The sequence below is a fragment of the Notechis scutatus genome, chromosome 2 (assembly GCF_049901735.1).
Source record: "Notechis scutatus isolate UNSWTSFEM ecotype Mainland chromosome 2, rNotScu1.2, whole genome shotgun sequence".
Classification (NCBI taxonomy): Eukaryota; Metazoa; Chordata; class Lepidosauria; order Squamata; family Elapidae; genus Notechis; species Notechis scutatus.
The window spans coordinates 236,879,475-237,023,653 of record NC_142010.1 but is presented as its reverse complement, the minus strand read 5'-3'; the positions used below and the strand labels follow the sequence as shown (position 1 = coordinate 237,023,653).

The 144,179-nt window shown below is 37.0% G+C and overlaps 1 protein-coding gene across 6 annotated transcripts; it reads left to right on the top strand.

The window, feature by feature from the left end:
* Positions 1 to 46,101: 46,101 nt before the first annotated feature.
* Positions 46,102 to 108,855, top strand: PIK3R1 (phosphoinositide-3-kinase regulatory subunit 1). 6 transcript variants are annotated; one of them, XM_026670566.2, is made up of 16 exons: positions 46,102 to 46,260; positions 56,712 to 57,415; positions 80,071 to 80,163; positions 82,611 to 82,685; positions 83,882 to 84,013; positions 84,966 to 85,167; positions 85,286 to 85,362; positions 98,153 to 98,255; positions 98,902 to 99,000; positions 99,100 to 99,280; positions 100,041 to 100,166; positions 101,065 to 101,207; positions 101,311 to 101,487; positions 101,587 to 101,655; positions 102,696 to 102,866; positions 104,528 to 108,855. In XM_026670566.2, exons 2-16 carry the CDS (start codon positions 57,082 to 57,084, stop codon positions 104,715 to 104,717), a joined length of 2,172 nt encoding a protein of 723 aa, XP_026526351.1. In that variant the 5' UTR covers positions 46,102 to 46,260; positions 56,712 to 57,081; the 3' UTR covers positions 104,718 to 108,855. The 6 variants fall into 6 exon arrangements, with proteins under 6 accessions (XP_026526351.1, XP_026526352.1, XP_087814462.1 ...); XM_026670567.2 differs by having other exon boundaries at positions 46,102 to 47,740; XM_087958336.1 differs by lacking the exons at positions 46,102 to 46,260; positions 56,712 to 57,415 and adding an exon at positions 76,505 to 76,927.
* The last annotated feature ends 35,324 nt before the right edge of the window (positions 108,856 to 144,179 follow it).

Genomic DNA, 144,179 nt, shown 5'->3' with positions numbered 1-144,179 from the left:
TTTCTAAGCCTCTGGGAGACCGAAAAAGACCACAAACCAACCGGAAAAAAAATCACTTGTGAGGTGCACGCATGTGCAGTGAGGTAAGTTTGCCTGTGGCTCATGTGCCAGCACAAGTGGTTCTGCGTGCCATCACGGCTCTAAGATGTGGCAACCAGGCCAAAAAAGATGAGATTAAATTTTTCAACAAGGTGAAAAATTGTATTGTCAAATTTTGGTTGCCAAAAGGGTGATTAGGGTGTGTGTGTGTATGCATGTGTGTGTTATATTGTTGCACACAAAGAGAACACAAAATAAAATTCATGATGCAACATTTGGCTCTTTGCCACCTAGTCTTGGGGCTCTGAATGGAGGTAATATGTAAGCCAGAGTTGCTGACATGGAAACAGTTTGATGGGTAAATATTAGAGGGATAGTTAAATTAGTGCAAAGTGTCAATGTGTTTATTTATGGAAAATATTTTAGATACTTAGGCAATAGCTTAATTCAAAAACATTTAACATTTTCATATAAAGTACTGTATTAGCCAGAAAAATATAGCATATTTTAAAGGAAATTAACCTGCAAAATCTTGATTATTTGAATCAGTGCAATACTTTGTCTTAACTAGAAAAGGAAAGGAGTTCCTTTGTTTACCTAATTAATTGTCACTATGATATACTGGGACAGCATCTAGCAGAATAGGTATATATATCAGATTGTGACATGTTTGTCAAGACTCTCAGAGAAGCTGAAAGTCTGCTGGACTAATGGAATTCAACCAGACCTCTTTTTAACATGTCAGGATTGTTTTTTTGATAAGCATATAATCAAGTAGAGTAAAGATAGAAGTTCAATAGAAGTTTCTCAGTTTTTATTCTATGAAATGTAAGAGTTATCCCCTTGTGTGTATGCAAATCTTCCATGGCTGTTATTTTGTGAGCATGTTCTTGAAAATCTAAACATGACCATAGCACAAACAAATTTCCTACCCAAAGGAGGGATTCTACCGGTTCAGACCAGTTCAGGCAAACTGAATGTTAAAGTTACATCTGGTTCACCAAACTGGTATTTCAACTGACCGGCTGGCCCTGCCCCGCCCACCCCTCCCCTCCCAGGAGTCTCCATGCATCCCATTTTCAATGGAGGTAAGTGCAGGATCTGCGCAGAGGCTCTGGGAGGGGGGGAAACAGGTTGTCTGAAAGTTTGGAAATGGGCCTGTTTCCGGTTTCCAGTGGGCCTCCAGAGCCCGAGGGAGGCCATTTTTGCCCTCCCAGAGATCCAAGGGAGGTCTCCGGACCAGGGGTGGAATTCAAATGTTTTAACAACTGGTTCAGTGGGCGTGGCTTAGTTGGTGGGCATGGCTTGGTGGTCATGTGACTGGCTGGGTGTGGCCAACTCAACATCACTCTCATTGAGGCACACATCTCCTCGCCTGGCCTCTTATGACTGTGGAGATGCTGCAACAGTCGTAAGTGTGAAAAATGGTCATAAGTCACTTTTTTCAGTGCCATTGTAATTTTGAATGGTCACTTCACACATGCAAAGTACTAGCAAAGAAGGAAAAAAAAACCTCCAGAGAAGTTACTGAGACAGGAAGTCTAGTCCTGCCAAGAATGTAATAAGGGTTAACGGAAAGGCAGTTTCTGTAAGCAACACCAGAATGTTTCCTTCCTGCCTTCCTTACAGGATTAGGCCAGTAATTTCTTCTAACAACCGGTTTTCCAAACTGCTTAGAATGTTAACAACTGGTTCTAGAGAATAGGTACGAACCGGTAGAATCCAACCCCTGCTCCGGACCCTTGGGAGGGCAAAAAATGGCCCTCCCAGAAGTACCAAAAGTTCGGAAATGGGCCTGTTTCCAACTTCTGGTGGGCCTTCAGAGCCTGGGGGAGGCTGTTTTCACCCTCCCAGAGGCCCAGGGGAAGCCTCCGGACCCTTGGGAGGGTTGCTCGCCGCCATTTTGTGAAAAGTGCTTCGGTGAAAAGCTCACGGCAGCCTCCTCCAGACCATTTCGCTCTGGAGATGCCCACTTTTCATCAGTGCGGTGCGGTACTGCGGCGCCAAGCTGAAACAGAAGGTTCTGTTAGGCCATGTCCACTATGACCACACCCATCCAGCAACCAGGCAGCGAACCATTGCTGGGATTTTTGAATCCCACCCCTGTTCCCACCTATATTTTATTGGGAGATATTATGGTATGGGATAATTATTTATGCTTCCTTTTATTTCTGCCCTTGAAATTCCTTTTACTTTGTTTCTCAGCTAGTTCTTAAAGTTATTTAGGTCAGGGTTTCCCAACCTTGGCAACTTTAAGGCACATGGACTTCAACTTCAACATGCTGCCTAGAAATTCAAGTCCATGTGTCTTAATGTTGCCATGTATCTTAAAGTTGCCAAGGTCGGGAAACTCTAATTTATATTAAAAGAACACATAAATTCCCTGCTGCAAAGGTAGATGAGTCTTGCATTGATGGAACTCAGCAATTCTAGAGCAAACTTTACTATTATTTTTATTTAAAAAAATCTTCTGTTTCTTATGCAATACTGTAGTACAACATTCAAACTGTTGTTTTTCCCAATGGATAATTTCACACATGGAACCTGTGGTACAGTGTTGATTATAGAATACCTCAGCTTTAATTTGCTTGATCTATATTTCAGTTTGATTTATATGTGAGATTTAATTCACATAATCCACTTCATTAACTTGTGTTCTGACCAGTTCATCATGAGAATGCTATCCACTCTATCATGACCTATTTGCAAAATACTTGTAATCACAACCTGATTGTGAAATGAATGGGATGCTTCCCATTTATATCATCATAGGAATTGTGAGATCTGTGCTTGTTATAATTTATCGGCACATCCTGTCTGCTATTTGTCATTTCTATGTTGCAAAGATTTCCATGTGTAATTCCTCAATTCACAATTTATAGAGTCATCCTAGCTGTAGACCAAGGTTAATTTGTTCCTTTTACTAGTTGAACTAAAAGTCCTTTCTCTTTTTATGGAGATATTGGTCCCATGGGGAAAATTAATTGTTGTATTAAACTCTATCTTTAGTTACAGAGGTGTGAAGGAAAAAGAAAGGGAGGTGGAGGCAAAACATGTCAATATAGCTAGACAAAAAGGTTGATGAAGATCTGAATATTAAGAAAAGAAAATATGAAGTAATGGAAAGAGGCTAGGGTCACAAAAGGAAATTATATATGTGTAGCCTAGAACTATCATGATGACATCAGAAAACAAAAGCTTTTAACAAACTGAGGTTATCCAGTAATGCTGAAAAGAGCTACCAGTTGCTTTCAGAAGGTAAAATGATAAGAAGTGCAAAGAAAAGCAGAGGCATCTTAGTTCTGTTCTTGCAAAACTGCCCCCCAAGTGTGTTCCACAAAGAAATGTGAACAGCAGCTTGAATGGGTAGGATTGAAACTTGCGAGTTATAAAAACATGGTCTAACTCTTTAATCTCAATGAATTTTAATTTTTAGTATCAGATGAATTGCATGATAGGATACAAAGGAAATAGAACCTTTATGTGTTATTTTTGAGAAAACCTGAAAAGTGGATTTCTAGTAAGGATATGGTGAGCCAGACATCCCAAAAGGAGCAGGGATAGTATTATGGCAGAAGCTGGTGACTAAGAGAGTGGACCTTGACTATCAAAATATCTCTGGACAAAGGAGAGATTGTGATATAACTCACATGTATTCTGGACAGCTCTGCGTTACAAATAGGCTGCCAGAACTGAGCAGTCAGCTAATGTCAAGGGATTGGAAGTCAAGGGATTCCAACTAAGCTTTTAGTTGTAATGGACATAAAGTTTGGTTGAGCTTCATTTCTTAATGTCTTTTTGAATTACTTTTTTTTCTTTTTTTCATATATTAAGACTCTTCAGACCAGCAGGTTTTATTGCATTCACTGGATAAGTTTCCTTTAACTCTTAATGAAAGAGGGCTTTTTTAGGACATAGAAAAATTATTTGGAGGGGAGAGATAAATGGCAAAAGGGTTATTAGAGTATAATTTTTGGAAAGTTATAAATGGACCAAGGATCCAGATGGATTTGAAGTAAGATTTTGAAATTAATTATAAGAATCCATCCCATGGAAAATGGCTTTGTTTTGAATTCCAGAAATACAAAAAAAATATGATAGGATGGGACTTTGAAAGTTGGACATGAAATGGGAGTCAGGAGGAATTAAATATTACAATTAAAAGGAAAAAAAACACTGAAATCTATTTGCTGACAAAGGAGCAAAATACTTTAACATTTGATGCATTGAAAGATATTTGTGAACAATGGACTCAGATGAATATCTGCTATCAAAAATAGATGGTGTAAATGATGTAATAGAAGAGTTTTACCGGACAAGACTTAAATAAATTTGAATGTGAATTTAAAAATGGTAGGTTATAATAATGTTCTGGAAAAAGACAATATACTATATGTACCAATGAAACCAGATAATGTCTTAATAATTAAAAGGGATGTATAAATAACAAACAAGAAGAGTGAGTTGGATAATTTTCCTATATTGGCTTTATGAAGGAGACCTGTTGAAATTATGAAACACTTGATAAACAAAGACAAAGAAAGGAAACCAGTCTAGTTTTAAGATATCATTTTAACAGATGAAAGATCAAGATTGGTCAAAGGAAAGAATATAAAGTTGGTTTACTTGACTAAGTTTAAAGTAGATATGTTATTATTTCTTGTAATCTTTAATAGGCTTTTGCTGACTAGGATTAAAAAGTGAGGTTTTGGGATTTTTTTTATAGATAAAAATATGAGATATGGGATGTAGAGATTGTTTGTTGAATTTTAAGGGAAGGAGATAAACTATTACAATTGTCTATAGTTATGAAGTAATTATAGTAATGAAAGGGGAATTTACTTTTTTACATATTTTCTTCTTTTTTCCATATTATTACTTTTTCCTTTTTTATTTTTCTATTCTTTTCATTTATTTATTTTTGTAGTTTATATTAGTTTTTATCTGTATAACTGTAATGCTTAATAAAATTATTACAAAATAGAAATGAACTGATGACCTTTCAGATGACTACAGAGAAAATATTACCAATGATTTCAAAGAGGGCTAAAGGAAAAGCCCAATCATTATAGTTCTGAAGACCTGGAAAGATCATAAACAATCAGTCTGGAAATTACAATGAGGAAATTTCCAAAGGTCAGCATGGATTAGACAAAAAGAAATCTTGCCAAGTTATTCATTTAATTTATTGATTGGGTAATGATTGTAGGAATGTTGGAGACATAATATACCATGAGTTCAACAAAGCATTTTACAAAATACCCCATGGCCTGCTGATGAGACATCTAGATGAATGACATGACAATTAACCTGAAACATACTTGGCTCCAAAACTATACTCAAAGGGTAATCATTAGGGAAGGATCACATGGGATGTTACAAGGATTAGATAACCCAGTATACTATTTTATTTATAAAATATTCAAAAGAGGTGTAGGTAATGCTTTGCAGATGATATAAAACTAAGTAAGATAACTGAAAATCTTTCAACTTTATACACTGTGAAACTTTAGGGGAACAAATGCCTTCATAAGGGGGAAGTAAATAGAGAAATAAAATTCAAAACAACTTAGATAAGTTGGAGAAATAAGCTGAAAATAATAAAGTGAAATGAAATATAGAGATAAGAGAAGTGATATATGGTTCAGAATACTTATGTTGGTACTTATGAAAAAGATTTTGTAACAGCAGTTCATTGCATAATATAAATCCCGCAGTGTGATATTGCTGCAGTGAAAGAAAATGCAATTTTAGCTGCATCAACAGAAATAAATTTCCAAATCATGGAAAACAATGTTTGGTCCACCCTCACACTCAATATATCTATTTTGGGACACAATACTTTAAGAGTGGTTTGAGACAAAATGGAACCAATTGAGGAAAATGCAAGAAAAATTACTAGAAGACTAGAAATTAAGTTCAATAAAGAGAGATTAAAAGAGTTTTGTGTGTTTACCCTGAGAGTCATGAGAAGGATGTGAAAATACTATACAAATACCTGAAAGTATGTCACAAAAATAGCACAACCTGAAATAATGGATTAGCAAGGCAGATTTTTGCTATAAGCAAGTGGGGGTGGGGACTTTCTAACACTAAGAGAAGTTCAATAGGAATCAATGATCTGAAAAGTATCCAGGTACTTTTTTCAGGGTATATTCAAGAGACATCTAGAAAGTCATTTATTTGGGATTTATTTCAATCTGGATTCCTGTATTGAGCTATGATTCTAAGAATATGGCCCCATATGGCTGTGGCCTCACCAGTGAGGATGAGAAATTACACTGACACATAGATTAACCAGTCATATTTCATGTGGAATGAATTGATATAGTACAGTTAATGGATAGATCATCATTTATTTATTTATTTATTTATTTATTTATTTATTTTTGTCAATTGGTTACAAGATAATAGGTAGAAGTAAAAAACATAGTTATGAATACATGGATACATATAAGAAAAATAAAAAAAATAAAACAATAGGACAGGGACGGTAGGCACATTGGTGCGCTTATGCACGCCCCCTATAGACCTCTTAGGAAAGGGGTGAGGTCAATAGTAGACAGTCTAAGGTTAAAGGGTTTGGGGAAGAAACCACAGAGTCAGGTAGAGTATTCCAGACATTGACCACTCTGTTGCTGAAGTCGTATTTCCTGCAATCTAGTTTGGTGTGATTAACCTTGAGTTTGTATCTATTGTTTGCTCTTGTATTGTTATGGTTAAAGCGGAAGTATTCATTGACAAATAGGACATTGCAATGTATGATTTTATATACTATACTTAGATCGGACCAAAGGCGGCATAGTTCTAGTTTTCTAGGTCTAGAATTTTGAGTCTGGTGGCATAAGGTATTCTGCAACGAGTAGAGGAGTGGAGAACTCTTCTTGTGAAATATTTCTGGACTTTCTCAACTGTGTTAATATCAGATACATAATGTGGGTTCCAGACCGATGAGCTGTATTTGAGTATTGGTCTAGCAAATGTTTTGTATGCTCTAGTTATTAGTGTAATATTATCAGAGAAAAAGCTCCGTAAAATTAACAACTGTTAATGTCTTTTTGGCTATGTAGTTACAGTGGGCTCTAGCACTTAGATCATTAGAGATGAGTATTCCAAGATCCTTGACAGAGTTTGGATCATCAACAAGGTCTTGACTATTCAGCCTGTATTTTATTTTCTGATTTTTTTTGCCAATATGTGGGACAGAGCATTTATTTGTTGAGATTTGAAGTTGCCATTTGTTTGACCATTCTGATACATGGTCAAGATCTTTTTGAAGGGTAGCAGTATTGTCTGTGGTGTTGAATAGCTTTACATCATCAGCGAAGAGAACGCAGTTGCTCTTAATATGATCACAGAGGTCGTTTATGTAGAGTATGAAAAGAGTTGGTCCTAGAACACTGCCTTGGGGGACACCCAAGGCACTGTTGACAGGTAGAGAATTTGATAGGATGCTCCCAATTTTGACCATTTGTTGTCTGTTTGACAGGAATGCTTCTATCCAGTTATGCAGGTGTCCAGAGATACCGTAAGATTTTAGTTTTAGGAGTAGTTTGTCATGTACCACTGAATCAAAGGCTTTACAGAAGTCTATGTAGATTGCATCTATTGTTTTGCCCTGATCGAGTTGTGTTTTTGCAGTATAAGAGTTGCAGATTACAGGATAGTTTTTTCCTGAAACCAAATTGTGTATTAGAGAATAGGTTGTTTGTTTCTAAGTGGAGGATGATGGATTGGTTAATAATTGATACCATGACTTTACAGGTGACGCAGCATAAAGAGATTGGTCTGTAATTTTCAACTAGGCTGGGGTTCATGTTGTGTTAACCTAGAATATTTTTAAATTAAATAAATAATGAACATCTAAATAATGAAAATCTCCTTAATTCGGCCTCTTTTAATTAGTTTTGGGAGATCAAAAAAAATTATTTTGACGGGTACCAAATACTTACTGAGATGTATTTTTTAATTATGAGTAGCCCATTTGGTTCCCATTCATCATTAGAACTTTGATGCATTTTAAACTACAGTATAAGAATTACTCAGTTTCCTTGCTTACCTTTTTCCTTGCCAGTGATTTTTCTTTTCTTTCTCCATTTTATCTTTTTGAAAAAGGGCTCTTCTGTTTCTAATAGGTACCTTTTTGGTTTAAATAGTCTCATAGAAACCTTTTCATACATAAAACAATTCATTCCAGTGAAATGTTCAATTTTTAAAAAGACCTCTCATGCATAAACCCAAATATAAGACAATCTGCTCCTTTTACCATTGAGGAATGCTATGTCAATTATTCTCATAGTCTGTCCACTCAGCCTAAGAAAGAATGCTCAGAATTCCATTTGGAGATAGGAAAAGACAAACAAACCCTGAAATTCTGGATAGAAATTTAGATATTAGATAGGAAAATATAAATTCTGGATGGACAAGTGTGTAAACATCTCTGCAGTATTTCTAATTTGTTCTAAGTAACTTATTTATTTCCTATTTCATTTAAAAAATGCTATGTATATGTGTTAATAGGTAGGTGCTGATTTATGGATATTGTTATCATTTATATCAGGGAGATTAGTTCCCAGAATAGAGGCTTGCATAAAAATAGAAAACTAAATTAAAAGTCCTGGACACATCGTATCTATCCCCAAAATATGACACTCTTCCTGGCATCCAACAACTGGGCTTACATAATGAACACTTCCAGTTCTGTTGAATAGTCATTGACTGCTCAGAGAAAAGAACATTTTTGGTGGTAGCTGATGAGTGTACGTCTTATTAAAATGTATAACTGTTAACTGAAAAGGTCACAGTATGCTTGTTTTGTTCTAGAATGTGGTTAACTTAAGTTCACTTCACTTTGTTTTTGGGGGGAATAATTTTATTAAATTACTCCATTTAAAATTAAAATGATAAATAATAATACCAAAAACTCAAAAAAAAATAGAAAATGCAGAAAAAATTAGAAAAGAAATGAAAAAGACTTTGGTAAAGAAAAAGAAAAGAAATATATAAAGAAATGACTTTCTTCTTCATCACAAGTATAAATAATTTTAATAGCTTTATCATCTTCTCTTTTTAAAAAAAATAATCTTTCCCATATCCCATATCTTAACTATCAAAAACATCCATAAAACTCTTGTTTCAGTCCTTTATCAGCAAAATTCCATTAAGGGTTACCAGCAATAACAATATCTCTCTTTTTTAACCTTGATCAAATACACCAATTTTATACTCCTTTCTTTTACTTGATTTTTAGTTCTTGAACTTGAACTTGATTTGTATTCATTTTCTTTGTTGTTGTCCCCCCCTCCCCCCCAAAAAAAATTCTTCAAAACTTTAACAATCCTCTTTTGCAAATCAAATATGGGAAATTATTCAGGTTTCTCTATTGCTTTGTTATTTATACATCATGTTTAAATTATTAAGACATCGGCTGACTTTTCTTTTTTGTATACCCAATGTAGCATCTTTTTCCATATCATTTCTGTAGGTGGTCATTTTTAAATCCATTTCTTAATCTTAAATCCAAATCTAAATTTTAAATCCAAATCTTAATCTTATCAGATATAGCTTGTTAATCTTTCATAATATATTTTAAACACAGCCTCTTTATACAGGCAGACATTCTTAAATTTACTTCAGGGGCCATTGTTCAAAAATATCATTCAACATATTCAGTGTTAAAATATTTTGCTTCATTCTGTAATTAGTAAGTCAAATTTAAGTGTTCCTATTCTTCATTATAATCTTTAGATTGTTTTGTTTCGTTCTAGTGTCCAATGTTTAAAGTCTCATCCTATCTTTTTTTAAAAAAAAGAGCATTCAAGCATTTCCCCATGGGTTACAATTAATCCCAAAATCTTATTTCAAATCTATCTGGACCCTTAGTCTGGTTATAACTTTTCAAAATCAGTTATAATTATCCTCTTGGTGTTTATCCTGTTTTTTTCTAATGTCTCTACTCCTGTGTTTAATTTTTTTCCCACTGAGGATCAAAGGAAACTCACATGGTGCTCTAAAATATACTAATCCAAAAGTTCCTAATAGCAGAAAAGTAGTTTACAATTAAGATCCAAAAATGACTAGAAAAGGAAGCATGCAAACCCAGTATCCTTTTTCAAGATGCTGACGGTGGTTACAATATTCCCTAACCTTCCAGAGCTTTAAATCCACTAGAGACCATTATCTTGCATTCTCCTACTGGAGAGCAACTATTTGGAGCGCTTGTGGATGATCTCAAATCCTCTCCTTGTCCGGACAGGAATTATAAACAGCTAGACTACTCATTCATTCTATTGTGGTTATCAGTTCTGCTTTTAGCAGAGGCATCCTCATTTTACCATTTCATCTTTCTAAGTCCAAATCCACTTCATTTTTAATGCAAATTGCAGATTATTTCCATTTTTAATAAAATATTCCCATATTTCCAGGAGTCGTGTTAAGCAATATTAACATTTTAAAAGTATTAAATAGCATCTATTCAGACCTTGTGTAGCCTGAATGGAACACCTGATGATCTGAGATATATGTATGTATGTGCTGCAACATAGGCAAAAAACTGGCAGATGTGTTTCACACATTAAAATAGTTTTTATTAAATTATTTTAGAAGTTTAAAAAGAAGAGCCTTTTCTGCCATAGTTCCTGACCTCTGGAATATTGTGCCACCCCAAGGTGAAATCCAAAGCCACCCTTTTGGCCTTCCAAAAGGACTTGAAGTCACAGTTCTGCCACTTGGCCTGGGGCGCCAAAGCGGGTGTGGCATTCTGGAGATGATTAATGGATTAGATAATACCTCATTTCTTCCCAGTGCACAAAGTGAGCTGCCTTTGCTGCCTTTCTCTCCATTTTGGTCAATTTAATTTTCACTGAACTTTAAATTTCAGATCACTAGAGTCACTTTTGGTGAGATAGGTTTAATTAAATAATGAATTAAAGATTGGATCAAACTAAAAGGAAGAAAGGTTATAGAAGCATGCAATTTACATGAGATGGCTAATAATGTTCATTACAGAAAAAGCGGGAATAATGTGTTCAGTGGTTAAGCTGGAACTATTTTATCTATTTTAAAAACTGGCTGAAACATCCAGGGTGAAAAATTAGACTCCTGCAAAGCAAAATAACTTCTCTTTTGAGTTAAGTCCAATCCTGCAATGATGTTGCAATTAGTTATTGCCTGAAAGCTGTGTGGGTTGGTTTCCTAAATCAAATTACTACAACATGGTTTGAATTCAAGAAAGTTAACAAGCAATGTTCTGCTATAAAGAACTATGCTACAAAACTGCGGCAAGACAAAACAATCCTGATGAAGTTGCTGTGGCACTCATGTTTACAGCCATTTAATCAAAGGGCTTGGATTTAAGAGGTTACTTTCCTTTGAATTATGTTTTGAATCCAAGACAATGTTTTTACAGGCTCTGAAAGCAGATAAAAGAATGCCTAAATTATTTGCTTTAGCTGCAGCTTGGATTAGGCATGCATAGGCTCTACATTATTAGCCTCTTTCATAAGCCATTCCTCTCAACTTTCTGTACATTCCTGGAAGGGAAGAGAATTGTACAAGCTAGTCCTGTCCTGCTCAACCTAACCTTGTACATTTTGAATGCACTTGGATGAATATAGTTGGTAAAATTACTCCTGCAGTTGGTAACTCCGCTCCATTTGGGATACTGATAATAGTACAGAGATGTGTCTACTGAACTCTAAATATGACTGGGAAGGGGGGATTGGCAGGAAGAAAATACTGGAATCAAGTCTATTAGGAATAAAAAAAAAACCTTAATCCTTTGTCTGCTGAAGATGTTACCTAGCCTGGTAACAAAATGTTTGGAAACCAACTCACAAGCTCGGAGGACACACCTTCACTCTCACCTTAATCCTTCCCACAATACCAGAAATGCTGCAAAGCAAAGGGAGAGACTCTAGCACCATCCTTATTTGTATAATAGAATGCTTCTGGATCCCATTCCTCTAAAGCAGTGGTTCCCAAAGTGGGCAGTACCACCCCCTGGGGGGCGGTGGGATGCCTTAGGGGGGTGTTAAGAGGCAGGGGAATGGCAGGGGGGCTTAAGAGGCGGCAGGGGGGCGTTCGAGGCGCCGGCCCTGCAGGTTCACTCATTGACTGTAGCACCGCTCCAGAGCCGGCGCCTCCAATGCGGAAGCGGTGGCACGTTATGTGCCGCCATGGCCGCGTTCGATGCACCGCCCCCCTGCCGCCTCTTAGCACCCCTCTGCTGGCCCCCTTGGGGACGCTAAGAGGCGGCAGGGGGCATTCGAGGCGCCGGTCCTGCAGGTTCACCCATTGACTGTAGCATTGCTCCGGAGCCGGCACCTCCAATGAGGAAGCGGTGGCACGTTATGTGCTGCTGTGGCAGCATTCAATGCACAGTCCCCCTGCCACCTCTTAGTGCCCCCAAGGGGGCCAGCAGAGGGGCACTAAGAGGTGGCAGGGTGGCGTTCGAGGCTCCAGCCAGCCCTGCAGGTTCACCCATTGAGGCACCGGCTCCGAAGCGGTGCTACAGTCAATGGGTGAACCTGCAGGGCCGGCGCCTCGAACGCCCCCCTGCCACCTCTTAGCATCCCCAAGGAGGCTAGCAGAAGGGCGCTAAGAGGCAGCAGGGGGTGGCGCATTGAACGCGGCCGTGATGGCATGTAACGTGCCACTGCTTCAGCATTGGAGGCGCTGGCTCCAGAGCAGTGCTAGTCAATAGGGGAAACTGCAGGGCCGGTCGGCGCCTTGAATGCCCCCCTCCTGCCTCTTAGCCCCCCTCTGCCGGCCCCCTTGGGGACTCTAAGAGGCGGCAGGGAGGCGTTCGAGGCGCCGGCCCTGCAGGTTCACCCATTGACTATAGTAATGCTCCAGAACCAGTGCCTCAAATGCGGCAGCACGTTGGGAAAAGCCGCTGCCATCGCTTTCCGAAAGTGCTGCCGCTGTCGCATTCTGTCTGTCCGTCCGTCCATCCATCCATCCATCCAAAAGGTCTGTCTGTTTGCCTGCCTGCCTACCTGCCTACCTGCCTGCCTGTCTCTCTCTCTCTCTCTCCATCCATCCATCCATCCATCCATCCATGTTCGAAGCATGGCCCTGCAGGCACATCGGGAAAGTAGAGCAAAGCCAGTCTGAGAGGAAGGGAGGGAGGGAGGGAGGGAGGGAAGGAGGGAGAAAGAGAGAAAGAGAGAGAGAGACCTGATGCATCAGATTGAATGAGGCCTAGTTTAGACTGAGGCCCTTTTCAACATTGAAACATCTTTGCCAGCACATTGAAACCTCTTTGGCTTCTATTAAAGGTTTTGTGGACGAAACATGGTCAAGACTATCAGGAAGCTCTCACATTTTGTTGAGGCTTTAAACAGGATCCATTGGACCAGATCTCCACCCTAAAAATTACTTTACCCCAATGTATTACAGTGCCAATTCTGAAGAAGGCAAAACCAAAATGTACTGGTAAATTACAAGGAGAACACACACACACACACACACACACTCCCTTCTAACCCTGCTGGAGCAGGTGATTGGACTAGAATAGATATCTCATTATCTTTTTCCTCCCTCCCTCCCTCCTTCTTTATTTCTTTTTCTTTCTGTCCCTTCCTTCCATCCCCCCTCTTTCTTTGTCCCTTTTTCTTTCTTTCCGTTTTCTCTTTATTTTCTCTCTTTCTCTCTCTCTTTTCTCTTTCTCTTTCCCTCTCTCAGGCTCATCCCTTTGGATCAGGGGTCACCAAACTTTTGGACCTCAGGGACAACCAAACTCATAATTTTAAATCCTGGAGACAACTAATATGAATTTTGACTGACGGTGGCTTTCTGGCATTGGTGGGAGAGAGAGAGAGAGAGATCTGATCCAACCTCTCTCTCTCGCTCTCTCTCTCACACACAGGCAGGGGTGGGATTTAGACCCCTGATCTAAAGCTGTCAAAACTCCAAAAACTGGTCAAATAGTTCTGGGGAGGCCAGTCATAAATTAGAACACTTGCTAAACAACCAGTCATTAAGTGAGGACCACTTGTATTTGGTTTGCCAGTCACATGGCCACATGGCCACGCCCACCCAGTCATGTGACCAGCAAACCACACCCTCAAATTAGGCCACACCCACAGAAATTTGAATCCCACCCCTGGGTGGGGGGCACCGAGGATGAGTTTGTAGCACCAAAGGGGCAGTGAACCAAAAAAGTTTGGGAACCACTGCTCTAAAGGTTTCTCAGAAATGGACGGGGGTGACACAGAGTTATACATGGGGGGAGATCAAGAGAGTCTCCTCCCCATTTTGTGTTATTTTATATGACCAGGCATAAACATTGTTTAAATAAATAAATAATGTTTCACCATTGTGACACCTGTTCCTTTAGTTCTTGACTCATGACATCAAGTGAAGCATTCAGTCCTGCAGACATTCTGGGGAATAGCTTTCACCAGCACTTTGAGTGCTCATCTCCATTACAAAGCCGAAGAGCCAGTACTGTCCGAAGACGCCTCCATGGTCATGTTGCCGGCATGACTAAACACCAAAGGTGCATGGAAAGCTGTTACCTTCCCACCAAACTGATCCCTATTTTTCTACTTGCATTTTTACATGCTTTCGAACTGCTAGAAGCTGGGACAAGTAATGGGAGCTCACTCCGTTACACGGTGCTATGGATTCGAACCACCTGATCGACAAGCTCAGCATCTTAGCCACTGAGCCACTGCATCCTGTTTGTTTTTTTGTGGTGGTTTTATATGTGATAGCAAACCACACTTATATAAAGATCCAGGAATCTGAACATTTGGAATATTTGGAGCATACGGAAGGGAAAACAACAAGATTATATCAATATGCTATAGACCACAAGCCAGGCAGAAGACCTGGATAATGCCTTTCTGGACCAGATTACAAAACTTTCAGGGAATAGCGACACAATCTGTCCTATACATTGGTAAAGAAAAATCAATACACCAAATACAAGCTAGCTGGATATGACCTTGTTGATAACCCTCACTCTGTCAAAGACCTTGGAGTTCTCATATCGAATGACCTAAGCGCCAGAGCTCATTGCAACAACATTGCAAAAAAAAGCTTTAAGAGTTGTAAATCTGATCTTACAAAGCTTCTCCTCTGGTAATACTGATTTGCAAACTAGGGCATACAAAACTTTTGCTAGACCAATACCTGAATACAGCTCCGCTGTCTGGAATCTGCACTGTATATCAGACATTAATACGATTGAGCGAGTCCAGAAGTATTTTACAAGAAGAGTACTACATTCCTCTGTTCGCAACAGAATACCCTACACCACTAGACTTGAAATTCTAGGCTTAGACAACCTTGAACTACGCTGGCTAAGATTGGACTTAATCATAGTACATAAAATCATATGTTACAATGTCTTACCAGTTAATGAATATTTCAGCTTTAACCACAACAACACAAGAGCACACAACAGATATAAACTAAATGTAAACCACTCCAAACTTGATTGCAGGAAGTACGATTTCTGCAACAAAGTGGTCAATGTCTGGAACTCACTGCCTGATTCTGTTGTCACATGCTCAAACCCCCACTCCTTTACCTTCAAACTAACCTCTATTGACCTCACCCAATTTCTAAGAGGTCTGTAAGGAGCGTGCATAAGTGTACAATCGTGCCTACCGTCCCTGTCCTATTGTCCCCAATTATTAGTTGCTATTTCATGTATTTAAACTTATGCTTATTCTTATTTCTATTATATTGTAAGCATTTGACTAAACAAACAAACAAACAAACAAACAATAGTAATGGGAGCCTTCAAAAACCTAGACATTAATTGGAAAACCTATTAAAGCCAAGACTTCAAGATCCCATAAATTATTCAGAGATGCTGCTATTTTATTTGTCTCTCCTTTATCAGATCCTAAGCAATAGAGAAGAGACAGTTGAAGTGGGAGCTTTGAGAGGAAGTGACAGTATTATCTTGGGTTTCAAGATACTGCAGAAAGAGAAGTTGAAGTTCTAGATTCCATGAGAATCAGCTTATAAGCAATGTGAATTTATGGACAGAAATGCTTACATTAAAGGTCAAACTGCAGGATGGGAACCTCTAAAGAAAAATATACTGAAAATAGATTTGCATAGCTTTCCAATGACAAAAAAAAGGAAGTTAGCTGAGAAAAAAGTTGTGGATAAAAATGGAGTTAAAAGGGACAAGTATATAAAATGGAAGGCAGATGTAATTACCAAGGAGGAATACCATAAATGTTTCAGGAGAAGACATTCAGACCTTATATCTTTCTGCTGTTCATTAAATAATCCACACATTTTCCTGTCTCATTTGCAAGTCCCCCCCCCAAAAAAACCCGGCACCCCTGTTAAAATTAATCACATTAATTTTAATGAGTGGATTCATTAAAACATTTTCAAAGGCTCTCATGAAAGCCCCAGAAAATTCTGGTTAATGAATAGCAAGGGAGTGCTGCACTCACATGAGGTCACAAAGTGCTTCTGAATCATTTTGGAAGTGTGCACAGCTGTACTGATTAGTCATGCATAGACTTGGATTATTAGTGAGATCTACCACAATACCAATCTTTCCACTTGGTAATAATTCTCAGTTCAATAAACCATCCTGCAATTTGTTCGTAATGTTTTCCTCATCTGCAGACCTTAAACAGTTTCAATCCAGTATTGCCTTCATATTGCAAGTTTGGAGCTTGAAGAGGGGTTTCCCCCTCCCCCCCAGCCAATCATCACTCTGTCCAAACTAGCGAATCAGCTGAATGCAAAGAATGTTAACCAATTAGTGCTCATTTTTTTTCCATTTCAAATTGACCAGTTGTTGACTGTGCAACCTTCAGACCATCCAGCACTGTGAGATTTTTTTTTTTTAAAAGTCTTTCCTCTTCCATCACAATGAAGAGAAAGAAATACATTTCTAAAATGATTTACACCATTCATGTATTTGTCTCAATGTATTTGTGTATTGTATATTTGTTTGGTAGTTTTTAAAAATATTTCTGCTAATAATCTATAACAAGGGTGATTTCAGGAAACTACTTCATTGATTTATGAAATTATTGATAAATGCATTGCATAGCCCCAAAAGTTCTGTTCCCCATCGTGCAGGTGAGGTCTTTATAGGTAACCCTGTTAATGTGTTATCTATGCAAATCCAGAGAAGATCATATAAAAGTAGTGTGCAGGAACAGACTAAAACTCTGGAACTGCCAGTAAAGCAAAGCAACTGTACATGAATGAGCATGTTCAGATGACCTAAGAAAACCTTTAAAAAGCCATATCAGGCTCCTCAGAAGATTGAAGTGTTGCCTGAGCGCTTCAAGGAATTGTACTTTGTTCACACCAACTCACTTTATGAGTTCAAATACTTTGCATGGCCCTATTTTCTAGTAATATAAATGTAAATATCGTGTTGATTGAAGCCTGCATTCAGCACTGTGTTCTCATTAAAAAGCTCATGTTAAAAAAAAGTGCTGCTATATGAACCATCTGCATAAAATGTGGTAGAATGGAATGACTTATATTTTGAATATCTGCTTCCATAATGATAGCCCCCAGGAAGGAGGCAGTCTTTTTTTTTTTTGGCAATATCCTTTCTGAATTTCTTAATTCAGGCCAAACTCCCATGATGTTAGTGAGCCACTGCTCTTGCCCTTCATCAGTAGTTTATGCTTTTGCATCATATTGATACATGTAGATCCATTGATTTCGGCTTTCATAAAAGACTGATTGCTCATATAGTCATTTCAAGGGAAAGAAAACAAGATGAAAGCAGTGAGTACATAAATGATTCCAAAGGTGGTGGTGGAGGAGGAGGAGGAGGAGGAAGAGGAAGAGGAGGAGGAAGAAGAGGAGGCTCATGTGGACAAACACCATCTCTATATTTGGCCCTTGCTCCAAAGGAGGAGGAGGGAGGAGGAGAAGGAGAGGGAGATGAGGGAGGAGGAGCAGGAGGAAGAGGAGGAGGAGGAGAAGGAGAAGAGGAAAAGCCACCAGTTACTGACATGATAAGAAAAGCTCCCATTTCCCACTAATTCCATTTGGAATTTGGAATTATTTGCCTATTCCCATCTTTTAGTCTGCTGTGCTTTAAAGTAAACCCTTTGTTTTATGAACTGGAATGAATTCAAGTAACCACACATTTGAACGAGGTGGCTAACAGAAAAACTCTGGCATATATCTGCATATTATTCTTACAGTCAAAAATGCATAACCACCGATCAAAATATATTTTTCATAAGTCTTTCAGCTTATTTTTGCCTGTCTTTTTCTCTCTGCATGCCTTTTGCAATACTTTCCTTTGGTTTCATTTTAATAACATTTCATATTGCTTTTTATTAATTTCTCATAAATCACTAACATTAACTTTTCCTTAAATTAGTTGACCTTGTGTCACCATACTTGATCCAGAGAATTTACCGTGCTTAAAGTGTTCAAGAGGTTCTGGGCAGCAGGGGAGTGTGGGGGAGAGATTATTATTACTTTTTTTTATACTTACATGATATAAATGCAAAAGCTATCATCACTGTCTGAAAAGAAGAGAATATTGGTTTATATCACATTATTTGCTAAATTGTTTTCAGATGATGAATGTGGTTGTTTTATATCTTGGAAGAAAATTCTAATGCATTGTATATTTCAAAATTTGGATGCATATAATACTTCATGCTGTTCCATTTACAACTTTCTGTTCAGCAGTTTATCAAAAGGGTGTCCCTGTCTAAAGGCCAACAAGATCTCAAGGTTCCTAGAAGCTGGATTTGTTGGGAATATGCCATGGAAACTATAAATGCTATTCGTTCTTGTCAAAGAACAAGGCTGCTGAAACTCCTTGAAACAGAATTATGTTGCTAATAGATATATAAACCAGTTAACCATTTGGAGAACACCAATTCAGAAATTGGAGACTCTACACTGTTGGTATAATGCCCTGTGGAAAACAGCCTCATATTTTGAGGTATACAGTAATAATCCATTCAGAGTTATTTGCCTAACATTCATCTGGTAATATTTTTAATAATAAACAATCACCTTTAAATTTTTATTAAAAAATTGTACATGTTTGCTGCTGTGCATTATTGTGATACAATTTTATTTTGTAAACATTACACACACTTACATAAATATAGAATAAAATTCTCATTTGAAATATGAGTGGGAACTCTTGTGATCTCCAGAATTATCTTGCTGTGATAGCTCAGCAAGCCTGATTTCCCTTTATAATACTACATTTTGGACATGGGATTCTGAAAAATATATGTCTTACAATAATATTGAAATGACAACTACAAATACTGATCTTCCAAAAATTCAACAGATGATGAAAAATATTACTTTTCCCATAGGATTAATGTGTTGTTTATGGGCTATATTCCTCTACTGCTAATTACATTTGTTTGAACTGGATCCTTATCACCAGCAGAACCTTAGGAAACTGGATTTTATAATCCTCTTATTTGTGTAATTTATTTCAGTCTAAATGCAACAAAGTCTGAAGCATTCCACATGTCATATTTAAACTTTATAGACATAAAACTTTCAGTATAATGTGCTTGAACAAAGTTCTCATTATAAACTTAGTATTTTAAAATATAAATTCAAACACTACCAAATCAATTAGGCAGAGAGGGATTTCTTAATCAGGTGTTAGTCATCCCAATAAGACTTTTCCAAGAAGTCAATTTCTTTGGATTAAATCAGTTCTGAAACATTATTCCATCTATAACCTTATTTGACATTGCGTTGATAAAACAATTCTAGAAAATGACATTGGAGTTATGCTTCATTAACACTTACCAACACTCATTTTTCAGGAGACAACTATTTCTAGCATTGTCCAATGTATTCATTCTTAGATTAGTGTGCTACCTACCAATATGTATCAAAAATGACTCATAAATTAATGTCAGAAATAACAAAAGGGGTTTTGATGGTAGAGAATGTCTCTAGCTTAGAACTGCAGTGTTAGGTTGCAGGGGTTTTCTGAGATTGGTTTCCCATTGACAGATGTTAAAATACTTGCCAAGATAACATCTTTAGTTTTGTCATCTTGGAGAAGTGAAGTTAGTTGGTCAAATATGGAATGTATAGTTGCTTATCCTACTAGTCTTGTATATGATTAGGTATATTGTGTTGTTGTTATTGTTTTCTAAATGATCAACATGTTATCTCCTTCTATTAATACAATACCCTTTTTTGTTTATCCAAGTGTTGATTAAAAGTCACGTAATAAAGGGGGAATTCTTTAATATTATGGGTATCCCTACAGCAAAAATTAGTGCACATAACCTTAATTTTTCTAGATTCTATGGTCATTCTACAGTAATAGATTACTTTTATAATGGTTAAACCACTGGATTAAGAACATACATATGCAAGTTCAAGTCTACGCTCTGCCTGCACTACAGGTAGCCCTCTCTAAGCAATTTCCGGAGTCAGCATATTGCCCCCAACAATTTGGATCCTCATTTTACCGACCTTGAAGAGATGGAAGGCTCAGTCAACCTTGAGCCAGTCAGGATCGAACTCCTGGCAGTGGAATGCAGAATTAGTATGCAATGCTGCATTTTAACCACTTTGCCACTATGACTGTCCAACAGCTCACAACACAGTTCTAATGTTCCAATGGCTGAACAAGCCTCATAGTCACATAACCATATTTCAGGCACTTGGCAAGTGGCTCACATGTACAGCCACTTAAAGCATTCCATGGTCATTTACTGTAATTTATATTTTTTTTACTTGTTTCCAGCTTTTTGACTAGTTTTTGGCAAAGATACCCATTGGAATTTAATGCCCATTTAATGATTGCTGCCAAAAAAATCATTGTACAATTGGGTGCCTCAACTTACAAGCATCATAGAACATAGAATAAAAATGTTGGAAGGGAACTCTGAGGTTTCTAGGCCAACCTCCTGCTCAAGCTGGAGGCCTTTTACAATTTTGGACAATCTCTTCTTGAAAGTCTCCAATGACAGACACTCACAATTTCTGAAGGTGAGGCATTCCACCATGACTTATAACAGAAATGCCAGGATCCATTATGTAAGTTAAGGATTACCAGTGATATCCAATTGGGTATTCATTTTAGTCATTTTCAGCCCAATGCACTTTGCAAGGTTGTTTTACCTAATTTCAGAAGCTATACGTGGAAAAGTAATATATATCTCTGAAAGGTTTTTTTTTTCTTGGAAAGGGAAAAAGAACAAGGGAAGGAGGAAAGGGATTTATCAGGGAGAAGGAGAGGAGAAGAAGAAGGAGAAGGCTGGTGTGGACAAAAACAGTCTCTATTTTTGGCTCTTGCTCCATACAATATTTGATTCCTCCCCATCTACCACTGATTTACCCTGAAAGGAATGTGGCTTTTTACCAAAACAAATTGCCTCTGTAAATAAACACATAATGAAATATTTTTCAAAATTACATCTCTTCCTCAAATGAACACATATTACCAGGGAAACCAGTGAATGATTCAGCAATTCACATCTATGTGAGAATTGCAGTTGCCTTGGATTAATTTACACTTTTTTAAATGTTTAAAATACTCTTATTAACCCTTTCTTTATTTTTTTAATCCATCCTAGCTTTTGATGGAGTCAAATTTAGAAAGGTCATCAACCACTAAAAACCACCGGATAGCTGAGAAGGACAATTCTCAGGTTTAGCTATTTTATCTAAATGCTATAAACAAAAGTTTGTAAGGAATAGATGAGATAGTCAGGTCTGACAGTTTATATGAACTTAGAAAAGAAGAAAAAGAATGCCATCTGAATTTTAACACTTGTTTTTCTTTCATGTTAGCCTGAAAATGTATATGTTTTAAAGCACTTACATCCAGTTTTATTATATCTTTCTTTAAAGAGGAATTTATCAAATTAGTTGAAATAGCACTCTGCTTACGAAAGTGCATTGATGTTGTGGTTTGTTCTTCTTGGGTGGCAGGAGACATGGATATGCATGGTTAACAACTATACATTTTGAAATGCATTATTTATTTGCTGCAGACCAGCTATTATGTTCTATAGATGTAACTCCTGCATTTAAACGTCAGCTTTGTGCTATAATTGTACAGTATTTGCTTCAGGTCACAAACTAGCTTTTTAAATAAATATTTTGTAAATGGGCCTCACTCTATTCCATTCGTTACCCTTACATAGGTCTTTATGGAACTGAACACTTTTCCATGTAGATTTTTAAAAAGTCTATGAGGCTGTTGGCTAATAAATTCACTCCTTGAATTTTTCAAAGGCACTTCCTGTTAGACAAAGAGAGATGAAAGAATTGGTGTTTCCAATTTTGTTTTTGTGGAAAATGTCAGCCACTGACCAACCATAGGATTATTTTTCTGCATCAAAATAGTTGGAGCTGGCATGGCTAGCTCTGTTGAGATGGACATACCTACATATCTGAAGGATCAGGTTGTTTCCTATGTGAGTTTCTCTTTAAAAATTACCAACTCCAAACAATTGGAATGCAGATTACCCATAGGTCCAGCTGTTCTGATGCAGTTCTGAAGGAATGTAGACTAATATGCCTAGTCAGGGGTGAAAAACTCCATTTCATTGAGGGCTGCTTCAGGGTTGTGTTTGACCTTGGAGAACTGGGGTATGGCCGGGATGTGGCTGGGGTGGGCGTGACCATGGTGGGTGTGGTCAGGCCGCATCAGCACCCTGTTTTTTGTAGCAGAGGCACCGCAGGCCAATTCTTTGCTATTTCCAGGCTAGCACCACGGGCCACAACTAAGCATCCCACAAGCTGGATCCAGCCCACAGGCTTGACTTTGACACTCCTGGCCTACATGGATACAGTTGTATCATCACTGTAAAACAGTATTTTAATCTTGAATATAAAACATTCATCTTGGCATGCCAAAAATGACTGAAGGCAAAAAAAGGTGATTTTCAGAAGCATGAATCTTAGACAATGACTTCATATATACATTACTTGAACATATGAATAATTATGTTGACATTCTACATTGGTATCATTTGGCAAATGGTGCATTTTAAATCTAGATTTCATATCTACAGGTGGCATTGTGGCATTATCTGTCAAGCTTAGTTTTTAAAAGCTGGATGCTATTGCACTCACTTAGGATGTGTGGTTTCATATGCAGTTGGATTGGGGAAAGAATGGGTTGACATAGAAAAATCCTGGTACTGGATTTGACTTTATGGAGGGGATTTGTTGTTTTTTTTTTGTTTCTGCTTAACAAGCAGGAGTAAAGTTTTTTACTTATTTTGTTTCTTGTCAAGGATATTTAAAATGTTCATGCATGGTCAAATAATAGGTAAGAAGTTTTATTTAAATGATATTAGGAAGCACTTGTTAAAATATTGGGAAATTCATGGGATCTCATGCAAATATAAAATTCTCTTGTTCAGTTTTCAGTGATGGTTATGATGAGGCACTTCACCTTGATAATATTAAACCAGGATTCTTAGAACCACAGGCAAGCCATCATGATCTGATGACACATAATACTAAACTAAGATTGAGGCAGGATGCAGTCTTCCTCCTACTGACCACTTGAGGCTGCTGTAGATGTGCAGGCTCACAGACTATTATTTTCAGGGATATTTGGCTTTTAGCAGAGGAGAGAGTAAGATGTCTTAAATTTTACTGTATATTTCACATCTCATGCTAGCTCTCCATATCTGGTAGCAGATCCCCAAGAGAATTGCATAACGGGGGAAAGCTCTTTAGCCACCAGTTCTATTCTGCAGAGTTTTTCATGGGATCAGAGAATTGTTGGGAGAAGAGAAGTGTGGAGAAGCAACTCTTCATTTATTTATCCAGATCTATAGGTCTCCAAATCCGATGACTCCTTTACTGCTTCCTCCATGTTAAAACTGCTCACCCAGATCTGCTGGAGAAGTGCCTGATTGGTGAAACAGGGTAGGTCTACTGAATGCCCATCAAAATAGTACTCTCATCTGCAGATGAAGATGTACAATATTTAGTTGGCAAATTTACTACTAGGAAGTAAGGTGAGAACTTGCATTCAAAATCATTTTCTCTCTGGTCACACAAGGCAAGCTGGATCTTTTGGTCTCCAATTGCCAAAACTCACAAAGCTGGGCAAGATCAAGAAAGCAAGAATTACATGGTCTTCCAGAAAGTGCCATTAATGCAAGTATCGGGGTTACTAGAACATCTTGGATGCGGATGAAGCTTGCTCCTTTATAATATTCATATTCAAATTTATTTAGAGGTATTTTTCAATATGTTGGTTTCATGGGATCTTTGCATCTTTGAAAATTTATTTTATAATTAGGATTCCAAAGTTGTGGGTGTTTATTGTTTATATTCCTCCCTCCTCCAGGAATTATACATGATATTCCTCCTGGAAGGAGTAAAAGATCAGATTCCATAAGCTTTGCCAGTGAATTCTCCTTGTGTGATCCAATTCAGACAATAACCCAAACAATTGGATTCTAAACTGAAACAAAGCTTTGTATTTATTCTTCACTCCCCATGTGGGTTTTTAAACAAGATTTCTCTCTCCCCCATCCCAATCTTCTGCTATTTAAGGCAAGCGTTCAGGATAATTCCTTCCTGCCTTCATTTTGTACTTTATATCTTTCTGTGTTGATCCAACTATGTCTTGGGCTGAGCCATGATTTCATTCTCCTCAGTGCTTAGATGCGAAAAAGAACATTGTGTTCCTGAAAACAGCCCAGCAAACATACTTCAGGGCTGTGCCAAGTTTGCAGCTGACCAACTGGCCCGCATTTGCAGAGGATTCGTTTTCAAAGCTATCTTTACAAATAAGCTGAAATGCTGGAAGTTTCTTTGATTTCATTTTGCTGAAGAGTCAGATCTGATTCCCACTGACAAATTAAATTTTAGATTATTTTCCCAGTTCTGTAAGCAACCTGGGTGAAAAATACTATCAAGACAGTTCCTCAGATGACTGGACCTATTGTATGTGAGCTTTTTCTCTGGCAACATGAGCCTAGAAAAATAGAATCATTTAGATGCAATGGGCTTAAAATCTTATAGTCAATTTATTAAAAGAGAGAGAGATCAAAGGCAATTCTGTTTTATTAGTAAAGCTAAGTTAGTTACAGCCCAATTTTGACTTACCTGAGTGAGCAACAGTTATCCAACAGTTGTTTTCATCCCACAGTTGCACGTGATGATGATGATAAGATAGACCAGTGTTTCTCAATCTTGGTAAACTTTAAGATGCATGGATTTCTGGGAGTTGAAGTCCATGAGTCTTACTGGTTAAGGCATCTGGCTAGAAAGCAGGAGAGTTAAAGTCCCACCTTAGCCATGAGAGCTGGCTGGGTGACCTTGGGCAAGATCCTCTCTCTCAGCCCAATTCATCTCACAAAAAATAGGAGAATATAGGAGGAGGAAGGTGTGTTGGCTATTTTGCCACCTCGAGTTATTTGTAAAAATAATAAAGGCAGGATATAAATAAAGGTGACTTTGGGCAGTGTGGACATGCAAAAATAAATATTAATGACTATTAAAAGCAATTAGGCCTACAAATCAAGACTGAAGGACAATGGTCCATATCCTAAACATACATACATACATACATACATACATACATACATACATACATATGTTTTCTTAAGTTTTCGCGGGTATCTATATGTATGGTATTCAGCTTTGTTCAGGTATTTTCCCATGACATTATAGTTGTGCTTTTAAAGTTGTAGCGATGTTTCAGCAGAATCTCATCTGCCATCATCTGGCTTCTATATTGTGTTTGTCAACAAACATTGTCCTGCCCTACATAAGAGGTACTACAGACAAAATCAGTAAGATACTACACAGGCATCACATCAAGGCTGCCTTCAAAACAGACAGAAAAATAGCAGCCATCCTTACCAACCCCAAAGATAAAATTGACCTGGAAAACCAAGGCATATATGAAGTCCCCTGTGCATCATGCCCGGCCACATACATTGGACAGACCAATAGAAGAATAAGTACCCGCCTGGATGAACACAAAAATGCAGTAAAAAAGCTGGAACACACTTCCTCACTAGTCCAACACATGAAAGCCACAGGTCATAGCATCAACTTCAATGGCACCAAAACCCTAGCCACTATAGAAAACCCCAGCCACAGAATTATCAGAGACGCCATAGAGATTGAAAAAAGACCTGAAAGCATGAATAGAAGAGATGATTCCACTAGACTGTCAATTATTTGGAAGCCTGCACTCACAAACAAAAAAATCTCCACACCACTAGCCAGGCAAACACCTGGGCACAAACAGATCCCCCCTGATACCTCCAGCTCAAACACACCCCAACCAGGCACCCAGATGAAACCTAGCTTCCTAACAAATGACAGCCGTCCATTTACTCAGAGCCAAGCTGCACTAAAAGCCTCCAATACAGGAACACAATGTTGCCAGCCAACCAAGACAAAAAAAGCCACAAAACAGACAGAAGATATTAGAAACACCGATCAAGCAGAACACAGCAAACTCCAAGACCAATAAACACAGACCAAAACTCCCAACCAATCAGGATGAACAAAAAACCATTCTGGCAAAGCAGTAGGCTGCCCCAAATTTAAGACTGAAACGGCTGTGATAGTCTGACTCATAGACGAACACAATGATGATGGCAGATGAGATTCTGCCGAAATGTTGCTACAACTTTAAAAGCACAACTACAATGACGTGGGAAAATACCCGAACAAAGCTGAATATCATACATGTAAGTACCTGCGAAAACTTAAGAAAACAAATCTATATATACTCAGAAAATATCTATCTATCTATCTATCTTTGGTTATTCGGGTTTTCTCCCGTGTAAAATTGGAAGTATCTAGGCGACGTTTCGATGAAGTCTCATTCATCATCTTCAGGCTTGTGTCTTCAGCTACAAATACCCGCGAGAACCTCAGAAAACATAGATAGATAGATAGATAGATAGATAGATAGATAGATAGATAGATAGATAGATCTTTGGTTATTCGGGTTTTCTCCTGCGTAAGATTTGAAGTATCTAGGCAACGTTTCGATGAAGTCTCATTCATCATCTTCAGGCTTCTGTCTTCAGCTCTGTGCTTCTCAGAGTGAGAAGCACAGAGAGAAGCACAGAGCCGAAGACACAAGCCTGAAGATGATGAATGAGACTTCATCGAAACGTTGCCTAGATACTTCAAATCTTATGCGGAGAAAACCAATAACCAAAGATCCACATACAAATACCGCGAGAACCTCAGAAAACATATATATATATATATATATATATATATATATATATATATATATATATATATATATATATATATATATATATATATATATATATATATATATATACACACACACACACACACACACACACACACATATATACATACATACATACATACAGGGGGGGGAGGGAGGGAGGGAGGGAGGGAGGGAGAGAGAGAGAGAGAGAGAGAGAGAGAGAGAGAGAGAGAGAGAACATGTTCTAAGGGCTTTCCAAAAGACTGGTAGAAATGAAGCAAACCTCATCTCAAGTGGGATGCTTTTCCAGAAGGTGGGAGCCACAACAGAAAGGACTCATTTTTTGGATTCTATTAGATAGAATTCTTTAACAGACAGGGCCCATAACATATCCTTCTTGCCAGATCTGACAAGATGGGTAAATGTAATTGGAAAGAAGCAGTGTCTCAAATAACCTGTTCCAATGCCAGGTAGCGCTTTGAAAATCAAAACCAGCACTTTGCATTGAAACCAAAAGCAAACTGGGAACCATTGCTGTTCATAGAGTGGAGGTGTAACATATGCCATTCTAGTGGCACACATAACTGCTTGCAGCATTGTATTTTATGCAAGCTGAACTTCAGGTCGGAGAGGATATAGGATAAGTTTACTGGATAAGGCAGTCAGATAGTATTATGATTGGTTTGGCTCATTCTTATTCTGAGTTCACATTGTTTATATCTGAGTTAGGTTTAAAATGTATCTATTATACAGGATGTCCATAGTGGATCCATCTAATTGTAAAATTAGGATACATCATGACTTGTTTTTGTAGTTATCTGGTGCCCGAAAAAGCAAAACAAACATCTGGCCGTTACTTCTCACTAAAAAAAGATAAATAATTCATCTGGTAATGTAGAAGAGCATTCATAATTATAAAGACACCTGATGCTTGCAGAAATGACTCAGGGATATTTTACATAAATTAAAACATGGCACAGGGAGACACATACATACATACAACGATTGACCAGGAAAAAGTACATCTTCCATTATACATTGACATTGCAAGCTAGTTCAGGGAGTGCAGGGCTAATGATGTAACACTAAAGCTCTGTCCTTCCCTACCCTGTTGCCAAGTTCTCTCCCCCCCCCTCCCCACAACTGCTACCTGAGGCAACCTTTGTATTTACCTTCCTGCAGGTTCAGCTCAGAGTGCTGGAATAATTCAGAATTGTATGGGGAAAACAATTGAACTTTAGGAAAAATTCCATAGAAAGAATTTTCTGATATGGAAGGACATCGTCCTCTTGCCCTTGGCTAAGGCATCATGGGATAGATGTATTATTAAGAGTATTTCCAAGTCAGTAATCCATTTGTTTACAGGCCCAGAGTAAATAGCTAGCTGAATTCATCTGCTGTTACTTTTCAGAGTGAAATTACTATTTGTCTGGAGCATTTACCCTCATTTCAGCAGCGAGTGAAGAAAAGTGTTACAGAAGTCAAGAAAAAAATAGACGAGGACATCAGCTGGGGGAGGGGGGAGAACAGAGTCAAGAGAGCCTGACCTGTAAGAAGGTCAGTGTCTTCCTGACACTGCCAGTTTGGTTAGAGTTATAATACTGCCTGACCCCAGAGATTTACCCAGCATTCTCTGTTATCTGGCAAGGATTAAGAAATCCCCTGAGAAGCAATGAAAGATTGAACATGTTTTTTCTACATCATGACTCAAATCAAACACTTGGCATATGACACAACTTGAATGCTATAGAGCAGATTCCCGTGACCAAACATTGACAGATATGCTGCATTTCAGCTCCCAGAATTTCTATTCAGCCTGACAAACACCAAGTTGGGAAAGGTATGTTACAACTAAGGTATGAATACATCTAAGATCATAGTTTTGAAAGTATATATAGCATCACCACTTCCCTGTCATGATTTAATGGCAGGTTAGATTTCAATTGAATATTAGAAGAACTGTCTTACTTGTAAGTTGCAGTCTATCATTTTCCTGTAATGTGAGAGCAGACTCCAGGCAGATGTTGGACCAGTGTTCATAATTAATTAATTAATAGGTTTGTAAGTTTAACTCTGTATTCCCCATATTAGGAAAGGGAATGAATTAGTGAGCCAGAAAGCCTTGGCCAACTGTATGAATATAAGAATGGATCAGATCAAGGTAGAAAGCGGAACAGGAATAATTTGAGCCACCACTTAAATAAGGTAATTTATACAATTGAATGTCTTAGTGAAAAAGCTGATGCTTTTGATGTAGAACAGGGGTGTCAAACTTGCGGCCCGCAGGCCAGATGCGTCAAGTGTTGGTTCCGCCCCCAGTTTAACAAAGTCCCGATACGTCACGTGATGATGACGTGATGTGAGTTTGACACCCCTGATGTAGAGTCTCCAAACTTTCTTTGTAGGATTGGACCAAATACTGTTGAAATGTTGAAGAATTTTTGTCAGTGTCAATAGTGCATTGGTCTAAATCAGGATTTCCAGAAAAGTGAGGTGTACCTCCCTTGGGTAGTGTAGACAGAGTCCAAGGGAGGTGTGAAGAAAGTTTAATAGATGGCCTTCCCTTAACAATCACTTGTTCAATGACTGTTCACACTTTGATGGTGCTAAACAAGGGGGACCTGTTACTGTACCTCATAGTTGCAGCCATCAAGCATCTCCATAGTTATATGACCACAATTGCTTGGCAAATGACAAGCAATTATAATGTTGCAGCATCGCACAGTCACATGATTACCATTTGCAACTATTACTGCCAGTTTCTGACAAGCATAGTCAATGCAAAAGCCAGTAGCAGGATGCAAATAGTGACCAGTGATGTCAAGTTTAACAAGAGTAGCAACCAAAACTGCCAGAACGGTCATTGCTAAGCAGTGCAGTCATGTGATGTCACCCTTTATGACTGTGTTGTTTAGCGAAATTCTGGTCCCAATTGCAGTTGTTAACTGAGAACTAACTATAGCAGGGGTATCAAATTTGAGGCCACCGGCCGGATCCAGTCTACAAGGTGCTTAGATCTGGCCTGTGGGGCTGCCCTGGAAACAGCAAAGGACCAGCCCATGGTGCCTCTGTCAGCAAAAACAGAGCCCAGGAAGGCCGCAAGCTCCATTTTTGCTGGCAGAGGGCTGCAGAAGGATCCCTCCAGCCCTGCTGGGGCCACCACAGGTGCCCATGACACGAGTGATGTCGAGCTGGCCATGCCCATCCTGGCCATGCCCCCCCCGAGGTCAAACACAACACTGATGCGGCCTTCAATGAAATCGAGTTTGATACCCCTGATCTATAGTTACATTGCTACATAAATCTGCTTTCCCCAAAGTTCATTATTTTATTGTTCATTTGCATTTATTTTGATGTTTGCATTTTTAGGGGTGGTGTGTATTTTGAGATTACACTGAAAGGAAGTGTGATGGCAAAATTTTTAGGAACCCCTGGTCTAAACCAATGTGAGACCACTTCATTTAAACTTCAGTCTAAACAGCAAAACAGTTCCCACGTTTTTTTTCCCATCACATGCTGTGCTCATTAGTGCTTTTTATGTTTCTCCATTTGTGATAGGCATTAAACCACATGTTCCTTTGAGGGTTAGAAATAGAAAAAGACAAGCAATATTATTGATCTCACACTAAGAAATATGCACTTGAAAGGACTTTAGGATGTTTAATTATTCTGTATCTAATTCTCTAACAATGCTGGATGCAATCTGTAGAACCAGTTTTTCCAAATTGGAGAAGACTTGATTAAACAATCAATTTGGATGTGAAATGAACATAGGCTGCATAAATTTAGTCAATTGTGTACTTATTCAGTACACTGTGGTTTAAAAAAATCCTATAGCTTAGTGATATATGCACATCCTAAACTAGTTGGGGTCTTATTTTTGGATAGAGATTAATGGAGGACAGTGTCAGACAAAAACCATGCCACTAAAATGAACTATTTAGCCAAACTGGAAAAGGATGGTCATGTGCTCCAGGCTCATAGAGGGATGTTTCAGGAAAAGCACTGTACACACAATTTTTCTACTTTTTCACTCTTCAGCCTTAAACGTGAGTTTTAATGTTATATATTTAGTCTTTCTATACATGTTAAGGATTCTGTACTTCAGAAGTGTGACTTCTTGATACTCTAAGGGTGCAGCAATGAAGCAGCAGAAGTGTGTCATAGTACTGAAAATGGTCCCATGGGGTCTTTTAAATCATTCAATCTCACTGGATCTACAGTTTGAATCCAGCATTGTTAGGGAACTAGAAACGGAATAATGAATGACATTCATTTTAAATTCTCACCCTCTTTCTAAACTATCACAGAACACTAATGAGGGCTAGGATCAGAGTACACCTCCCTTTAACTCAGTCTTCTATTCCATACAGATGACTACTTGAAGTTATCAATGGACTTCAGCAACTTATTTTGTGGATTTCAATTCCATCTATCTATCTGTCTGTCCATCCGTCTGCCTGCCTGCCTGTCTGTCTGTCTGTCATCTATCTATCCATAAGGTTCATACATTTAAAATTCAATTAAAATAACACTAACCAGGATGGAGAGGGATGGAGCAAAATACACACAGGGTAGGGTGTTATCTACTGTATTAGCCACCTCCAAAGTGCCACAGTTGATTATGGAAGTCTGTCATTATGGAAGTTAAAGTCCTGCATAACATCAGGTTGGGAGAAATGGCTTCAGATCCTTTCTCCTCTCCATTGGTTCAAGTACTATGGATAGCAAAGTAAGCAACAAACAAGTTTTGGTCAGACATGGTTTGAAACGGTTTTTCAATTACCTTTTTTCTTTTTGTTTATGTGTTCATACATGTTCTACATCTTGATTAGTGCTGAGCCATCTGGGGCAATGCTTATCTGGCTTTGGCTCTCTTTGAAAGAGAAAGTACTGGAGGCACTCTGTATTTTGTGATATTGAGTTTCTTTACAGATAAATGGATGAGCAGACTGCATAACACTCTCGGATGCATTGAGATGACAGCATGCTGCTTAATTCCTTTTCTGATTCTCTCATTTTCAAAACTTCTGCTTTTTTCCTTCTTCAACTAAGAGATCTTTTCTCTCTCATTAGCTTGACAGGGAATGAGTTATCTTGACTAAAATGATTCTTAATTTAAAGATATGGTGTCCTTTTCTAGGACGCTTTGCTGTTTAAAGCAAAGGATTAATGGTGATGCTTTCTTCTTACACTAGATTAGATGACCAGTTGGCTCCTGAGTATAGCAATGGCATCAAGGAAGTTTAAAAGTTGCAAGGCAGGTTTTGCATCTCCTTTTCTCCCAGTGAGAAGAATGACAAAGGTATCCAGAAAGAATAGCTGCCAATGTTGGTTTCCAACTCTAACATCTGCAGCACAAAGTGGTTCCCATACTCAGTCAAACTATTTATAACAGAGGTGTCAAACTCATGTCATCATGGTGGTGTCACGTGATGTATCAGGACTTTTTCCCCTTCGCTAAACTGGGCGTAGGCATGGCCAGTGCATGAGGCATCCGGCCCATGGGCCGGGAATTTGACAGCCCTGATGTATAATTTCCCTAACAAAATATGCTGTGGACACCTTTGGTTGAAAAGTTAAAATATATTTCATGACTTCCTTATGCATCTTTTGTTCAAAATCCTTTCATTGCCATGGAAATGTATAACTCCACAATTTCTGTGAAGCTAGGTCATTTCTCATATATGTAGAAACCTCTGTCTTATTTTTGTCCCATTTTTCTTCCAGATTGAGAAAAATATTTGAAAAATCAAGATTCTTGCGTGAATTTGCACATCAACATTTGTTGAGGCAAATACTAGTCTTCTCCTCAAATTTTCCTTCTTCTGAAAATTGGATTTGGACATATATGACTTTAATATCCATTGAATAATTACCCTTTCAATCTAAGCTATTATGTAAATAAAACAGATGAATGAATAATGCCATCTATAGTTGCATTTGCAAAAAAAAAAACCACCTGATATTAAATAAAAGTTTAATAAATCCATATTGAAGGTTGTTTTCATTGCAGTTTTCATTCCTGTATTACATTTTCTTTAGAAAAGACATCTTAGTAGATCAATATGTTTTTATATAACAATACATAAAAATAAAAACTTAAATTCAGCTATGAAGGGTCATATTAATTCTTTCTAACCAATACACAATAACTATTTCCAACAATAATAATTGAGAGACAAACTGCAAGTGTACAAGAGTAAAAAAAAAATGTTATAGAGAAGTGTAAACAACAGATCTCTCTTCCATTGCTGCACAATGCAATGTGGATAATATCAATCCAAGTTTGTTGCTTATTTTTAAAACGACTCATTAGTAATCTGTTAGGCTTAATAAATCTTATCTGGGTTACTCTGCCAATTTAAAGTTATTTCCAACTCCCACTTGCAATATACAGAAGGAAACAAAAGATGAAATATTTTGCCAGTTTTTATTTGTTACTTTCCTGCATACTATCTAATGAGATGTGGGAAACTATTATCAGGGAAATATATAATGTTAAAACAGCCTGCTTTCCTGAAACAGCCTGTCTTTGCTATAGAAGATAATTCACATCTGAAGTGGTAACTAGTTCTCTGTTTTGTTATTTTTTGTCATAATAGCCCTTACAGAATACTAATTTGCAGAGATAAAATGTACTTATAAATCTAGCCTACATGTTCTCATGATAAATTAATATTCTGTTCTTTGTCAATAATGAAATTAGTCTTTCTTTTTCATACTTTTGTACTTTGGTATCAGAGCAACAGAATTAATTGTTCTCACACTCTGTTATACAAAAGCAAGTGGACAGGGAATTTTTTAAAGAAAGAAAGAGAATTGCTAAAATGACAGAAAGAAAATTTCAACAGCAAAGGAAAAAGCACTATATTAGAACTATAAATTTACTATCAAAAATGAAAATGTTTCTTGTTTCTCATGAAAAGTTGGGCATTTCATTTTGCAGAACAGTTGAACGGTTGCTTGCTTATCATTAAAAAAAGTACATGCAGCTTCAGTTGTTTATTTTCTTTCTAAGGCTTGAAAAAAAAAACCTTAGTAACTAAATAAAAATAAGTGCCTACGCCTCATGTTCCAGACAGTAAGGTCACCTTACTGAACATGACACTTTTTTTGAGAAACAAAATCAAAACAAACAGAATGGCTACCAAAGTGATTGTCTTTTCACATATGAGAGAAAGAGACATACCAGCTATTAAGTCCTTGTTGAAAGAAGCCCTTTATGAAAGATGAATTCTAATAAACCTGTAGACAAATACTTCCATCCTCTGACAAACAACCCTGACAATCTTCTTGATACTAGGGTTCCCATCCACCCAGGAAACAATGCACACACACATTTTCTTGCTCTAAGAGAATATTAAAAGCAAAAAACAAAAGTGAAATTATTTCTTCTTTTGCACATTTATGTATGTTAATGTCAGTGGTGGGATTCAGCCAGTTCGCACCAATTCGGGACTTAACTTTCTGAGCAGTTTGGTGAATTGGTTGTTGGAAGAAATCATTAGGGCAGAGAACTGGTTGTTAAATTATTTGAAACCCACCACTGGTTAATGTGCATACTGCATTGGAACCAAATTATTATTTTTTAATCTTCAGATTCATCAGAAAGCTATCCCAGTTCTTCTCCATGGCCTGCACCAGTATTTGCATGTGTTGTCCACGGGTAACAGCAGGAATCAGATGTTACCTTTGGACTGGTGTCAAATAAGGGCATCGCTCTCACATTTTCTATCCTCATTAGTTAGATACCCCCAAAGGTTTGATCATTTCAGGTCAGGTTTCATACTGAAAAAATGACCTTACCTTCAATGGTAGGTAGCTGCAACCTCCGTCCATATAATAACCTTTCCACTGTCTGGCTGGCAGTAATCCACACCTATAAGGAATGGAGGAATGATGTTTTCATGGTTTTTGCCATAATCATTCCCACAAGTAAGACAAGAAACAGGGTAGCACTTGGAACCTGCTAGAGAACAGAGCCCAGAAGCTGAAGATCACTCAAATCTTGCAGTGCTTCTGATCCCTGATTTATTTAGAATAAAGCAACTTTCCCTAAACTGGCAACTTTTAGATGTGCTGGAATTAGAATTCCCCAGTATTCTCAGCCTCTATAGATGGGAAGAGATTGCACAATGAACAGTCAACTTTGTTTGAAGGTGTATTAGATGCAAACCTAGTAGGATATAACTAGTCTCAACTAAAATCTGATGTTCTTTGCCAAAACAACAATTTTCAGTTTCTTTCTTGGCATAAATCATATCACAAAGATTTTTTTAGTGGGATTTTTCATAAGATTCAGGCCAGACCTTAATGCTCACACGAGTCCATGTCCATTAACCGAAAGGGAGAAAAAACAGGAAAATAGAACAACTTGAGAACAAATACAATAATATTTCAAATAATGAGATACTGACATTGTTTTAATAATAATTATATAACTTTGTGTGTATTTAGAGCTCTATATACTATAATCTACTAATTTATAAAAAATGTAGAGCTAAATCTTAAATTAATTTCACAAATGAGTCTTGTCCACAGTAGGGTAAGGAAAACGCTTATTCTGATTAGAATACAAACTTCTCCAATTTACACTTTGTGAACTGATTTGAAAATCAGAATGATTCACATGGCAATTTTGATGAATCAGTTCAGAACTTTAAGATTGCATGCTTAAATACATAGATGAAGTGTTCACAACATTTACCCATTAAGGTTGCATGGAGAAGATATGGGCAAATTATTTTAAATCATGTTGGCGTTAAGTTTATAAAATGTTTATTATTAGGAAATAATGTATACAAAATGCACATTTTAGTACAGAAAAACATGGACACTGAAAAACAGATGAGATTGAATACAACATAAAACCAGTGAAATGAAAATTGCATAAAATACTGTAATTTTACAAATATGGGCATGAGGGTTATATTCAACTATTAGTAACACAAAGACAGTACCTAATCCATTTCCCCATTTTTCTCATATTCTGTTCACCTTTAATAATCCCTAGTTTGCATTTTCTACATTAAAAAAACAAAACAAAGATGTGACTGCAGGTGACTTTATCATTTACTTACACATATATGGAGCTCAGTACAGTGTAGCAGTAGTTAGGAACATTATCAAAATTAAGGGACAGAGTTTCAGTCTTATCTTTCAATTTCCATGTTTTTCTTTATTGTTTTATTACGGTTTTTGTGGTTTGACTGATAAAAAACAGCTGGTAGGAAGTTGTACTACTTTGTATGTGTTAAAAAGCATTAAATCAGTTAGTTATGCTGTGCATTGCTGATATTGTGAAATAGCAGCTGAACTGTGGGGATAATTTTACTCCCAGTTTATCATTAAAAAGAAAACAAAATATTTGTGGTCTGTTGATCTCAGCGAAAACTTCTCTACCATGTTCTATTACATTATGTAACACTGAATGAACTGCTACCATAATAATACTTAACATTTCCACACTTTTTACTAAATGTTTGTATAGAATTCCTAGAAGAAGAATACATGATCAGGTCATTGGAACAGCAAACTTATGCAAGCTTACTTTGAACTATAACATTAGCTCTGTAATTTTGCATGTTTTCAGTGGTTCAGTGATAATGTATTAGGAGGGAATAACTAGGATAATGGAAGATAGGAGTTCCCTTTCTCGAATGATGTATAGGACCTGGAACTTACTGAAAGAGTCAGAACATGAGGTCCACATCAAGTAACATGATTTCGTAGCATCAAGTCAGTGTATGTTGGGAGAGTAGAAGAAAGGTAGAGAAGAGGATAACCAGCAGCAAGGTGTTTTAATTCACTAACAGCCGTGGTGAATGTACTGTTGGGAGACTTGAAAGATCATGTTAAGGATAGAATAGATCATCATGGGGAAGATCCATCTATGTAGTTGCTAGAAGTAAAAAATGACTTGATTGCATATAATCATTCAGTATATTTCTCATGGAAGGCATTGAGTTATTGTAGGATTCCCATTTTTCCTAAGGACATTCCATAACTTGATATTGTCAACAGAATCAAAGGCCTTACTATTGACTTCTTTTTGATATTCTTTGGCTTTCTCAATTGCCCTGCATACACCAGCAATGTCTCTTGTTCTTTGGCTTTTTCTGAAACCAATTTGAATAATGTGGCATCTCCCTTTCCATGTAGGCTCTAATCCAAATTGGATTATCCTAAACATCATATTTTTAGCAGTGAAAATAAATATATGTACAATAGTTTGCACAAACTAAATCTTTTTTCTTTGGTGTTGGTATGTAGACTGATGTCTTCCAAACTGTGACTACTACGTTATTCTCCAGATTTTCTGTCATTGTTTGGTTAAAACCTTTATTAATCCTTCTGCCATTATGGATCATATTACTACAGTCATTCCATAAATTGTTGTAGCTGTCTGACTTGGCAATGAACAGAATGCTAATATAATTTTTAATATTATAGATTCTTTTAAATAGGACCTATCTTCTAAATTATTCTGGTTGTTGATAACGCAAATGTATAAAGTTTCAGTATACTTCTTCCAGCTTTGTTTGAACTGATTAGTACAGTTTGATTCAAATTACTATCTCTCCTTTGGCATCTTTTAGCATGCCTATTTGAAGTTGGAACCATCTTCTGAATGTGGAGATTTTGGAAGACTACTTGTTTTCCATGCCTGTTTCCATTTTCAATATCTCTACAGCTGTTATTGTAATATTATTTGGTGATTCCCCAGGAGTCTCTGAAATTCTTTGTTAGGTCCTTTCCTAAGGTCATGTCTTTCCTACCTTTGGCTTCTCCTTTTTCTTGGCAATTTCCACTATTTGTTTTGATATAAAGTTTTCTTTCTTCTCCTTTCACATTCATTCTAACAACATGAATCCTCCTCTGGGGTTCTCCCAAAGGACCCACCCCAAAGAAGGATTCATCAGAGGATTCACCGCAAAGGAGGGGAGTGCATTTAAGGGGGTGAATCCTCCTTTGGGGTGGATCCTTTGGGAGAATCCTCTGGGAAGCTTGGTGCTAAGGGTCTGTAGGATGATTCCCTTTCTCTTCTGTTTTGGATTGGAAGGTTTGCCTCTGCTCGAAGGGCAAAGTGGATAGATGGTTCCCTTTTTAAAACTACCAGGAGGGGTAGTCTGTATTCTTAGGTCTGTATTCTTAGGGACGGCCAGTCTGTATTCTTAGGGAACAGATGGAGGGAATGAGAGTAAAGAAAACTTAAAGTGGGGGGGAAAGGTCCACAGGGGGGTTTCGGGTGGCTGGAGCAAGAGAAGAGTGCCTGACTGTACAAGGGACGAGACCATGACCCGAAACTCTGGGGTGGGAAGCAAAGCGAGGCGTTGGGGGGGGGAAACGATCGCATCACCCTCCCTCCACCACTTCCACCCACCCAACCCCGAAAGACTCACCAACTTGCAGGACCTTGTCGACACAGCTGCCGTCAATCAAAGCGATGCCCCTGTGGGAGGGCAGGCGGTTCTTGTCGGCAGCGGGGTCTGTCTCACTGCTACTCCTGTTGTTGGAGATGGTGCTGGTGAGAGAGGAAAGCTATGGATTCCCCACCTGAGAAGCAGCTGAAACGCTGTTGGTGGAGGAATGTGAAGTACTCCAAATGCGGCAGCACGCAGGCAGAAGGGAAAACAACAGCGGCAGAGGAAGCAATGGCAGCAGGCGTGATGCAAAGTGCCCCACCGCCACCGAGCCCGACATCCATGCTGCCGGCCGGCCGCTGATCCGGCCTGCACCCAGCACCATACCTGGGTCTGCAGCAAAGGTGTTTGGCGGGGGTCAGGAGCTCTCCATGCTTTGCCATGATGGGCCATTAGGAGCGGCTGGTGGCAAGGCGTGGCTGCCCGCGGGGTGCTCCTAATGGTAAGTTTTTTCCGCCCCCCCCCCCCAATTTTGCATGTTTTAAACTAGGCCTAAATTTGGTGGGAGGGGCTTAATTTCACCTTATGCCTAGAAAACATGCTGGGTCTTCCTATTGGGGGGGCATATTGTTGGAGAAACACAGCAGTTTGGATAAAAGCTGCTTTTGCCCTTCCTCTCCTATCTATTGGTTCAACTATTATCAATAGAAAAACAACAACACTATTAAGCTAGGCAACATTTGCACTTTTTTTTAAAAAAAAGTGTTTTTACTTTTCTTTTTAGTTTTACTTTTCTTTTTAGTTTGCACACTTACATTATATGTTCCCCACTTCAATACATATTGAGACTCTTTGGGGCTATGTTTTCTGGCTTAGATGGGTCTTTTTGGAGAAAGGGAACAATGGAAACCAAATTCATTTTCCAATATTTGGTTTGCTTATAAATACATTACTAAGGAAACAGTATTGGACAATATTTTGTGGGTTAACACATTTTAATATTCTTGGGTTATTTTCCAATTCTGGTCAAATTGCTCATACTATCAGGTTTTGGTGAAAGTGACTTGTGAGTAAAAAAGACTGTATTACTCACCCTAAACTTTCAAAATAAGATAAGCAAAGAATAAACCATCATAGAAGAATGCTAAATTCAGTTATCTTGAGAATGACAGCTTTATAAGTATACATTACAAGACTCTTATAAAACTGGCACTAATTAAATATTTTGTCTTCATCCTATCTATTTATGTTCTCCTCCCATTTTGACAGTTATCACGATGCACAATTAAAGAATTTTTATCAATGCTTTGCAATGTTTCATAGCAATATATTTTCTTTAAATATTTGTTTCACATGTACATGTGCTTCCTGTTTACAACTGTAGCTGCTAAATGCACCATCTAGCAATTTGCATGATTTATGTACATACACAGCAACACATATTTTTGAAGTTAGATAGAGCATTATTTTATAATTTCTGAATTTGTGAAATGATGTGGCACCCTCACTCACATATTGTAGATATCACTAATGTAGTGAAACCTCAGTTTAAAGAATCATTTGCAGGAAGGGGTGCTCATTAAGTATGAATGTGCTTTACATTCAAATTTTTATCATTCCTATACATTTATATTTCATAAATTTGATCAGTTGTCTGGAATTTAATTTGGATTTATCAAACTTTGTTCACTAAATGGTGGTGATCATCTGCTAAATGGAGGTGGAGTCTAAAATATTGTCCATTAAAATTGAAATCCGTTAAACTGAGGCTTGTTAAATGATACTACAGTATCTGTGAGTGGCCTCTAGTGCAACTAAATATGAACATTATCTCAACCTGCTTTTCTTCTTTGCCTCTTTTTCTGCATCAGTCATCCTAATTTTTGGCCTTTTTCATATTTTTGAGCCAAATCCCAGAATTTCTCAGCCAGAATGGCAAATGCTGAGAATTCTGGAAATTCAACCCCGCAATTCTGGAAAGTGTCCAGTTTGGGGGACACTTTCATTTTGTATTCCCCTTTTATTAACTGACTTGATTCTTAGTGAAATTGCAGAAACCCTCATCAAACCTCAGTCATTTGGTGGCAAAAAAAAAGAAAGACTGGGTCTTATTTTTGGGGAAACACAGATATGTGTGTGTATTTCCCCCCAAATAAGACCCAGTCTTATTTTTTTTGCCACCAAAAAAGGCACCAGGTCTTATTTTTGAGAGAGGTCTTCCACTGACTCATCTTGCAGTGGTGGCACCAACAGCCTGCCCAGCAGGAGCCTGCTGCTGGTCCACTTCTTCTGCAGCAGCTTGTCACCACTTGTGCGTGTCGCCCCAGGTCTCTCTTTCTTTGTCAGAGGCCTTCAGGAAAGGCTTCTGCAGCCGAGATATGGGCTCTGGATTGACGCACATGGAACCCCTCAGCCTTGTTTCACCATCAGAGGCCTTCCAGAAAGGCCTCTGCACATGATAACAGAGCTCTGGATTAATCCAGAGCTCTGTTATTGGCTGCAGAGCCCTTTCCTGAAGGGCCTCTGATGTGAAATGGAGTGACACGTGTGTCAATCCACACCTTGTTACTCAGTTGCAGAGGCCTTTCCAGAAGGCCTCTGACGGTGAAATGAGACTGGAGGGCATCGCATGCATCAATCCAGAGTCCTTTTCTTGGCTACAGAGGCCTTTCCTGAAGACTTCTGACCATGAAACAGAGGCCTGGGTTGATGCACACAAACGTCGGCATGCGGCTGTAAAAGAAGTGGGCTGGCAAGTGTTGGAGTGTGCGAGGCCTAGTAAGTATGGCAGCTTCATCCCCATCCTCACCTTAGCTTAATTTTTACCTGTATGCCTCACTCCACCCTGTGCACCCTGGAGTGGGCGGGGTCTTAACTAGGGCTTATTTTGGGGGTAGGACTTATATTGGGTATATGTGTAAAAAATCAAGCTAGGACTTACTTTCAGTGTAGGTTGTATTTTCAGAGAAACGTGTGTGTGTGTGTGTGTGTCCAAATCTTCCTTCTATCTGCCACATGATTCTTGGGGGGGGGAAAACTTTCTTTTATTGTATGCCCAATTTTAAGATTTAAATTTAATCATAACAGAAGACAGGAGAATGACATAAAATACATTGCAATTTCTAGAGGAGGTTCTGGCCAGTCACACTTTATGCTTTCTTTAATAGATAATACGTAATAATTTTTAAAAGTGCTTCTTCTGTCACAGATAACGCTAAAAAGTAGACTTTCGTCTCTGTGATTTTTAAACATATACGGGCCTTAATTAACTCTCCAATACTGTGACTCTTGCTTTATTGTGATTCTGTCAGCAGAAAAAGCCTTATATATGACTATGTAAGTCAGATCTCTTATCACCATTTTACAAGGCTAAAAAATAAACACAGATGTCACTCTTCCAGATAAAGTTTGTAGTCACTGCATTTCATACTTGCACTGATTTATCTAATAAAGGTTCGGATACTGTATTCAGTTATCAGTGTGTAAAATGTTTAGTAGCAGTAATCTCTGAAAAATTCTCAGCATTTCTATCCTGATAAAAAAGATAAGTGAATCTTTATTGTGAAAAGATAACATATGGTAAGTTTCATTAAATGAAACATGAACAGATATTCTATGCTGATCCACTTTCAAACTTTGCTTGTATCTTTGACTGTGCAAATCCATGGTGAGCAGTTGCTATACTGCAGGGGCTTGAGAATTCCTGTGTTTAATAGATTAAAATATATTGATCAAAAGTGACATATTTATTTGTTGCCCAGCCGTAACATCGATGAAACCATTATGTTCATGCAGGAGATCACACTAACTTTTTTTTAGGAGTTGAAGGAGCTGTTGACAGCAGCAAGAATACTCTAATGCACAACAATAGAAGGATATTTTGATTCCCACAGTGGACACATGGCTGCAAAAGTTGATGAAGTTTTATTTTATTATTTATTTTATTTATTTATTTTGTCAAATGCTTACAATATAATAGAAATAAGAATAAACTGTTTAAATACATGAAATAGGAACTAATAATTCGGGACGATAGGACAGGGATGATAGGCATGATTGTGCGCTTATGCACGCTCCTTGTTAGCAGAGATGGCTAAATTGACTGCTTTGGTTAAAGAAAAAGAATAAAATTAATTTTGTTTCTACTTGGAAACCGCTTCTGGACTTTGTGCTTGAGGTGGAAGAAAATGAAACCTTGATTTTGGGTTTTGCTGATTAGATAAGTTGTATGTTATTACCTTATTCTACTGTGCTAAGAAGAAGCAGAAGTCAGTGGAGGATTTTGTTTTTTGGTATTTTATATGCAATTCAAACTTTGAGAACCATGCTACAATTTAATTATAGAGTATCACCTTGCTATAATTTTTTTTAAAAAACCCACCTCTGAAAGTATGTGGGATGGGGGTGGACTGCTGCAGCAGTGGTGAGAATTGGCGGTGAACGGTGGCAGCGCTTCCAGCCGCCTGAACAGTGTGTCGCAAGGCCAGGTTCCGGCTGCCTCACAGCTGGCAGCAGATGCTTCAGAATTTCCCTGGTGGTGGCTGCAGGCAATGACGGCGCTTCCCATGAAGTTCCTGCCGCCCGAACTAGCTGATTGGTGGCAGATGAAGCAGCAGGGGCTCAATCAACCATAGCTGATTCTCGGCTGGCTACATCATGGGACTGCACACTGACTGGGGCCTTAAAGTTGACTACCGAATGGTGGTTGAGCAGCTGGAGCCGTGTTCAGGTGGAAAGAGGGCCCTGCCTACATAAGACACTGGGAAACAGAAGCTCCTAGCGCTGACTTTGCAACGAACTTTCAACCAAAGGACTCAATGAGTATCAAGGCTCTGGCCTAAATAAACCTTTCTGTTTCTGTTTAACAGTTCCAGAGCTTCTGTTTTGGCCAGGTCCGAAGTTTGGACCATTGAGAGAATGACTGTTCCATCTGGGCTACAAAAACCAAAGCAACCAGTAGAGGGTAGCAGAGAACCTGAGTTTTGTGCATTTCTTTACTGTCCTCTAATGGTCATCTAGATTTTTGCTGGGAGAGCTATAGCTCACTTTTTAAAAACTGCTCCTTTTAGTGTTTTGTCAAGACTACTCTGTAATTAAATGTTCCTGACAAGTCTGAGCATCTATCACTCATTCTAAACTTGACCAAAAAAAACAAAAACAAAAAACACTAGTGTTTTAGATTTTGTAGCACAGACCTTTTCAAAGAGAGCTGACAGTTTTTAGGAAGCAATTGGCCTGTTGCATCATGCTATTAGGGAAGTCTAATTGTATCTGGTAATGTATCAGACATGGCAGGTCTGTGTTGCAATAAAAAAAACCTTTTTTATTCAGCAGGTATAGTATCTGTAGTTTTACCTTTATTTATTTCTGAAATATAATAAGCTGCCCATCCTATGTTGTCTCTCTAAGCTGTTTACATACACTCTTATATTAAAAAAATGAACCATCAACCATCACCCCGAGGGCGGGGTCAAATGGATCCTCAGTTTGGAGTCACTATGCCCCCCCCCCAAGATCTAGTCCATCCCCCCCTTGAAGTCCATTCTTGTGGTGCCAATTTGCCTTGACTGTTAGTAGATCAGATTCTTGTACATGGAATAAATTCATGCTTTTGAATTCTATCTTGGCTCCCAATTTCCTGTACCTGACACAAGCAAGTGGAAAGGTATACTGAGATTCTTCTACAAGAGAATACTTTGAAATAAATAGTTGAAAGAGTTTCCTCCCAGCTACACAATAATTTATTAGAGGAATGAACCCAAACTGGTACATTCCTCTAATAAATTATCATCTAATAAATTATCATCTAACTTATTAGAGGAATGAACCCAAAAAGTTCAGAAACTTTTTTCCCAGAGTAGAAATTCTGACATCACAAGAATGCCAGAAAAAAGCAAACCTTTTTTGGATTTGGTAAATACGAAAACTAAGAATGGGGCTTCTGGTTGTGATAAATTAGTATGAGGAAAGTAAAAGAATGAGGAATGTAATAAAGACTGATTTTTTTTTTTTTTTACTGGCCACAAAATTACAGATGTTTAAAGGGCAAGATCCCTTTATCAGATTGTCCACATTTCTCATTAAAAATGAATTTCAATCCAATGTTTTTGGTACTCTACGATAAGTGCACAGGATTGCACACCCTACTGGTCTGTGTAATATGAATAAATTCACAGTCACAATGACTTGATGCAATTGAAAATTTACAATCAAGTCATCTGTACATGTAACTTAAAAGATTTTATCTCATGTTGAATCTGCGCTTTAATACTCTTTAATACTCTGTGAGATGGTCTTCCATTTTCTTAGATTTATAGAGCTACAGGCCATATTAAAATCAAGCTTTTTGGAATTTGTGTTTTGGGGCCATATTTGCAGAGTAAAGGTAGTGTTCGAGTTACGACCACAACCGAGCCCAACATTTCTGTTGTTAAGTGAGACATTTAAGTGTATTTTGCCCCATTTTACAACCTTTCTTGCCACAGTTAAGTGAACCACTGCAGTTGATAAGTTAGTAACACAATTGTTAAGTCAGTTTGACTTCCCCATCGATTTTGCTTGTCAAAAGGTTGCAAACATTGATCACATGACCTTGGGACACAGCAACTATCATAAGTATGAACCAGTTGCCAAGCATCTGAATTTTGATCACCTGGGGGATGCCACAAAGGTTGCAACTGTGGAAAAACGGTCAGAAGTCATTTTTTTCCAGTGATGTTGTAACTTTGAACGGTCAGTTAAAAGGAACAGTTGCAAGTCGAAGACTACCTGTCCCTTCTGGCTGTATTGTACCACACAGGTCACAAAAGCAGATCAGGTAAGACTATTTTGCTGACTTCCTGAATTCCACTACGCGAGAAAGTTCAGCTTGCTCCTTTTTTTAAATCCCTAACCCAGGTCCCTTTTCAGTCCCCAAGCTTTAAATGCGGAGACAGGCCGCCAGACACCAACCGATTACTACATTAATGTGATTAAGGCTGAGCGGGGGCGCGCGCACGTGCCTGCCTGCGTTGGAATTTCAGCGCACGAGCTCCACCAAAATAAAAAATAAAAATATATGAAGAAACAAATGCGGACGGGGCTGCAGCGCAATCCCGCATGAAGCAACCGAGGCTCTGGCGTCGCCTTGGCCAGTTCTGTTCCGAGCCTCCAAGGCGAGTGAGAAAGGGCCAAAGGAGAGGGGGCGGAAGAGAGACACCCAAGTATTACGCTTTACAACGCCCTCCCCACCTCACGCCGGCGGGCTCCCTTCTATTACGCCCCACTCCGGGGCCACGATCGCCCTATTTTTTTTCCCCTGCTGGCCGGGGAAAAAAAAGAGGACGGGGGTCGCCGTGCGAGGGGGCAGCAGCAGGCCGAGCCGCTCCGAGCCGGCACCAGCAACCAGCCCGTGGCGGCTCTCAGCCCGCTAGCAGCGCAACAGGCCAGCTAGGCGGGGAGGCGGTGCTTGGGTCCCCAAGGCGCGGAGCGGGTTGGCAGGGGCGACGGAGCGGAGGAGGAGCGAATGGCGAGCTGAGACGGCGGCCAGCCTTTACGCGGCTCGGGCTGCCTTGGCCGGGACGGAGGCGGCGGGAGGGAGCGGCGCGGCTGCGGCAAACGGCGGAGGCGAGGGTACGGGCGGCTTCTGCAGAATCGCCTCCTTTTCCCTTGCCTCGGTGGAGAGGCGCGCGGATCCAGGCTCTGGAGAGCTGGCGGCGGAAGGTGAGGGGGGGTGCCGCGGGTATCAGGGGGGGTGCCGCGGGTATCTGGGCGGCCTAGCGAGGGCAACGCCAAGAGGACCGGGACGCTGCGCGGCTGGGCAATATCCTGCGCGGTTCAGCGAGGCCTCTTGCAAGCCCGGGGCTGGAAGGGGCGCGCGAGGCCGTGGGCTTCGCTGCTGCTGCTGCTACTGGCAGCTTCTCCCCGCGACTGGCTCGGGGCTGCAAGCGCGACGCGTGGAAAGCGGCTTCCTATTCCTGCCTGCCTCTCCCCCCCGCCCGCGCTTTGCTGAGCATTGCTGAGCAGAGGAAGTTCCAGGAGCCGCTACAAGCGCTGGAGCCCGACCTGCATGGGGTTCCGTGGAGTCCCCGGGCCCTGCGGCTTGGACGCGGAGGCGGTTCGGGAAGAAAATGCGCTTAAGCGTTTAGCCGCCGTCATAATGGTTGCTTTACCTGGCATCTCGTAACCCCAGGCACGCGGGACTGCCGGAGACTGCGGGCAGACGGCGCTGGCAGCCCAGGGGAAGATATTGCAGGAATGCCCACATTCAACACGTTTTTTTTCCTGTCCACCGAAGATAATACGTCCTGACCGCAGTCACTGCAAATTTGCCCTGAATTGCAACACGAGTAGGCGAACTGTTGAAAAAGGCTGTTGAATCCGATAAATTTCTGAGCGTCTCGGGTTTTTTGGCTCTTTAGTTCAAGATAGACATTAATTGCCCTTCTAATATTATCTACCGTTTCCCCCTTCTTTTTATCCAATGCATCCCGTCTGGGCACCAGTGGCGAAGAAACTCATTGCCAGCTTATTAAGTTTTATTGTTATTATTATTACTACTATTTTTAGCAATCCAGAAGTGAGTGTCCATTCTTCCTTGCCTAGAAACAGTCTGCAGGGGAAGTGTTAGACTAGTAAATGCTAAATAAAGCTTGGTACTAAAATTGCACACAACTGCAACCATCACAATTGGGGGCTGTGGGCGGAAAAGATTTGATTGCTGCTGGGTACATGGAGGTGCCATGGGTTGAATCAATAGCAGTGATATTTTAGGAGGCCTGTGTAAATTTCAGTGAAAAAGCCTAGTGAGCTGTTGAGAGAACTTCTTGTGCTGCTGAGAACAGTGCTTTGTCTTTCGTTTCTTTATTAATGGCATTTGGGAAGAATAGCTCTTATTAAGGAGTATTGTGACTTTCTTGGAAATCAGAGTGTCTGGTTCTGAAAAGAACAAATGAGTGGTTGAAGGTTTTGAGCGCATGGGAGGGACAAAAATCTGGTGGGTTTTTAATGCCAAATTCTTCTTCCCAACCACTGGAATAGCTGCATGTGTAAAACTGTCTGACAACTGTAAGGCAAGCAGTTGTGATACCAGTTCTGGCCAAAAATCTTTGGAAAGCAAGTGGCCTCTCTCACACTGTTTTGGCTGTTAGGAGACCCAGTGACTCTACATCTGTGGCACATCTTGTGATGACTGTGGAATAAAGTATGTATAAGCTAACTTAGTTGGCAAAAACTAAACATTAAAAGGATGATTTAAACTGTATGTAATTAATTGCATGATAAAGCAGATTGCTGGGATTCAGGGTTATGTTTACTCCTGAGAAATCCCACATCAATACCAAGACAAATAAATTGTCTTGTGACACTTTAAAAAAATCACTGGAATGAAATTTAAGTAGTACATGGTTCCTAATTTATTGTATTCTATTTTATTTTATTTTATTGTAGAAGTAATTAAAATTCAGTTCTGAATTCAAAGCGTATTGATGTAAATGAAAGTTGATTGACTTGAGTAGGAGTTATGCTTAAAATAAACTCAGAATTGGGATGATTTTAAATTTTGATTAATTATCCACTTTCCTGCATATATATTCATTGTTTTGATACAACTTTTTCTTCTGATTGCTGATTTTTTTATTATAACTTTGCAGGCTCCAGAAAGCTCTGGAAACTATATTAGATTAAATTATGAGTACAGTCATAGGAAAACATTTTAAGCTGAGTGCAACAACTGAAAATTTAAGTGCAACTTTTTGCTTTCAGGATGGCAAATGCAAAACGTTGTGTAGTGAATTGAAAAAAAATACTTTAAGCAAAGTCAAGTACATTAACATAGTTTGTGTTATTGAGCTGTCATTTACTAAATCAGAGATTGGACAACTATTTATCTGAAATGGTATAGGGTCACTTCCTTGAGCAGGGGGGTTGGAGGTCCCTTCCAACTCTGTTATTTTGTTCTGTTCTATCATAATTTTAAGACCTCTGATGTGGAAGTAACTACTTTGGATATGTATAATATTTTTAAAAATATGAAAAATATGTTAATATTTCCCTGGTGTGAACAGTTAACACAATTTTGTGTTTGTCTTCTCGGAAATAGGTTTGACTAAGTTCGCTGGGATTCATAATCAGGAAAATAGATTAAGATTGCAGCCTTAATCTGGTGGCATTATATTGATTTCTGTTGCACTCTGGTTTTTTGGGGGGCGGTTGGGGATAAGCAGAGCTTTTCAGAGATGCAACTGGATGAACTTCATGACTTGGGATCACGTTAACTGCAGATAGATAAAATGTGAGCCATATTTATTTAATGGAGGCTCTGTGTATCTCTTTGACTATTCTAAATCCATAATCCTACATGTATTATCTGACATTCATGTATATGAATAAGCTGTGTAAAGACTTCTATAATTAATCAGTTCTAGACAGTTTATGTAATCATAGCTATAGGCAATAGCTTAGGTTTGGATTAAATGGGATAGGTCTGTGTGTCCTCCTTCAAAAACTTCTGATTTGTTTTCTAAATATTAGGTCATGTAAATGTGCTTAGGCAGAGTACTTCAGCATATCTCCAGAAGCAGAACATTGATACTGAGGCTATTGCCCAACTGGACTTGTCACGCGAAAGTCACTTTCCTCTCTGATGGACTGCAGACAAGATAGTGCTGCAAAGCTGATAGTTTGGCCAGTATTGCCAGCTGTGCTAAATACTAGTATATAGAAATAAAGTTGAAGAACCAGAGAGGAGTTGGACAAGAGAATGATGGTAACTTCTATGGGCAAACAGCAGAAAGGGAAATCTTTCATAATAGCTCACAGTGAGCTAGATATTCGATATTTTCATAGTAAGGAACATATTAAACTTTACCATGGGTGATTGGGTGTAAGAAAGTATTTGTACCTAAGAAAGTAAAATACATTCTTTTTCCGTATTATGTATCATTAATCCCAATGGGTTAGAGCTTCTGATAAACCTTGTTTATATTATAATAATCCTTTTATGTTTTAATATGTGGGGGACTGAATTGTATCCTACAGTAGCACATTAGGGGACAAAACCCGAGTAATCAGTTTTTTGTAGTTTAGAGAAACTATTTGTCAGAATACATATGGCTACAAAAATAAACAGAATATCTCCTGACACCCTTATTGAACGCAAAACTATTTCTCATTAAGATAATAAATATTTCAAAACATTTGGAATATTTGGGCAAGTGTTAATTTTCTGGTACATAGTGTACGCATATTAAGTTGAACGTTGGCAGTGTTCCAACATCTCAGGGCAGGATATATTTAAAAGTATATTTTCTGGTTTGCTGCAGAAGTTAGGAAGGAAAACAATACAGTTAAAATGACTTCAGAACAATTTAATTCATACTTAAATATTCTCACCGCTTGTGTCCAGTTTTTGTCATGTAAGTATAGTGTGGAAGTTCTAAAATAAGCAGTGGATTGATAACCTTTCAAATTAATGTGAAATATTTTGGTGGTGTGCTTTAAGATAAGATACAACTTTAATCATGAGTTCCAAATCACTGAAATATTCTCCAAGATTCAGAGTTTAATATAAAATAATTATTATATGATAAGTATATCATATTTGAGTGTGCCTCCATGCACACGTGTGTAATTTTTTTTAAAAAAAATCTAAGATTTCAGTGGTGCTTTGATCTCAATACTTCTCTATATGTTACTGCCACTGGATTCTTTTGGTACACAGTTTGCCGTTATGCATAAGTCTAAACAAAATACTCAGGCAGTGTCTGGAAATGGGCAGAAGTAACTTATTTTAATAATGCAAGTTAATTCTTTCAGTTGGAAAGCATAGAAAAACAATGGAAGGACTTATTGAAGAGAAACTCTGCAATGCACATGGATAATTACTGGTGACTTATTTAGATTAAGAAGGTAAACACAGTAAGGAGAGAAGGACAATAGGTACATTTAAAGAAGACAATTTGCTGTTCAAAGTAACACTAGTTTTGGCAGGCCCTGTTTGTTTTGATTTTCTGTAAGAAACTTTTCAGTAGTGTTGATGGTGGTTGGTACAGAAGTACTTCCTGATATTTTGTATTCATAGGACTTTTTTCTAGATGTAACCGCTTGGAGAGGTAGGGTGGTGTAGTGGTTAAAGTACTGAATTAGAGCTAATTTCTAATTAATTTCAGGTGATGGAGCTTTGGGGCAATTAATTTCTCCCAGCCCAAATTGCTTTAGAGAGCTGATTTAAGAAACATTGGAGGAGAAAGTGCTGTGTACAGGTAGTCCTTGATTTACAAACATAATTGAACCCAGAATTATGGTCGTAAGTTGCGGCAATTAAGTGGGTCGCCACATGACCACACCTAATTTTCTGACCTTTTTTGCAGCAGTAGTTAAGCAAACGCCACAGTTGTTAAATGAATCTATTATCCCCAATGAGTGTTTTTTGCCAGAAATGGGAAATAAATGCTAGAAATTCAAAAATCACTGAAAATGTGACTGTGGGATATTGTAAAGGCCATAAACGTGAGCGGTGGCCAAGTGCCCAAATGCAAACATATGATTGTGGGGTGAGAGGTGGTGGCTATTGGAACTTCGAAATTGGGTTGTAAGTACCTTTTGGAGAATTTGTCATAATTTTGAATGGTTGCTAAACAACCAGTTAAGTAGAGACTATCTGTCTGCTGCCTTGAGCTATTAAATGAAAGGCATATAACTGCTGCATCCGAATGGTGAATGTAATTGTTTTAGGTTTTACAAAAAAAATTTTTTTGATAATAAATGGCAATATGGGAAGGTTAACTAATAATTATTGCCCATTCTCCCCAAATCTGCATTTCACTGGAGTTGCAGGTAAAGATAATGAAAATTAAAAGTTATTATGATTGACCTATGGATTATAATTTGAAGTTATTTTTCCATTTTAGCATGACTGTTCAATGCAGATTCATAAAAATAACATCTGTCTTCAGTTGAACTTGATGGATGCAACCAGTTAGATATCTTGAAAGCAAGACAGAGGGTTTTGCTGTTCCAGCCTTTTAGAATCTCTGTGCCTTTCTTTGTGTGTGTGTATTTACCTACTAGTCTAATGTAGCATTTCCTGGAGGTCCCCCATCCTAGGACTGACCCTGCTTAGCTTTTTAGCCAGGTAAGATCAGCCAGGTGCTGCCACCTGCTGGGACACAAAACAGATTCTTGAAACTATAGAAACATTTCCACTGAATATTAATAAATCTGCCTTACATAAATGTATCTCCAGAGTTATTCCCTGGTGTTACTGTTCTGCCTTTAGCATTGTTGTTGCTTATGAATCAGTGATAAACAAATAATTATTAAGTATTGCATTTCTCAATGACAGTGTCAAAAGCAGTGTTGGACTTTGCAATATTCATATACCTGCAAACCATGCATTAAAACTATGGACGAAATGGTCATAGATTTTTTTTCTCCAATAAAAATAATTTTGTTTTGCTTTTATATTTTGTTTGTCTATGACATGCTGTTGAAATTTTTCCTAGCCTGGTCTATAACTTTTTTCAGTATTCCATAATCAATCAAATCAGTGGGTTTTTAAGATTCACCTAAATTTTCTTCAAATACTACTACTTTGTAGGTGTGAATGAGCATACATAGGTGTGCATATGACTGCATATGGTGGATGGCTCAGTGGTTGGATGGATGGATAGATACATGACAAATGAATATATAAAAAGATAGGGAGGATGGCTTCATCTAAGGAGAAACAGTTGTATAGAAACCATGCTGCATCTCAAAAGTTTCATCTCAGAATAACAAGACATATTTGCACAGATGCCAAATGTTAAAAATGTTATTCTAATCTAGGAAAAAAGAGTGACTCTATAGTTCTATGGGTTTTTCTTAGTACAGCTCTGGGGAAAGATTACCGGAGAAAAGAATACTAATAGCAATATAGCATTTCTTTAAGATAAAGGCCCTAGCCATAGTAGTGAAATTTGACAAGAAAATATATTAATATTTTCATTGTTATAGTGTAATAAAAATATAAAAGCTATTAAGTATGATTCAAGGCAAATGATTCTCTCACTGTGTATTGTTCTTGGATGTACATGCAAAAGGAGAAATGTCAGTTTGATGTTCAAGCACAGATGACCAATGAAGATATGGATTACTGTAATCATATTGTATTGATTAATGATGAATAGGCTGATATAGTTATATTTGTTATTTGGCATTACCCATTTCTGTGGCGAACAGGCTGCCTACATGTAGAGAATTGTTGGCCTTGACAGTTTCATGGTTTAGTAGAAAAATTCCAGTCTTTGAATAAGACATGAGGTAGAAGCTATTTGGTCCCTGTTAATATAAACTGCTGTCTGCATCTCTTGTGTCAGTGCAAAATAACATCATCATAAAATATGTTGTCTTAATTGTCAATCCTTACCCTTCTCTTGTAGTCATTCATTGCCCAGATTGCAAATGTGTCTAATTTATAAGCAAGTTGATTGGTTTCCTCCTCTGATTTCATTGCCATTTTTCTTGTCAATCTCTCATCATCCTGTTGAAAACATTCACCAATCAGTATATATGAGGTGAAGCTGGTATTCTATACTTTTGAAATTTATATTTATATTTAAAATTATATGGAATAAGGAAACAATTGGGAATACGGTAACCCATTACAAATATGTACTTAACAAAAATTAAAAGTTATCTGATCAGTGCCAAACATATTTTAATTTTTTGTACTTCATTCTATATTTTTAGTAGGTAGGGTGCAAAAAACCCAAAACTAAAATATCCAAGGAGAAGGAGTCCACATAAAATAAATTTGCATTTGCTCCGGGAAGTTGAATTACCCAAAAAGAGTTGAAGTGAGTAAAAGAAGAAGCATATACAAAACTCCAGTACTGAAAAATTACCGATAGAATTCTAGGGCTCCATTGCTGGTTTCAAAATGGTTAAGAACTGTATCTGGGTTTTGTTTTTTTTTAAATCAGAAATGTAAATGCAGACATAGGTAAAAGAGGAGAGAGAACAAGGCTACAGGGAGCTCAAGCAAATATTTGTCCTCATTCTATTTACTTGCATTTCAATAGATCCCATGGATAGGAAACCAGCAAGTTGCCAGGTCAGGGTGGACAGGCCACCTGGTGAATGGGAGTCCCTGAACTCATAGGATAGTTCTTCTCCCCCCCCCACCCAAAGTTATACAAGAAAAGGGCAGAGGCCTAATCATCCTACCAAATTTGAGCATCCAAATCACTTATGAATTATTTATTCAAATTAATTGCATCTCCAGTGCAATTTGGATTCCATAATTGAGCCCATAACCACAATTGTAAGTTATGAGGATCGCTAAGTGGAAACTGGCAAAAAATGCTAAAAATTGCAGTCACTTGATCTTGGACAATGCAAACAACCATAAATGTGAGCTAGTTGCCCAAAATACAATCATGTGACCACAAGGGCCCCCCGAGTGGGTGCCATCAGAACTGTGAAACTGGGTCATCAGTGGCGTTAGGAAGATCTGTCATAACTTTTAATGGTTGTTAAGTGACTGGTCATTAAGTGAGGATTCTGTGTGTGTGTGCGCGCGCATGCACACGCACATACATGCACATATGCAGTGCAGAAACATGGTAAATAATTTTCCAAAACTCAATACATTTTCCAATTATTTTGAGCTATTGTATTTTAGAATATTGAAGAGTGTGCTGCAGCTACGTGTAAAAGATCTTCATACAAGACATTTAAAAGTTGTCCAAGTATGCCCTTTCTTTTCTTCAGATAAAAGGGGTAGTGTGGTCTGGGTTCTTCTATTTCTATTACTTTGGAAGCTTAAAGTATGGTTGATTTCAAAAATTGAGTGGGTGGGATAAGGGGTAGGTGCAGTGATGCGATTCAACCGGTGTAACAACCAGTTCAGTGATTGCACGCTTTGCACGCGTGCACACCATTTAAAAAAAACATTCTTAGCTATAATACTTACCTTCTATTTCAGCCCTGGTGAGTAAAACAGCTGAGGCGCAGCAAAACCACTCTGCCACGCAAATCAGCTGTGCTCCAAAACAAGGAAATAAAGCACAGGAAAGAGCAGGGGAGGGAGGGTGGGACCAAATGATCACTGGAACTACCTGTTCGCCTGAACCAGTCCAAACTAGTAGAATCCCACCCCTGGGTAGGTGATAGATGAAACATATATAGGCCCGAAGTGAGAGGACACATTTTAAGAGGGAAATAGCTGCCCAAAGCTGCACAGACAGCTCCAATTTGTGCAAAATACATTTCCATAAATCATCTAAACTTACTACTAATAGTCAGCAAAATGTTACAGACTTTACATACCTTGAAACTGGTGGAAAAATATTGGATTGAGGATAAGTGAGAACTACAGTATTTTTTTTCCAATATGTAAACTGATAAAGATATGACTATTTAAATCATGGCTACAGAAGCCATTATTGTATAATCATGAGGAAAGATTGGGGTTTTCATGTTGGAAAATAAGTAGATAGCCTATGAACCACAGTTGACATCTTTGGGAATACGCTACAACTTAACTTATTACACTCCCCAAGGAACATATTAGCTTGTGGGAAAATTAGGAAGGAAAAGATGCAGATTTGAACCATTGTTACAATAAAAGCAGTTAGATTTCCAATCATCTGTTTGCTGTCAAGATCCTTATCTAGCCACATATTATCTGTGAGATTTCTGCTTAAGTTTTAGCACAGGGAATGAATTTAGCTGCAGTGTGTAAAATCACAGGTGGTCAGTGATTTGAGAAAGACCAGAGGGTCTGTAGTTTGAGAAGAGAATTGCATTAAATGGATACAATAATGGCTTGGCCATTAAGAGACAATCTTCCATTCTTCAATTAATGTGGCTCCCCAGTTATGTTTTGTTCATTTTGCTCATAGAATAACTTGGAAATTTGTCTTAAATCAAGAATAGATGTTGCAACAAAGACTAGGATCTGTAGGGAGTTGGGGGAGTTGATGGACACGTGCAATTTTGAAAGCACATTACTGGCATTCTTTAAAAAGGGATGCCATGATGATATGTCTAGTTACAGAAGACAGAGTTACTTGAAGGCATAAGCTTAAATTGATCTTTACTGTTTTCATCTCTTCTACCTGTTTGGTCTCTATTAACTAAGCTCTTTTTTTCTGGCAAATGTGGGAAGTATTGGTCTGCAACCATACACCATTTTAGTTTCTAAGAATCCTTCAAGGCAGGAGTCCCCAATGCCCAGGCCGCAGCACGCTACAGGCCTTGATCCCTTCAGAACCAAGCTGTGGAAGTGGCGGGTGAATGCACATGTGTATGCATTCCCCACTTGAGCAGGCAGCGGGCAAGCACCCCCTCTCCCAACCCTCCCTCAGGCCAGTACAGAACCACCCCTTCTCCCAACCCTCCCTCAGGCCAGTCTGCAAAATTGGAAAGGTTGGGGAACTTTGCTCTATGATCTAAATGGATTCCAATGCATTGTTGGGAAAGATAAATCATGCTTCAGGATGTTTTGCCTTGTGTATATTTACTATTCAATTATTTGTTATCTATATGGTTGTCCTTTGAGTTTGAAGAACACATATTGTTGGGCAGTTTATCTTTGGGTACAGAAGTGGCTCTGTTGTCCCACTCTGGAAGCACAGAGTTTAGTACAAGGTGGGTACTGGAGGTCCATTATTGTAGACACTATAGGTATTATTTTGTGACATCACACATGGTTTTCTATCAGTTTTTGGCAAAGCTTGTCTTGCAAGCTAGTGGAAGCTTCATAGCACAGGGCTCACCAAAGTGTCATTTATTAAAAACAGCTTAATGTCAGGGAAATGTCAGCAGACACATAGTAGTGTTCAAAGCAGCAGAGAGGATTTCTATTCTATCTGATTTGCAAACAAAAGAATCTTTTTTGGACTTAATTGGAGTTAAATATGCAAACTTTTTTTAAAAAAAATATCAGAACGTTATCTTTTGTTTTGGTTTTTATCTATGACAATGTTCTCTTTATGAAAAAGTTACCACGAAGAAAAGTTGCCCATCTCTGGGCCATCCCAGTATTTTTGTCCTCTTAACTCCTTTCAGTCCTCTCCTCCATATCCACAAATCATATTGAGATTTGTATTGCATGAACATTTGGGTGACCATCATTGATACCTGAATAATTGCACTAATTCTGTGTCTCAATGTTTTTTTCTCCATAGGTAAAGTATGTGCAGAATTCTACAACAAAGGTTTTAAGAAAAGTGAACATTATGGCAAAGCTATCAGAAGAAAGTTCAGCAAAAAGTAACATTCACCCCACTTTGAAAAACTCTGCCATTAAGTGCCAAACAGACCCGAAAAAGAATTAACTGGGAATCTAAATCACAATTTCTCCTGGTCTCACTACAAAGAAACAACAATAACATCAATGCACAATCACGGGTTGTGGTGCCTTTTTCATATTTGAGTTACAATCCTCATAATTCATATGTATCACCGTGTTTAAAACTTCTTTAATTGTATATACAATAAATCCAAGTTAGAATTGGCTTGCTGTTCATTATAATAATTGTGCTAAAATTTGCCAAAATGAGTGCAGAAGGATACCAGTACAAAGCTTTATATGATTACAAAAAAGAACGAGAAGAAGACATTGACCTACATTTGGGAGATATTTTAACTGTGAGTAAAGGTACTTTAGTTGCTCTTGGATTCAGTGATGGAGAAGAAGGAAAACCTGAGGAAATTGGTTGGTTGAATGGCTATAATGAAATGACTGGGGAGAGGGGAGATTTTCCAGGAACTTACGTAGAATATATTGGAAGGAAAAAAATTTCTCCCCCTACTCCAAAGCCTCGTCCGGTTCGACCACTACCCATGGCACCAAGTCCTGCAAGAGTTGGAACAGAGGCTGATCAACCAGGTTAGTATTTGTTGTTACTATAATTGGCCAAGCAAACTGAATACCAGATAGTACAACCTTGCTTCTTTCCCCTCAGGTAATTTAGATTCTTTAGCACTTCATGCTGTAGAATATTAACACTGCACGTGGGAAGAAATTAGTTTAAATGTTGTGTAGGGTGTTAAACAATGGAAATGAATGTAAATGTAAAAGAAGCAAGTTCATTTGATAACAAGTGTGACTAGAAATTATTTCACGCTGTTCACATTTCTTCTAAGTAGGCAAACATCTACTAAAAGTAGGGAAATATTTAACACTCTCCCCTAAAAATGTTCCTTCTACACAGCAGGGATTTCTGATACAATGTGGTAGGAAAAGGAAGCCCAGTATTATAAGGCACATAATCTATTTGCAAAGATGGCAGATCTGATCAGGTCTCCGAGTGCCCAATCTCAGGGAAATCAAGTCCTGTAAAATATTCTGACAGGCAAGTAAATGGTTGTTTCAATGTATAGAAAGGAGAAAATTCTGACAAATTTAACTGCTGCTTCTGAATTTATTTAAAATCATGGATCTATTGCACTTTAAATATGTAAAGGTTTTTTTCATATAACTTTGTTGTTTGTAGTCACGGTATGTGCATATTGGTTTCTGTTCAAAATCTTTTAATAACTTGACTGATAATTAGACTGGGATAATTAAAGTTGAAAACTTGAAATAAAATTATGTGGGCGGCTTTGTATATTATTAATTAAAAGATAAGAAACCTAACATTTAAATAGAGTTAACTAATTATGGAATATATATCAACATTGCCCAATTTGAAGTCAGTGGCAATATACTTAAGTAAGTGGTTATTATCTTTCTCCTGTTTCTCTTCCACATTCTTCTATAAAATATAACAATACCCTGTCCAAAGTATATGAACAGATTTCTAAAATGGAATTTCCCCTTCTTTCCTTTTCTTTAACACCACCATGTGTCCCCAGATTTAGTCCAGAAAGTTTCCCAATAATGTTTGGGGTGAAGGATGGCTAAAAATGGACTCTCCATTGAGTCAGTCTGTTGCATGTGAAGCATTACACTGGTAGACAGATTCTTCCCAAACTAAAAGAGGTCATACAGCATGAATATACTGGTAATCTCTGAGTTATGCTAGTTCACTTAGCAACCGTTCAAAGTTGTGACATAATGCCCTCCTCAGTACTTATGACACAGTCCCAAAGTTACAAGTGTTATGGCGCTATGGCAGTCATTCACCCTTACAAACGACTGCAGAGGGTCTGCAATATTTGCCCTGCCTATTTACCCCCCACCCCCCAGGCTTGTGGATAGTCATCTTGCAAAGATCTACTGAGCTTTTGGTTTCTTGGCCTGTTTCAGTGCTTCAGGCTGTTGGTGCGTTTGCAGAGAGGCCTAAAGTACAGTCAGTTCTCTGCAAACAGAGGCCTGGATGAGATCTATGGTCAGGGGAAGCCTTGGATGGTCAGAAGCACTAGCCCCTCCCTTCCGGCCTTCCCCATCTCGTGCACTTAACGACCTCCGCATTCATCAGCGAATGTGTGTGCAAAAGCAGGGAGTGATCATGTTCAAGTTACATGATTCACTACTATCAGTCCTCCAGTTACAAATGTAATTGGCAGGCTCCATTACATTCGTAACTCAAGGGTTACTTGGAATCCTTTTTATAGTCAACAAATTTTATCAGTGTTCTGGAGGTAGGAGGAAAGCTATTCAGATTATTGAAGGTAAATATAGGTTTTTCTTAAGACTTTCACTCAAAATTAAAAAATACTGTAAAGGTGTATTTAGGCATACTGTTAACATATGGAGTTACTTCTCCAATGCTGTAACTCCACGGATTACCTTAAATCCATGATTCTTTTCCAATATGATTATTGCTTAGCTGCAACATGACTGTAGAATGTCATATATATGATTAGGTTCTTCTGAAACATGAGCCATGAAAGATAGATTTGTCTAGTCTTCAAAAATGTGACAGTAATAGCAGAAATGACTACTATATCTATATGTAGAAATTACTTCCTAATCTATTACTGATACAATAGAGATGCAAATAATGAACAAATAATCCAGTATGTATGCAACCTATCCTTAAAAAAGAATAGAACACCTGAGATGTTAACATTAGTGCCTAATCATTGCATTTAGAGTTTCAATTGTTAAATATGGTAAAAATAGAACTTCCAGAGAATAAAGTGAATAAAATGGTTAATGGTTTACGTAGTCCAGATGGGTGTGGGCAGCAAACCAGAAGAAATCTTCTTCCCAGACTAATAAACTGTTGCTTTGCAATTTGAATATAAGGAGCATGGTATAAGACTTTATTTGGTCAAGTTATATTTTCTAAACTTCACAATTTGAAACTGCTGTGTGCCAGTAAGTGGTGAAGAGTCTGAAAAAGTGTTTTGTTTTTTTTAACTTTACTGTTTGGAATTAGATTGAAAAAGCCATTTGTTTGTGTGGTTTACAAAGTACATCTCCTGTGGTTTCCTTCCAATACATTAGCTATGATACATTTTCTACAAAGTTTTCCTAAACATATAAGGTTTTCTATAAACATATTCTACTTGTGTTTTTGCTTATGTTACTCAAACTAAACAGCTTGACACTTAGTTGTTTTGGTTAATCAGACAAGTGTTTTGTAGTTTTTAGGAGCACTTAGACTACTTTTCATCTGATTGGAAGTCAAATCCCATGTTTGGAAGGCTGATGTTTCAATTAAGCTTTATTTACAGTTGAGATAATTTTAATTCATAAAGTTAACGCAATAACGCTGTTAAAAATAGTTTATTCTCTTTTCTTACAGCAGAGAAATTCCAAGTAGTGTGGTGTAAGTTTTATGCAGAACTAAGTTTTATACAGCAACAGTTGATTCGCTGTAACAAAAAAAATTATTGTGGCAGCTTTAAAATCTTAACAAATTGTTTAGTACCAATGATTCTCACTTATCATTGCCAATAACATGATTATTATGGTTTGTACTGTTTGTGTTTCATTTTCTTCTAGTCTTGGAGCTTTTAATTCCCTTGATTGTAGTCCTTTTCTTTCTGTTCATATTTTGAAAGAAGAATCATACAATGTGCATAAATACTGTAGCTTTCAAATACTAGAACATTTCTTCCAGTGATGCTGATAACTGGAAATAATCAGATTATTTACTCAGACCCTATGATCTCTATTCTTGGACACTATGAGAAAGTAGTCAGTACTAAGTGGAAACCACTACTGCTAGACTTCACTAAATAAAATTTAGCACATCATAATTTATATTACAATTTTAGACCTGCTAATTTTGACAATTCTGAGAGAAAAATATAAATCATCTAATGCCCAATATCAATGTTTCCTTACTCCCCCTTAGCCGAATGATCATATATGGCAAAAGTTGGCAAAGCATGCTTAGCAAGCCTCTTCAGTTCCTCTTAAATATAATTATATAGAAGTCATGAGACTTCATTGCACATTGGATCTGTTTCCCAGGCAAGCAGGTTTTTTTTTAGCCTATTCAGTGAGATTTTTCAGAATAACCTTTTTAAAAAGGGGGAAATGTATTTTGTTAGTTTTGTTTATTTTATTGTTTATTTTATTGACACAATATTTTATAATATTCTGATCAAAGGATTATTTTTAAAAAATGTGGTGGGTAATTCTCAGTAAATGTTGCCAATGTATATTATCAGGAAAAGTCACAAATTTACACACGTAATATCAAGAGTAGGTTGGAAATTGTATATTAGAAGAAAATACCAAAATAATTTTGCCTATTTATGAAAATCTGAATACAATATATTAATACTGTTGAAAATGCATAGAAACTTCTACTTCCTTCCTTTAAACTGTTTCTTTAAATAGTGAATATTGAGGAATTATGTGGTTTTCGAAACGTATTGATTTTTCTTTAAGAATTAGATCATTAGGGCCAATGATAAAGGAATGACATCTTGTCTGCTGTTTCCTGGGCACAATAACTATAATACAGTTGTTTATGCATTAGCTATAATTCATAATCTCACTAGAATCTGCAGGAATACTAAAAAGATCCTCAGATTGCTGCCCATTTCTACAAATGTGAATATTGCATCACAAGTATAACTGTTTAGTAATGTGGCATGCTTTGTAGTTTGTTTCAGTAGGGCTAGTTAAAGATGAAAAGAGTATAAACACGAAGAAAGATGTGCATAGCTAAATGTCTATGGAGATTCTCAGCCATCCTGGTCATAGTTGGGTCTCAAAGGGGCTTTTTCAAGAGGCAGAGTTGAAGAAGCTTCTTGGGTGAGAAGCGAAACATCTTCAAAGAAAAATAGTTGCCTTCTTTTTGGGGACAAAAAGAAAAAAGATGTTTCCAGAGGCATTGTCACACAGGAATGGAAAATGAGCACACTGAGGTTAGGAATCTGATTGGAAAAGGCAATGGATTCTCCCTTTATACTTCAATTATATTAGCCTTTATTACTAATGATAATAGTAGTTAATTTTTCAGGTTGTAGTCCAAAATAAGAGAAAACAGTAGGGGGGAAAAAAGTCAATGGAAAATACTGGATTCACTTAACAACAAAATTGTTTCCTTAACAACCATTGTAAAATTGAGTAACAAATGCCCCAACTTACAGCCAAAATTCTGTGCCCAATTGTGATTGTAAATTGAAGCCTATCTGTATTCTTTAAATATTCAAGAAAGTAACAAAATTGCCACTCTGAGAAAACCTGTACAACAAAACAGAATTTAGTGTCTTTAAAGACATAGATATATTTCATGGTACATATCAAGAGTGGTGAGAAGAGCATTAGATATATACCTAAAATTGGGAAGACTCCTGAGAAATATTAAGAATATGGCATGAGGGAGGTTGAGTCAGTTAAAATTACCAATAAGAAATGGCCATTCACAATATGCTTCTTTTGTGAGTGGCATGTACTTTTGTCTTGGTGAGTTGATAGATATGTGTAGTAGGATAAGAAATCTTAGATTTAATGAGAAAGAATGTTAATTCTTAACAAAAGGTGTTTTAGTTCAACCATTTTCCAGTAAAATTTGTTTTTCAGTAAAGATACGACTAAGGCCTAAAATTGATTTCTCACTTTCCATGCACAATCTATAATAAAATTGCTAACTATCTTTAAACTGTTCTTTGACTCCACCTGCTGGTTAATGTTCATAATACTGGAAATACATCTGATGCCAAATTAATGGATTTTAAATTAGTAAAAAAACAAAAGGACTATTTTTTCCAGATTTGAAAGACATGTGATTTTTGTAATACAGTGATGTTTCACCAACCACTGTTAATATTGTGTTTAACTCGGTAATTTCTGCTGAAACAAAACATACACAGATTTTCAATTTGTCTGTTTTTGGATTTATTTTTTTAATGTCACATTGAATACACATTGAATAAAATTTCATCTCACTCCCTCGTTCCCCAGTGTAGGGCCTAATCATTATCAGAGACACTTTTTAATTGGGGTAATATTTACTATCGGGAAAAGCTGGAATAGGTTAGTTATGTTTCAGTTAGAAAGATTTAAAAGGAACACCTTTTTTCTGCAACATGTGGTAGTTTGCAACTGCTGAATTCTTGCCAAGGATGATAATTCTGCACCATTCTTTCCTCTTAAATCTTTATTTAATGCTATTTACAGATATGCTGCCTCTTGTGAAAGAACCCAGATGTCTGCATTGCAGCTGCTTATAAGCCCTTTGCATGTGCAGCTTGCTTAAAATTTTATGTTTAGTTGAATGACCATGAAATCAGTTTGAAGACTAAAATCTGAGAAATTATAAAATTTTAATAGCTTGGAATGAAAAATGTGCTTGTGTAGAGTTTATAGATTCAAGTCTATTATTTTGTAATACTTTATCAGTTGGAAAATTGGGGTACCTTGTTTCAGTATAGCTACAGTACTCGATTTAAATATATTTCAAAAGAAAGGCTATACTGTAACATATTGTAATTGATTATTAAAATTGCTAAGTCCTACTCCAAAATTTATTGCAATAATTGTAGCCTTGCACAAACATACATACATAACAAACAATTCATACAAGAACGCTTAAAAGCTCTGTTGACTAAATTTAAACGGTGCTTAAATTGACAATATTTTTAGCACAAGAGAAGGGGAATTTCCCAGCGGTGACACAGCCACTTGTAGCACATCATTAAAACTCTTTGTAGTCCCAAAGTCATAAATAATATAGGTCCAGAAAATATTCTGATGCTCTAACTTAATTAATTGCCATAAATATAATTAATTGAAATTATCATATTTAGTGATAGTTAACACTTTTAAAAAGGACAGCACAATAATTTTATGTGCTACATGAATATATGTTCCAATAGTTAAAACTATTTCAATGTATTCATTTGATTGCTTATTTTAGAAGTAAAATATTTTGTGTCACGCATGAGAATCCAAGAACGACACAGGTAAATGCTCTAAGCAATTTCTTTATTGCTGTTTACCCTTAGACAAAATCTTGCCAGACTAAAGCACATTCTACATAACTATCTGATAAATGCTGAGAAGAAATTAGGGAGGATCCCTTCCATTCTGCTTCCTGCATAGCAACAACTCAAGCTTGATGTTTCTCTTCCCCTTCCTGTAATTCAGTGCCAGATTCCACCATATGCACACTCAGAAGCAAATCCTTTTGTTAGGAATGTAAGTAACCTAACAGCTATTTGGGTTGAAAATATATAAACCAGGATAAACATTTTAATACTGTATCTTTAAGAAAATGCAAAAGTGTAATTGGGTGTGGTTTCTCAAATGGCCATAAGATGGAGCCAGAAACCTGGATTGTCTTAGTCTTAATCTCAGAAGAGAATGTGTCTCAGTCTCTGTTTCCTTCTGTTGGAGAGTATTGCCGTTCCTCCATTTTTCTTCTAATTGACTGCTATTCCTGGATTTGATGTAAGTCTGATACTGAACTGTTTTTGACACTTGAATTTGTTATTGGATTATCCCGACTAAAAACTGACTGATCTTACCTGTGAATGACTTTGGACTGCCTATTTTGAACTTTGCTTAAACGTTTCTGGAAGTAAAAACCTACATTTACTGTACAGTGTATCTGTGTGCTGTGTGTGTATTATTCAAACACTACTCTCAAATACGTCTCCCTGTATGTGCTCATTCTCCTAACGAGGGGAATTACCTCAACACTGGTTATGGGCCCAGGCCATACCAGGCTCAGATAACTGAGAGTTAGTGTGAATGCACAGTACTGTATACAGACAGCTGTTTACTGTTTAATTGTGGGTTACTATCCTGGTAAAGATGGCACAAGACACTTCAACAAGTCTATCACTGATAACCCGGTTGGATGGAACAAACTATGTTTCCTGGTCTATGAAGTGCAGTCTACTTCTGCGTAGAGAAGGTTTAAGGAATGTAGTTCAAGATCCACCGGATATAAATGCTTGGGATACAGCTAATGAGGACGATGCCAAGAAGCTTGTTGACTTTAAACAGAACAACGAACGAGGTCTTTGTATAATTGGACTAACACTGAGTGACCAGCAGCTTGTCCATATTCGTGGAGAAGAGTCTGCTTCTAAGTGTTAGGAGAATTTGAAGAGGAATTATGTTCGTGACAGTGTAGGTGCACACATACATTTTACACGTAAACTGTTTAGAGCATGTCTTCTGAAAGGTGGAGATATGTTAGCTCATTTAAACTTCATGAAAAGAACTTTTCAAGAGCTACATGAAAAGGAACGGATATTTTCAGAGCTGCATCAAGTTTACATCATTCTTTCCTCATTGGATGAAAGTTATGATGATTATGTATCTTCACTGGAAGTCCTGCCCAGAGATAAACTGACATTGACTGACATAACTGGAAGGTTGTTAGAAGAAGCAAGAAGATGGCTGGATAGAGACCAACTGAGAAAGGAAAAACCACAAGAAGAGGATTTATCTTCAACTGCCTATACTGTTAGGAAATGTTTTTCTTGTGGGGCTAGCTAAATTCTGTAAGAAAGGAAAATAACAGAATACTAGTAAACACCAGAAGGCTAAGAAGAAAGTTAGTTTAGCTATGTCTAGCAATTCAACTGTAAACCATGATTTGTGGGTTGTTGATAGTGGAGCATTGCAATGCATTACTAAAGATAGAAAAAGGTTTGTAAAGATGTCCACGAGTAAACAACATGTATCATTGGCAAATGGATGGAAGATTAAAGCATCAGGTGAAGGTACTGCATATTGTTCTTGTATAAATGAACATTTAACTATGTTATATGTACCTAAACTGAAATTTAATTTGTTATTATCAGTAAGGGCTTTAGTTAATCTTGGTTATGTAGTATCCTTTAGGGGAGATAACTGTATAATAGGGAAAGAGGGTAAAAGTGTTACTGCTACTTTAAAGAATGATTTATATGTAATACATGACCAGTTGAAGATGGCTAACTCAGTTTATAACAATGTTAAGCCACATGATGAATGTATACATTTACTGCATAGACGTCTGGGGCACATTAATTTCAAAATGCTCAGACAAACTGTTGAATTGTCAGAGAGAGTAAAATTGAAACCTTGTAGCAAGTATTTAAACTGTAATGCTTATAGCCAAGAGAAAAGTAAGGTTACTCCAGCAAACAGACTTAATGGTTTTAAGACCAAAGAACCTTTAGAGGTTGTTTTTGCTGACATGATTGGTCCTAAAAAACCTAGTTTAGGAGGTGCCTGTTGTATTTTGAGTATTATGGACCATTACTCACGATACGGTTTCTGCTATCTTATGAAAAACAAAACAGAAACATTCCAACATTTCTTTAACTGGTTAAGGTTTGCAGAGAGAAAAATGAAGAGTAAAGTAATTACTTTAGTTACTGATAATGGGACTGAATATGTTAACAAAAGATTCCAAACTATGTTGAAATTGGCTGGTGTTGAGCATAAACGTTCTGCACCTTAACAGACCACAACATAACTCGTTTGTAGAACGAAGAGGGCAAACATTACAAGCCATGGCTCGTACTATGTTATCTGATTCAGGTTTGCCTGAAACACTGGGGTGAAGCCATAATGTGTAGTAATCATGTGTTAAACAATGTAGTTAACACAACAACTGGAGAATTGCCATTCACTTGTTGGCATGGCAGAAAACCAAATTTAAGTTACCTACACACATTTGGAGCTCCAGCATAGGTGCATATTCCCTCACAAGTAAGACTGAAAGGGCAACATAGAGCTAAGAAGTTATTTTTTGTGGGTTATGGGGCCAACCATAGATCGTTTAGATTTTGGGATCAAGGCACAGCTCATGTTTATTGTAGTGCTAATGCAAAATTTCTAGAGCACGTTGGGTGGGATAAACTGGAACAGGAATCCAGCAATGGTATTATTATTGACACCCAAATAGTCCCTAAAGATAAAATAAGTAAACAACAAATAGCCATTAAAGAGGAAGCACAGGAGGAGGTAGAAGAACAGCAGCAGGTGGCACAGGAAAGTCCACCAGTAAGGCCTGTATTACCAAGACGTTCAACCTGAGTAACACGACCACCTGATAGATATCAGGCTAGTGTTGTATGCCAAGTGAATACAGTTCCAAGTAATTATAGTGAACTAAAACTGTATCCTGCTAAGGATCAGGCTGCTTGGCAGTTAGCAATGGTTAAGGAACTAGAATCTTTAAAAAGACTGGAGGTATACGAAAATGTTAAGTTACCACCAGGTAAACATGCCATAGGATGTAAATGGATATATAAGCTAAAGACAGGTGTGGATGGGACTGTTACCCATAAAGCCAGGTTAGTAGCACAAGGGTTCAATCAGACAGCAAATGATTATGATGAGGTGTTTGCACCTAGTCTGAAGGCTACTACATTAAGGGCAGCATTAGTGTGGGCAGCTAAGGAGAAATACATTTGTAAATCATTTGGATGTAGAGATGGCATATCTGCATGCACCGTTGCAACACACTATTTATTTAAAGAAACCTTTAGGTCTCAAAAATGATAATACAACTGATTGCTGGAGATTGAAAAAGAGTCTTTATGGCTTGAAGCAATCAGGATATGAGTGGAACCAATGTATAGTTAAAGAATTAACTAAGATAGGTTTTGTAGCTGGCATGGCTGATCCATGTTTGTTTAAAAGAGAAAATGGTGGTATAGTGTCATTATTGCTATTATTTACTGATGACATAGCATTAATCACCAAAACTGAACAAGAAGCTACTAAAATAATCTCACTGTTAGAGAGGAAATTTAAGATAAAACAGTTAGGAGAAATCAAACAATATCTTGGTTTAAAGATAGTTAGAAATAGGGGAGGATACAATATCTCACAGGCAGATAAACCAATTACTAAAAAGTTTTAAAATGGAACTTTGTAAGCCGGCTAAAACACCAGTGAGCCAGGAGTTTAGTCATAGTGATGTTCAAAGTCCTATTTTTGATAAGAACATTTATCAGTCTTTGATTGGTAGTTTATCTTATCTCAGTAATTGGTCAAGGCCAGATATTGCATATAGTGTTAATCAATTAGTGAGATTTAACACTGAGCCAACTGAAAGGCACTGGCAAGCTGCTAAACATATGTTAAGATATCTGAAACAAACAATGCATTATGCATTGTATTTGGAGCCTAAAGATGAACTGAGTTTAACTGCATATGCTGATGCAAGTTTTGCTACAGACATAAATACACGAAAATCTACATCGGGTACTGTAGTATTATTGGGAAAGGCATTGATTGGATGGAGGTCTATTAGACAGAAACATCTAAGTTTGTCAACAATGGAGGCTGAATTCTCATGTTTGTCTTTATTATGTACAGATTTAGTTTTGTATAAGCAACTACTAATTGACATGGGAATTAATGTAACAGATCCTATTGTTGTTTACGAAGATAACAATACAGCAATACAGATGGCTTCAAATATTGCTGTTAAAACAAGAACGAAACACACAGATTTAAGATATTTAAATGTGAGACAATGTGTGCAAAGTAAGATGATTAAGCTCGAATACTGTATGTCAGAAAACAATATAGCAGATCATTTCACAAAGGCCCAAGGCTCTATAAAGCATAAAGCTTGCTGTGAAGATTATGGATTTAGAATGTAAGGTTATATATATTGTCTTACCCAAAAGGGGAGAATGTTAGGAATGTAAGTAACTTAACAGCTATTTGAGTTGAAAATATATAAACCAGGATAAACATTTTAATACTGTATCTTTAAGAAAATGCAAAAGTGTAATTGGGTGTGGTTTCTCAAACGGCCATAAGATGGAGCCAGAAACCTGGGTTGTCTTAGTCTTAATCTCAGAAGAGAGTGTGTCTCAGTCTCTGTTTCCTTCTGTTGGAGAGTATTGCCGTTCCTCCATTTTTCTTCTAATTGACTGCTATTCCTGGATTTGATGTAAGTCTGATACTGAACTGTTTTTGACACTTGAATTTGTTATTGGATTATCCCTGGACTAACAACTGACTGATCTTACCTGTGAATGACTTTGGACTGCCTCTTTTGAACTTTGCTTAAACGTTTCTGGAAGTAAAAACCTACATTTACTGTACAATAATACAGTGTGTATTATTCAAACACTACTCTCAAATACGTCTCCCTGTATGCGCTCATTCTCCTAACGGGGAATTACCTCAACACCTTTTGTGATTTTAGTAAGACTTATTTCTAGGATAAATATAGCTGCCCCCCCTCCCCCCCCATGCTAGTTTGGTATTTTGAAAGCTTTAATCCTAATAGATCTGCATCCCACCAGGATAGAGAAAGTCTGGGAAAAAGAAAGGACATACACATTTAGTAAATTATTTTCATTAAATAGGATATTATTTCTTTTAATTTACCAGACTTGTACAAGTAGCTCCTCTGTATTCAGAACTGTAGAAGTGTCATTGATATGTTTCAGGCTCTGCATCAGGTGTTCTGCTGTGCCGGGAGATTTAGATTAGCTTGAAAGCAGGAAATGGTTGGATTTATTGCTTTCTAGCTAGTCTTTAGATAGTCTTTTAAGCACAGCCGAACCTCCCTTAGGACTGAAGATTCTATTATTCAGTGCAGATTCACGGCAAGCAAATTTGAGAGACTGAGCTAGCCGATGGCATATAGATAGATCACTGAATGATTCTGTGAACTCAATCTGCCTGCCTGCTTTGTCTGATTTTGGGTAAAAGTTGCTCTTTTTTAATAAAACATTCAATATTTATATAAATATAATATTTCCATATAAGCCATGCCCAGCCAGTCACATGCCCACCAAGCCACACCCACAAATTAGGTCATGCCCACAGAACCGGTTAGTGGTCCCTGGGATTTAAAATTATGAGTTTGGTGGTCCCTGAGGTCCAAAAGGTTGGTGACCCCTGATCTAGAGAACTGGCTGAGACCCTGATTATTTTTTGTTCTAGGTGATAATTTTGCCATAATTGCATTGAGCTATACATTCAGGATTTCTAAGTCAACAAGTTTGCATTTGGCTTTCATTTTATTAATAGTCAAAGTTTGCCCCTTTGACTGCATGATGCTGTTGTAACCATCTCAAAGGTTATTTCTGAGAATGGAAATCTGATAATTCTTGGAAACTAGCAGTCTACTCCCAACTGTTGCTGGAGTGGAAATTACCCTGTACTGACCAGCTGCAAAATGAACAGCGCCTTCTGTCCTTTTGTGTTAAAAGCCTAGGATGCTCAGAGATTTATTCTTGAAGTACAGGGCTGCGTTATATAAGTTAGTCTTATGGGATTTAGCGAAAGAGATATTTCAGTTCTGATTTCAAATTGGAAAATTCCATATTCAACTCTAGTTAAGGCTTCCTCCTTCAATGTTGCTTAATAAATGAAGGCTGATTAAAATAATTATTTTCCTTTTATGTTCTTAATAATGTGGATAGATGCAAACTTAGTCATGGAATTTTTCTTTAAAATGTTTCTGGAAAAATACCATTTAAAAAAAGAAAGCCTATGCTTTCATAAGAATGTTGATGCTATCAATATTTCCCTACATACTGAATAATGCTAACATTTGGATTTTTCTCTACTGTTTACTTTCTGGTGCCCTGATTCTTTCTCACTCTGAAATATCAACCCATCCAAGTCAAAATCATATAGGGATATAATTTAGATACTGTTTATTCATTCCATTATGGGTTTTGGGCAATATAAAATTATAAAAATGTCATTACCAATTGATTTTTTTCTTGTTAAGAAATAGAAAAAATGCATATGATTTTTTAAATCTTAATACTCACCTTAGGAACAAAACATCAAAATTGTATAGTTTCTAGTTAAGTTTTCCTATTATATCTATAAAATTATTATTATTTTCCCTTGAGACAAACTCAAGAAATGGTATGTTGTTTAATCTTAAGCTTTTGAACATATTAAGCTAGACATGAATGTACATTGATATAAATTCTTGTAATTCATGTGATGCTTCAAATTCAAAATAGCAGCATATAATTGGCCTATATAAGCAAATTTTATGAAAAGCATTATTGAAAGATTTTTTTTCTCCTGGCAGCATTTAATTTTGACTTGACCTCTCTGTGGGCTTGAGTATCATGCCTGGCAGTAGGAGAAATTGCTGACGAATGCACATTCACTAACACGATGGTAAATATCAAGAGTTGTTCGGTTTTACCATAGATATTTAATCATCCAAATAAAGGGACTGCTCAAGTGCAGTAATGCTGCATATTCTGCTTTTATTTAAAAGTTTTTGTTTAAAAAAATCAAATACTAGTTCGTGGTTTGTTTGTTTTTTGCAATTTCTTTTTTTGCTATAGTTTTTTTTATAGTGATCGTAATAACCCTCTTTAAACTGAATAATTTTAATAGCTAGGCATCTTTAGCTTGTTCTGGTTACGCACTGTGAAAAAGAGATCTCATGTAACACATTTCCTGTTTATAATACATTGGCAACCGTCTTTAGTGATTCACTCTTCAGAGTTCACACAAAATGCATCTTTAAATTAGTACACTATCGATGGAACATCTAACATATAGTGTATTATTGACAGATCTGCCAACTTATGCACACTATAAGATGGATCTGTTAACTCTTGATAATTTTTAAGGTAAGTGTTGTGATGAGATATTGCAGAACAATTTAAATGAGGATGGGAAAGCATGTTAGACACAACAGGCCAGAAAAAATCCTTGAAAACTCCAGGTGTCTCTCAGCTCCTTAAAAGCATGACTGGCTAGAATAATCCATTGGACTGTTCTAAATAGCCTAGAGGTCAGTTTTGGCTGCTATTTAATCAGCATGTCTGTCATTTGAAACCTTCCCTCACTGCTTTCTAATAAGATGTGTTTTACTATCTTCCCGAGTTTTAAATAGTCATTTCTCACGAATGAAGACGAATATACGTGTCCCAAGATAATGTTGCAGGATCCAATCTGGGTCAATCACTGGGACCAGAGGTTTTGGATGGGCTCCAGCATGAGTCCGAAAGTTCAGAAGACAAAACCTCTGGTCCCAGGGACTGACCCAGATTGGATCCTGCAGCCATTTCTCTGTTTGCAACAAACAATAATTCCTGTTCTGCAGAGTGTGTGTGTGTGTGTGTGTGTGTGTGATTAATTGATTGGTTTTACAGAGGTTATATTCTCTCTTTTCTTTCCCCAATGTGAAATAATATAAAATGATATAATGGTGAATTAGGTGTGGTGGAGGCAGGATAACAATATTTTTTGTGTGACTGACCAAATTAAATCTCTTTTAGAAACAATTGATAAAAGCTCCAAATCCACATCAAACTTCACACTGTAAATTTTCTATGCCCAAGGGCATAAAATTCTTATATTGTATGAAACTATACATCTATATTTACTCTCCTTATTGAAATATACTTGAAACTTCAAATTGAGGTATTTTAACAGTAATACATACATAATTGTTGAAAGCACCATTAAAATAAAAACCACTATCAACAGATTTTTGTTCAGATTGCATTGCTAACTTGAAAAGGGGAAGATTGATATATGTTGATGTAGTTTTTTAAACTACAGATGTTTCCTCCAAAACACACATATAGAGTCAGTTTATTGAAGAGAAAGACAAAATACCTTTTTAAGCTTATGTATATACCATTTTAAATGAAAGAATCTATATAATCTTTTTTTAAAAAATCAAGGATGACATTATTTCATAAATCTCAGTGGCTAAAATACTTTAGCAACAAAATTATCACAAGATTCTTGCTTTTGTTCTCATCTATTTCATAGAAGTTTGCAGATTTTGTCTGAGAAAGTAGCATAAAATAGGACTTCAAAAATAGCCTTGGATTGCTATTAGCCTAAAGAAAACAGGATTAATTATTGCTATACCCACAAATAATAATTTGAGTTCTATACTGTACTGTTTGGAAAGTATTATTAAATACTCCATAGGAGCTAAATGGTTGACTTTTTTAGGTTAGATGGAAAAATCTGTGAAAAACATCTGTGAGAATAGTTGCTTATAACTAGCTCATGTTTTTCACATGGATTAAAATGCTTAAATAAAAAGTAAGTAAGTACACACACACACACACACACACACACACATCAGGAAAGAAACACCATAAAGTTGACTAGAACTATACTACATAGTCTGTAATAACAGAATCTTGAACATCTGCTTCCCTCTCTCTCAAACCCCAGTGACTTAGAGTGAAGTTTCAGCTACTTTCTCATGCATTTCCTGGGCTTAACACAAACTTGTTTTTGTAACTATTTCTGTATATTTACTCCAAGGTCATCTTTGTGGGTCTCCTCAAGTATATTGGTAAAAGATTATAATTACATGTGGCATGACATTTCAAATTCTCCTTTTCTCATGCATCTCATTGGGGATCTTCTGTAATAGATTTGAAGTTTTGTACAGAATAGGGCAAAGTAAAGGAAAGTCCCACTGCATCACTAGATACACAGCGCAGCAAGCATTTCTGAGGTATTCTGATTACTGATCACCTATTTTTTTTCTCAAAGTGAGTGACTATAAAGGCTATAGTATCCACTTTATGTACCCTATACTCTAAGTCAGTCCTCAACTTATGACTATAACTGAGTCATATATCATTTTGATTGTAAGTCATTGTGGTTGTAAAACTAGATTCAAAATTAACAAGCATTTCTTATGAGAGTCATTAAAAGAAAGCACTAAAATCGTTAAGCAAATCCATTTTCCCAATGGATGTCCTGTCCCCCGTTCCCCCCCGAAACTGGAAGTAAATACTGCCAACTCACTTTCCAAGTTTCTAGCCCAAACTGGATCTTTATAATCTTTTAACAATGCAGATTTTGTTCCATTGTGGAACAAAAAATTATGTGAATATATGAAGGTAATAAAGGGATGTTTCTAAATACACTATATCATGAGTAAAAAGGAGCCAAAATGTCTCCTCCATACATTTAAGCTTTATGCAAAATGTGAAGTGCCTGTTTTGGTCTTTCAGCTTTTTCAACATCCTGAGAGTATCTTTTCAAATTAAATCGTTCTGTGCCAGATTTCTAAAAGGTTTTTTTGCCAATTTCTTTAAAATAACTTTATTTATTTCTTCTTTAAAATAAAACATCTTGTATACAACATATATAATAATCAAAATAGAATTTTACTTAACTTCATTTGTAAATATGGTCATTTATTTCTTTGGAATGTCATATGTAATGCTTTCATTTGCATACCTATTTTTGTTCCTTGTTTTTTTCCCTCTGCCTTTTAAAAATGACATTTTAAAAAAATTGGGAGGGAGAATAGGAGCCATGAACAAGAGATGGACGGAACATAATGATAACTATGATTTTTGAATGTCAAGGAATTGTGAATGTAGAGTTATATAAAAGCAATTACTGCAGGAACCCATTTGTGCTGGGCAGAGCAACTTCTGACAGATTATAGGAAAGTACATATGTGCACACTTCGTTATTTGATTGTTTTAGGAGAGTGTTATTTGAGTAGGCAGATGAACATATTGAAGCTTATCTGCTGATAATATTAGAACTTACTGGGGAATGTAAAAAACTGGAACATTGTCTATTTAGAAATCTTTAAATCTTACTAGGTAAAGTAAATTACAAATTTTGAATCAGAATAATTAAGAATATACTGATTGATTTATTACATTTCTAACTTCTAGAAATATTGGATAGTTCTAAATGTCTGAGCAGGTTTTTTTTTCTTTTAAACATAGTCAGATAATCTTGGAAAAATGTATTATAGTTTCCAGTGGAGGTGCGTATACTTATTTCAAGGTAAGAAGAAAGTAAAAAGGCTCTTTCTTCTCTTGAGTTTCTTGTCCATCCATTATCGAGTTATAGGGTATATTGTCTCTTCTCTGACCATTATTTTGTCAATGTCTCTGCCCAGGATCTTTCCCACACACCATTATTAGTAATGACTAGCAGATCAGAAGGAATTCTGGCAGTGTGAACTATTGAAGGCTCACTGTTGATTCCAGGGACCACAGATCCAAACCTTGTTTGAAGATGTCGTACAGTCTGGCTTTTTAACAAAAATATTTATGTTCATGGTATGTTACATACACCCACATACACAATTGCCCTGGGAAGCTCATCATATTTATTTATTACTTTAGTTCTTCCAAAATGCATATTACATCTTCTTGTTATTATTTTTCTTTTTGGATTTTATAAAAAAAATCTAGTAGAAAAAAGTGTCATAACTTTTGCGAATGAAAATGCTACTTCATACGCAGTTTATAGAGTAGCAGCACATAACAGATATTTTCACTCATATCATATTGGGGGGGAAAAAGAGGTTCCAGTTGGAGCCAATAAAAAACATCTGTTGCCTTATTTATAGCTCCCATTTCCAAGAAGTAAATTCTTTAGCGCATGAAAAACTGGATGACAGCTCATAATTCATAATGTTACCACAGCCTAATCTGATAGTACATCATGTACAAAACTCCTCCCTATCATACAGACAATATCACTTCCTTTTAACACGAGATACTATGCTGCATATTAAATTGATAGCCTACGTATTTTGGAGCGCTCATTATAATAATTAATACAGGGCCCTAATATTGTACTGTTACAAAAAGTTGACTCAAAATCAGGAATTCTCTATTGGAAGATGCATTTTATTAGCATGTCGCTACTGTATTTTGTCAGAAATCAAATTTTCTTTCATTCCCAAATCTGTTTGCTTTATATTATACTGATTCTAATTTAAAATGTTTGCTAAATCGGAGCACTTCACACACTCTGATGATTGGCTCTGAAAAAGGAAATTTTGAAACAAAGGTATACCTTTGTACTAGCATGGAATGGAATATCCTTTATAAAATGGAGTCAATCCAAAAAATAAAGTATCATTCAAATCAAGACTGGGTTCAGGTTTTATTGGTAACAGAATGGAAGTGTTTTGTATTAAACTTCTCATCCCTCTTAACTAAGCATATTTGTTACAATCGTAGAGAAAGTTATATTACTGAATCCCTGTTGAATCATTGGGTACAAGTCTTATCTATGTTCTTGAGAAGCTTTAATTTCCTTCTGAAGCACAATCTCATCTTTCTCCTTGGTCATCATCATTTTCCAGATTAGGTAAACCTGAGCATCTTTTCAGTTGTATATTTAGCTGAAAGTGGCTGGCTATGGAAGTCTAGTTTGTGTTTGTACAGCATGAACCTTGACTATAAAATTCACATATCTGAGTCATTTTATCTATATGACAACAATCTTTTGAGCAGATACATAATAATTCCTTTCCCAGAGGTTCTCCTGCAACACAAAATGTTTTGCACAAGTCTCTGAACATAAAAGAATGATTCGGCTTTGGAGGTAAATCATAATATTTGTCTCCTGTATACCTTCTACTAAATGAATCTCTTTTTTCCATGCTATGTCCGATTACCAGGCAGATTAAGTTATAAATTATATTATATCCACTTTCATGCTTCCTCAAGCAGTAATGAAAAGTTTGAGAACTTGCAGAGCCAATTTTCTAGCTTTAGTTTTCCATGCACCTTTGCCAGGTAATAACTTTGAAGATCTCTTTTTACTGAGAACTCCTCCAAAATGTGCAGCTGTGTGCTGGTTTCATCTTGCAGTTTGTAACTATGTTGGCAGTGTTTAAATACAAAGTATGTTGTCAGCTCACACGTTGTCATTGCTAAATGCTGTTCAGGCCTGTCTCCGTTAGTGAAAGGGGAGAGCTTGTAGATTGGAGGAATCCCAATCTCTTTTTAATTTGATTGGTTATAACGGTGACGAGATAAAAATAGAACTAGCATTTCTGCCTTATCGTTAAACCTGGGATAAATGTTTAATGACCAGTGAAGAAGGCTCAGTGGGACACTTTCAGTGGCTTGTACGTTTTGGAGACTATACGGCTTAAAATAAAACCGAAGAATGTGCTTTTTCATGTGGGGAAAACTAAGATGATTACTTTAAGTAAAAAATTGATACTGGATTGTAGCAAAGAAATCTGTAAAATTGTTCAGATTCTTAAGAGTGGACTTGAGTCTCCAAATCTCTGGGCAGTTTTACAACGCGCTTCAAAACAGAAGATAGTTTTAAAGTCAGGTACTGGTTGATGACTACTTGTTATGTTTTGTTTTATTTTGTGCATGATCATTACAGATTGCATGTTGGCATTAATATAGTATCTTGATAATGTCTTAGTTGTAGGCTAGTTTAGTTAGTTATATTCCTAACCCATTTCTTTTTATGGTTTGGTTTGATTTATAGATATTCCTCAACTTAATGACCATAATGGAGCCTACCCATTAAAGTCATAAGTCAGGATGGCCATAAAATGGATCACCCCACATGACTGATCAAATTTTATGACCTTTTTGCAGCAATTGTTAAGCAAATCCATTGTTCACTATGAGCTAATTTTGCTGGAAACTGGAAATTAATGCTGTTTTTCAGCAAAAATTGAATAGAACATGGTCACATGGCCAATGGGACATTGCAGGCAGTTGTAAATGTGGGCCAGTTGCCAAGCACCCAAAATGCAGTTACATATCCTGGGGGTGACCATTGGGACTCAGAACCTGGTCTTAAGTACCCATGGGGAGGTCTCATTACTTTGGTCATTAGGCAACCTGTACTCCTTGGTTTTGCTTAGTTCTAATTATATTTTGATACATGATAATTTTCTGCTCTATTGTTTCTCATCCATATTCAAAGCTTGTTTCAACATTGATAGGTGGATTATTAAACTTCATTCCAATCTGTTACCATGTGTTTGCAGCATCATTTTAAAAAGTAAAAGCATCATAACTAAATCTGGCCTTTTTTTAAAGTCATGTAAAATGATATTTTGTTCTAAGAATATTTAATTTAATTTGGAATGCAAATGTTTCCTGGTTTTTTTTTCTTAACCTAAATGAGGACAAAAAGTTTGATTTCCCCACCACTTCCATCAAAAGTGGAAATTTAATGTTGACAGTCCCAAGTGTAGTATATGAGTAGTCCTTGACTTACAACCACAATTGAGCCCAACATTTCTGTTACTAAGCAAGACAGTTGTTAAGCGACTTCTGCCCCATTTTATGATCTTTTTGCCATGGTTGTTAAGCAAATCACTGCAGTTGTTCATTGAATCATGCAGTTGTTAAATAAATCTGGGTTCTGTCATTGATTTTGCTTCTTGGAAGCTAGCACGAACGGTGACCACATGAGCCCGGGACAGTGCAAACGTCATAAATATATGCCAGTTGCCAAGTGCCTGAATTTTGAACATGTGATGGTGGGGATACTGCATTGATCGTTAGTGTGGAAAACATTCATAAATCACTTTTTTCAATGCCATTGTAACTTAAAATGATCATTAATCAAATGGATGTAAGTCGAGGTCCACTTGTAATGGTATAGGAAGTTTATACAAAAGCTTTGCAACTGGAAGATGTTCCTTAAAAAAAAATTAAAGTGTGTTAAAATGTCCTTTTTTGGTATCATAATAATTTGTTCATTATGTGTTTAATTACTATGGGTAGAATCTACTAGGATGTTTTTTTCCCTGTAAGCAGTTTCTGTAAAAGAAATTAGTTCCTTTTGGGTCCCAAATTCTCTGAATTGGAAAAGTGAAGCGTATTTAATTAACTGCAGGGCACAGAGACAAAGAAGTCTAACCCTTTCATTTCAGTCTAGTACTGATGTTGTTACCTAGTTTGGGTAATGAAATATCTGCAAGGAAACAACCAGAGAGCACCATTTATTCCTTATTTGAACCCTGGCCTACAAATACACTTTATTGGTACCTTTCGTTTCCATCCAATTTCAATTAATTTTAATAAAACTTATTGGAATGTTGAACTGGATGAGGGGGAAAAGCAAAAAGCAAATGCAAGAAAGAAAATCCTAGTTGTCCTAGATGAGTTGCATTTTAAATAACAATATTTCATCTAAAACATAGATTCATTTCCAGGAACATTACAAACAAATGACTTGGAAGAAAAGATGCCCTATTTCCTTCCCTCATTAAAGTATTGTTTTTAAAATCTTGCTTTCTTTGCAGGAAATTAGAAAGACTTTAATTAAATTGTCTAGCACATTACGGTTATCATAATATGTGCACATTTAGAAACAAGCCCCACTAAGCATTGGATTTATATCCAAATAAATACAAATTGGATAGCACTTGACATATTTCAGAGCTCAGCTTTCTATTTGTTGTAGCATCCAGATTGATTGCAAAAATATTTCTAAGCTTGAATCATTTAGTTTTGCTAATGGCATTATATTATGAAGTTTATTTTTATAAAGACAGAGAGAGAGAGAGAGAGAGAGAGAGAGAGAGAGGTGTATGTATGGATATATGCATTTGTGTGTGTGTCTGTATACACACACACATATACATAAATATACAGAGAGAGAAAGAGAATTTATCTCCTGTATTTCTTTCAAAATGTTTGCTTTAAAATCTCACTGCATTAATGGTTCATACAGAAATCACTAGCTAGTTAGGACTGCAGAAAATATAATTACTACCAACCTCCCTTCCATCGAGGACCTGTATACTGCACGAGTCAAAAAGAGGGCTGTGAAAATACTTACAGATCCCTCACATCCCGGACATAAACTCTTTCAACTCCTTCCCTCAAAACGACGCTATAGAGCACTGCACACCAGAACAGCTAGGCACAAGAACAGTTTTTTTCCGAACGCCATCACTCTGCTAAACAAATAATTCCCTCAACGCTGTCCAAAGTCTGCACTAGTATTACTATTCATCTTCTCATCACTCCTTATCACCCATCCCTTCCCACTTGTGACTGTATGACTGTAACTTTGTCGCTTGTATCCTTACGATTTATATTGACTGTTTCTTAGTATGATTTGATTGTTGATTGTATCCTATGACTATCATTAAGTGTCGTACCTTATGATTCTCGACTCTTGACGAATGAATCTTTCTTTTATGTATACTGAGAGTATTTACACCAAGACAAATTCCTTGTGTGTCCAATCACACTTGTCCAATAAAAGAATTCTAATTCTAACATAGGAATGCTCACTTCATGCTACCACTAATTTGTGTATAATTTGATTTAAATATGAACTTTGATATATATGAAGAACTGAAGAAAAAAACACAAGTGCAGTTGATAAAGGGAAATTGTTTGGTATTTTAAACAATCAGGTGCATTATATCTCAGTCTTTTTAGAAATTTCAAGCATAGCTGAATTTTATTTGTTTTTGTTTGTTTGTTTTACAGTTTTTACGCTTTCAGATCTTTGTGAGCAGTTTTCCCCTCCAGAAAATGCACCACCTCTTCTTGTGAAATTAGTGGAAGCTATTGAAAGAAAAGGTATGAATAGGGTAGAATATATTAACATATCTAACAACGTTTTCCTAAAACAGCTAAGAAACAGACATAAAATTGAAAACAATGTACTTTGCATAATTGAAGCAAATTATTTTGACTTTAAGGTTTGACAAAAGAATCTATTTTATAAAGTTCATCTAAGTTACCTCACATTTATTTCCTTAAGAATGGTGTAAACAAGCAAAATACACAACAGAGAAGTAGTTCCTATGCCTAAGAATTATTCTCCCTCCCTCTGCCCCCCTCGCCTCCAATTGTATCTTCAAGACAATGTTGTCTTCTGGTAACTATCTAGACTAGTCCCTGCAGGTTTCATGGCAAGGTTTTTCAACAATGGTTTGCCATTACTTCCTACCTAGGACTCAGAGAGAAGAACTGGCTCAAGAGCATCCAAGCCCCTTCATGCCTAAGGCAGGATTTTAGAACTCATGGTCTCAGTTTCTAGCCTTAACCACTGCACCAGACTTGTTTCCTCTACCAAATTATTTCACTTTATCTCTTCTTACCTTGATTTAAAACTTGCTGTGATAAGTTTTTCAATTGATGCTGAAGTTTTTTAAAAAACAAATTTCGCTATTGGTGATGGTGCAAAGGTGGAAGGGAGTTGGATGAAATTTCTTAGCGTTGTGCTTGCTGCCCACAACTTCTCTTGCGTGGGCCAAGTGTTAAATGGCAACAACCTCAAATACTTCCTTTGATAAGAAAATAGTACTTGTGTTACCTTCAACACATACAACACGTGCCTGATTTTGTTTTACATTGAACTAAGCATTCACTCCCAACTTGCCCTAGGTTTTCTCTATTTCCAAATGCATTCCATATAAAAAAAGGTATATGAAAAAATGTACAGATTATTTTTTTTGCAGACAGTTGTTTCTGAAAAAAACAAAAGGCAAAAAGCTTCCACAAGAAACTGCTTTATATTCAGAGCAACTCTTATAAAACTAAAATTGGGATTTCCAGCTTCTAAGATCGGGGTCTCCCAGCTTTTCCAAACAAATATTCAACCAAAGATGTCATCTTTACTGAACAAGCAAATGGATGTTCAGAGGCATTCTGTTGTGCATCAGTTGAAATATTGCTGCAGTTAGCGCAGGTATTCCTCATTAGCCACCCCATCCACCATTAGGACCAGCAATTTGGCTGTTAGTTCTATGGTCATTAAGTGAGGCATCATGAGACAACGACTAGCAACGTTGTTTCTGCGTTCTCCATCGACTCTGCTTGTCAGACTCCAGCTGTGTAAAGTACAGGAATGGCAATCGTGATACCAGAGTGCTGTGACCATTGTCAACGTGATGGTTGCAAAGCTAGGAGGGGGTTGGTTATTCCATAATAACTCTTGAGTGGTCACTAAACGAAGCAGTTGATAAGAGGACTGCCAGTACTGCTGTAGTTACAAAATTACGAATGGAGGCTAATTGGGGCAGAAAAAAATATCACTGAAAGAACAGACTTGATAATTTCAAATAATGAGATTGCTGCCTAATGCAAAATGTATTACATTTATTCCTTTTCCTTTATTTGGGAGCTCAAGGCAGCGTTCTCACTATTTCCATTTTCTACCATAGAAACTAGTCAGGGTATTTGGCAGTAGGAGTGATTGGCTCAAAATTGGCCTTTCTGCATGTCATAGCATGCAGAATTAAGGGTCCTACATTACCTAGAAGTCCCCAACCCTTCTGGCTCCACGGAAGGGCAATAGCAGTAGTGGAGATGGAGTGGGGGAAGGGATTATTTTGTACATAACCTAGTTCCCCCACATATGTGTAAATGAAGCTTTGCGTGCTCACTCGCCATGGACCAGGGGGCCCCTGACATACGAGATCAGATCATCCTCCTCCTCTTACATTATTATGATGCTATAAATAGTTCTTTAAAAATTAAAATAAGCTACAGGAGACCCTAAATCAGGGGTGTCGAACTCAGTGTCACTTGACATATCGGGACTTTTCCCCCCTTCACTAAACTGGATGTGGGTGTGGCCAGAGTGTGACATATCCAGCCTGTGAGCTGGGAGTTTGACAGCCCTACCCTAAATAAAATCAAAACCTACTATTATAATAGAAAATACCTACCTTTCCGTTCTAACTGAACTACAGTATTATTATAATGATTAGAACCTTTAAGTTGTAACTTAAGATCCTCAGCACTCCTTTTAGGAACACATAAGCTTTAAAGGTTTAGTTTGGTTGTTTTATAGTCTTGATGTTTTGGCCTTTCTCAAGTTAGGATTTTGGATATAAAATTAGATTAATAATGTTACACAATCAAGAGTTTGCAAGAGTGCCATACTGTTTCTGCAAAGGAAAGATAGCGAACATAATTATACAAGAACATGGAGGAAATGTTAAACAACCAAAGGCTACAGGAAATTTTCAGCATCACAAAACTTAATACATTCTGTTTTTCTTAATTCTTTTTTTAAGGTCTGGAATGTTCGTCATTGTATAAGTCACAAGGGTCAAGCAGCAGTGTTGAATTAAGACAGATTATTGAGTGTGGTAAGCACAACTATTTTCAAAAATCAAACTGGATAATCATTTAAGATCAGTGTAATTTGTTTTCAGATAGCAACGCCATTTATTACATTTAAATTCCATTATGTGAGATATATCAAATACTGTGGCAGAAATAGTATTTGAAATAGTGGTAGAAGGAAATCTCATTACATGGGCTAAGGAAGTGAGGGAAAGGGATACTTGTTATTGATGACATTCCAGTAAATTGAAAAGTAGATCATAAGAGACCCAGTCCTAGAATATTTGAAAAGACCACTATCCTTACCAATAAATTATAGTTTGCCTCTGTCATCTGTATATCGGGGAACTCAGTCACAGTAACAACACATCAGCATTACAAATGTCTCTGCAAGCAGTAGAAAAAGTTCAAGACATACCCAAAAGTTCCCACTGTCACCTACTATACAGGAAGTCCTCAACAATCACAATTGGGACCAAAATTTTCATCCTAAATTGTTACAATCGTAAATCAAGTTGGATCCTATTGTCTGACAATTTTTATTAAATGAATCCAGCTAATCCTATGGCTGTTTTTTTGCTTTTAAAAAATCCCCAAAATCACAATCACGTGACTGCAGGGCATTGCAACTGATCACAAATGTGAGTTCGTTATCAAGCATCTGAATTTCAGTCATGTGGCTGCGGGATGGGCTGATGGTCATAAGTGGGAGTAAGTCACTTTTTCTGAGGTGGTTGTAATTTCTGTTGGTCATTAAATAAACAGTATAAATTGAAGACTGCCTGTAGTAGCATTTTACTGAGAGGGGATGAAAAGAAAAATGCTGCAAAAAGTAGTATTTACACAGGATTCCCTTCCTAGAAATAATTCTTGTGAGAGTTAAATGCAGATATTGTTCAACACTGCTTGTGTGGGATGGGCAAAGGAATGTACATCACAACACAAACTTTTGTACTTGTGTCATGAGGTCATACCCAACATTTGGATAAAACCTCCAGTTGCTATAGATCAGGAATGGGCAATTAATTTTCTCAAGGAGCCACATGAGAAACTGGGATTGATATAGAGGGTCTCTGTCCCGACCCCTGCCAGACAGGGACAGCTGAAGGCCGTAAAATGCCCAGATCTTATAATTCATTTAAATATACTTCCCTGAGTGAAGTAAAGCTCTTTGCAAAATGTAGTGCATAACATGTTTGTGTCTCTGTTTTTTTTTCAGAGGTTTCTTCAGTTGATTTTGAGGAAATTGAACTTCACATTTTAACAGATGCATTGAAGAGGTACTTTCTAGACTTGCCAAATCCTGTCATTCCAGCATCTGTTTACAATGAAATGATTTCTGTTGCACAAGGTATGTTTATAAATGTTCCTTTTGGTAGAGTTGGATGTTTGAGGATCCTTATTTCTGCAGAGCATGCTCATGATGCAATGCTACAGTTCATGTCATTGTATCAGACATGGCATCTACACAATTACATCATTGTATGAATGTTATTTTAGTTTGTTATGGGATGCTGCTGATGAGTTTTGTTTCTTTTTCCAACATAATAATGTAAAGGCACATTATAATAGCTTCTTCCATTACATGATACACATAAATTGGGATTATATGCAGTTGACCTTGTTCTCTGGCATGCATACCTGTAAAACCCACAATTGAAAATGTATGTGTACATTTTAAAAACTTCATGTACAAAATAGATCTTAGTGTTAAGAACTCCATGTAACTTGGCGAGGATATTATTTGTTCAAACACTGGTTAACCAATCAAGGATTCGTATGTAGAAAGAGCTAATTGTTAACCTTTTATCTGTATGCACAAGGTAAATGTATTAGCTAGACATGATTCTGAAGTCCATTTGCAATTTGGGATGCAGTACAATAAAGACTTAGAGATAAGGTTTGTCTCTTCATTGTGAATTCAGACTGTATTTAACCTTTTCAGTTTTCAAATTCAGTTGCTCATTTTGGGGACAGGATACAACTTTCAAAGTTAGAATTGCGTTCTTGAGCCTTATCTGCTACATCTCAGAAATTACCTAGTCACGTGAGGAGAAGGGCAGATTTCTGCCAGCATTAACTGAACTTTTAGTGGTTTTCATCTAATTATAGTTCAGTTTCAATTTGACTTTGATATATTTGATTTTTTCCCATCCACGCTTCTTTAATTTTTCATTGTTGTAAGGAAAAGTATTTTAGTTTACATTAAAGGGATTGATGTCTTCTTGCAAAATTGATGCTTTTCAATGGCTGTTTAGAACAATTGCTGGTGATCTCAAATTGACAAGGATTTTTTTTTCCAGAAGTACAGAACTCAGAAGAATATGCTCAAACTTTGAAAAGACTCATCAGATCTCCTAACATACCTCAACAGTATTGGCTCACACTCCAGTATCTCCTTAAACATCTCTCTAGACTTTGCCAAGTCTCTACCAAAAACTCTTTAAATGCAAAATCTCTGGCTGAAATTTTTAGCCTTTTGCTGTTCAGATCTCCAGTAGCCAGGTAAGATACATGTTCCTGAGTCTTGATAATTATAAATTTTTCTCCGATGATAATCATAAATTTTTCCCTACCAATCTTTTTTATTTTACACATGGTCATTTTTCTTGTTTTTTTACAGCTCTGACAGTGAACAACATATAAAAATATTGGAAGTGTTAATTACAAGTGAATTGAATGAGAGACAACCTGCACCAGGTAAGAAAACATGTATTTTGGAAACTTTTTGAAGTCAGTGTCTTTATCTTCTTTTGAAACCAACGAATCCTACATTTGATGAAGTTTATATCAGATGGGATGTGTTTGAAAAATAATATATTTATTTGCAGCGTGATATTTTTTTGCTAATATTTGATATTGTTTTGAGTATCACTTTTTTACTTGATACACAGTAAAGATTTCTTTGCTTATTTGAACAGTTAGGTGGTTGTCATAGTGTGCAGAAAGGAAATAGCAAGGTCTCTACTGAAAGTTGTTTTTTCTTATAATAGTAGCAGCAAGTGCATCTTGGCACAAGATAGTTCACAGCTGTAGCACATAACCCTCTATAAGCTATGTGGAGAATAAAAACTGCCTGCCAGGTATCTGTGAGGTGTGCTGGACTGTGTCCAATGGTAAAGCCATTTCTTATGGCGTGTAAAGATTGTATATTTCCTGCTAGTGTGGTTTAAATTTATCATCCAAATACAATTTGTGTGTGGATATATCCCAAAGTCAACAACATGGTCTTTATTAGTTGTTTCACAATAATGTCGTAATGAATATGTGTTTTCCCATGGATATGGCTTTAAACAAATTGTCACAAATTTTTATTCTGTATTTGAGAACACAACAGTAACTGCTACTGGTAGTAAACTACATATTTGGTGTAACAATCTGAGTAGTAATGTAAGTTGGATTCAAATAACTTCTTTTGACTTGAACTTCCTAGATAGTCATGCAAAAGCTATAAAGTTTTTCCAATGCCATCATAAGGCTGTTGTTTTTGCACGGTGGCAAAGAACTTGCTTAAATTAGGGTTAACAATTGATATTCTAAGTCCTCTGAATACTAATCCTTATATAACTCTGATAGCACCCCTCAAAGATACATAGGGGGAACATCAGCATATTTGGCAAACCCTTCAGTTTATAGAAGTTCATATAACCAGGGAGAGGCGCATACCCAGAGGTGTAGAAGAGCAGATATATTATGAGGTGTTTCAAATGATTGCACACTGCAGGTTCTTGTCATTGGTTTCTTCAGTTTTACATTTTTGTTACTGATTTCCTTAAATCTGTTGGTCAGACAGGTACAGCCAATTTCAGTAAAAACATTTATATATGATATAGTAGATTCCTTTTGACACAAATGTAATACATAGAAAACCTACTGAATGAATTCAATTTAGCGGACAATGCCACATTTCATGGCATAAAGGTATATCTGATTTATTTTTTTTTTGAGCTTCAAACATAAACGTTCCTTTATTACATTTACTTGTTTTCAGAATGATTTTCTTCAGAACAGGGGTTTGATTGATTTTAGAGAACAATGGTATTTTGATCGTTACAAATTGTAAATAATTTCTCTCTCTATCTAGATATTTGTGTTGCAGATTCTAATAGTGGCCTATAATTTCTAGAGAAATCATTGGGATTATTTTAATGGTATATGCAAAGTAAATACAACCCTTTTATTAACTAAACAAAAATTCTTGATTAATTTGGCGGCTTGTTTTTAATAACGCTAACAATATAGGTGGTAATAAAATTGCAGATGCCACATATAGTTCAGGTAAGGATTGTATGCTGCCATAATAGCAATAGAACTTAGACTTATATACTGCTTCATAGTGCTTTACAGCCCCCTCTAAGTGGTTTACAGGGTCAGCATATTGCCCCCAACAATCTGGGGCGTTTTGTTGACCTTGGAAGGATGAAAAGCTGAGTCAATCTTTTTTTTACATTTTTTATTTATTTATTTATTTATTTTTATTTGTCAATTGCTTACAAGATAATAGGTATAAGTAAAAACATAGTTTTGAATACATGGATACATATAAGAAAAATTAAAAAAAATATATAAAAGAAACACTAGGACAAGGACGGTAGGCACATTGGTGCGCTTATGCACGCCCCCTACAGACCTCTTAGGAAAGGGGTGAGGTCAATAGTAGACAGTCTAAGGCAGTAGTTACCAAACTTTTTCAGTCCACCGCCCCCTTGGTGCTACAAACTCATCCTCAGTGCCACCCACCCAGGAGCGGGATTCAAATTTCTGTGGACGTGGCCTAATTTGAGGGTGTGGTTTGCTGGTAATGTGATTGGGTGGGCGTGGCTTGCTGGTCACATGACTGGGTGGGTGTGGCTTGCTGGTCATGACTGGTGGCGTGGCTTGCTGGTCACATGACTGGGTGAGCGTGGTTTGGTGACTGGCAAACCAAATACAAGTGGTCCTCACTTAATGGCTGGTTGTTTAGCAAGTGTTCTAAATTATGACGGGCTTCCCCAGAACCACTTGACCTGTTTTTGGAGTTTTGACAGCCATGCACACACATATACACATACTCCCTTCCAACCCTGCTGGAGCAGGTCATTGGACTAGAACCAGCAAAGTATCTCTGATTAGATTCTAGTAGTGAATAAAATCTAATCAGAGATGCTTTGCCGATTCTTGTTGATTTGTTTTATTTGTATTTCTTTATTTTATGTTGCTGAATTGCATTGACGTGTGTGTCCCTTCTTGTGCACCACCCATAAGCTTTTGTGATTCTTTGCAGCAAAAATTACCAACCTCTGGCTTTGCTCTACTTTTCAAATGTGCTGGTACTGCTGCGTTCTAGGTGCCGGCCCTGCAGGTCCACCCCATTGAGCCCGCTGCACTGGAGGGACCTGCCCAAGCAAGTCTGAGCGGAGCGGTGCACCAAATCAATGGGGTGAACCTGGGAGAGAGAAAGAGAGAGAGAGAAAAGAGAGAAGGAAGAAAAGAAAGAGAAAAGGGAAAGAAAGAAAAAGGGACAAAGAAAGGGGGCATGGAGGGATGGAGGGGGGAGGGAAGGAGAAAGAGAGAGGAGAGACAGAGAGAGAGATTGAAATGAGGCCTAGTTTAGAGGCCCTTTTCCACATTGAAACATCTTTGCCAGCGTCTTTGCCAGCACATTGAAACATTTTTGGCTTCTACTAATTAAAGGTTTTGTGGACGAAACATGGCCAAGACTTATCAGGAAGCTCTCACATTTTGTTGAGGCTTTAAACAGGATCCATTGGACCAGATCTCCACCCTAAAAAATTACTTTTCCCCAATGTATTACAGGGCCAATACTGAAGAAGGCAAAACCAAAATGTATTGGTAAATTACGAGAACACACACACACTCCCTTCTAACCCTGCTGGAGCAGGTGATTGGACTAGAATAGATATCTCATTATCTCCCTCCCTCCCTCCTTCTTTATTTCTTTTTCTTTCTGTCCTTTCCTTCCATCCACCCCTGTTTCTTTGTCCCTTTTTCTTTCTTTCCCTTTTCTCTTTCTCTTCTCTCTCCCTCTTTCCTCTCTCTTTCCCTCTCTCAGGCTCACCCCATTGACTTCGTGCACAGCTCCATTCGGACTTGCTTGGGCAGGTGCCTCCAGTGCAAGGGGCTCAATGTGGTGGAACGCGGAGGCGGCAGGATGTTTGAAAAGGAGAGCAAAGCCACTCTGTCTTTGCTCTCCTATTCCCAACGCTGCATTCGGGGCAACCACCGCCCCGAACACGGTGGTGGCTTTCCCAACGCTGCATTCGGGGTGGAGCTCCTTGCACCAGAGTGTGCAAGTCAGTGGGATGATCCTAGGGGGCCTTGCCTCGAACGCGGTGGCGGCAGGATTTTTTCTCACCCCAGAATTGTGCCCTGCCGCTCACCTCCAGCGCCCCCCTGCCGCCTCTTAGCGCCCCCCTGCCAGCCCCCCTTGCCTCTCAGCACCCCACTAAGGCATCCCACCGCCTCCCAGGGCGTGGTACCACCCACTTTGGGAACCACTGGTCTAAGGTTAAAGTTTTTGGGGTTTGGGGAAAAAAACCACAGAGTCAGGTAGATTATTCCAGACATTGACCATTCTGTTGCTGAAGTCGTATTTCCTGCAATCAAGTTTGGTGCGATTAACCTTGAGTTTGTATCTATTCTTTGCTCTTGTGTTGTTATGGTTGAAGCTGAAGTATTCATTGACTGGTAGGACATTGCAATGTATGATTTTATATACTATACTTAGATCGGAACGAAGGCGGCGTAGTTCTAGGTTTTCTAGGTTTAGAATTTCAAGTCTGGTGGCATAAGGTATTCTACAACGAGTAGAGGAGTGGAGAACTCTTGTTGTGAAATATTTCTGGACTTCCTCAACTGTGTTAATATCAGATACGTAATGTGGGTTCTTGAGCCTGTGAGAATTCAACTACCAAATTCTTGGCAGCCGGCAGTCAGCAGAAGTAGCCTGCAGTTCTGCATTCTAACCACTGCACCACCACATGGCTCAATATTAATAGTTTTTTCTCAAATAGGATAATGAATAAGGTTTAAGGATAACGTTAAACCTGCTTTGTGATGTATTCTTTAAACTATACTTTTGTTCTTCTCTTTAAAGTGTTCTTATTCTCTTGTGGACAGGAAAGTAGTTCAAAACAAGTCAGATTATTGGTTTATATAATTTAGTATGGTCCACAGTTGCTACCTCAGTTTTCAGACAAAAGTGTTTCTCAGCCCTATTGGACCAGTTAGGTATCCTTCACCATAGGAAAATTAGAAATCAGGGAATAAGAAAACACAAATAAAGGCGTTCCGTCAAGTTGGTGAATACTTTTTTTGGCCTGCTTCTAATCTCTGGATGACAAATTCTTCTTTCTTAACATATAATATAGCCAATACAATTTAATTAGTCCAGGATTTTTAACTAACTACTGAATATGAGCATAAAATCTAGGTGAGAAATCTATTTTAATACACAGAAAATTAAGAAAACCATATATGTGAGTCTTTTTAAAGGAAATTCTATGTATAATATATTTTTATGAGAACTTTGGCAAAAAGGAGGGGAAAAAAACCCTCTTCCCCAAGATTAAGTTATACAGAACCAGGGATGGGAGTCTACCAGTTCAGACCGGTTCGAGCGAACCGGTAGTTCTGGTGAGCATTTGGTCCCGCCTATTTGCGCCTGCTCCTTCCTGTGCTTTATTTCCTGGTTTTTTAGCACAGCTAATTCACGCGCGGGAGTGGTTTGCCACGCCTCAGCTGTTTTAGTCCCAGGGGATGCCGTAGAAGGTAAGTAATGAAAATGGGTTGAAAATGGGCTTTTAAAAATGTAGAGCACGTACGCAAAGCGTGCGCCCTCACCAAACCGGTTGTTGCACCACTGTACAGAGCTATCTATAAGCTCTTTGAAATGCAGTAGGATTTAATTTGTGTAAGTATACACCTAGAATGGCCTATCGGGAACTATTATATAGGGCTGCAAAACTGCCAAATCTGTATTGGAAATACATAGTTTGAAATTGATGCTTGTTCTATATCAAACCATTGGTTAGGCATTAGGCAAGAAAGCAGGAAACTGTGAAGTTAGCCATGAAAGCAAGCTGAATGACTTTGGGCCAATCACTCGCTCCCAGCCCAACCCTCCTCACAGCGTTATTGTTATGGAGAAAGCAGGAGGAGTAAGCATACGTAAAAATAATAAAGGTGAGAAATGAATGAATAAATAACTTGAGTGAAGAGAAGATATTATGGTAATTAAATGAAGACATGACATATTTTATAACAGAAAAATATTAAAGACAAATCTCAGTTTCAACATGAATCACAGGCCATTTGTGCTTAGAATCTAATGTAGTTGACATTACATCATTCCAACCCCTTTATTCAACTTGAAGTGAATCAGTATTACAATATTTGTCCAGCAGAGGGCTCTCTTTTTTACTGAATAATAATAACCAAGCATACCATTTTAACATATTCAATACTAAATTCAGCACCGTGCTTTGCATCAGAAGCTTGTTATTCTTTAATATAAATTGTAGATAGAATCACTGAAGCAGCCACAGTTGAATGTTAGACCCTTTGTACTCATTCAGTTTCTGCTTTGAGAATTAAGTTATCAAATGTCAAAATTCTGCCCTTTACAGCACTTAATAAAAGAGAGAAAAAAGAAAGCAGAAGTCACAAGCTAGTTTCTCCATGCGATGCCATGACTTTACTCTCCTATGTGTGTGGAGCTATATAAGAAGGTTGCCTCCAGTAATGGAAATACTAGACTGGGAGCACATTAAATACCACCTCCAATTATAATACTCCTGATAAAATCTATGCATATAGGACAACAAACTCTTCCATGAATCATTAAACATGACATGAAACAATTTCTTAACTTTAGGATGTTGCAGTTACTGTTTTCTTTTATTGCAGTGAATTTACAAATATTTAGGTTTGGAAGTAGTCTCTTCTTTCTTTGTCCCAGCAAAAAAGTTGTTGTTAATCAATTTGTGAGCTGCTAGGTACCATGAAGATGGAGTAAGGATCCATAACATTTTGTACTAATAGCTTCTGCAGATTGTGGGTTTCCCACTCCTGATTAAAGTCTTAGCCAAGATTGGAGCTAAATAAATAGTGGTTTTCTGCTACTAAAAGAAAACATAAAATGAGTACCCTAGTTATCTTGCTGCTGCCTTGTGGAAAGTGTTATTAATCAGCGGTTATCCAATTTTTCTGTCACGAAAAGCACAAAATTCAAAATGTGTGGAAAAATAATGTTTATGGAGAACTTGTTTCTGCCCAATATAACTCATTACCGCTGGATAATGGCACACTATGGTATATGTAGGACAGGGTTCTTCCAAGTATTGCATAGCAGAGTGTTACAAAAGATGTTAAATACATAAGCAAACAGATTGTAGTCAAAGTTTAAAAAGCAAATAACATTAAAAGCCTGCTGACTCTTAAGGCTTGATAATGTTTTATGTAAGAAATAAACATGTTTGTCCAAATTGTTCTATTTCTACTGATGGGCTTCACTGGGAGCCGAGCAGGAAAAAGAAAACCAAATAAAGAATGAAAATTAGGTCTACAAGCTAGCAGTCATGTTCGAGGGCAAGAATTCAAACCAGTTTGGCTAGAGGACAGGAACTCAAAGTCCATACCTACGATAACCGATAACCGGTCCATTTTAGGGGGAAATGCAAGGGAGAATTACTACCAGAGAAATAGTCAGAGAAATGATTGAAGTCTGGTAAATGTGTCCCTTGTCAATCAATAGGAGTGCCGAATTACCACCAGCCTATCTGGTACTTAGGAGTCGAGGCCATGGTGGTATAAAGAAACAACAATTAATGATTTAATAGCTGGCCATTAGTACCCTAATTAACAACTAAAAGTTATGCACAACCAGGAATCATAAAAAAAAAACAACAATGCACAGGTCAGCCCAGTGTATATATTCTGGAGAGAAAGAGAGTTCCCTGATGATGGACTTCAGCATGAGCACCAAAGCTTGGGAAAATAAATCTTTGGTCACATTGATATTGGATTCTGCAACATTTTCCTGGGATACAGTATATTTACCTTCATTTATGAGAATTACTGCCATATAACAACAGTCTTCTGTTGTCAAATTCGAGAATAGTTTGGGCATATCTTTTTCCCAGAATTATTTATTAAAGTGTGTGTATGCAGACCATAGCGCGGGAATAACATTAGGAAGAAGAAGATTTATTAAGTCTGCGTATGCACGTGTGTGTGTGTGTGTGTGTGTGTGTGTGTGTGTGTGTGTGTGTTTTCTCTCTCTCTCTCATACAGTTTTTCAAACATTATTTCCCAAATTTCCTTTTCATAACTCCTACCTTTTAATATTCTGAACAGGAACTGACCTGCTGTATTTATTCTCTGCCTCTATTTCTTCTTCAGTATATCAAGCCAAAAAGCATAGTGAGGGGGGAGCAAGAGGTGAAAATTTTTCTAGAAAGCAAAAAGCAGCTAGGGAACACTTTTCTGGGGCGTTCTCCTTCAGCAGCCATTACAACCGTATCATTCTCAACCATGCCTTGAGTGGAGGTTAAGAGCAGAATATCCCAAAGCATAATATGTAAAGAAAGAAGGAAAACAATGTTTGATTTCCAGAGAATATTTGTCTGTTTGCCAAGAAAAAAGAGAGAGAGAGAGAAAAAAAAAAAGAAACCAAATAAAATCCACTCATTAAGTTGTAAAATAAAATTGTGCCACAAGACTAATGGATTTATAGAAGCTTAGGTACTTAGGGTGTGCCTACCTGGCTGATATAGGCACTTCTGTAATATTGCTGCCCTCCCCCCCCCCAGTACCTTTCTGTTGTCAGGCTATAAGAGGATTTCTTATTTTAATGAAAGTTTGTGGGTTCGACATCCATTTATACTGATTGTAGGAGGGTAAGCGATTTCTTGTTCAACTTTCCTATCCAGATATAGTGAAATGGATTTGATCAGATAACATTCACTTTAAGCTCTTTTATCTTGCACAGTGTTATTGACCTCCTTCGACCAAAATAATGCCCTTGTTTAGGGATCTAATTTATGGCACATCTGCTTGCGAACAAGCCCCATTGGACGCTGTGGGAAGTACTTGCAAATAAAGATGCACAAGATTGTTCTTTATATTATAAAAGCTCTGTAGAAGCTGAAACTAGCAAGAGTTTGGGGAGGAGTTAGACTTTAACTTGATTTTAAACTGATTCTGTAGTATACAGCTTCGTTTGGGGAGTCCTCAGACAGCACCTGTCATTGTGGTCCATTGGAAAGTGGTGTCGTGAATGCTAAAGAGCTTCTGAATTTGTGGGCTTTTTGAGGCACAAAACTTTACAAGGAGGGCTTTCATTCTATCTCTCCCCCCCACCTCCTGAATTAGCTTAGCCACTTCCTGTATTTGGCTGCTCATAATGCTTTTCCTTCAACACTGCACGGAGGAGCTGGTTATAGAAACTGTTTTAAGGCTGCTTACAATGGTCTTCTCATTTACTTAGCCAAATTGAGACCGGTTAGTCTTGCATTGGCCACTTGTTAGCCGGTGACAACTCTGACTTTGACTCCAGCTCCCCTCCCCCACCTGAAATCCCTTGCTCAGCAAATATTTGAACCTGCCCAAGTTAATCATGAAACTGAGATCTTTATCTTGGAGAGACGTGCAAGCTACAGAGGACTTTTTTTAAAAAAAGAAAGAAAAAAAAGCCAGCTAAATTCAGTGATGAAACAGAAATGGGCTGATAGTCTCAGCAAGAAGAGAGAGATTGATTCTTTCCAAAGGGAAAAAGACGTGGAGCTTTCTGATACTACTCGCTGCAGCTTTTTCTTCTGGATTTACCAAGCAGAAGAATTTATTACAGTTTTTGAGATAACTTCTTCCCAATTGTTTCAGAGAAGATTTGAATGCAAGGAAAGTCTGGTTTAATTTGTGTTTTAATCTGTGAAGCTCATCTGAAACCACATTCAGTCTGGAATTTTCAGATTGTGATATACAAGGGTGAATGTGCACCATGCATAGTATGCAAAGTAAGTAATTCTTGGTTTAATTTGAAGGAGAGAGCGAGAGAAACTGATTCTTTAAAGGGAGGAATTCTGGTATGAGTGTATGTGTGTGTGTGGATTTACATATACCTGGATATCTCTCAATCTCTATCACAATTAGAATAATTTATGCTGCAGCCAAGCAGATTAAATAGTTATACTTTAATAGTCAAAATGTGTTTTAATGAAACCTGTCCAACATATGCTGGAACTGTGGAAAATCACTGGTTTGTCAGAATCTCGCTCTTTCTGGTTTGCCACGTGATGTCATAGCAAGCTAGACTAGTTTGGGTTAAGCAGTAACTTAATCATACAAGTGCAACTGTCCTGAATTTAGTCACCAGTATAATTTTAGTGAGAAAATCCTTTTCTCCCACCTGTAAAATGTATTTTGTTGAAACCTACTTCAGGGAAATACAATGAGAGAGACAGAGAGAGAAAGAAATAACCGTTTAAGGGTTAGTCGTGTTGCTTTATATCTCACATACCCTATGTAAGCAATGTGCTTCGGCGACAGAGCTATTTGGGTAGCAGGTGGGCGAAACTTGGAGTTTCGCTTGTTTGAGCTGGTGTCTGGGATTCTCTGAAGTGTCCTGTTACTTGAAACAAGTGGAAGGAATCTCTGGTGTCTGTCCACCTAATTGAGCAGGGAAGGGTGGGAAAGAGACTTCAATGGGCTTAAGCATGGTTGTGGTAAGGTAATGAGTTTTAGGTGCATTTATTAATATGGTGCTATAAGTATGCAGTTACAAAATGTTGGTTCTTTCAGAAGATAAAAATGGGTCACGAGATGATTTTTATGTGCAGTGCTTTGTTTGTAGAATTCATGGCTGTTGCAGGACAGGACTGTATAAATACCAGTGCAATCATTTGTGTGGCAATTCTTGCACTATTGAGTTCTTTAATCTCCATGTCTGGCCTTCATATGTGAAAACTATGCTGTATATTCAGAATGCAACTCATGACAAGTTGTACAATATGAGAGACTTTTCTGAAGGCTAGAGGAGAAATTATTTTTTCAAAAAAAAGAACTTTGCTTTCGGTTTGTTTTAGTTGAGAGATTTTTCAGGGCTTGAGGAAACGTGAAGCCTGATAAACTGATTATCACAAAGATCTTTTGTTTAAGAATGGCAAAATGGGCAAATTATGGAATCAAGCCAACTAAATCCATGCAAACCAAGTACATTGAAAGAGCATTCCCTCATTTCCCCAAACATTTACGGGCTGGAAAGTCAGCTAACAGGCAGTTAGTGGTTGGGTTTTTTTCCCACTTGCTGCAGCCGAGGCGTTTTTGTTCTTCTTTTTAAAAATAAAGCAATTTAGAATATTAACCCCTAAAGCAATTGAAATACTCTGCAAATAACGACCTATGTCAATCCTACTTAGAAACAAATGAAATCTTAACATTTTATTAGGTTAAAGCTTATTCACAACCAAACATCCACAAAATAGGCATTGGGCAATACCTCTTGAGGTTTCTGGTTTCTCTCTTTTTCTTTAAAAACGCCACCATCAAAGCTAAACAATACCCTGATATTGCATTCCTGTGTCTAGAAGGGAAGTAGCTCTCCATCCACCGAGAATCCCACAGTGGTAGTGAAAGAGAAGGCTTCCTGCTGCAGCATATCAGCCTTTGTCAACCTGCCAGGAGTGGAATGTACCAAATGCCAGACAGAAAAGATTAAGGGGGAGGGGGAAACTGAATGTAAACTGAGAAACCCGTTCAGTCTTTTTTTAAATAAATAAGATCAGGTGCCGATCATTAGTGCCTGCTCTTTCTGAAATGAGAATTGTTGTAAGATTAACAATGAATAACAAAAAATGATGAAATAGGAGTGGTCCAGTGACATTATTTTTGACATGATTGGCTGGGGATTATGATGTAATAGGTTACAGTGCAGCCCCTTAGAGGTTTTAAAATGAATTCCAAGACACCATTACAAAGAGATCCTGACTGTTTCGTTTTAACTGAGCTTTCTTGCTGAAAGTCATACAAATGTACAACACAGTCTGGAACATGGAAGAAGTGGACCTAGAGTATCCTAGGACAGATGTAAATTGTGGCACAGACTTGATTTTTTACATAGAAATGGACCCACCAGGTAATGGTAATACTATACTGCAGCATTATGATTGAAAAGGCAAGCGTATTCTAGATATTACAGTTGCTGTTATTAGAGTAGGGTGAAATGTTTAGGAGGAATTTTGTGATATTGTTCAGTTGTATTTAATGCATGGAAAAAAAGAGTCAGGAAGAGGGTTTGTGCAAATGTCTTTTTTCCTTGTTAGATGAAACTGCAATTGTTGTATGTTTCTGTTTGAGTTTTGTTCTTTCACCTGTAGGTCTGTGGTTATACCGAAAAGGGGGTCCTGTTTTCTGTATCATGATTGACTCAGAATGCAACCAGGAAGCTGCTTTTTTCTTTAAGAATGCTATCATTAAAAATTGTTAGTCAGTATTACAGTTTATTAGATGTGATCCTGTTTATCTGCAAGCATTTAGCTCAGGATGAGCAGATTGTTACCTTTCCTTAAACCTCTGAAAATGCAAATGTCGTTTTGATTTATATGTTTCATAAATGTTTAGTGGGCAAAGGCATGAGTGAACTTTAATGAGTGAACTTGATGTTTATGTATTTTTAAAACATGACCCCCTTTAGCTGATAAGCCAGGGAATACTGCAGTATATTTTTTTTTGCCACCCCCGGGTGTATGTATGTATGCAGCTTTGATATTGAGCAACAGAGAAGTATGTGGCTTGAATCAGTATTGCTATTTGAAAGAGTTTTATCCTACAGACTGCTCAGATTAAGGCAAGGGATATCTGGTCACAGATTGGCTCCTTAAAGTGTTTGGGGACAGCACATCATGAAAGGAAGCATAAGAAACCCAGGTGTGTGCTAAAAGATGTAATAGTACTGATGATTTGCTGATTTGTTCTTAAACCACAGCAGGGCTGGAGTTGATAGCAAGGCAATTCCCCCTGGGTAATTAAATTGGGGAAGGAGGGCTTAAAAATAATTGCATTGTATAAAGTGATGCACCAAGAAATTAATAACAAAAGATGTGGCATGAGGAGGAGACTAACTTCAGTCTATACATTTGGAAGTCTAAATTGTGTTCTGTTCTAGATGGAGGTTGGGAGGGCTGTTGAGTTGGAAGCACAAGACTGTCAGATAACAGAGGCTGCAGTCTTATACCCAGAAAAAAAAAATGACCTCCAATTCTGATAAATTAGTTTCTTTCTTTCTTTTCTTTTTGTTAAGGAGTTAATTTTGCATGCATGCTATTTGGACTGGTTAATGACAAGTTAAAAAAATATGGCAGATGACAAAAAAAAATGAAAATTCAACTTGCAATAGTTTAATAGATGTAAATTAAACATAGTTTCATTAAAGCATTTAAAATTATATTGCCTGCAGGCTATAGCTAAGCTATTTTCTTTTTAAATTTCATTGCAGCATTGCCTCCAAAGCCTCCAAAGCCTAACACTGTAACAAATAACGGTATGAATAATAACATGTCTTTGCAAGATGCTGAATGGTACTGGGGAGATATTTCAAGGTGAGAGAAAAATATATCTTTTATCTTAGTGATTATACATGTGTTTAACCTGCACTATATTGTGATAGCTTTACAGCATTTGTACTACAGTTTCTGGATGCACAACATATAAAATAGTTAAAAGTATATGGGTACATACATTGCCAAGAATTTTTTTAAAAAAGAGATTCATTAAACATTTCTATGCTGTTCTGCTGTTACTGCAAGGATATCCAGAATCTACCTAGATTTTTACATCTAAAACTTTTAATGCACAAGACTAGTAATACGAAACTTATCTATCCTTTTCCCCTTTTCTTTTGTATATACAAGTTACTATCAAACTCTTCCATGATACAATTTTTGGGAAAAAAGATTAATTTAGTTTAGTTTACTTTATTGCCATTGCACCTTGTACAACAAAATTAAATGCCATCTTCAGTTACGTTATCACTATAAAAATAAAACACTAAACACACATGCTTCTCATTCTATACAAATGAATTGAAAACCCGATATTGCATTAATATTGCACAATTATAGTTGCATTATAATAACTCAAACATTCCAATGCTTACCTTGCAATCAGAAAAAATAGGAAAGTTATGCAAAAGGGTGCTCTTCCTTGAAGAGATTAAATCTGAGGTTGCTTTTGGTTCCCTAATAGGGAAGAAGTCAATGAGAAACTTCGTGACACTGCTGATGGCACATTCCTGGTACGAGATGCCTCCACCAAAATGCATGGTGACTACACTCTCACACTAAGGTAAAAACAGCTGAATCAGGTATCATCTTTACATCACACTGCAGATGAAGAAAAAAATAATCATGAATGTAGCTGAGTCTTTTTTTCTGAACTTTACAGGAAAGGAGGAAATAATAAATTAATCAAAATCTTTCATCGAGATGGGAAATACGGTTTTTCGGATCCATTAACATTCAGTTCCGTGGTTGAGCTAATAAACCACTATCGAAATGAATCTTTAGCTCAATATAATCCAAAACTGGATGTAAAATTACTTTATCCAGTATCCAAATATCAACAGGTAACATATGCATCTTATTCCCTTTCTCTTTTCTGCATTACTAATGAATTATGTAAAACCTTAAATTATTTTGTAGATATGGCAACTCAAAACACTTAAAGTTAATGCTGTGGAAATTATACCAAAAAATACATGAACAATAGCAATGCTGTGGAAATTACACTGAAATTCTGAAAACAATTCTTATTTTTAAAATTAATATGTTCATTTTATTGGAAGCAAATTCTGGGTTCCTGCCTAAAAGAAAAATCTCATGTCATGAAATATTTACTAAGGTTAACCAAGGAAGATTTTTCTTGTTGCTTTTTGTTTTTGTAAATTGATAGCTGATGTAGCTTCACACCTGGAATATGTGTTTCAGATGTGAAGGATGAAGAATGAAAAATTATCTTTATGTTGATAATTATGAGCTAATTTGTATAACAAGCCCAATTCCACAATGACCACTATTAATTTTTAGTAGCAAACCAAAAAATATATATGATTTAAAAAAAGGGTTCACATGCAATAACTTATTAGTCTAATAAACTCATCCATTTATCCCATAGCAAGAGATGGTAGCAGTGGGATGGTAGCATCCCATAGCAAGAGATTATAAGCAATGGTTTATGTTCTGTACAGAAACTATTCTACAAGCTTTCACATGATCATTCTTTTGCAAATTATGAACTTTGATTGATTGCTGTTTTCTGAAAACTGTTAATACTGTAAGAAAGGGACTGTGTTCATTGAATGTATTTCCATGTATTTATCCTCCTAGGATCAAGTGGTTAAAGAAGATAGTATTGAAGCTGTTGGAAAGAAATTACATGAATATAATATTCAGTTCCAAGAAAAAAACAGAGAATATGACAGACTCTATGAAGATTATACAAGAACATCTCAGGTTAGCAGTGTTGAATGTCAATTATAATTTAAAATATAAAGTAGTTTATCCAATAGACACATTAATCCAGTGAAATTCAGTTTGATGGAGTTTGAGGCTAAATCTTGACCTTTCAGTTTCAGTTTTAAAAACAACATGGTTTCAAGCAAGATTAGGATTGATTAATAGTGCTAAACCATCCAAATATTACTGATGTATTGCTACGGTCTCCCAACAGCAACTTCAGCAGTAAATTAGTAATAAGCTTTTTCTTTAAAATTAGGTATATTGTAACTACAGAAAACCTAATGGCTTAGAATTATTTAGATGAAGCATTCACATAGTATGTCCACAATATATTACAACAATATATTACAAGTATATTATAAACTATCTCTGTATAAATACAAATATGTAGGCCTATTTAAATTAGAGAAGTACAGTGCCCTAAAGTATTATTTCAAGTATTTTGATAAACAATTTCTCTAAGATATTCCTTGAATGCTTACATACATGGTATACATAGGTATTGTTTTTGAATGCCAATGATTTAAAAAGGAGGATGGTTAATGAGGCATTCATACATCAGCCACAAAGAGAACTATAAAAGTAGGAAATGCTTTGTGGAAATAGCACATCCTTTCCATGCAGAATCTTCTGGGCTCAATCTACCCTATTTCCAATTAGGCCTGGAAAAGACTAGACTAAAATCTTGGAAAGCTACCTCTTGTTGTAGAAGATAATAGTGAACTAATAAATGCTGTACAAGACATCTTTTTCAGTCCTATCCTTTAGTCCTATCACTTTTATGGTATGATTTTTTAAAATCATTTTTTAAAAATCATATCATAGAAGTGCTTCAGTATTACCCAATTAGTCACTTTTAAAGGATTATTAAACCGCTTTTCCTTCTATCTAGGAAATTCAAATGAAAAGAACTGCTATTGAAGCATTTAATGAAACCATAAAAATATTTGAAGAACAGTGCCAAACACAAGAAAGATATAGTAAGGAATATATTGAAAAGTTCAAACGGGAAGGGAATGAAAAAGAAATACAAAGGTTGGTTACAGTGCTTCAAAAGTATATATTTTAATATATAGATGTCTTCAGAAAAAAATAGAAACCAGAATGGAATGTAAACATGCCAAATTATTTTCTCCAGAATTATGCACAATTATGAAAAGCTGAAATCTCGAATAAGTGAAATTGTGGACAGTCGACATCGACTGGAAGAAGACCTAAAGAAGCAGGCTGCAGAATACAGAGAAATAGACAAGCGCATGAACAGCATTAAGCCAGACCTTATACAACTCCGAAAAACTAGAGATCAATATTTGATGTAAGTATTTGTGAATTCCAGCCTTTTAACTGCACTTCTTTCAGTTGAATTTCTATGAATGTTATCTTGATTAACTGTGTTTTCAAAACTTCTTTCTAGGTGGCTGACACAGAAAGGTGTTCGGCAAAAGAAACTAAATGAATGGCTTGGCAATGAAAATTCGGAAGAGTGAGTATCCAAAATATTTCAGTGGGGGGAAATGTTATCTCAGATTCTGATTATTGCATTTTTAAACATTCAATGTAAACATTTATAAATATAAATCATTTTATAACATCTGTGCGGATAATGCAGTATTTTTATCAGTCCAAGAGCTTAGCTTGTAAATTCATATTTTTTTTGTCCAAGAATTGAATCCCACTATTGATCCAAAGATATTAAGTAATAGTAAATAAAAACTCATTCTTTCAATGCATAGCTTTCTAAAGCTGGAGATCAAAATAAGCATGGTTCGGGTTATTTTATAACCAGTTCTCAAAACCCAGGTGCAAACTTCAATTCCTGCTACCCACTGATAACGTTTCTATATAGAAAATTCTGTTGCCCTTCTATTATGTTCTATAAAGAATAATTTCCAGTAGAAATTCCTTGCATACAAAGCTCAATTCGTCATTTTTAGCAATGTACACAGAGTAATAACATGACTGCAGTACTTGTCTATAACTCTTTAAAGCAGCTGCATCTTTTCCTGGGATTGTGAAGTTGCCTTTGCAGCTGTAGGTGTTCCAGGCAAAGGACATGGAAGCATTAAATGCATAGAGGTTGTCCTCTACATGGTTTGAAGTATCTTTTTGAAATGAAACCCAAAGTATTGCACGACCCTACTTATTTTAAGAGGTCTACTTTTTTCCAAAATCTAAATTTATTATTTCTAAGAGTTTTAACCTTAATTATTTGGGTCAAGTGAATAAGAACCACTTAATAAGTTTTCACTGAATTATAGTGAATCGTCCAAAATATATAATATACTATATCAGGAAAGTAAACATTTAGTTAGATTTATTTTTATAAAACTAAAATTTATGGACGGACAGAGAGAGAAGAGTGCCATGTTATATAATACTGACTTCTCTGAAAACCTAGCAATGGGCTTTATGGTCAGCAAAACTGCCTTGGGTCAAACAGTTTGATTTTGTTACAAATTCTTGTATTATGCTTAGCCTTTTATTACTTCTGGTTTTTAACTGCTTCATGTTGCTTCTGAACAGCCAATACTCCATAGTAGAAGATGACGAGGATTTGCCTCATCATGATGAACGCTCATGGAATGTTGGAAATATCAACAGAAGCCAAGCTGAAAATTTATTACGTGGGAAACGAGATGGAACATTCCTCGTTCGGGAAAGCAGCAAGCAGGGTTGCTATGCCTGTTCTGTTGTGTATGTATTCAAATATTTACCCTGCTTCTTCAGCAATGAATTGAACTCCCCCATTCCCTCCCTGTGATGATTAACCAAAGCTTGGATCCATGCATCTGATTGGGTTGCCCTTCAAAGGATTATTGTAATACCGGTTTTCTGGCTTGAAATAGTTGGTAATGAAGTCATGGGCAACAGCCTTTCAGCAAATAGTTGTGAAAGTATGGGATTCTGATACCCATTAAATTGACCACCTAATTTCAGAATATGATAGGTCATAAATATAAATATTCTTTGCAAAGAATATTAATTACCAGATTACAACTAGTCCTTGAATTATGATGGAAATTCTGACTGGAGTTTCTATCTCTAAGTGATATAGTCACATGACATTTCGCTTTACAATCACTTCGCTTAGTGATGGCATTCCCCACAGACTTGGTTGCCATTGTAACTTTAAGCCTGCAGAGCTTGTTAAGCAAGGACCTCACATGACTGTAACATGGAAAAAGGTGAACGTCCCCAGCAAGCAGGCCAGTGGGTGAGAGCTGCAGGTGGGTTCTGTAGACAGACATTGCAGAATGCAGCCAGGTGTGCAGGAGCCACAGGTGGGCATCACAGGCAAGGGTTACAGAGCATGGAAAGGTGGCTTTGTCATGTGGGCAGGCAGGCAAAAAAGCAGTGGAACAACTTGGAACCTCCTGCCGCTTCACCAGTGACATTGCTTGTGAGAAACAAGCATGAACAGTTGCAAGTGGTGATCACATGTCCATGGGATACCGCAAACATAACTGCAAGCTGGTTACTAATGGCCCAAATTGTGATTATATGACCGTGGAGACAGCCACAACTTCATAGACTGCTCATAAATCTCTCTTGTTCAGTATCCTCATAACTTTGAACAGTTGTTGAATGAGGACCATGTGTATTTTTTCCACCAAGCTACTCTAGCTAATCTTGTTCATAATATTACAGAAGAGAACCAACTGTATCCCTATTTTGTAATGTTCCTCTTTCTATTAAGCATTTGTTTGCATGATGCATTTAAATTCTAAATGCCCACCAAACCCTGCCTAGTGCTCCATGCCTTGTGGCTAAATTTATTTCTAGAGAATATTAATTTATATGCTTTCTTCATGCTTAAAATGGTTTGGCTTTGGCTTCCTTAGTAACAATCTATTTTATAAGCCAGAGGGGGACTGGACTGTGTGCAGTTGGGTTCCCCCCACTGACACATATTCAGTGGAGGCTTCCATCCGAATGTGATGGTTTTCAGCACATTCTGATGGAATCCATCCCACTCAGACTCCTCTTGCAGTTGCCAAAACTCTTTGGAGAATTGAGGAATTCTTCAAAGCAAGAGCAGAGTTGTCTTCCTACTGCTGATAAAGACAATCTTCCATCAGTCATGGGGACCAATTTCCTGCAGAGTACTGATAACTTTGAACAGCACTGGAATCTGATATCTATAAGAAATATTTGGAATGAAATTGGAAGAGTTACAGAGAAAGGCAACTTTATCACCTATGATGGAAGGACAATCAGAGCAATACAGTGTTATTGATTTGATAGGGTTGCAGTAATGGGTCAAAGAATATTGCTGTAATGTTATATCAAGAACAAGTTATATAAGAAAATGTCTCTTAGCAACCATTTTTAAATCCTTTTTTCCTTCTTCTTAGTGTGGACAGTGAAGTGAAGCATTGCGTCATCAACAAAACACCTACTGGGTATGGATTTGCAGAGCCATATAACTTGTACAACACACTGAAAGAACTGGTGCTACATTATCAGCATACTTCATTAGTGCAGCACAATGACTCTCTCAATGTCACATTAGCCTATCCAGTATATGCACAGCAAAGGCGATGAAGATGTTAATCCTTTGGGGTTATCTCTTTTTATTAAATACCCACAAAGTTAATTCGGCAGTCTTGAGGCTTCTGAGCAAAGAAGGCTATTGAGTTGGAGCTAAGGTGTCAAAGCCTTCAGATGGAACTGAAGCTTTCTTCACAACTGCAGTGGGAGAGGTCACGGTTGAGAGCTATGGACACACACTTCTAATCTAAAGTGCTTTTTAAAAAAACTAAGCAAAATCAAAAATGCAGCGAAAGAGAGAGAAATGCTACACCTGTCTCCCTGCAGGGACATAGTGGCCTTTAATCATGGTGCTTGTTGACCATCCCTTTGAAGCTTTCCTAGCTCTAAAGTTGGAACTTTGAAGACCCTGATGTGCAGTGGGGAGGGTCCATGTAAATGGCGGCAGAATTTCTCAGTCATGACGTGGAGGATGTGGTGTGCAGTGTGCAGTGGATGCAGTTGCCGGCATTGTGGATTGCTGATTTTCTGGTGAATGATATGTAGCAGAATGGCACTTTCAATTTTAAGGGACACTTTAAGACTCTGACAGGGTGTTCGTTGGAGAAATGGACGTGGTAACAGAAGTGCCAGGAAGTGTTTTTGTTTAGACATTTAAAAATCTTGTTTTAAGATATTTAAGACTGAAGAGAACTGGACTTTCATGACAAGCAGTAAATAATATGTACATAGTTCGGGATGACTAACTATCGTAGATGGATACTGTCAGAACCAACTCATTCTATTCATTTTTTTGTTTGGATTCCCCCAAAAAAAAAAAAAAGTTGAATCCTTACACTGCTATGCAATACTTCATTTTCTATATTTGTTTCAAGTGTAACTAAAGGATAAGCTGTTTCTATTTTTTTTTTCTTATGTCATCTCAACATGTTTTCAAGCTCATTTTTTTGTGTGTTTTCATGTTGTCCTCTTTCCCTCCCCCCCCTTTTTTAAATAAATGTACAGGTTATTGGAAAATGTTGGTTTCAGAATTAAAACTATGAACAGGGTTTTTTCCCTTTTTGTAGCATTTTGAGCTGCTAGCTCAAGGTTACAATTCAAGATTAATTTCTCAGCTAAATATTTTGTTGGGCAGTGCCTGATAAGCTTAAAAGCTGCTTTATTCAATAAAAATAAATGACTATTGCAAAAATATCACTTGAGTCCAACAATTGTTTTAAAAATATCTTCACATAATGGTATCCACTATATTTTATTTAGTTTTTAGATTATTATCTTGATTATATGTTTTATTGGGAAGAAATTCTACTTTGAATGTTGCAGATAAGCAGGTGAAAAACACTGACTACTAAAGTACCAAATTTAATCCTTCAGAGTTATTTGCCATGTGTAATTTTGAACAACCATTTTAGATACTGCATCAAGATATATTTTGCATCCCATGGAAGAATTGTTTTTCAGCTACTGTTTAAAAATATACAATTAGGTATACCTTTGGCTTTTCATACTGTTCTGAGTAGAGAATCAAAACAAATTTAGGAAGCTCTGTCTCTGTGATACTTACCTCTCAGAATCAATTTCTGTTACTTTTTAAATGAAGGGGAAAAAATTTAAAAGTCACCCTAAAGAACAAACATATCAGGTATCCATGTAATTAAATTAATGAAAGAAATATAAACCTCCATGTTACAGTATTTAACCAAATTCTACATTTCTTGACCAACATAATAAAAATCATGATGTGTTTTATAGTTTCACAGATTAATGTTAAGGAACTCTGGAAGTCTTTTCTATAGTGAATAAGCAAAAGGAAAGCAGATCTTATGGGATATCTCTTTATGATTTCAACCCCATAGGCAATCTGTGCTTCTAAAGAGGCATTAAAGACTATTCTAGATGTATTTTTATTGTTTGGTAACACTATGAATAAATTTAACTTCAGTCCTCTTGTTTTTATTTACCCATATATTTTATATTGAAAACATTTGTTTAGAACTTATTAACTTTGCTTTCCTGAGAAATATGCAGACTTGAGACATATTTAAAAGCCAATGGGTTTTTACAAGCACTGGAGAGCCCAGTAGAGGGTTGTTGTTTTTTTGTGAGCTGCAAAGCAGTTATCTCCTGGTGTTTAGTCTCACTAAAGTCTCGCTAAAATCAATGGGATTGCTCCCAAAATCTACTCCAGAGGAAGTTGACTGAAAATTGCATTTTATTTCCCAGAGCAAAGATTAAGCCAAATGTATGCCAATTTTAATCAGTTTGTTTATTCTTCCCACTAGATTTTTTAAGAGGAAGAAATCTGCATTTTGCTCTTGATTATTCTTGAAGGGCAAATTATGACCAGTCACTGAATAGCAAGTAATTTACTAACATGCACTTTTTGTGTGAAAGAGACAGAGAGATTGATAATGTGCATCAGTGGGTCCTACACCTGATTTGTCATCATCTAATTGGCTTTATCCATTCTGATTACCTCTAGGTCCCTTTGATGGGGAATAGATGGGGCCTAACTTCTGTCCTCCCACATTAAAACAAAAGCCAGCTGAACAGCAGTGTTTCATTTACCATTTAGTGCTGTGCATTGTTGGTATTCTACTGAGAATCATGCAAGCAGCCTCTCAAGAACTAGGTTGAATATAGGTTGATCAAGCCTTGAGAACTGCATGCACAGTTAATATATGGTTATCAGTCCAACATTTGGTGCATACACAAAATCATTGTGTGTGTGCATGTCCCTCTCTGAGGATACAGAGAGACAAACTTAAACTTCTGAGCTACAACAATAAAATAACAGGGCTTCTAAAACATGAACTACCATGTTTATACCACGAATACAGCTACTTCAGACAAAACAAGTTATGGATTCTGTAACTTGAGGCTTAGTTTTGTGGTTTTGATGTACTTTTGTATATGTGTTTGTGAAAGAGAGAGTGTGTATAAATGGGCCATGTTCTGATTGCAGTTTTCAGTGAATCTAAATGCGTAGTGAAACTTTTCTCCAAATTTCCCAAGTCTCTAAATTGCCTGGAAGGAATTAACGTTGACAGGGTCTTTCAAGGCTTAGTTATTATTATTTGTGTTAACAATTACTCTTTAAGAATTCTGTAATCTTACTTTTCATGTTAAATGAAATAAAAATCATTGGAAATTTTAATTCAATTCAGAAAATTAAAATTTTATTTTATAAATGATACTTGAATAAAGAGAAAGTTTGCTGTACATGCAATTCTCGTATTAAAGTCAGCATATTTTAACTTTTATTGAAAAGAAACATGCAAATCGATAATATCTTCAAACTAAAGCTTCACTAATTAAAAAAAAGTGATGATATATGGATGTATGCAGGCTAGACTGGGTAATAAAAGACAAAAATCCCAGTGGCAAACTAATTCGGTAAATGTCCAGATTATTGTCAAGAAAGTTATATATGGTTGCTTCTAGAAAATCACCAAGAGTCAATCTGGTTTCATTGGAGACTTGACCTTATCTTATTTGAAAGGTGTATGGAGCTTGGAAAAGATCATGTTTCTAGAATTTGTTTTAATGTGTAAAGCCAAATCTTATGTTTCAGTGTCAGCTGTTATGTAGAAAATGTTGCTTTGTCTTGTAATTAACAATGAGCTATGATGCTTGAGGGAAAATATTGTGATGTTTTCACTGGGGAGAACATCAATTAGATTTAACAGTGCTTTTGCTATGCATGGTATTCATTTGAGAAAGCAATTCCAATTGTGACTTATTCAGGATTGCTTTTGAAATGGGCAATTCCAAGCACAATGCCTCCCATGGGACATGGCTCAAAATATAATATTTTTAGGTTTTATACAAAACAATTTTAGTAAAAACTGATGAAAACAGGCCACATACAAAATTAGGGAAGAGCTACAGTGCCATATTGTCCCTATGAGACCGCATTAGCTGCCCAAAATGCTGCTATTTTTATTCTTCGTTTCTCCCCCTTAAAAATAAGCTCTATTTTGTTAAATGTCTTTAAAACATTAAAAACATTTTTTTTAGGGAGGCAGAGGCTAAATGGATGTTGCACGTTGTCTTCAAAAGACAATATTAACGAATGCGCCTCCTTTAAAATGTTGGCTTTCTGAAATTGATGGAGCTGTGTCCTGTTTTTAAGTTGCTTTAAAAATTGTACTAGGTCTTCAACATGAATAAAGATTGTTTTGAAACTGCATTTTATGTGTTAACTACTCAATAATAAGTGAGGTGGGGGTTGCCTTATATTTATTTATATTTTACATCCTTATTTTCTAATGCAGCATAGCTGGCTGGAGAGTTCTAGGAGTTGAAGTCCATAAGTCTTAAAGTTGCCAAGTTTGGGGGCCTCTGTTCTAATGAATAGATAAATGACTAAAGATAGCAGAAGTTTCCCCTTTCACCCCAATTCCAAATATGAGAGGAAAACAACTCATCAGTATAACAAACTTCTCTAAAAGACCCATCTCAAAGGCCAAACTAAGGTGCAAGTCTCCCCATATTGTCCTACTTCATCAGGGAGAGCTATAAGTTCCTATTTCCTTTGTCACATCAGGCATATTTCAACCCTAATACTGTTGGATTTGGATGTTTTGTCCCATATCAATAATGCTCCAGTTCCCTTGAATGTTATCTTCTTCCTGTCTTCATGTCTCAGGGAGACATGATAGCAGTCTTCCAATAGTTGAGGGGCTGCCACAGAGAGGAAAGGGTCAAGCTATTTTCTAAAGCACCCGAAGGCCAGACAAGGAATAATGGATGGAAACTGAAGAAGCAGGGATTCAACCTGGAAATAAAGAGAAACTTTCTGACAGTGAGAACAATCAACCAATGGAACAGCTTGCCCTTGGAAGTTGTGGGAGCGCCATTACTTGAGACTCTCAAGAAGAGATTGTACTGCCATTTGTTAGAAATGGTGTAGGGTCTCCCACTTGGGCGGGGGGTTGGATTAGATGATCTACAAGGTCCCTTCCAACTCTGATTATCTGTTATCCTGGAACAGGGATAAAATTCACGGTCCCTTAAAAAAAGGTGCATTCCTATTATACCTCTCTTTTCCACCTACTACTATTGTGAGCATCACAGACTTTGTATCTTCTGCCAAAAACTCAATACTTTTGATACCATAATACTTGGAAGAACTCCAAAGAATGATACGTGCATCTTTTCATTTTAAGTATAATATAATGGTATTAATATAGTACAGCCATTGCACCCAAATAAATTTTAGATAAAACAAAGTGACCTTACTCATATTTTAAGTTTTTTCTTTTCTTTTTTGCTCTAAAACCACAAGTTAAATCTAGAATCATGGGATATACTTTCCTAACTCTTTTTGATAATATTTCTCCAACCCTTTTTGATATGATAAATAATTTTATCATTTACTGACACATCATTTTTGAAATCTGACAAATTTCCATACAAATTGTATATAACAGGATGACTAGTATTTAAGTGGGGAAGGGAGAGATTCTTGGGTGGGGAGGGGGGATTACACACGAGTGAAAAAATCCAGATGACCACTAGATAGCACGAAGGAGTTCTGTATCTCTGCTATAATATGGTTGGTTGGACTGGCAGTTTATGGTAAGCCTATCCAAGTTTCCTAACAGGGTTGACAGAAGCTTTAGGGCAGAGAGATGCCCCAATTGGGTCTATCAATGTCTTCTATATGCCAACCTTTTCTAGATACCATTTGTTTTGTTTTTATTCCAAAATAAACCCAGGGTTGTTTTCCTGAGGTTTCTATATGGAAAAAAATAGCCATTTTTCCTACCATGGAACGAGGGGAGCAGTATCCGAAGAGATAACAAGGACTGATAAAACATAGTTCAGTGTCAAAGAACATGTTTTTGATAAAAGAAACATCAGCCTCAGTAACAGGAATCTTATATTAGTATAGTTGCTAAATGTTATTCAAATCCTATCTTGCCTATTGTTAGCACTTAAGGTGACTTAATAATACAGCATAAAACAATTATAATCTGTCATAATTCAAATCAATATTAACTAATTCAAAATTTTAAAAAATCCTGACAATTAAGAATCGGGAGTTGACAGAAAATACCTTTGATAGCTATAGAACTACTTTGAGGACCCAGATTGGGGGCAATATATTGACTCTGTAAACCGCTTAGAGAGGGCTGTAAAGCACTGTGAAGAAGCATATTAGTTTAAGTGCTATTGTTACTGCTACTTTATCCTAGCAGAGGTGGTGTAACTTAGTGTTTGGGACACAAACTGAAAGAGTTCTCAATTTGAGTCTTTACTCAGTGATGAACTCAGTAGGTTATCTTGGGTTATTCATAATTTTTTTCTCTTGTTTTTTGAAAGTTCAGAATCTATATGTGATAGGGTTCAATAATAAGTATACATTTGATTTGGCTTTGTAGTTTTGTTTTCACATATGAGAGAAAGAGACATACCAGCTATTAAGTCCTTGTTGAAACAAGCCCTTTATGAAATGAATTCTAATAAACCTGTAGTCAAATACTTCCATCCTCTGACAAACAACCCTGACAATCTTCTTGATACTAGGGTTCCCATCCAACCAGGAAACAATGCACACACACATTTTCTTGCTCTAAGAGAATATTAAAAGCAAAAAACAAAAGTGAAATTATTTCTTCTTTCGCATGTTTATGCATGTTAATGTCAGTGGTGGGATTCAGCCAGTTCGCACCAATTCGGGAGAACTGGTTGTTAACTTTCTGAGCAGTTTGGTGAATTGGTTGTTGGAAGAAATCATTAGGGCAGAGAACCGGTTGTTAAATTATTTGAATCCCACCACTGGTTAATGTGCATACTGTATTGGAACCAAATTATTATTTTTTTATCTTCAGATTCATCAGAAAGCTATCCCAGTTCTTCTCCATGGCCTGCACCAGTTGCACATGTTGTCAGGGGTGGGATTCTACCAGTTCGCACCTATTCGCTAGAACCGGTTATTAACGTTCTAAGCAGTTCGGAGAACCAGTTGTTAGAAGAAATTACTGGCCTAATCCTGTAAGAAAGGCAGGAAAGAAACATTCTGGTGTTGCTTACAGAAACTGCCCCTCCATTAACCCTTATTCCGTTCTTGGCAGGACTAGACTTCCTGTCTCAGGAACGACTCTGGAGTTTTTCCCCCCTCTTTTGCTGGTACTTTGCTTGTGTAGAGTGACCATTCAAAGTTACAATGGCACTGAAAAAAGTGACATGACCATTTTTCACACTTACAACTGTTGCAGCATCCCCACAGTCATGAGAGGCCAGGCAAGGAGATGCGTGCCTCGATGTGAGTGATATTGACTTGGCCACGCTAGCCAATAACATGACCACCAAGCCACGCCCACCAACTAAGCCATGCCCACAGAACCAGTTGTTAAAAAATTTGAATCCCACCCCTGTTTGCAACCCATGATCTATGACTTAGCAGTGTGATCCTAGCCATTGTAGCTTATTCAATGAACTGTCATTAACAACATACATAGTACAATGTGAGAATCCAGCCTATGCTTCACATACTGAGTTAGACCTCTGACATTAACAAGACAGTAGTGCTTAAATGAACAGACACTAAGGACAAAGACCATTCTACATTTTATTTAGTTGCCCCATTTATCCCAGCTAAATTTAAAAGATTAATATATCTGAGGAAACAGCCTCTACAGAGCATTTGCATTTCATGATTTGAAATGGTGTGTATTCAATTCTCTTTTTTTTTGTTTTCCGTTTCATTAAGCCTTAAAATACTTTATTCCTATAGCTTCTCACTTGATCCTTTCACCTGCTAAATTACCATGAAAGCATTATTGGTGTTGGAGCTTAAAAGTTTAGGTAAGGATTCAAAGAACAGCAATCTCTCTACCACAGGAAAAGATGGAAGTGAGAGACAGTAAAATCAGTACAATCAGACATCTGATTCAGAAATTACATAACTGCCAATTCTCTCTGACCAGAACACACCCTCTATGCTTAGATTGCGTGTAGTTTATCACTCCTCTTCTGGGACATCCTTGTTTGTATTTGACTTTTCTTCTGGTGCCATGAATTTAGTTCCATGAATTTATACAGGAAATTCTTTTTTTTTTTTCTGGGTTTCCTTAGTTTCCTTACCCATCCAGCACTTTTTCTTTTACAGCTGGTCTTCAACTTACATCCATAACTGAGCCCAGAATTACAATCATTAGTCATGGTGGTCAATAAACAGGTTACCACATAGCTGTGTTCGATTTTATGACCTTTTTTGTGGTGCTTACAGTAGATAAAATGAACCCATTATACCCAAGGGGCATTTTTTTTTTTGCCAACAGTCAGAAGTAAAGGCTGGTTTTTGGTTAAAAAAAAAAAAGTCAAACGTTGCAGTCACATGACCATGGGATGTTGCAAAGAATCCCAAATGTGATCACATGACCCATATGGGGGCTGCAGATGGGACTTTGAAACCGGGGCTTAAGTATCTCTTGGGAGATTCATTATAACTTTGAACAATCACTAAACAGCTAATCATAAGTCAAAGATTATTAACTGTAATAAGTTCATGATTTTGAACATATTATGTCTTACCCCTCAAAATCCAGTGCACAGTCAAGTGACTCTTTCCATATGGAATTTAATGAAATAATGTCCTAGATACAACAAGATAAAGCAGCACAGTGAACTAGACTCTACTTTGAAGCTATATAGAAGAAGAGCTGATGAAGATGATGATGGAGAAGAGTCCCCAACTGTTGAACTGGTGAACATATCTGAATTTTGAGAAGTTATGGCTACTCTGCTGGAGACAGTTTGCTTAGTCACAAAATAGTTGCCACAGTAGACATGTCGTCCCTTGCAGATTTTACTCTGCTAGTCATTGCTGTCTATAAATGGTGGGGCTCATCTTCATTTTAAGGCCATTGAGCCAGTGCTGTGTGAATATATTTCTGTGGTCATGTGGCCAGCATGATATCATGGAAAGCTGTAACCCTCCCACTGAAGTGATACCTATTTATCTACTTGCATTTGCATGCTTTCAAACTGTTAGGTTGGCAGGAGCTGGGCGAGGATGGGAGCTCACTCCATCACATGGCACTCAAGTCTCAAACCTAAGCTGCTGGCTTTCCAATTGACAAGCTCAGTGTCTTAACTGCTGAGCCTCCACGTCGCTTCACAGTAGCCATTACTACTTACAAATCCTCAATTTACTAGAATACTAGCTCTCACCCTTTAGCCTGCATAGATTCAGGGTTTTTTTCTTGGCAAGTAGTCAAATTCCAAAAAAAGACCCGGACTGCCCTTTGCCCATCATTTTTATTTTTGAAGAAATTTTATGAGATCTTTCAAGGATTTGAGTAGTTTCTTTAAAAAGAAGATAATGCTGGAAGCTGGCATTTTGTTTGAGAGTAATTTTATTTAAAAGTTAAATGTCCTTTTTTTAACAGAACAGGAAACTTGGCAGAAGAGAGTTATCTGTGGTCACTTGGATACTGTAATTTTTAAAGTCTGCTTTATGGTTTAGCACAATATGTAAACTTAGCTAATTGTGATTTATATAAGAAATAATGACCAGAGATTTTCGAACATTTTCAGGCTGTGGATCCCACTGGTTAAAATATAATATCTCAGAATCCCCAACCCAATTCCCAGCCCAAAGGCAAAGCTGCAGTGGTAGAAAATTAGCTACCTTCAAGTGAATATTTTGTTTGTACATGCTTTGGGGTTGGTTTTTTTTTACCTCAGTCTGTCACATAACCCCAAGAGTTCCATGGAACAGTCTGAAAAACCCTAGATTAGATCAAAAGCAGCTTATCCCAGTATTATTTTTGCTATCATCGCACAACGTTTGTCCATGTTGAGACATGACTGAATTTTGTTCTTAAAGAAGTGGTTATGAAGAATAAGTTCACCACCTCTTATGTTGGTAAGTGTTAGTCCAGTGTTTTTCAAACTTGCCAACTTTAAAATGTGTGGACTTCAGTGATGGCTGGAGAATTCTGGGAGTTGAAGTCCAAATATCTTAAAAATGCTAAATTTGGTTTATCTGACTTTGCCTAAGTCCAGCAAATAAGATGCAAGATAAAGAACAGATTCCTTCCTTTTTTTGAGAGGCAAGTAAGGAAGTATGTTTGCTGTGACATTGAGCAGGCTCATTGTTTGTTATTAAACTTTTAACCTTCCTTTCCTTTGAGATTTTAAGAGAGTTGTCCTCCCATTTTTAAGAGTCTCTGTGGTGCAGTGGTTATAGCTTCTGCTGACTGCCAGCTGATTGCAATTTGGCAGTTCAAATATCACCAGGCTCAAGGTTGACTCAGCCTTCCATCCTTCCAAGGTCAGTAAAATGAGGACTCAAGTTGTTGGGGGCAATATGCTGACTCTGTAAACCACTTAGAGAGAGCTGTAAAGCACTATAAAGCAGTATATAAGTCTAAGTGCTATTGCTAAATACTATTTTATTCCCACAATAACATCCCTTTGAAATTGATGGTGCTAAGAGAAAGTGGTTTTAGTGAATCTAGTGAATTTCACAAATGAATGGAGACTTTCATGACATTCATGACTAACTTCTTTCTATTGTTGGCCAGAGGTGCTGGAAGCTTTCTCATGCCAATCAAGTTTGGTAGCAAACCTAAAATGTGTTTTTGCTGGGAAATGCTTGCTTGCCCAATTGTGGGAGTATTGTCCCCAACCATGTGGCAGAGTTCCAAAATGCCGCACTAGCTTAGACACAAATTGGACTTCTTATTCAATTTATCATTGGTGAAAAGTGCCTGCTTTTTCTACTACCAGCTCTTGACGAATTGAAGCTCTTGTGTTAATTGGAGTAGTAATTATATTAGTATCATTATACTTCATTGTCCTGCACATTTTTGATTTGCCATGTCTCCTTCACCCAGAATTGAAAAGTGGTATTTTTCAAGTATAGCCATACAGCTGCAGGTTTTAATTTCTAAAGCTGAAATTTAATCTCTAATGTTTTTATGATGCTTGTCTTCAGGTTGCATAACTGCTCTCTTCCGCTAGGACAATGGAAAGAAACTGGTGATCCTTCAGATATTGGTGAACTTAATTTGCATCATCTCAAGTGTCTGACTATGCTGGTTTCCAGAGAGAGTCCTTGCCAGGACCTGCTTTTATTCAAGGTGCCTGGGGAAAGAAGGCAATTCTTCATAGTCTGGACGAAAGGAGTTGGGAAATGTGATTGTAACTACCATACTCTCATTCATTGACATTCACTGTGATGCAGAAAGATTTCCAAGTTGAGCTTAGAAAACCATGCATTTCTTTGGAAAAAAAAACTTTGGTGACCAAACTCAGTGATAGATAGTATCCTTTCAGTAGCTGTTGTTGGATTGCTATTTAACGTATGTTTAACTGGTGCACAATTGAATCCATGGCCCTATTTTTAAGTTATCCCAATGGCTAGACTGAGGGGTATGCTTTACTATGCATAAGTGCTCAAGTCAATCTCCAGTTAACTGAAATTCACCCTGGAAAATTCTCTTAGAGAGCCAGTTCCAATTTTAGAAGGGGAAAAAATTGTCAAGACAGGCTTATACAGAATGATTTGCTCTCTATCAACGTTTTGTGTCCTTTGCAGGTAAATTTAACAAGATGCCTTGTTTAATGAATGTATGGGGAAATTCATCCAAGAAGTTCAGAAATGAGAGAGGGAAAAGCTTGTAATTAGTGGAGTTTAAGACCATGGCCACAAGGAAGGATTTAGTCCCAGCTATGGGAGTTATAAGACAAGCATGGTTTCTTCTGATGAAGTATCAAATCCCACTCTCACTGGGTGGTCATTGTACTGGTAAAGCTGAGACTTTTTGTTTGACAAACAAAAGCAGGTGGTATGAAACATGCCATTTGGGCATATTTTTATTGCCATATCTTTATTTCAACCTAGTTTTGAATTTAAAATGATGATTTTGCTGAAGTCCACTCAGCCCAAGTTGACAGAACAACACAGATCTGAATTTCATATTTGCCCTGTACTGTAATTTGCTCCCCTAAACCAGCCCTTATTTTTCTTCTATGCATAATATTCAGTGTAAGAGAAAGTTAAATTTGTAACCACAGAGGAATCTGTAGAGGCCATTGGAAACTCTATGGAGACAAACTAGGACAAGGCTGCTGGAACAAAGCTATTAGAAGGAAAACAGCTGTTGATGCCCTGGGAAAGGATAACACAGGCAGGAAAAATTTGAACTTTCCAAAGCTCTTGGAAGTCTAATAACATTTGAATCCCAGGATTACTAGAAACATCCATGAAAGATCTTCAGAATGTGTTAATTGTTTGTCATTGCCATGTGCTAGGCAACCCATGAAGTCGAAAATCCAAATGGTTCCTAACAGCCCTAAAGGACTAAGTATATTTCAGAACCATGAATTCAATGGATGCTTTAAAGAAGTGCTATAATGGGGAGGGGAGGCAGGAGGGGAATGTGTTTATTATTGTTTGTTATTGCAATAACTTATTTTAAAAGCCACTATAGATGTTTTCCTTAAGTTTTTCTACACAGAGAGAGTATTGGAGATATTTAGTTTCCTGCAACAATACATTTTGAAATCCAGAGTGCAGACAACAAGCATATTCACCTGTTGTCACTATGTGGAACAGGAATTTCATTGCATATTTCATATCTAAATGCCCATTAAAATGCAGCATCTTCCTTGATAGTTGACTGCTCCTATGCAGACTAGATATTGATCACGATGATCATGGCAATAATAATAAAAATACTGTGGAAGTCGCAAAGTGGGGTCATGAAAAGTGATACAGACTATATGAAAGTTGGTCTCATTTATCTTAAAATGAATAATGCTAACACAAAATAAATTATTTGAATCAATAAGTTCCTAAATCATTTTGAGACCAGCTGGCTGAACATCTTTAAGTACAATAGAACAAATATTGGAACAAAATTAGGAAGAATTCACCAGTTACCTTTCAAGTGTATCATCAGCTACAATCTCGTTGTCTTTCCTAAACTTTCTTAATTCCATTGACAGGAGATGCTGACAACAAGCTCTTCAGATGTTCGTCAGGTTTTATGTAGATTTTGAGGAAATGTTGACTTTCCTGATATTACTGAATTACAACTACAAAAGTTTTTGGATGTATGGACTGTAATAAAACCCACATTCCTGATTAACACTCTTATTAGAGTTTCACTTAACATCACAGTGATTGAGAATAGGAGAAACCGGTGTTAGGTTGATCCCTTCTTGCTATGTTCAGGGATGGGATCACTTCCTGAACAAGACAAGTTATGTTATTTTATGGAAGATATCCTTGAAAACTGCATAGATTCTACATCAAGAATTTCCAAAATTATTGCAGAATGACTGCACTGAAGAATTAAAATGCAAAGCATTGATTTACTGAAATGCTATTTGTCACCCCCTCAATTCACTTGTGTTCCCCCATCCTGGATGTTTCCTGCATCCCTCCTGCTCTGTTTTTCCATACAAAAGCATTCCTAAAAATAAAAGCAATTATATTGGAAGCTGACATTTTCTGCACAGAATGATACACACCACCCTTTTATTCGTTCTAGCTTAGGAGGAAGCTGGAAAAATTATGTGGATGAGCTAAGGAATCTGTCTTTCTGTCCATCTAGTTACCAATAGAAGAAAATATTTGTAGCTCAACTCAACTGTGCTAGAAAGGAGTGAGGTTTGCTCTCTTTTAATATGCCAGTGGTTTGGCCTGTCAGTGTTGGTGGGAATGGTCTTGGTGCAGTGGTGGTATTCTACCGGTTTGTCCCAGTTCGGGTGAACTGGTAGTAAAAAAACAGCTACTGGTTCAGCTGAACTGGTATTTCTTTTTTCCCCCGCTTCTGATGATCAGCTGTTCCGGGATCCCCCTCACTGTCTTACTGCTTCATCCAGGAGGCTTCCCTGAGGTCTAGGAGGCAAAAAAATGGAACGCTGGGAGGGGCTGCAAAGAAACCACGCCTACCCAGTCACATGGCCACACCCACCTAGCCATCCTCACCTAGCCACACCCACAGAACTGGTAGTAAAAATATTTGCATCCCACTCCTGTTCTGGTGGTTCCTTGATTAGGCTGTTGCTTACTATTAATTTGTTTGTCTGAGCTGGTAGTTCTCTCATTGGGGTATTGTTTGTTTCTTTATTGTTGGTCTATTACTAATCTTAGTGTTAATCTCTGCTCATCTCCGTTTTGATTGCTGTCAAGGAGGTGTTTTGTTCCTTTCTTTTCCTTTTTTGACTTTTTGATTGTTTCTTTTGAATGTAGATGTTGATGGTCAATTTGTCTGAGTGTCAGGCTTTCAGAAATTCACTTTTTGACTTGGCTTGATCTGGTTTCTGACATGTTTTTGATGTATGAAAGTATTTTTTCACAGCTTCTGTTGGTTGGGCTATAGTAGTTCTTTTCATGTGTCTTCTCTAGATGTTCTTTTTTATTATGAGAAAGATATCATTTATGTATTGGGTCCATACCTTGATTTGAATGAGTGCTATAGATTCTAAGTATTGCATTATTTGAGTCCTGGAACTGGTGGTCTTATGTATGTCCTGGTGAGACCTTCTGATGTTTACCCACAAACACACATACAGAGCACTCCTGCTTAGTCCCTTGGAAGAAAATATACCCACAATCCCTACAGATATGGAATACATTACAATACAGATGCTTTCTATGACCACAGCTAGTAAAGGGATTGGAAAGTATTCCAAAAGTGTGCTTGCTCTGCATGTTCCCACTAAACAGTTTTAATTAAAAGAACATTTTAACAATATAAAGTCAGATGAGGCAACAAACCTGCCATAGGGTGCAGATAAACAATTTTTAACACAGTTGTAATGTGGTCAGTTTGAATCCTTCAAACAAACATGGCTATCAAGTTTTATATTCACTGAAGTTCTGAGAATGGGAAAAGGTACATTGCAGTACTCAAGCTGAGGTTTTTAGACCATACTCTATTGTTTGAAGTATTTTTTTCCCAAGAATGCATGCAATTGGAATAACAAATAAAGACGCTCAAGATAGCCCTGCCTTTTTCTTATGAATCCAGGAACACCTTCAAATGACCAGCTTTTTGTGGGGCACACAAACCTATGCTGAACAGGAGACCTGGCTACTTCTTGAAACTATGACTTTCATAGAGGTATTTTTGACTAGTCTGGATTATTCTCCAGTCCAGGGAAACTTTAAATGCAAAACTCATCTTTTTTGTATGTAAGCAGTGCTCTCTCTTTCCCAAAGGTGCTTTTTCAGGAGGCAACTGGACTTTCTTGCTTTTTCTTTTGAAGACATTTCGCTTCTCATCCAAGAAGCTTCTTCAACTCTGACAGGATAGTGGGGAATGGAAGGGTTTATATTCCTTGCAGACAGCTGGTCATTTGCATCCTTTTAGAGGGTGGTTGAAGCACTTGGAGGTTTATCTGTGTCCTCAGGGTCACCTGAGTAGTGCTCCTGGTTCCTGTAGCCTCCATTTTTTTTCTCTGGAAATCCATTCCTATTCTCACACCATTCAAAGGGTGTTCATCCCAAATTGTATACAAGGAAAAAACCAGGAGCACTACTCAGGTGACCTTGAGGACAGAGATAAACCTCCAAATGTTTCAATGAACCTCTAAAAGGATGCAAATGACCAGAATATAAATCCTTCCATTCCCCACTATCCTGTCAGAGCTGAAGAAACTTCTTGGATGAAAAGTGAAATGTCTTTGAAAGAAAAAACAAGAAAGTCCAGTTGCCTCCTGAAAAAGCATCTTTGGGACAACCATGACCCGGTGACTGAGAATCTCTACAGACTTTTTACTTTCTCTTTCCCTCTCCTGCTCTTTCTTCTTTTGCACCCTATCCCCGTGACCTTAAGTTTCCCTTTCTCTCAGAAGACTAGATCAATATACTGTAAGTTATTCCGTACAGGAAGACAACCTTTTCTCAGCTTACCAAAGCCAACAATTCAAATGAAGGTGATTACGTTGATCGAGTTGTACTTTGGCCTTGTCCTGGTGGTGAAATGTTTGATCGTCATGCAGCATAATCAAATTTACACAATCTTTCAACAGAGCCAAGGGGCAATTTGAGATACTACTGCCCCGTGATGTTTATTCAGTTCAGCTTTGAGACTTCCAAAGAATCCTTTGGTGGCAGGGTGGCAGAAAAACTACTGGATTCATTCAATTGAAGAAAAATTAGAGGACAAACAAAAAAGCCAATGTAATGGAACAGAATGCTTAGTGAAGATTTAAGAATAAGAAAGGATGCTTATGGGAAATGAAAAATGGGACAGTTAGCAAACGAACAGTTGAGTTATCACTGATCTATAGATATAGCATCAAAAATGTGAAGCTGAGAACAAGTGGAGATTGGTGAAGGAACTGTCATTTGCAACTCAAAAACTAACAAATGACAAAGAAAACAAAGTATTACTTAACTCCTGGCTCAAGAGTGTGTATGTTGGAACAGGAAGACTTGAAGAACTGTGAGAGGGATCTTGGAATACTAGTGGACAATCATTTAAATATGAGCCAGTAGTGTGCTGCAACTGCCAAAAGAAAAAGAAAAACTTAACACAGTCCTAGGCTGTATTAACAGAGAAATAAAATCAAGATCATGTGAAGTATTAGTACCATTGTATAATGCCTTGGTAAGACCATATTTGGGATACTGTATCCAGTTTTGGTCGCCACGTTATAAAAAAGATGTTGAGACACTAGAAAGAGTACAGAGAAGAGCAACAAAGATGATTAGGGGACTGGAGACTAACAAATATAAAGAACGGTTGCAAGAATTGAGTATGTCTACTTTCATGAAAAGAAAGACAAGGGGTGACCTGAAAGCAGTGTTCCAATATCTAAGTGGGTCAAATTTTCCAAAGGATTTGAAGGCAGGACAAGAAGCAATGGATGGAAACAAATTAAGGAGAGAACCAACCTAGAAACAAGGAACAAATTCCTGATAGCGAGAACAATTAATCAATAGAATGACTTGCCTCCAGAAGTTTGGGTGCTCCAACAGTGGAGGTTTTTAAGAGGAGATTGGACAACCATTTGTCTGAAATGATATAGGGTTTCCTGTCTGAACAGGGAATTGAACTAGAAGACCTCCAAAGTCCTTTCCAACTCTGTTATTCTGTTCATATGAAAAAAAGAGTTTTAAAATGTAATATTAGGTATAAGTAAAAACTTAGTTATGAATACATGGATACATATAAGAAAAATAAAAAATATAAAAGAAACAATAGGACAGGGACAGTAGGCATATTGGTGTGCTTATGCACGCCCCCTACAGACCTCTTAGGAAAGGGGTGAGGTCAATAGTAGACAGTCTAAGGTTAAAGTTTTTAGGGTTTGGGGAAGAAACCACACAGTCAGGTACAGTATTCCAGATATTGACCACTCTGTTGCTGAAGTCGTATTTCCTGCAATCAAGTTTGGTGTGATTAACCTTGAGTTTGTATCTATTGTTTGCTCTAGTGTTGTTATGGTTGAAGCTGAAGTATTCATTGACAGGTAGGACATTGCAATGTATGATTTTATATACTATACTTAGATAGGACTGAAGGCGGCGTAGTTCTAGGTTTTCTAGGTCTAGAATTTCGAGTCTGGTGGCATAAGGTATTATGCAACGAGTAGAGGAGTGGAGAACTCTTCTTGTGAAATATTTCTGGACTTTCTCAACTGTGTTCATTTCAGATACGTAATGTGGGTTCCAGACTGATGAGCTATATTAATAGAAAGAGTTGTCTGCAATACATCAATGATGTCAAAGTGATGGGCAGACTTGAAGCCTGTCCCTTTTTATGTGCATGGATAGAAACATGGTCAGAGAAGGAACTTTAAGAAATCAGTGGCTTAATTTGCTTCTTTCAACTCAGGGATACTGTGATCAAAGGACACCTTCTCTGGAGAGACCCACTACTTATTCTTTTTCTGCAAGAATTAAAGGTTATGTGCATTTTAATTTGAAGTGCTACCACAACCCTACGGAAATAGATGTTTCAGGACACTCAGGGAGTGTCCTTATAGAATTGCTGTTAACTCATTAAAGCAGCTTAAAGCGGCTTTTCCCAGGATCACACAGTTTCTCTTCACAACTGCATGTGATCCTAGGAAAAGATACATTTGATTTAGGGAGTTGTCAACAGAGGCTAATGGGTACATACACATGGTCTAGGTCCTATTCACTTTCTAATCCAAAGTACTCAGAGGCTTAACATGTAGTTTATGGCATGATGTCAAAAAACAACCCAGTGAGGTTGAAGAATGAGACTCCATGTTAAAAAACCTTCCAAATTGGCTACATTTGCATTTATAAGCTAGAACATGAAGGGGCAATAGAAATAAATCCATTTTTTCCAGGATTAGGAATTTTTTTTTTAAATAAAGTTTTATTTGGGTTTTCACCCATACAAAATACAAGTAAAACATCTTTTTTGAAAATAGCATGGTCCCGGGTTGAACTTCTTTATACAGACACAAAATGCAATTTCATGCTCATTTTTGTGTTCTATTCCATATCTTATACTATTCTACATTTTCTATATAGTTTTTCCCCTCTTTTAATTCTCTCAATTTTATTTTGATTATCTCATCTCAATTCAAATCATTATATTTATACTTTTGTCTGTTCTGTTTTCTCCTGTAGTTACTAATTGGAGTATGACACCTTTATATCTTTTAATTACATCCATTCAACTCTTATTTAAACTTCAATATATACCTTAAGGTTATGACCTTCAATATAATACATAATACATAACTTCCAATCGAATTCTGCTTGGTACATTCTTATAATACACACTATATTCTTTTTTTAAAAAAGATTATAAATATATGTAATTATAAACCCTCATTCCATTCCAATTCAGTTCTGTCATTAATAATCATTAAAATCTTAACATCTTTAACATTTCTTTTCAATTAAATATCATACTTCCTTAAAGACACGTATAATCTTCATAATTAATTTTTCCCTTATTTCTCTTCACATATGTTTTGTAAATCATTAAATATTCATTTTGTTACATTTATTTATTGACAAGCATTCCACTGAATTACGATAGCTATTTTATCAAACATTTTAATCATACATTGTTGCATATTTTCTAAAATTATTTCTATTTCTAATATAACAATACTATCTTATGTACCTTTGCAGAATCCCATTTTTCATTAAATGTTCACCCATTATCTCTGAATAGGCCCTGTTTCTCTATATTTTGTTTCTGTCCTTTATAACTTCTTTTCCTTTCTTTCTTCCCTCTCATCTTCTCCCTCCCCTTTTTACCCCCTTGTCTCTCTAGTTCTAATTCTCTCTTCTGCATTTCCCTCTTCTGTTGCTTTCTGATTTTATACTTATTTTTCACTCTATTTAAATCCATTTTTTCCAGGATTAGGAAAATTTTGATATGGAACAACATGTCCAAAGTTTTCCCTGATGCTCCAGTTGGCTTCTTCCTGGCTGATAACTGTTGCTGCAAGTCCAGTGATGAAGCAAATATTAAATTAGGTCTAAATAATTGCAATATTAGGGACTGAGGAGTTCATAACCTTCACTAAAACAGATTGCCTATGCTTATATCACATTGTCATCACTAATATACAAGGAGCCATTGTTCTGAAAAAGTGTCAGCAACAATCTTTTCCAGCAAAGGTCATCTAAGCAAGTTAAATTTCTTGCAGTTCTCAGCTTTTGCGGAGAGATTCTAAGAGGCTCCATTTTGAACAAGATCGAACATGTCCGCAGCTGAAATCTAAATAGGTTCTGCATCAATGTTGAAATGGTGTGCTTAAAATGCTGATCCTTAATGCAACCTACACACAACCCACGGCAAATGTTCTTCCAGCTGCTATCGCTCCCATTAACTGTACAGGGGAGAAGAATTACAGAATCGACCTTGCTCAAAAATCTGAAGCTGGGGCTTTCACTCATTGTCAATTTGTAGGCGGAAGGCTGAACTAGATTGGGAAGCAGCAGGAATGCTAACCCGAGTTCAGCTACTTCAAGCTTTACCGTACTTTTGGCTGGCTTTTGTGAAGGGAGAAGAAAGAAACTCCCTTACCTAGAGTCTCTCTACCTTTGCTTTTTGGAGTTCTTTTTCTTTTAACAATCCATGTTTTATTGTTAAAATGTTGAAATACAAGGAAAGCAGAAAAACGCAGGATGAAACAAAAGACTAATTTGATGTCATTTTCTTGGGTTTTCAACAGCCCTGAAATCTAGGGTCACATTCTACTGATTTTTTTTTTGAGTTTATTGAGTTATTTTTTTATTGAGTTTTATCATTTTATTGGCAGTTTAGCATGAGAACAACACGTCAGAGTTAATGAGAAAGAAACATGCCATCTTTTTGAAGATGGAGTGATGGGACTGCCATTGTCTGTGAAGTCTTTTTCTCTAATGCTATCCACCTTACAAACAGCACATTCTTGTTGGCACAACAAGAGACAGATCTCATTTTCCCACATGACCTTATATTTAGATTAAAATCTAAATGGGTATTTGCAGGGTTTAGTCAAAAAGTCAAGATGTCAACGTTAATGACACAATTAAAACTTCCTGTTTTTAATACACTTTTACAGAACGTCTATTATTCTATCATGGCCACTATTTTTATTTTTATTTTATTTTATTTATTTTTGCTCACAGCTCATTGGTGGCGGCGGCTGTTACTAATATGAACACACTATTTCTTTTAACTGTACCCAGTTTGATGGGTTTAAAATATACACTTCAGCACAGTTTTTATAGTCAATGTTGGGTGCTAGCTGAGGAGAGAAATTAAATAGACAGGCAAACAGCAGCACAGTTGCTGGACATTTTCTGGGAAGTCTGTTCTCTCTCACACCCAAGTCTTTTATGCTTCTTTGTTCTTAGTCTGGCCACAAAGAAGTTAAAAATATCCAAATGAACCTTAAGAGCAAGGAAGGGGGGGAGGAGAGAGAGCAATCTTTCAAACATGGAGAAGCCTAATTTATTTCAAATTTTATTAATTAAATGTATATACTTTCTATCTCACGGTCCGAGGCAACTGTGATACATAGATCTTCCTGATGCCAAACAAGATAAATAAAATCACACAGTTATTTTCATATCTATCTTTCAATTCTGAATATTTTCTATTTCTATTTTCTACTATATCTGCTTGTCAAATAAACATAATTACTGGCAAAAGCCATTATGCACTGATGAGCTGTATTTACACTAGACCAATTAAAAACCAAGCAATTGCATACTGCTTACTAAAGTTTGGCAAATTTTAGGCTAGGTTGGCCAATTATCCTAACGAAAATAGGATAGGAAAATAGGAAGACTGTAATGTAGATTAGTACTTTTTTTAAAATAAAGTGCACTCAAACAATCATAACAACAAAAATTCCCAGAAATCCATAACAATACAGTTTAGTACTAAAGGTATACTCACTAAACCTATACAGACTCTGCTCCCTTCTTCATATTTTATTTATTTTATTTATTTATTTTATTTATTTATTTTTGTCAATTGCTTACAAGATAATAGGTATAAGTAAAAACATAGTTATGAATACATGGATACATATAAGAAAAATAAAAAAAATAAAAGAAAAAATAAAAAAATAAAAGAAATAAAAGAATATATGCATACTTTTCTCTTTTACACACATACAAACCCCCTGTTTGTCATCCCGCCTCCACTCTGACTCATACTTGCGGCTTGGGGAACCCCAAACTAGAAGTTTGCTTCAAAAACCTTTCCACCTAGACAATTCAAGCCTCTCCATTGCACTTCTGTCTGGCTTAATATGTTTACTAATAAAACCTCTTTATAGTTCACTGTATTCTCTAAACTCAACTTCTCCTCTTCCTTTTCCTCCTCCCCCATCACCATCAATCACCTTCTTCTTCTTCCTTAAATATCTTGTGCAAATGTATCATTCTACAGCTCATCCTTCCCAGATGTGCAGAGGTGTGCTGCTGCGGGTTCAGATGGGTTTGCCCAAACCCCTTGTTCCGATTCTGTGCAGTTCTGAGAACCGGCAAATCGGACCAATGGCTGGCCCTGGCCCCGCCTGTTTTTTGGGTCATTTTTGGCCATTTTGGGGGTAAAAACAGCCTGAAAAAGGCCCCAAAAACTGACCTGAAAACAGCCCAAAAAACAGGCTATTTTTCAGGCTATTTTCAGGCTGTTTTTCCAGCAAAAATCAGCCTGAAAAATGGCCCGAAAAGAGCCTGAAAAGAGCCTGAATCACCCACCTATTCACATGACAAACTGGCCACACCTACTAAGCTAGAGAACCAGTTGTTTAAAAATTTGCAGCCCACTACTGCAGATGTATAAGTCAAGTATGAACTTATAAGAATGCAATCATAATTGAAGAGAGATAGGAATTAGGAGATAGGATTACAGATAAGAGATAAAGAATTATTACTAATTCTACATACACCCCCAATGTCAGATTGCTCTGATCAGAATTGAGCAGGAAAACTCACATCTCTCATGTCTCATAATTTAGCTCATTTTCTTTGTTAAACTGAAAACAACTCATGGATATGATCTTGCTACATTTGAAATTTTCCTATAGAGAAGAATGAAATCATACACAACAACTAATTGCCCTTTGCTAGTGGAAAAACCTGATTTTATAGCCCTGGGTTTTAAACACCTGGATTTTCTGTCTTTCAGAATTAATAGGTATTTGTCATGGCCTTGTGCCTCTGTAGCTGTTGCTTGATGACCTAGCTTCCACAGTCGGGTAAGAAAAAAAAAGTCATTTGCTAATACAGAGTGAGAGAGACCTGGCTGGGCAGTATTACGTGTAAAAATAACAAGGGGTCTGGATGTTCTGATTGACCACAAGTTAAATATGAGCCAGCACTGTGTTGTTGATGCTAAAAGATTTATAAGAATTCCAATTACCCAGGATTTATTTAAATCTCTATAGGATATTAGTGCTTTGAGAAGATTGTGTCGATGCTGAAAGTTAGCACTATTGGCCAAACGCTCTTCATTAAGAGGCCAAAACATGGAAATAAATTAATATATAAAAGAGGAAGTTATTCATAAGTGCTGGACCACACTGGAGAATCACAAGTATAAGGAGAAATCAGAAGCATCAGCCAGTACAGAGGATGAGTAGATGATGAAGGATGGGCTGAGAAGTAAATACATGTTTTAGCCAAAAAGAGATTGTTGGGCAACCAGTATCTATCTTAACAGAAGCTGCTTTTTAGTAAGACAAGCCATGAGTCTGTTTCTCACTTATTTTCAGACAAGCCATGAGTCTGTTTCTCACTTATTTTCAGCAAAACAGCAAACTCCTAATTGGAGTGGTAGGTGGGGAGTCTCCAAGATGGAATGAAGTGTTCTTGAGCAATTCCTTTCAAGGAAATTAGTATAAAGATGAAGTAATGAAATATTGAAGACTTGACTTCACTGGTGTGGAATATATTAATAATCAAGAACTTCTCTAGAAAATCATGGTAATTATGATTTATAATGCTTTGTAAGAGCATCAGCCAATGGATGACTTTCAAACTTCCCACAGGAAAAATCAAAGGAAGTTAAACATCCCTGCTTCTCTGTTTTATGAGGATCAGTTCCATGAGAGCCAACTGATAGACCTATGCCTTTTGCAACTGTTCCAAGAATTCAATTACAGGAAGAGACTTGAGTTCTGCAGGAGAGGAAAAAAACAGAATAAAGCATTTTTATAAGTTCTTATGAATAAATTCCTTAAGGTATTTGAAATTGGATAGTGGGAACCTGAGCTCCAATCACAAAACCAATGGGAAGGAAAGGATGTCTGTTTCTCACTTATATTATTATACTAATAATAATATTAGTATAATCCACAAATTTGGCAGGCTAGTTTGCAGAGTGTATTAACTAAAGTAACCTCCAAAATAGCTTGCCAAATTGGTGGATTATGCTAATATGGATTAAAGTGGGTTGATGAACCGGGGTCTGAGTCCTGAGAGCCAGATGGGGAATTCTGGGAGTTGAAGTCCACCCATCTAAAAAGTTATCAAGGTTGAGAAACACTAATACAGACAAAAGTCTGTTGTCATAAAATCTTATCAGACGGTGGAGTACCTCTGCTGGCTCACAGCTGCATTGGCTCAACTTACCAACTCTCTGAAGTGCAATTGAAGGATATGAAAGTGAAAAGTGGCAACCACCTTCTCTGGCTTCAACCTGCAATTCTTAATCTTTTGTAAACAGCCAAACAAATGTGACTTAATGCTATCATTGTACCAGGGATGCCTTGATAAATGTATTCATCCCATATTTCAACTAAAATTATCTGATCAGATCAGTTTAAACCTTAGTTATCTGAAACTACCATACATATATCCTCAACTAATGGCTGAATTCAGTATATTCCTGCCTACTGCCATAGATTGTACATTTTATAATTGGCAATCACTTGTTTGGCTGAATTCTAGAAGTTCTAAGGAGTGCCACAATATTTTCATAGATGCCCAAGTCTGGGCTGTTTTGAATCAGAAGGGGGTTGGCCAGTGGTGGGATTCAAAATTTTCTACTATCAGTTCCTGGTATAAATACTACTACTACTGCTATAAATACTACCATGTTTATAATTAGCCTGGGTGGGTTGAGGAAGTGCCAACCCCCAGAGGTGGTATTCAGCAGGTTCTTATCAGTTCTGGAGAACTGGTAGTGAAATTTTTGAGTAGTTCGGAGAACTGGCAAATACCACCTTCGTCTGGCCCCACCCCCATCTATTCTCTGCCTCCCGAGTCCCAGCTGATTGGCTGGGTCTTTTTTTGTTGCCCTGCACAGGAGAACGGAGCTGGAAAGCAGGTTAGTGGGGTGGGGAGGGAATGGGATTTTGCAGTAACCTTCCCCCAGGAGTGGAGATTTTGCAGTATCCTTCCCCTGCCACACCCACCAAGCCACACCCACCAAGCCAAGCCATGCCCATCAAGCCATACCCACACAACCGATAGTAAAAAAAAATTGAATCCCACTACTGGTTTCCACATAATGTGTTCAAACTGGGTAATTTGAACCTGAGCTCAACTTGATTCCTAAGCTAAACTTAGCCAAAGACTTGCAGACATGGTTTGATTGATTACCTTAAAATCTTTATGGTCAACAACCATACCTTACAAGTGATTGTCTACTGCCAGTTATTTTTTTAGCTTGGCCGTTACTTGTGACTTTTCCTACCTGCTAAACAAGGGGCTTAGTAACCTTGAAGCCAAGCAGTTATTGTATATTTGCATAACTGACCTGAGCACCACTGGTTCCCACCATAAGGCTCACAGTCTTATCCAAGATGTACTTTAGCAAATTTTTCAGGCCACCAAACTGTTTACAGACAATAGAACCACAGACTTAATTACTCCTTGTGAATGTTTGTGTAACTGTTTTAATTGCTGGTCTTCTAAGGTTTTGTGACCTTCTTAGAGGAAAATAAGCCTGTCCCTGATATGTGATATCTTCTGTCCAAGGCCAGAAAGATTCAAATGGGAATAGAGAAGCTTCTCCACGAAGTAGTTGAATAGTGGGATTTTCCCAGTGTAACATGTATATAGAATATCTATATCACAGGCTAAGGATTTATACTCTGCTTTGAATGTAGCAGTGTAAAGACTGAATGTTCTCTGAGTTTTGTGAGATTGGAATATTTAGAAATACCACCTAAAATGTACAAAATGAATAATTTTAGCAATAAAGTGGGCAAGTCAGCCTATTCTGAACTGTATGGCTTATTTTACATATAGACATACATACACCATTCCATTCAAATTCCCCATTAACCTGGGTATCATTAAAAATGAGACAAAATTGGCATTTATATATCTACATTTTAGGATGTAGTTTCAATATTTATCTCCTTTCAAAATATGAAATGAATATATCATTCCTTATTGGTATTTGCAAATTCCATTATAACTGGGTTTTTCAGAACAAAATTTCCAGAATCAGATACCATTGTCTGTAGTGTTGTAGTACAAAGTGATTTCTCCAAATGCTGTTTTCAGATACCTTTGTCAGATTTGCTACTTGTGAAGGCGATTACTTGTCAGAAATTGACTAAACCTGAGCTTCCAGATGGAACGTATTAATCTTATCATCCAGATATATTTGTACAATTATTGCATTAGTAGTTTTTCTCATTTTTTTTTAAAAAAAGCACAATGTAATAGAGGTTCCTGGTGGAAAGCAAAGACAATGTTTTGAGATATACCCATGTAATTGAAATTTATTGATTGAATTAGACAATTTATATAGTTGCCTATCTTACAAGAATGATTTTGGATAGCACGCAGATGATTAAAACAAAAGAAAAGATAAACATAAAAACTTAAATTGATAATAACAATAATACTTATTCCCAAGCCTTGAAATCCACTATTAATCCATATGGCTCAAACAGCAAATCCACCCAGTCTGAAATGGCATGATGTACAATTAAAAAGAAAAACCTTCATCTTAAAGTAAATCATGCAATTTCCACCTCTTTCTACAATTGGGTTGAATCCAGTCCTAGTCATGCTTAAAGCAGATTTATGTTATTCAGGTTGAACTTAAATCTCATTAATTTGAATGGATTTACTTTAAGTATGACTAATACTAGAACCATCAAATTGGTGACAGGCAGTGACTGCTTTCCCTGCTTGTAGCTTAACTATCTGCCATTCATTCCCAGGCACTTAAATCACTTTATTCATTTATACAAATAAATGAATAAGTCCTTCCTCAAATGTTTTTCTTCATTGGGGTTTAGTTTTACAATCAAAAGCTGTGTGAGAAATAAAGCCTTGGTTGGCTTTGATGATTGGTGCAGGAAACTAAGGCATAAGTGATGAAGGAATAATCTGCCTTTACTATACAGCCCTTATATTCTTGAAAGCAGATTCACCACCTGCTGCTCACAACAGTCTGATATAGATTTGCATTTTGAGTCTGCTGTCAATGCGTGCAGTCTGGCCCAGAGTTTGCACAGGTTAATAGAAAGGTCAGAAGTTAAAGACAGATGTTTTGAAAAGCCCCTCAGTTTGCAAGACCCAAGATAAGAACAGATGCAGCTTAAAAAACAAGAGGTCATGAAACAAGAGTAAAGTGCAGAGCTGAATATTTTGGGTTGGCTTCATCTCATTTTATTCCCCCAAGAAGTATTTCCTGTTTAGATTATAAAGCAATTGCACAGAAGATGAATTAGCATTTATCTTTTTAGCCAGATAAGATAAGACTCTTAGTGATACAAGGCTGTGACAGAGCTATCACACTTTGAACATGGATTAAGAGCCTAAAATTTCCTTAGAACTACCATGGAATCAGATAATCTCAATTCTACAGTATATTGCAAATTATAAAATTAAAGTCCTCTCTTGAACTTTTGGGGAGGGTCTTTTTTCCTCTCTGGAAAGAAGTTGAATGAAAACCAGATGTGTTCTAGAAAATACAGATTTTAATTGGTTTGTCAATTCAGCAAAAAATTAGGTATCGGTTCTACCAAACCAGTGCAAACTGGCTGAATCCCACCACTGGACACATCCTAAAAAGATGCACAGTATTGATCCATGCAACAATATAATCTTGCTTCTCTTCTGCTTCATGTTACCATTTAATTTCTACACATACATAGCATTTATTAGTTCAGGGTTACTGAGTAAAGTTCAGCTGCTGATAGTTGCATCAACAGATGTTCATCATCCTGATACTTTACTAATAACTTGAAGCTTTTCCAAGAAGGTTTATAATCTCTTCCATCCCCATCAATCCATTGGCTTCCCTGTCTTCTACTTTCCTCAACCTTGTCCAGTGTAACCATTTTTGTCAATCCATCATGTGTTCATATCAATGATATGTGAGTTTCCACTTTCTGATCATTGCTTCATGGAACCAGTCTGCTTTTATATATTATTAAGAATCCCTGGCAGTCTTAGTAATTGTCCCCAGATCCATAATTTTAACTCAGCAGTATCTTTGTTCTCTTATTCTTTTCAGGATCTAGCTATTGCAACCATACACAGTCATTGCAAAAGCCATTACTGTAATTAATGTGATAGTTATTGTTATTAAAATATCTCCATCTTTCATGATCTTGGCCAGGCCTCTCACTGTCCTCATCTCAAGGATTAGTCTCCTCTTCATTTGCCCAACACACTCTCTAAATTAATCTATTCTGGAGCCCAAGCACACAGCGAAATACTGTATTCCTTTCTCTTTTAATATTTAATATTAGACTGGATGTTTCACTTTGCATTTTAATTTTCAGAGTGAACTCTTCTGAGTTTTCTTTATTTTTTGTTACCAAAGTGACATTATCTTTATAAATCAAATTATTGGTGTTTCAACCTTCAGTTTTTATTCCAGCTGTCATCTCTCCTAACTGTGCCATTCTTCTGATCTATTATCTGTACAATGAAAGTAGATTTGAGGTAATATACATCCTTCTCTCATTCCCTGCCCCATTCTGAATCACTCTGTTACTCCAACTTCAATTGTTACAGTACTTTCTCTTTCACTGTAAGAATCAGCAAGTATTCTGGTGTACCCATTAGCCTTAATATATGCTGCATCCTGGAATAATCTATGGTCAAAAACCTTGGTATAGTCAATGAAGCAACATTAAATCTTTATGTATTATCTTGCTTTCACCATTATGCACCTCATATTAACTGTATCCCTCTGCCTTCTCTAAATTAATTCTCTAAATTAAAATGCATTCTGAACCCTATTACTCTGAGTTTTCTTACTTGTCCACCAAAGTAATAAAAGGTTCCTTATAACTGATAACATTTCCAACACATATTTGATATACAATTATACAAATCTGATGTGTTAAATATCAATCATACATCATCTTCAATGCCAAATTATCTCTTGATATTATATTTAGTACCTCCTAGAATTTACCAGAGAATTTTTAACATCTTTCTTCCTTACCTCTATAGTATTTAGTATGTTGGATATTTACCAGATAACTACTAATTCTAATATAAATGATTTTGTCATTTCTTGAAGCACTAGTTCACACAAAGTAAATATTACTGCCACTTCACTCCATTATACAGACTCATACTCCTAGTAATGTATTATTAATACATATTAGATAATTTAATATAAATATTTAGCTCAGGAAGAGTTTATGACTCTGTGACATGGCTTGGGAATATGTCACAAAACTCTTCCAAAAACAGTAAATTTCTTGCCTTTATGCTGAGCTGCATATCTAGTTCAAAACCTGTACTTCATATTCTTCTAAAATAAATTCTTTAGATGAGCTCATCCTTGTGATTTTAATGAGTAGGGAGTTAATAAACATCATTGATAGTTGAGTCACCTTTCCCAGATGCTTTTGGTTGTTACAGTAACTGGGTTGTTGTTTTTTTGTTCTGAATTTTTACAGTAAAAAGACATCATAAAAGCTTCCTTTATAGCTTATATTATCACCAAATGCTCTACTGGACCCCATTCATGACTTCATTATACAGTGGCAACAACTCAGTGTTTAGTAAGGAATGAAAATTGATTAATCCAATAAGAACATAGGTTATAACATCTGTAACGTGTTCCCCAAAAACTTCATAGGTGGTTGTTTAAAAAGGGAAATCCTTGCTTTTACTAAAAATAAAAGTCTAAGGATGTTGGCAGCATGTACATCGTTGGAGCAGGAAAACAATATCCATTCCTGGAATTGTGATTTTCTGCTGAGTGTGTTGCCATTGTTCAACGCCAAAAGATGTAAAGCCACAACTCTTTTTTCTGGCACGCTTGTTTATCTTTTGACAGGAAAAGAGGCCTTGGAATACTAAAAAAAATGGTACCATTTCATATTTTTACCCACATTGATTTTGGGGTAGTGGCATTAGATGTTTTCATGTTAGCTTTCAATTGTCTTAACCCTTCTCAAAGGGAGGGAGGGAGGGAGGAAGGAAGGCTTTCATCCAGGTATCAATTTCATCCTAAATCCTCAGAATGATTTTTGTACCAACCTGCAGGTGTCTTACATTGCCATGCAGAGTTACCCCTGGTATGCAAAGATATCACAGAGTGAGCCAATACTCCTTCCAGATGGTCAACAGGAAATAAAAATTGGGCACCCAGCCAGTGCATTGACCTTCTCTTTGTCCTTGTCTCATTACATTTTTAATAGCAAGAAAAAGCCACCAGAAGCACAGCAGAAGCTTAGGCACAATAGCATGCTTACTTCTGCAGGGAGGCAGGAAAGAGCCAGAGATGGGATAAGGCAAAAGTTCCCACCTATGGGAAACCATAAGCTCAGGAATGATTACAGAATAAGTGTTTTGGCAGCACTTCTGTCCTTTTCCCCAGAGGAGGTACTGTACTTGGCAGACAGATAGGAAGCACTACATTTTTCTATCCGAACAATCACCGATTCAGAAATAAAACAAAGGCTTTGGACCATCAACAATCCAAAATCAATCAAAGTAAGCAAAAGTGATGTATCCAGGAGAGTTCAAGTGAAAAGCAAGATAAGGATACAAGCCAAATAGTTTGTATGGAAATAATCAAGGGAACTGGTTGCAAAAGCAGAGAGATTGAAGATATTATGGCCAATACAGGTCATATTGTCTTACCCAGTTTTATATCTGAGATTTCAATTCTGCACTCTAAACAAGTGGGATTGCATTGGCTCAGTTCAGACTGCTAATATTCAGGATGTTGCATGTAGTCCTTGACAGTGGTGGGTTTCAAAATTTTTTACTACCAATTCTGTGGGCATGGCTGGGTGGCTGTGGCAGGGGAAGGATACTGTAAAATCTACATTCCCTCCCCACTAACCTGCTTTCCAGCTCTGTTCTCCTGGGCAGGGCAACAAAAGAAGACCCAGCTGATCAGCTGGGACTCAGGAGGCAGAGAATGGATGGGGGCGGGGCCAGTCAGAGGTGGTATTTGACAGTTCTCCGAACTACTTAAAATTTCCACCACCGGTTCTCCAGAACTGGTCAAAACCTGCTGAATACCATCTCTGGTCCTTGACTTACCACCACAACTGAGCCCAAATTTCTTTCCTAGATGAGACATTTGTTGAGTGAGTATTGCCCCATTTTACAGCCTTTGTTGCTACATTGTTAAGTGAATTACTGCAGTTGTTAAGTGAGTAACACATTTGTTAAGTGAACCTGGTTTCCCTGTTGACTTTCCTCGTCAGAAGTTCACAAAAGGTAATCACATGATCCCGGAAAACTGCAACTATCACAAATAGGAGTCAGTTGCCAAATGTCTCAGTTTTGATCAAGTGACTATGGAGATGCTGCAATGGTCGTAAGTGTGAAAAAAATGGCGATCAGTCACTTTTTTCAGTGCCATTGTAACTTTGAATGGTCACTAAATGAAACATTGTAAGTCAAGGACTACCTGTATTCTCAAACAATTATTCCCAAAAGAAAAGGTTTAGCTTTTTGACACAACCCACTGCTGCTGTCTCTCTCATAAATTTGCAGGATGCTCAGAGGATTTTTGGAGCTGCAGATATTTAGGTAGCTGGGAAGTCTTCCATCTTTGTCTTGAATTTGGCTCCAGATCCCCTCAGTCTCCTTGTCACTCACTGAGGATGAAGTCTCCACATGGCCCAAGACTTCCCCTGTAAATCAACTCAGGCAAATGCAACATTTGGAGTCACAAGCCTGACCCCTCAATCCTGGATCTGTAGAGATACTGGATGAAGAGGGATGCTTACACTTTCTTAAGGATTTACTAAGATTAGTTTTGAACTTTCTTATTCTCTTCACTACAAAAATAAATAGAAAGTACCATTTAGTAAAAAAGCCTGGCCTCTAGTAAAAAAAGACTATGCACCTAAATATAGAACAGATTTGCAGTATCAGTACTGATTCTGAAAGACTATCTAATAGATGAAACTGCTATCCACCTGGCAAATTGTTCAATAGCAAATTCAATAAGGTCATCTCCAAATTCTTCCAATAAAAAATAACTGGAGGTAATTCTATGACAACCGAGATCATAAATATAAGCTATAGAATGATCTAAGTTTATTTTCCACTCCTCAAATTATGGAGATACACAGTAGTAGCTTCCGTCCCATTTGCTATTTAAATACAGAATTTGTTTTTTAAATGCCCCATAAATGACTACAACAGCTTAAGCACATGCCAGTTCTGGTCCAGGACTATAGGCTAGCCTTGGAAGTTGAAGAATGTTCCTACAAAAAAACAATGGAGGCTCAACTAAGAAAGAGTATGATTTTTTACAAGTGCACTTTGGGCAGGTCCACATTCTATGGTTACCCTATCACCAAAAAGACTAATCACTTGAGACTCTTAGTTTTATTAGGGCATTGGTCAGAACAGTGGGAAGGGAGTATGTGGGTATCTACCTGGGATCAAACATTTGGCAAGCAAAAAGGATGGTGACTAAACAGGCAGAATCATTTTCTTTAAAAAAAAAGGCAGAAATGTGGAGACTACTAGCAAAGTCATCAGCAGTAAGGCTTATACTTCCTGCATCTTTCCTGAACAGATAGAAAGGGTGAGAAGCAGACAACTGACCAGTCAAGTGCCCATGGTGGCCATCAACTGGACTGAGCAACAACCAACCTCATTTCCAAACCATTTCAATTTACAAAATATTTTTTAACAATCTGGAAAGTTGCTGTGAGTCAGGCAGCATTTAATAAATTATTAGTACTATTAGTATTATTTTAGAGTTGGTTACAGGAATGGCCAGGAGTCACATAGGAAACGAACAGCTTAGGCTGCCGCATAGAGATGACCAGTTTTGACCTTGAGTTCCTTGCATTTTTAGAGGTTTCATGTGCTGTAATCTGGTATTAAATGCTTTCACTTGGGCCAGTGGTGCACTGTCACAGAAACCAACCACCTCCTAGAGAGTCAAAGTTCCAAATGTAATAACGTAGAAGCCTTGATTGTAGGGTAATGTTTAATCCAGGATAACTAATGTGGAGCACAGCAATCCTGGAACTAAATCAGCAACATTAACAATGAAATTAGCATATATATATTTTTTTTTAAATGGTTTTTGAAAGAATGGAAAGATATAACACCATTTTAAAATTGAACTAATTTTAACACAAATATTTGAGACTGTAGCTTATAATAATTTATCTTCATATTTAATAGATACAGTCCTTACATTAAAAGCAAAATATTATTTCAATAAACTCTTATTCAGAATTTGTTTAAAAAACTATAACAATAACTACTTTTATCTTGTGGTCTTAAGGGACATTTTTTAGTAATAATGGCTGATTTAGATAGATTCCCAGGTGCTGGATCAGTGCTGATGACATTAATGGTTTGAGGCTCCCTGAATGTTGATTGATTGCTATAATCTGCTGAAACTATTTCAAGACATAGATTTATTATTATTAAGCTTATAAAATAGTGCCAGGGTCAAACCAAGCTGATGATTTGTTTTGTGATGCGGACATTATACAGGAGAAGATGAAATCTTTTAATAAATGTGAAATGTAGGAGAGAACAATGTTTCATTGTGTTCTTACTGAAAAGTCTGCAGCCTCCTAGCATAGATTACAGCATCACTGGCCTGGTGAATTGAGGGGGCAGCGAGGGGATGGAGATGTCCTGAAATTAAGGCTTTTCAAGGAAAGTAGTAAGTATCAGATACTGAATTAGCCTCTGCTTAGTACTAGCTTTAAGACAGGCACATAATCTAGAAATATGCAATGCAACAATCCTGGCGACTCTAGCAATGAAAAGTTTAGTAGGACCAGGATGGAAGTTTAAGGGAATGGAAAACACCACATATACTTCCCTAATCTCACAACCAGTACCTGGAATTTTATCTAGAACTGTACTGGTAATCAGTGCAGCTCACACAGTACAAGTATTATATCGGCATACCACCAGGTTGTGTCTATAACTGATCATGCTTCTGAATCCTAGATCATCTGCAGCATCTATTTATTTATTTTATTTATTTATTTATTTGATTTGCCAATTGTTTACAAGATAATAAGTATAAGTGTATACATAGTTGTGAATACATGAAATGGGTACATATAAGAAAAATAAAAGAATAAGAGAAACAATAGGACAGGGACGGTAGGCACGATGGTGCGCTTATGCACGCCCCCTAATTAATCTGCAAGAGTATGTCCTTGTAGATTGTGTTGCAATAATCCACATGCAAGGTGATTAAGGAATGAGTGACTAATAGAAAAGATTTTTAATCCAGGAAAGTGTGTTAATCGGTACAGTAATAAATTTGGGCAACAACCCCACCATCACAGCTGCCACTTGTTTGCTGAGTTGGAGTAAGTCCAGGAAGATCCCCAAATTGTTCATTCACCACACAGTCCAGGGAAGTGAATCATATTTTCAATTAGATGGAAGTCCTTGGTACCAGGAGAATCTGAATCACATAGTCATTTGGTCTTGTCAAGGTAGAATATAAGCTTGTTCATTCTAAACCAGATCTCAGTAGCCTTCAGGCACTGAAACTGAGATGCACAGTTGAGTATGATACCTGATCCCATGCCAACCAATGATTTCATCTACTGGCTTCATGTAGATGTTAAGCAGAGAGACAGGAATATCAGATCCTCCGCCACCACACTTTTCAGTGGCCTCGGGCTTATCTCTCCCCACCCTCCCCCATCAATACTGCCTGGAACCAGTTATAGACATTTGAGAGGAAAACTTTGAAAAAGATTTCTGTAGACATTCATGATTAACATCTAAATTCAAGCACAAGGAAACTAAATTCAAAATAGGAAAGCTGGAGAAAGGATGATAAATGTTTTCACAAGATTTCGACAGTTTTTAAATGTGCTCATTCGTGACTCTGGTTTGGTCATTCACCCCACTATAGTGCTATTTTATGAATTATTTACACATACTTGGAAAACCATATTTTTAATGAAACCTTTTCCCATTGTTATTTCATAGTGAACAGGTCATCTACATGGAATCCATTCTGTGAATGATTCTGACTCATGCTTGGATGCACTCAACAATAATGTATTTAACAACTGAAAAATAAATTTGGTTGGCAAAAATAATGTAGATGCTCTTCTGTAAGTAAACTAATTCTTTTTTTTTTTATATGCTTCCCTCTATATATTTACATGAAGTATAAATTAAGGTCCTGATTAATAAAATAGATTTATAAAACCTAGTATTCTGAATGCTGATACAGTACATGGAATATGTGGAAAAATTACTTTTAAATTTCTACAGCACCTGTGAAGACACAAAGATATCCCTAAAATATAAATAAATACAATTAACAATGGAATTATCAACACATGTCATGATCTCGGAAGCATGCATTGTCTCATTTCTAGTTGTCTTTGGTTTAAGATCCAACAATTTAGATATATAAGTACACTCTTTGGTTTTGCTAGGCCTTACCCAAATGGGAAATGAGAAACTGTAAGAAAATTTAACCAGCTGACATACAGGTACATTTATATTCTGAGTACAAATAATGTTGACTTAAAAACCTGGCATGGGTTGATCCTAACATCATTTTCCAGAAGACAAAAATCCAAATCTACTACTATTCTTTTCTGGGAAAATCAAGGGTGATTTAAGAACAATCAGAGCATCAAATAAAGAGCAGGGTAGTATTAAATGGCATTTTTTTCAGACTGAGCATAATTTCTTGTGCTATAATTTTTAAGCACTAATTCATATGCTCACAAAAAATGGCTAGACTGAATCAGATTGACTCAGATTACAAAAAAATTGAATTCAATGGTGTTTCATTTTAAAAAAGAAAATTTATTTATTATGTTTCCAAAAAGGAAAATGTATTTATTATACTTCACACATCTATAACAACTTTCATAAAATGTAACCAATAACCAGTTAATAACAGTTAGCCTTTGTGAAAAACTCTTCAATATGATTATCCAGGTTTATGATCCAGTTCCTGATGAAGAAGAAAGGGAAGTTGGCAAGTTCAATAGTCAAATTAAATCAAATCTGAACTTGATACATCATACAAGATACGCTGCTTGCGATTGAAGTCTGGACATCCAAAATCAGAAAAAAATTTAAGGAGGAAAATGTCATCCAACAGCTAAAAGAATTCTATATAGGTGCACATAAGCAGATGAAATATATTAACATCAAACTGATATTAGTATATCAGGAGATGGAAAAGCTCAGTTATAACAACAAAGATGTTCCACAGTCACAGGGCTTAACAATGGAACAGATTATGAAATGCTACATACAAGTTAAACAGAAGAAAAAAGCCAACCAGTTTCCACAATATGTTTTTAAGCATCAAACCACTATTTTCAAGAAGATAGAATAGGAATTTCTTTTGAAGTCCTGAGCTTCATTGATAGGGAACCAAAGGAACTATGGAATGGAATTAAAGAACTTGTTAAGGATGAATCTTAAAAGAGACAGTCAAAGATCAAGAAATAGAAGAAAGTGAACTGGTTATTAAAAGAAACCATGGAAAGAAGTAAAGACAAGCTAAAGTCACAAAAGATAGAGCTCAAGAGGGAATATAACAAAGAATTTCAGAGAGCTGTTAGAAGATAAAGAAGCAGGATTACATTAATATTTGTAAGGACATCAAAGATGAAAACTGAAAAAAAAAACAAGGAAAGTCTTCAAAAAAAAATCTCAGAACTCAGAAGAAAGTTTCAACCTTGGTTTGGTAAGCTAAAGGACCCCAATGGAAAGATAATAACTGATTCAAAGAAGAACAAGCAAAAATGGAAAAAGTATACTGAAATTCTGTACTGTATGGATGCCAATCCCCAAATGTATTCAACATATATGCTGAATATATAGTGAAGGAAACTGGATTGGAAGATTAGTGTGGTATAAAATTGGAGGAAAAAATATCAATAACCTCTGCTATGCTAAAGATACTGCTCTGCTAGCTAAAAATGCAAATGATCTGGAACCTCTCATAATGAAAGTCAAACTGTATAATGTAAGAAAATGGGATTTTCTATGAAATAGAAAGAAAACCAAACTAATGAAACTATCAACCAGTCTTGACTAACAATGGATAATCAACCACCAACAGCAAAAGAACCAAGCATCAATAAATACATGGATTAGCACTTGGTAGATTAGCAATACAGATCTTTGAAAATATATTTACATGCCATGAAATGTCTCTAGTGTCCAAAAAAAAACACAACCCAATTATACAGGCAATTTTTGTTGTAACACTTTATGGGAGCAGAATGTAGATTCTAAAGAAGCAAAATAAAAACAATATTGATGCCTTTGAACTTTCGCATTCACAAACTTTGGTGCTTGTTTTCTCAACCATGAAAACAAATAAATGGATCATAGAACAAATCAACTCAGAGTTCTCATACCAACATGTCTACCATCACCATCAGACAATATAAATTCAGGTTTTAATTGGGGGGTTATATTCAAAAACCTCCCTTTCTTTTTTTCTCTTTTCTGCTGAAATAAATTCTTCACCCCAATTTTTGTAAATTAAATATTGTGTGTGGGGGGGTGTTTATAAGTAAATTATATCTTTGTTTTATTTTTTTAATGATTTCTCCATCTTTTGAGGAGCATTTATATTCCATGTTATTTGTAATTAGGCCAAAAAATTAGAAAAATCAATATCGATAGAATCCAATGGATAACATCCTATTTAATTTCCCATTTCAATTTCCTACTGCACTGTTGAGACTTTTGTGTAGCCTCATCTGTAATTGTCACATCCATTTGTATTTCTTTCCTTTCTTCTTTGAATTTTTCCAAGAATTATTTTGCTCTCTGCACAGAATTCAGTCAAAACCTCTTAAAAGTAAAGTAAAAAGTAAAAGTAAAGTTCACACCTTCCAATTTGTCTCATCCAAATGAAATATTTTCCTGTTTCAGTCTATCAGAAAGGACTTTCCAAGTCTCAGTATCCTTCTCTTTTAATTCTAATAGTGTCAAATTATCTAAATCTTTTCCCATCAGATTTTTATAACATCTGTCCTCAGTTCCAGAATTTCCACTTTATCATTAATTTGTCACTTTGTCTAGTTAGTCAAAATTATTGTATTGTACCTTTAATGTTCTCTTGCTTTTAAACAGAACTTTACCTTGCTTGCCTTGAATAGCTTAGCAAACCAAGATATTTTTCAAGGTAACCACAGATACTACTTCACAGCATTGTTTTAGTTCTTTTAAGCAATTTCCCAACAACCAACTTTGAGGTCACCTTCTCTGACAATTCTAGAAACAATAAACATCATGGAACACTAATGGGACAATACAAAACAGTCATTTGAGCGAAGAACTGCTGCATTTTAGAGCAACAAAAATCTTCCTCAAGGACAGCTTCACAAAAATAAAATAAATTGCTAGTATTCACATACTGAATTCACATCTTTAGAACATTTGCAAAATAATTTTAATAGTTGCTATAAAAAGTAGTTTTGAACCATCAAAACACATCATTCAAATTTCTACAATCAGATTTATTGAATTGGAGACTGAGGCGTCTAGGAACAATATAACCTTGGAACAACAACAACAAAAAGATCTCTACCTACATCTTTAATCATGATTTTAAAAAATGGCTAGGATTCTTCTCATTCTTATCTTGAAAAAAATCCAGAATCTCTAAAGCAGCATAAAGCAAGAATTTCTCTCAATGGAACAAAAGAACAAGATCTGCAGAACTATCAGCACAAAAAATTCCTTCTCTTTCACTGTGCTTACTTAGCAGCTGAACTAGAAAATAAGAAATACAATAATGGAATGAAAACACACAGCTATGGACCTGATAGGGCAGTGTTGGTAAACCTTTTTGGCACCAAGTGCTGAAACGAGAGTCCACACACACAGGGGAGCACCAGAAACTGGAAAAACAGTTCCCTGGCGTGCGTGTGCGTGTGCATGTGAGCCGGTCACCTGGTCTTCTGTTTTCTGGTGCACATGCGTGTGTGAAGAGCATGCACGTGCCGGAAACCAGAAACTCAGCTTTCCAGTACACGCATGCGCGCAAGGGAGCTGCTCTTCCAGTTTCTGGCACTCCTGCACATGCGAAGACCAGCTGGCTGGCACCCATGTGCGTGCCAGAACCCGGAAGAACAACGGGCAATGGTTGGCATGCCCGGAGAGATGGCTCTGCATGCCACTTCCGGCATGCGTGCCATAGGTTCGCCATCTGTCTATATACCTTCTAAAATATGTCCTGTGAAAGAATTTGGGGGGGGGGAGGGAAATTGCTCATTAGTCTTGTTCTTCATCTGCTTTATACCACACTTTTAATGCAACCCTGGCCCCAGCTTTGACTATGATTCTTCTTCAAAGTTACCTGCTAAGGATCAGAGTGAAAATGATTACATAGTTGTCACCAGCTCAATATGTGGATTAAAAGTAATCTCTGCATCCATTAATTTTCTACTTCTTTTCCAATACAGTATTTCTTGAAAACTATTCATGGTAAATGAACTACTTGAGCCCTTGGGCAGCCTTTGGTTGTTACCTCTTTCTTAGCCCAAAAAGGAAATGTGCTCTTTCTCATAACCTATGTAAAGAATTAACAGGAAAGCTAGCAAATGCTCAACTCTACAGTGCTGCTGTTACAAAACTATTTTAGAATTATGCCTTTGTGCAATATAATCTTCATAAAATGCCCCTGGCTATAAAATCAT

Excerpts from the sequence above, each read along its gene's own strand:
- PIK3R1 (XM_026670566.2), top strand. The coding sequence starts at position 57,082 with ATGAGTGCAGAAGGATACCAGTACAAAGCTTTATATGATTACAAAAAA. Across the intron at positions 99,281-100,040 it reads CAGTATCCAAATATCAACAG|GATCAAGTGGTTAAAGAAGA; the intron begins GTAACATATGCA and ends TTATCCTCCTAG. Across the intron at positions 102,867-104,527 it reads TGCTATGCCTGTTCTGTTGT|TGTGGACAGTGAAGTGAAGC; the intron begins GTATGTATTCAA and ends CCTTCTTCTTAG.